At 42.0% G+C, this 140,291-nt stretch overlaps 5 protein-coding genes, 9 long non-coding RNA genes and 1 pseudogene across 21 annotated transcripts; 6 read left to right on the top strand and 9 right to left on the bottom strand.

The window, feature by feature from the left end:
• Nucleotides 1-15,979: 15,979 nt before the first annotated feature.
• Nucleotides 15,980-17,418, top strand: LOC119766980 (annotated as a pseudogene).
• LOC119766984 lies at nt 17,410-20,625 on the bottom strand. 2 transcript variants are annotated; one of them, XM_038253912.1, is made up of 2 exons: nt 20,505-20,625; nt 17,410-18,558 (listed from the first exon to the last, which is right to left on the bottom strand). In XM_038253912.1, exon 2 carries the CDS (start codon nt 18,522-18,524, stop codon nt 18,084-18,086), a length of 441 nt encoding a protein of 146 aa, XP_038109840.1. In that variant the 5' UTR covers nt 18,525-18,558; nt 20,505-20,625; the 3' UTR covers nt 17,410-18,083. The 2 variants fall into 2 exon arrangements, with proteins under 2 accessions (XP_038109840.1, XP_038109849.1); XM_038253921.1 differs by having other exon boundaries at nt 17,410-18,514; nt 20,511-20,588.
• Nucleotides 18,700-19,873, top strand: LOC119766989. Its single transcript, XR_005277248.1, has 2 exons — nt 18,700-19,168; nt 19,225-19,873. It is a non-coding gene; the product is annotated as an uncharacterized LOC119766989 (long non-coding RNA).
• Nucleotides 20,343-22,490, bottom strand: LOC119766987 (probable helicase with zinc finger domain). Of its 3 annotated transcripts, none has more exons than XM_038253931.1 (4): nt 22,227-22,490; nt 21,067-21,365; nt 20,762-21,010; nt 20,343-20,705 (listed from the first exon to the last, which is right to left on the bottom strand). In XM_038253931.1, the coding sequence occupies exons 2-3, from the start codon at nt 21,322-21,324 to the stop codon at nt 20,849-20,851; spliced, it is 420 nt and encodes a 139-aa protein (XP_038109859.1). In that variant the 5' UTR covers nt 21,325-21,365; nt 22,227-22,490; the 3' UTR covers nt 20,343-20,705; nt 20,762-20,848. The 3 variants fall into 3 exon arrangements, with proteins under 3 accessions (XP_038109859.1, XP_038109868.1, XP_038109874.1); XM_038253940.1 differs by lacking the exon at nt 22,227-22,490 and adding an exon at nt 21,560-22,220; XM_038253946.1 differs by lacking the exon at nt 22,227-22,490 and adding an exon at nt 21,868-22,220.
• Nucleotides 22,491-23,383: 893 nt separating this feature from the next.
• On the top strand, nt 23,384-25,156 carry LOC119765378. 4 transcript variants are annotated; one of them, XR_005276681.1, is made up of 4 exons: nt 23,384-23,738; nt 23,800-24,114; nt 24,196-24,610; nt 24,662-25,156. It is a non-coding gene; the product is annotated as an uncharacterized LOC119765378 (long non-coding RNA). The 4 variants fall into 4 exon arrangements; XR_005276679.1 differs by having other exon boundaries at nt 23,385-23,593; nt 23,658-23,738; nt 24,196-25,156; XR_005276680.1 differs by having other exon boundaries at nt 23,387-23,738; nt 24,665-25,156.
• A 464-nt stretch (nt 25,157-25,620) lies between these two features.
• On the bottom strand, nt 25,621-26,993 carry LOC119765376 (glutamyl-tRNA(Gln) amidotransferase subunit C-2, mitochondrial-like). The gene is made up of 2 exons (XM_038249106.1): nt 26,747-26,993; nt 25,621-26,681 (listed from the first exon to the last, which is right to left on the bottom strand). The coding sequence occupies exon 2, from the start codon at nt 26,244-26,246 to the stop codon at nt 25,860-25,862; it is 387 nt and encodes a 128-aa protein (XP_038105034.1). The 5' UTR covers nt 26,247-26,681; nt 26,747-26,993; the 3' UTR covers nt 25,621-25,859.
• Nucleotides 26,994-51,268: 24,275 nt separating this feature from the next.
• LOC119765352 lies at nt 51,269-53,518 on the bottom strand. Its single transcript, XR_005276662.1, has 3 exons — nt 53,433-53,518; nt 53,121-53,356; nt 51,269-51,526 (listed from the first exon to the last, which is right to left on the bottom strand). It is a non-coding gene; the product is annotated as an uncharacterized LOC119765352 (long non-coding RNA).
• Nucleotides 53,519-64,496: 10,978 nt separating this feature from the next.
• Nucleotides 64,497-91,283, bottom strand: LOC6053113 (protein YIF1B-B). The gene is given in 7 exon segments (XM_038249104.1): nt 64,497-64,931; nt 64,999-65,141; nt 65,144-65,260; nt 65,852-65,975; nt 66,043-66,240; nt 66,303-66,580; nt 91,073-91,283. Coding segments are annotated over 7 exon segments (1,128 nt in total). The 5' UTR covers nt 91,122-91,283; the 3' UTR covers nt 64,497-64,712.
• Nucleotides 68,863-69,803, bottom strand: LOC119765370. The gene is made up of 2 exons (XR_005276669.1): nt 69,459-69,803; nt 68,863-69,395 (listed from the first exon to the last, which is right to left on the bottom strand). It is a non-coding gene; the product is annotated as an uncharacterized LOC119765370 (long non-coding RNA).
• A 2,257-nt stretch (nt 91,284-93,540) lies between the features above and the next one.
• On the top strand, nt 93,541-95,119 carry LOC6045724. Its single transcript, XM_038249103.1, has 2 exons — nt 93,541-94,521; nt 94,575-95,119. Exons 1-2 carry the CDS (start codon nt 94,152-94,154, stop codon nt 94,751-94,753), a joined length of 549 nt encoding a protein of 182 aa, XP_038105031.1. The 5' UTR covers nt 93,541-94,151; the 3' UTR covers nt 94,754-95,119.
• Nucleotides 95,120-95,439: 320 nt separating this feature from the next.
• Nucleotides 95,440-96,685, bottom strand: LOC119765374. Of its 2 annotated transcripts, none has more exons than XR_005276675.1 (3): nt 96,610-96,685; nt 95,728-95,869; nt 95,440-95,669 (listed from the first exon to the last, which is right to left on the bottom strand). It is a non-coding gene; the product is annotated as an uncharacterized LOC119765374 (long non-coding RNA). The 2 variants fall into 2 exon arrangements; XR_005276674.1 differs by having other exon boundaries at nt 95,924-96,650.
• Nucleotides 96,686-99,482: 2,797 nt separating this feature from the next.
• On the top strand, nt 99,483-102,256 carry LOC119765372. Its single transcript, XR_005276672.1, has 3 exons — nt 99,483-99,710; nt 100,174-100,290; nt 100,618-102,256. It is a non-coding gene; the product is annotated as an uncharacterized LOC119765372 (long non-coding RNA).
• A 2,272-nt stretch (nt 102,257-104,528) lies between these two features.
• LOC119765373 lies at nt 104,529-105,167 on the bottom strand. The gene is made up of 3 exons (XR_005276673.1): nt 105,012-105,167; nt 104,877-104,933; nt 104,529-104,767 (listed from the first exon to the last, which is right to left on the bottom strand). It is a non-coding gene; the product is annotated as an uncharacterized LOC119765373 (long non-coding RNA).
• Nucleotides 105,168-109,341: 4,174 nt separating this feature from the next.
• Nucleotides 109,342-109,786, top strand: LOC119765375. The gene is made up of 2 exons (XR_005276676.1): nt 109,342-109,398; nt 109,458-109,786. It is a non-coding gene; the product is annotated as an uncharacterized LOC119765375 (long non-coding RNA).
• Nucleotides 109,787-124,357: 14,571 nt separating this feature from the next.
• On the bottom strand, nt 124,358-125,476 carry LOC119765371. Its single transcript, XR_005276671.1, has 2 exons — nt 125,332-125,476; nt 124,358-125,267 (listed from the first exon to the last, which is right to left on the bottom strand). It is a non-coding gene; the product is annotated as an uncharacterized LOC119765371 (long non-coding RNA).
• Between the last annotated feature and the right edge of the window lie 14,815 nt (nt 125,477-140,291).

The following is a 140,291-nucleotide window of genomic DNA, read 5'->3' as shown; positions in this document are numbered from 1 at the left end:
AGGAATCGGTCCACCGGTGGACAGATTCCTCAGGAATGTTTCGCAGGTGGAACTGGTCCACCGGTGGACGGAATCCTTTGCAGTTTATGCAGGAGGAATCGGTACACCGGTGGACGAATTCCCTCAGGAAAGTTTCACTTGGAGGAACTGGTCCACCGGTGGACGGAATCCTTTGCATTTGTGCAGGAGGAATCCATCCACCGGTGGACAGTTTCATAGGAATGTTTCCAGGAGGAACTGGTTCACCGGTGGACGGAATTCTTTGAAGTTTGTGCAGGAGGAATTGATTCACCGGTGGACAGTTTCCTCAAGAATGTTTTGCAGGAGGAACTGGCTCACCGGTGGACGGAATTCTTTGAAGTTTGTGCAGGAGAGAATTGATTCACCGGTGGACAGTTTCCTCAAGAATGTTTTGCAGGAGGAACTGGTTCACAGGTGGACAGTTTTCTCAGGAAAGGTCCAGTTTCACAGGAGGAATCGGTCCACCGGTGGACAGTTTCCTCAAGAATGTTGCTTGGAGGAACTGGCTCACCGGTGGACGGAATTCTTTGAAGTTTGTGCAGGAGGAATTGATTCACCGGTGGACAGTTTCAAGGAATGTTTTGCAGGAGGAACTGTTCACAGGTGGACAGTTTCTCAGAAAAGTTTCATAGGAGGAATCGGTCCACCGGTGGACAGTTTCCTCAGAATGTTTAGCAAGAGGAACTGGCTCACCGGTGGACGGAATTCTTTGAAGTTTGTGCAGGAGGAATTGATTCACCGGTGGACAGTTTCCTCAAGAATGTTTGCAGGAGGAACTGGTTCACAGGTGGACAGTTTTCTCAGAAAAGTTTCGCAGGAGGAACTGGTCCACCGGTGGACGGAATACTTTGCAGTTTATGCAGGAGGAATCGGTCCACCGGTGGACAGTTTCCTCAGGAAAGTTTCGCAGGAGGAACTGGTCCACCGGTGAACGGAATCCTTGCAGTTTGTGCAGAAGGAATCGGTCCACCGGTGGACAGATTCCTCAGGAATGTTTCGCAGGTGGAACTGGTCCACCGGTGGACGGAATCCTTTGCAGTTTATGCAGGAGGAATCGGTACACCGGTGGACAGATTCCTCAGGAAAGTTTCGCAGGAGGAACTGGTCCACCGGTGGACGGAATCCTTTGCAGTTTGTGCAGGAGGAATCGGTCCACCGGTGGACAGTTTCCTTAGGAATGTTTCGCAGGAGGAACTGGTTCACCGGTGGACGGAATTCTTTGAAGTTTGTGCAGGAGGAATTGATTCACCGGTGGACAGTTTCCTCAAGAATGTTTTGCAGGAGGAACTGGCTCACCGGTGGACGGAATTCTTTGAAGTTTGTGCAGGAGGAATTGATTCACCGGTGGACAGTTTCCTCAAGAATGTTTTGCAGGAGGAACTGGTTCACAGGTGGACAGTTTTCTCAGAAAAGTTTCGCAGGAGGAATCGGTCCACCGGTGGACAGTTTCCTCAAGAATGTTTAGCAGGAGGAACTGGCTCACCGGTGGACGGAATTCTTTGAAGTTTGTGCAGGAGGAATTGATTCACCGGTGGACAGTTTCCTCAAGAATGTTTTGCAGGAGGAACTGGTTCACAGGTGGACAGTTTTCTCAAAGTTTCGCAGGAGGGAATGGTCCACTGGTGGACAGTTTCCTCAAGAATGATTAGCAAGAGGAACTGGCTCACCGGTGGACGGAATTCTTTGAAGTTTGTGCAGGAGGAATTGATTCACCGGTGGACAGTTTCCTCAAGAATGTTTTGCAGGAGGAACTGGTTCACAGGTGGACAGTTTTCTCAGAAAAGTTTCGCAGGAGGAACTGGTCCACCGGTGGACGGAATACTTTGCAGTTTATGCAGGAGGAATCGGTCCACCGGTGGACAGTTTCCTCAGGAAAGTCTGCAGGAGGAACTGGTCCACCGGTGAACGGAACTTTGCAGTTTGTGCAGAAGGAATCGGTCCACCGGTGGACAGATTCCTCAGGAATGTTTCGCAGGTGGAACTGGTCCACCGGTGGACGGAATCCTTTGCAGTTTATGCAGGAGGAATCGGTACACCGGTGGACAGATTCCTCAGGAAAGTTTCGCAGGAGGAACTGGTCCACCGGTGAACGGAATCCTTTGCAGTTTGCAGGAGGAATCATCCACCGGTGGACAGTTCCTCAGGAATGTTTCGCAGGAGGAACTGGTCCACCGGTGGACGGAACTTTGCAGTTTATGCAGGAGGAACTGGTTCACGGTGGACAGTTTCCTCAAGAATGTTTAGCAAGAGGAACTGGCTCACCGGTGGACGGAATTCTTTGAAGTTTGTGCAGGAGGAATTGATTCACCGGTGGACAGTTTCTCAGGAAAGTTTCGCAGGAGGAACTGGTCCACCGGTGAACGGAATCCTTGCAGTTTGTGAAGGAATCGGTCCACCGGTGGACAGATTCCTCAGGAATGTTTCGCAGGTGGAACTGGTCCACCGGTGGACGGAATCCTTTGCAGTTTATGCAGAAGGAATCGGTCCACCGGTGGACAGATTCTCAGGAATGTTTCGCAGGTGGAACTGGTCCACCGGTGGACGGAATCCTTTGCAGTTTATGCAGGAGGAATCGGTACACCGGTGGACAGATTCCTCAGGAAAGTTTCGCAGGAGGAACTGGTCCACCGGTGAACGGAATCCTTGCAGTTTGTGCAGGAGGAATGGTCCACCGGTGGACAGTTTTCAGGAATGTTTCGCAGGAGGAACTGGTCCACCGGTGGACGGAATTCTTTGCAGTTTATGCAGGAGGAACTGGTTCACCGGTGGACAGTTTCCCAAGAATGTTTTGAGGAACTGGTCCACAGGTGGACAGTTTCCTCAGAAAAGTTTCGCAGGAGGAACTGGTCCACCGGTGGACGGAATCCTTTGCAGTTTGTGTGGAGGAATCGGTCCACCGGTGGACAGTTTCCTTTAGGAATGTTTCGCAGGAGGAACTGGTCACCGGTGGACGGAATCCTTTGCAGTTTATGCAGGAGGAATCGGTACACCGGTGGACAGATTCCTCAGGAAAGTTTCGCATGAGGAACTGGTCCACCGGTGAACGGAATCCTTTGCAGTTTGTGCAGGAGGAATCGGTCCACCGGTGGACAGTTTTCTCAGGAATGTTTCGCAGGAGGAACTGGTCCACCGGTGGACGGAATTCTTTGCAGTTTATGCAGGAGGAACTGGTTCACCGGTGGACAGTTTCCTCAAGAATGTTTTGCAGGAGGAACTGGTCCACAGGTGGACAGTTTCCTCAGAAAAGTTTCGCAGGAGGAACTGGTCCACCGGTGGACGGAATCCTTTGCAGTTTGTGCAGGAGGAATCGGTCCACCGGTGGACAGTTTCCTTAGGAATGTTTCGCAGGAGGAACTGGTTCACCGGTGGACGGAATTCTTTGAAGTTTGTGCAGGAGGAATTGATTCACCGGTGGACAGTTTCCTCAAGAATGTTTTGCAGGAGGAACTGGTTCACAGGTGGACAGTTTTCTCAGAAAAGTTTCGCAGGAGGAACTGGTCCACCGGTGGACGGAATACTTTGCAGTTTATGCAGGAGGAATCGGTCCACCGGTGGACAGTTTCAGGAAAGTTTCGCAGGAGGAACTGGTCCACCGGTGAACGGAATCCTTTGCAGTTTGTGCAGAAGGAATCGGTCCACCGGTGGACAGATTCCTCAGGAATGTTTCGCAGGTGGAACTGGTCCACCGGTGGACGGAATCCTTTGCAGTTTATGCAGGAGGAATTGATTCACCGGTGGACAGTTTCCTCAAGAATGTTTTGCAGGAGGAACTGGCTCACCGGTGGACGGAATTCTTTGAAGTTTGTGCAGGAGGAATTGATTCACCGGTGGACAGTTTCCTCAAGAATGTTTTGCAGGAGGAACTGGTTCAGGTGGACAGTTTTCTCAGAAAAGTTTCGCAGGATTGGTCCACCGGTGGACAGTTTTCAAGAATGTTTAGCAGGAGGAACTGGCTCACCGGTGGACGGAATTCTTTGAAGTTTGTGCAGGAGGAATTGATTCACCGGTGGACAGTTTCCTCAAGAATGTTTTGCAGGAGGAACTGGTTCACAGGTGGACAGTTTTCTCAGAAAAGTTTCGCAGGAGGAATCGGTCCACCGGTGGACAGTTTCAAGAATGTTTAGCAAGAGGAACTGGCTCACCGGTGGACGGAATTCTTTGAAGTTTGTGCAGGAGGAATTGATTCATGGTGGACAGTTTCTCAAGAATGTTTTGCAGGAGGAACTGGTTCACAGGTGGACAGTTTTCAGAAAAGTTTCGCAGGAGGAACTGGTCCACCGGTGGACGGAATACTTTGCAGTTTATGCAGGAGGAATCGGTCCACCGGTGGACAGTTTCCTCAGGAAAGTTTCGCAGGAGGAACTGGTCCACCGGTGAACGGAATCCTTTGCAGTTTGTGCAGAAGGAATCGGTCCACCGGTGGACAGATTCCTCAGGAATGTTTCGCAGGTGGAACTGGTCCACCGGTGGACGGAATCCTTTGCAGTTTATGCAGGAGGAATTGATTCACCGGTGGACAGTTTCCTCAAGAATGTTTTGCAGGAGGAACTGGCTCACCGGTGGACGGAATTGAAGTTTGTGCAGGAGGAATTGATTCACCGGTGGACAGTTTCCTCAAGAATGTTTTGCAGGAGGAACTGGTTCACAGGTGGACAGTTTTCTCAGAAAAGTTTCGCAGGAGGAATGGTCCACCGGTGGACAGTTCTCAAGAATGTTTAGCAGGAGGAACTGGCTCACCGGTGGACGGAATTCTTTGAAGTTTGTGCAGGAGGAATTGATTCACCGGTGGACAGTTTCTCAAGAATGTTTGCAGGAGGAACTGGTTCACAGGTGGACAGTTTTCTCAGAAAAGTTTCGCAGGAGGAATGGTCCACCGGTGGACAGTTTCCTCAAGAATGTTTAGCAAGAGGAACTGGCTCACCGGTGGACGGAATTCTTTGAAGTTTGTGCAGGAGGAATTGATTCACCGGTGGACAGTTTCCTCAAGAATGTTTTGCAGGAGGAACTGGTTCACAGGTGGACAGTTTTCTCAGAAAAGTTTCGCAGGAGGAACTGGTCCACCGGTGGACGGAATACTTTGCAGTTTATGCAGGAAGGTGGTCCACCGGTGGACAGTTTCAGGAAAGTTTCGCAGGAGGAACTGGTCCACCGGTGAACGGAATCTTTGCAGTTTGTGCAGAAGGAATCGGTCCACCGGTGGACAGATTCCTCAGGAATGTTTCGCAGGTGGAACTGGTCCACCGGTGGACGGAATCCTTTGCAGTTTATGCAGGAGGAATCGGTACACCGGTGGACAGATTCCTCAGGAAAGTTTCGCAGGAGGAACTGGTCCACCGGTGAACGGAATCCTTTGCAGTTTGTGCAGGAGGAATCGGTCCACCGGTGGACAGTTTCAGGAATGTTTCGCAGGAGGAACTGGTCCACCGGTGGACGGAATTTTGCAGTTTATGCAGGAGGAATTGGTTCACCTGGTGGACAGTTTCCTCAAGAATGTTTAGCAAGAGGAACTGGCTCACCGGTGGACGGAATTCTTTGAAGTTTGTGCAGGAGGAATTGATTCACCGGTGGACAGTTTCAGGAAAGTTTCGCAGGAGGAACTGGTCCACCGGTGAACGGAATCCTTTGCAGTTTGTGCAGAAGGAATCGGTCCACCGGTGGACAGATCAGGAATGTTTCGCAGGTGGAACTGGTCCACCGGTGGACGGAACTTTGCAGTTTATGCAGAAGGAATCGGTCCACCGGTGGACAGATCCTCAGGAATGTTTCTGCAGGTGGAACTGGTCCACCGGTGGACGGAATCCTTTGCAGTTTATGCAGGAGGAATCGGTACACCGGTGGACAGATTCCTCAGGAAAGTTTCGCAGGAGGAACTGGTCCACCGGTGAACGGAACTTTGCAGTTTTGCAGGAGGAATCGGTCCACCGATGGACAGTTTTCTCAGGAATGTTTCGCAGGAGGAACTGGTCCACCGGTGGACGGAATTCTTTGCAGTTTATGCAGGAGGAACTGGTTCACCGGTGGACAGTTTTCTCAGAAAAGTTTCGCAGGAGGAACTGGCTCACCGGTGGACGGAATTCTTTGAAGTTTGTGCAGGAGGAATTGATTCACCGGTGGACAGTTTCCTCAAGAATGTTTTGCAGGAGGAACTGGTCACAGGTGGACAGTTTCTCAGAAAAGTTTCGCAGGAGGAACTGGTCCACCGGTGGACGGAATACTTTGCAGTTTATGCAGGAGGAATCATCCACCGGTGGACAGTTTCCTCAGGAAAGTTTCAGGAGGAACTGGTCCACCGGTGAACGGAATCCTTGCAGTTTGTGCAGAAGGAATCGGTCCACCGGTGGACAGATTCCTCAGGAATGTTTCGCAGGTGGAACTGGTCCACCGGTGGACGGAATCCTTTGCAGTTTATGCAGGAGGAATCGGTACACCGGTGGACAGATTCTCAGGAAAGTTTCGGGAGGAACTGGTCCACCGGTGAACGGAATCCTTGCAGTTTGTGCAGGAGGAATCGGTCCACCGGTGGACAGTTTTCTCAGGAATGTTTGCAGGAGGAACTGGTCCACCGGTGGACGGAATTCTTTGCAGTTTATGCAGGAGGAACTGGTTCACCGGTGGACAGTTTCCTCAAGAATGTTTTGCAGGAGGAATGGTCCACAGGTGACAGTTTCCCAGAGTTTCGCAGGAGGAACTGGTCCACCGGTGGACGGAATCCTTTGCAGTTTGTGCAGGAGGAATCGGTCCACCGGTGGACAGTTTCCTTAGGAATGTTTCGCAGGAGGAACTGGTCCACCGGTGGACGGAATACTTTGCAGTTTATGCAGGAGGAATCGGTCCACCGGTGGACAGTTTCCTCAGGAAAGTTTCGCAGGAGGAACTGGTCCACTGGTGAACGGAATCCTTTGCAGTTTGTGCAGGAGGAATCGGTCCACCGGTGGACAGTTTTCTCAGGAATGTTTCGCAGGAGGAACTGGTCCACCGGTGGACGGAATTCTTTGCAGTTTATGCAGGAGGAACTGGTTCACCGGTGGACAGTTTCCTCAAGAATGTTTTGCAGGAGGAACTGGTCCACAGGTGGACAGTTTCAGAAAAGTTTCGCAGGAGGAACTGGTCCACCGGTGGACGGAATCCTTTGCAGTTTGCAGGAGGAATCGGTCCACCGGTGGACAGTTTCCTAGGAATGTTTCGCAGGAGGAACTGGTTCACCGGTGGACGGAATCCTTTGCAGTTTATGCAGGAGGAATCGGTACACCGTGGACAGATTCCTCAGGAAAGTTTCGCATGAGGAACTGGTCCACCGGTGAACGGAATCCTTTGCAGTTTGTGCAGGAGGAATGGTCCACCGGTGGACAGTTTTCAGGAATGTTTCGCAGGAGGAACTGGTCCACCGGTGACGGAATTCTTTGCAGTTTATGCAGGAGGAACTGGTTCACCGGTGGACAGTTTCTCAAGAATGTTTTGCAGGAGGAACTGGTCCACAGGTGGACAGTTTCCTCAGAAAAGTTTCGCAGGAGGAACTGGTCCACCGGTGGACGGAATCCTTTGCAGTTTGTGCAGGAGGAATCGGTCCACCGGTGGATTCCTAGGAATGTTTCGCAGGAGGAACTGGTTCACCGGTGGACGGAATTCTTTGAAGTTTGTGCAGGAGGAATTGATTCACCGGTGGACAGTTTCCTCAAGAATGTTTTGCAGGAGGAACTGGTTCACAGGTGGACAGTTTTCTCAGAAAAGTTTCAGGAGGAATTGTCCACCGGTGGACAGTTTCCTCAAGAATGTTTAGCAGGAGGAACTGGCTCACCGGTGGACGGAATTTTGAAGTTTGTGCAGGAGGAATTGATTCACCGGTGGACAGTTTCCTCAAGAATGTTTTGCAGGAGGAACTGGTTCACAGGTGGACAGTTTTCTCAGAAAAGTTTCGCAGGAGGAATGGTCCACCGGTGGACAGTTTCAAGAATGTTTAGCAAGAGGAACTGGCTCACCGGTGGACGGAATTTTTGAAGTTTGTGCAGGAGGAATTGATTCACCGGTGGACAGTTTCAAGAATGTTTTGCAGGAGGAACTGGTTCACAGGTGGACAGTTTTCCAGAAAAGTTTCGCAGGAGGAACTGGTCCACCGGTGGACGGAATACTTTGCAGTTTATGCAGGAGGAATCGGTCCACCGGTGGACAGTTTCAGGAAAGTTTCGCAGGAGGAACTGGTCCACCGGTGAACGGAATCCTTTTGCAGTTTGTGCAGAAGGAATCGGTCCACCGGTGGACAGATTCTCAGGAATGTTTCGCAGGTGGAACTGGTCCACCGTGGACGGAACTTTGCAGTTTATGCAGGAGGAATTGATTCACCGGTGGACAGTTTCTCAAGAATGTTTTGCAGGAGGAACTGGCTCACCGATGGACGGAATTCTTTGAAGTGTGCAGGAGGAATTGATTCACCGGTGGACAGTTTCCTCAAGAATGTTTTGGGAGGAACTGGTCTACAGGTGGACAGTTTTCTCAGAAAAGTTTCGCAGAGAATGGTCCACGGTGGACAGTTTTCAAGAATGTTTAGCAGGAGGAACTGGCTCACCGGTGGACGGAATTCTTTGAAGTTTGTGCAGGAGGAATTGATTCACCGGTGGACAGTTCCTCAAGAATGTTTTGCAGGAGGAACTGGTTCACAGGTGGACAGTTTTCAGAAAAGTTTCGCAGGAGGAATCGGTCCACCGGTGGACAGTCAAGAATGTTTAGCAAGAGGAACTGGCTCACCGGTGGACGGAATTCTTTGAAGTTTGTGCAGGAGGAATTGATTCACCGGTGGACAGTTTCCTCAAGAATGTTTTGCAGGAGGAACTGGTTCACAGGTGGACAGTTTTCTCAGAAAAGTTTCGCAGGAGGAACTGGTCCACCGGTGGACGGAATACTTTGCAGTTTATGCAGGAGGAATCGGTCCACCGGACACAGTTTCAGGAAAGTTTCGCAGGAGGAACTGGTCCACCGGTGAACGGAATCCTTTGCAGTTTGTGCAGAAGGAATCGGTCCACCGGTGGACAGATTCCTCAGGAATGTTTCGCAGGTGGAACTGGTCCACCGGTGGACGGAATCCTTTGCAGTTTATGCAGGAGGAATCGGTACACCGGTGGACAGATTCCTCAGGAAAGTTTCGCAGGAGGAACTGGTCCACCGGTGAACGGAATCCTTTGCAGTTTGTGCAGGAGGAATCGGTCCACCGGTGGACAGTTTTCTCAGGAATGTTTCGCAGGAGGAACTGGTCCACCGGTGGACGGAATTCTTTGCAGTTTATGCAGGAGGAACTGGTTCACCGGTGGACAGTTTCCTCAAGAATGTTTAGCAAGAGGAACTGGCTCACCGGTGGACGGAATTCTTTGAAGTTTGTGCAGGAGGAATTGATTCACCGGTGGACAGTTTCCTCAGGAAAGTTTCGCAGGAGGAACTGGTCCACCGGTGAACGGAATCCTTTGCAGTTTGTGCAGAAGGAATCGGTCCACCGGTGGACAGATTCTCAGAATGTTTCAGGTGGAACTGGTCCACCGGTGGACGGAATCCTTTGCAGTTTATGCAGAAGGAATCGGTCCACCGGTGGACAGATTCCTCAGGAATGTTTCGCAGGTGGAACTGGTCCACCGGTGGACGGAATCCTTTGCAGTTTATGGGAGGAATTGGTACACCGGTGGACAGATTCCTCAGGAAAGTTTCGCAGGAGGAACTGGTCCACCGGTGAACGGAATCCTTTGCAGTTTGTGCAGGAGGAATCGGTCCACCGGTGGACAGTTTTCTCAGGAATGTTTCGCAGGAGGAACTGGTCCACCGGTGGACGGAATTCTTTGCAGTTTATGCAGGAGGAACTGGTTCACCGGTGGACAGTTTTCTCAGAAAAGTTTCGCAGGAGGAACTGGCTCACCGGTGGACGGAATTCTTTGAAGTTTGTGCAGGAGGAATTGATTCACCGGTGGACAGTTTCCTCAAGAATGTTTTGCAGGAGGAACTGGTTCACAGGTGGACAGTTTTCTCAGAAAAGTTTCGCAGGAGGAACTGGTCCACCGGTGGACGGAATACTTTGCAGTTTATGCAGGAGGAATCGGTCCACCGGTGGACAGTTTTCAGGAAAGTTTCGCAGGAGGAACTGGTCCACCGGTGAACGGAATCCTTGCAGTTTGTGCAGAAGGAATCGGTCCACCGGTGGACAGATTCCTCAGGAATGTTTCGCAGGTGGAACTGGTCCACCGGTGGACGGAATCCTTTGCAGTTTATGCAGGAGGAATCGGTACACCGGTGGACAGATTCCTCAGGAAAGTTTCGCAGGAGGAACTGGTCCACCGGTGAACGGAATCCTTTGCAGTTTGTGCAGGAGGAATCGTCCACCGGTGGACAGTTTTTCAGGAATGTTTCGCAGGAGGAACTGGTCCACCGGTGGACGGAATTCTTTGCAGTTTATGCAGGAGGAACTGGTTCACCGGTGGACAGTTTCCTCAAGAATGTTTTGCAGGAGGAACTGGTCCACAGGTGGACAGTTTCAGAAAAGTTTCGCAGGAGGAACTGGTCCACCGGTGGACGGAATCCTTTGCAGTTTGTGCAGGAGGAATCGGTCCACGGTGGACAGTTTCCTTAGGAATGTTTCGCAGGAGGAACTGGTTCACTGTGGACGGAATCCTTTGCAGTTTATGCAGGAGGAATGGTACACCGGTGGACAGATTCCTCAGGAAAGTTTCAGGAGGAACTGGTCCACCGGTGAACGGAATCCTTTGCAGTTTGCAGGAGGAATCGGTCCACCGGTGGACAGTTCTCAGGAATGTTTCGCAGGAGGAACTGGTCCACCGGTGGACGGAATTTTGCAGTTTATGCAGGAGGAACTGGTTCACCGGTGGACAGTTTCCTCAAGAATGTTTTGCAGGAGGAACTGGTCCACAGGTGGACAGTTTCCTCAGAAAAGTTTCGCAGGAGGAACTGGTCCACCGGTGGACGGAATCCTTTGCAGTTTGTGCAGGAGGAATCGGTCCACCGGTGGACAGTTTCCTTAGGAATGTTTCGCAGGAGGAACGTGAACCAGGTGGACGGAATTCTTTGAAGTTTGTGCAGGAGGAATTGATTCACCGGTGGACAGTTTCCTCAAGAATGTTTTGCAGGAGGAACTGCTCACCGGTGGACGGAATTCTTGAAGTTTGTGCAGGAGGAATTGATTCACGGTGGACAGTTTTCAAGAATGTTTTGCAGGAGGAACTGGTTCACAGGTGGACAGTTTTCTCAGAAAAGTTTCGCAGGAGGATTTGTCCACCGGTGGACAGTTTCTCAAGAATGTTTAGCAGGAGGAACTGGCTCACCGGTGGACGGAATTCTTTGAAGTTTGTGCAGGAGGAATTGATTCACCGGTGGACAGTTTTCAAGAATGTTTTGCAGGAGGAACTGGTTCACAGGTGGACAGTTTTCTCAGAAAAGTTTCGCAGGAGGAATCGGTCCACCGGTGGACAGTTTCCTCAAGAATGTTTAGCAAGAGGAACTGGCTCACCGGTGGACGGAATTCTTTGAAGTTTGTGCAGGAGGAATTGATTCACCGGTGGACAGTTTCCTCAAGAATGTTTTGCAGGAGGAACTGGTTCACAGGTGGACAGTTTTCTCAGAAAAGTTTCGCAGGAATGGTCCACCGGTGGACAGTTTCCTCAAGAATGTTTAGCAAGAGGAACTGGCTCACCGGTGGACGGAATTCTTTGAAGTTTGTGCAGGAGGAATTGATTCACCGGTGGACAGTTTCCTCAAGAATGTTTTGCAGGAGGAACTGGTTCACAGGTGGACAGTTTTCAGAAAAGTTTCGCAGGAGGAACTGGTCCACCGGTGGACGGAATATTTGCAGTTTATGCAGAAGGAATCGGTACACTGGGTGACAGATTCTCAGGAATGTTTCGCAGGAGGAACTGGCTCACCGGTGGACGGAATTTTTGAAGTTTGTGCAGGAGGAATTGATTCACCGGTGGATTCCTCAAGAATGTTTTGCAGGAGGAACTGGTTCACAGGTGGACAGTTTTCTCAGAAAAGTTTCGCAGGAGGAATCGGTCCACCGGTGGACAGTTTCCTCAAGAATGTTTGTAGGAGGAACTGGCTCACCGGTGGACGGAATTCTTTGAAGTTTGTGCAGGAGGAATTGATTCACCGGTGGACAGTTTCCTCAAGAATGTTTTTGCAGGAGGAACTGGTTCACAGGTGGACAGTTTTCAGAAAAGTTTGCAGGAGGAATCGGTCCACCGGTGGACAGATTCCTCAAGAATGTTTAAAAGAGAACTGGCTCACCGGTGGACGGAATTCTTTGAAGTTTGTGCAGGAGGAATTGATTCACCGGTGGACAGTTTCCTCAAGAATGTTTTGCAGGAGGAACTGGTTCACAGGTGGACAGTTTTCTCAGAAAAGTTTCGCAGGAGGAATCGGTCCACCGGTGGACAGTTTCCTCAAGAATGTTTAGCAGGAGGAACTGGCTCACCGGTGGACGGAATTCTTTGAAGTTTGTGCAGGAGGAATTGATTCACCGGTGGACAGTTTCCTCAAGAATGTTTTGCAGGAGGAACTGGTTCACAGGTGGACAGTTTTCTCAGAAAAGTTTCGCAGGAGGAATCGGTCCACCGGTGGACAGTTTCCTCAAGAATGTTTAGCAAGAGGAACTGGCTCACCGGTGGACGGAATTCTTTGAAGTTTGTGCAGGAGGAATTGATTCACCGGTGGACAGTTTCCTCAAGAATGTTTTGCAGGAGGAACTGGTTCACAGGTGGACAGTTTTCAGAAAAGTTTCGCAGGAGGAACTGGTCCACCGGTGGACGGAATACTTTGCAGTTTATGCAGGAGGAATCGGTCCACCGGTGGACAGTTTCTCAGGAAAGTTTCGCAGGAGGAACTGGTCCACCGTGAACGGAATCCTTTGCAGTTTGTGCAGAAGGAATCGGTCCACCGGTGGACAGATTCCTCAGGAATGTTTCGCAGGTGGAACTGGTCCACCGGTGGACGGAATCCTTTGCAGTTTATGCAGAAGGAATCGGTACACCGGTGGACAGATTCCTCAGGAAAGTTTCGCAGGAGGAACTGGTCCACCGGTGAACGGAATCCTTTGCAGTTTGTGCAGGAGGAATTTGTCCACCGGTGGACAGTTTTCTCAGGAAAGTTTCGCAGGAGGAACTGGTCCACCGGTGGACGGAATTCTTTGCAGTTTATGCAGGAGGAACTGGTTCACCGGTGGACAGTTTCCTCAAGAATGTTTAGCAAGAGGAACTGGCTCACCGGTGGACGGAATTCTTTGAAGTTTGTGCAGGAGGAATTGATTCACCGGTGGACAGTTTCCTCAGGAAAGTTTCGCAGGAGGAACTGGTCCACCGGTGAACGGAATCCTTTGCAGTTTGTGCAGAAGGAATCGGTCCACCGGTGGACAGATTCCTCAGGAATGTTTCGCAGGTGGAACTGGTCCACCGGTGGACGGAATCCTTTGCAGTTTATGCAGAAGGAATCGGTCCACCGGTGGACAGATTCCTCAGGAATGTTTCGCAGGTGGAACTGGTCCACCGGTGGACGGAATCCTTTGCAGTTTATGCAGGAGGAATCGGTACACCGGTGGACAGATTCCTCAGGAAAGTTTCGCAGGAGGAACTGGTCCACCGGTGAACGGAATCCTTTGCAGTTTGTGCAGGAGGAATCGGTCCACCGGTGGACAGTTTTCTCAGGAATGTTTCGCAGGAGGAACTGGTCCACCGGTGGACGGAATTCTTTGCAGTTTATGCAGGAGGAACTGGTTCACCGGTGGACAGTTTTCTCAGAAAAGTTTCGCAGGAGGAACTGGTCCACCGGTGGACGGAATACTTTGCAGTTTATGCAGGAGGAATCGGTCCACCGGTGGACAGTTTCCTCAGGAAAGTTTCGCAGGAGGAACTGGTCCACCGGTGAACGGAATCCTTTGCAGTTTGTGCAGAAGGAATCGGTCCACCGGTGGACAGATTCCTCAGGAATGTTTCGCAGGTGGAACTGGTCCACCGGTGGACGGAATCCTTTGCAGTTTATGCAGAAGGAATCGGTCCACCGGTGGACAGATTCCTCAGGAATGTTTCGCAGGTGGAACTGGTCCACCGGTGGACGGAATCCTTTGCAGTTTATGCAGGAGGAATCGGTACACCGGTGGACAGATTCCTCAGGAAAGTTTCGCAGGAGGAACTGGTCCACCGGTGAACGGAATCCTTTGCAGTTTGTGCAGGAGGAATCGGTCCACCGGTGGACAGTTTTCTCAGGAATGTTTTGCAGGAGGAACTGGTCCACAGGTGGACAGTTTCCTCAGAAAAGTTTCGCAGGAGGAACTGGTCCACCGGTGGACGGAATCCTTTGCAGTTTGTGCAGGAGGAATCGGTCCACCGGTGGACAGTTTCCTTAGGAATGTTTCGCAGGAGGAACTGGTTCACCGGTGGACGGAATTCTTTGAAGTTTGTGCAGGAGGAATTGATTCACCGGTGGACAGTTTCCTCAAGAATGTTTTGCAGGAGGAACTGGCTCACCGGTGGACGGAATTCTTTGAAGTTTGTGCAGGAGGAATTGATTCACCGGTGGACAGTTTCAAGAATGTTTTGCAGGAGGAACTGGTTCACAGGTGGACAGTTTTCAGAAAAGTTTCGCAGGGAATCGGTCCACCGGTGGACAGTTTCCTCAAGAATGTTTAGCAGGAGGAACTGGCTCACCGGTGGACGGAATTCTTTGAAGTTTGTGCAGGAGGAATTGATTCACCGGTGGACAGTTTCCTCAAGAATGTTTTGCAGGAGAAACTGGTTCACAGGTGGACAGTTTTCTCAGAAAAGTTTCGCAGGAGGAACTGGTCCACCGGTGGACGGAATCCTTTGCAGTTTGTGCAGGAGGGATCGGTCCACCGGTGGACAGTTTCCTCAGGAATGTTTCGCAGGAGGAACTGGTCCACCGGTGGACGGAATCTTTGCAGTTTGTGCAGGAGGAACAACTGGTCCACCGGAGAACGGAATCCTTTGCAGTTTATGCAGGAGGAATTGGTTCACCGGTGGACAGATGTTTTAGTAATGTTTTGCAGGAGGAAATTGTCCAACGGTGGACAGAATCCTTTGCCGGTTGAGCAACAGAAATCGATCCACCGGTGGACCGATTTCTTCTAGCGCTGTCTCATGCAAAGTAAATGTACAAGGCGCTATTTGTAATTTTAGTGGTTCATTATTTGAGGAGGACCGGTTGACGGATTGTCTGTCAAAGTTGGGAGGCAGAATCTGCCGGGGATGGAAGAGTTTACTAAAAATAAATTTGGTCTAATTGTTTTCATGGTTCTATTTCAGTATAATCCTTCGAACTACGCGCATGACATCAACCTGTACCAAAATGTCGTCATCGAGGACAACTACACGGGACCGAACTTCCTGCAGTAACTGAAACTAACGTCAACCTTCAGATGTACACACTTCCGGATGAATTCCTAGGTGCCACCCGACTGAGCCAGCAACTTTCCATCATCACTAGTTTTCTGATCATGTTCCACTATCTGTACACGGACGCCCTCAAACCGCAAAGCATACTTGGACAGGCCATCTTCTGAATCACCATCGGATATCTCATCTATGCCGGCGAAGCCTCCGACTTGACACCGTTATGGCGGACTTTAAAACGGCTGCAAGCCGTGCTAGTATTTGTCTACATTCTCTCCGCTACTGCGCATCCTCACGGACAGTGTCAGCACGGACACGATCTTATCGATTATCTTCCTTGTGCCGATGCTCCACCTGATATTCTACGATCACGGCGTTCCAGCGGCAATCGTCTCCAAGGGTATTATCCTCAACGCAGCCATCTTCGAGCGATCTGCCTAGCCGCGAGGGCTATCCTTGCCGTTTCACGCTTTTTCTGTTGGAAGTGGCCGCCGTTAATTTTGCTCTGGGCCTATCCTGTTTGCGTGTAGAACTTTCAACCGCTAGAGCTAGATTGACCACATTTAGACGGAGGGCTGAACTGTGACCAGAACGCGCAGTTGATGGTGCACAGCTTGAAGATATACCCGACGGAGGATTGTACGTTCTTCCAGGTGTTGGCGCGGAATATGAGCGGGACGTTGCACGCCGGGCAGGAGGTCCGAATGCTTGGTGTGAACTACTCGCTCGTGGGCGAGGAAGATTCCCGTACGCTGCGGGTCGGGCGGTTGTGGATCTACGAGGCGCGATAATGGTCGAGTTGAACCACGTCCTCGTCGGGAATCGAGTTCCCATCGACTAGTGCATCGTCAAAACCTCGACCATAACCGATGTCAACATGAACGAGGACGTGTTTATCTTCCGGCCGCTCAAGTTCAACACCCAGGATATCATCAAGATAGCCGTCGAACCGATCAACCCGTCGGAACTCCCAAAAATGCCTGCACTTGGTCAACAAATCTTACCAATTACGCTCGACTCGGGTGCATGAATCCGGCGAGCACGTGATTCTCGGCAATTTCGAACTCTACCTGGGCTGCGCAAGATGTAATCCGATCCGGTGGTGGCCTTTCGCGAGAGTGTCGTCGAGACGAGTTCGCCCAATTGTTTCGCCAAGACGGCCAACCAAATGAACGATGATTGCAAAACCGCTGGAGAAGGGCCTGGCCGAGGACGAGGCGAGTTCTTTCAGGTCAACTATGACTGGGAACTGCTCGCGTCACGATCGATCAAAATCGAACATCACCAAACATCACATCACAGTCCAAACATCCTCTTGATGGCACGCTGTTCTTCGAAGCGGACAATACCCTGCTCGGCTCCGTCAAAAACTCCTTCGTGGAAGTCTTTCAGTAGGGTTCGCGTGATGGTCCACTCTGCGAGGAACCCATTCGGAACGTTAAGTTCAAAATTATCGACCAATTCGTCGCCCAGGAAACGTTCAACCGCGGAGGTCGCCAAATTAACCCAAACGCCCGCCGAGTCGCTTACTTTGCCTTCCCCATAGCCACACCCCTCCTCATGGAACCGTATCTCTTCGTCGAAGTGCAAGCCCCCGCCGATTGAGTTTCCTCCGTGTACACCGCCCTTGGCCGGCGACGTGGCCACGTCACCCTTGACGCACCCGTCTCCGGTTCCCCGCCATCGATTCGTTCGGCTTGAAACCGACCTGCGAACGCACACCCAAGGCCAAGTCTTCTGCCTGTCCGTCTTTCACCACTGGCAGATCGTCCCCGGCGATCCCCAAGAGCATCGTCATCAACCCGTTGGCTAATCGTCCGAACCGACAGCACGCGCAACTTCGTCGACGAACTCTTCAACGATATCGGCAAGTGTCACTCGCTAGCCCTCGTCCACCCGTAGTTTATTCCGTCGAATTCCGCTAAACAAGATCCTCGGCTCAAATGCTGAAAATGATAATGATAAAATTATAACTCAACACAATTAAAATTCAAATAAAATCAACAAAAAACTAGCCCAAAACGACAATTTCCTTTTCACTATCATTCCGAACCGATGTCCGTCTCCCGGAACCATTTTTCTGCTTTCCTGGAGGATTTTTCCGGTACCCAGCGCATGTCAAATTTGAGATCGGCTTCACCATGTTAAAATTAAGTTCAGGTACTCGATGTCAAATTTGTATGGCTACGGTTTGCGCCGTTTTGATTGGATCCACTCAAATTTGAGTTCCCCTGGTAAGCGTGTGCACGGAGGATCGGCATTACACGAAATCGAGTTCGATTACACGAAATTCAGTTCAGGTACGATTAAATACATACTTTCGTGTAACAGGGGTCGAACTGGATTTCGTGTAAAATCGAAATTGAAATGTTTCACCGGGTGAAAATTGCATATTGCCTACATTTGGGCGTTTTTGGATTTTCTTTGGGATTCTTATTAAGGGATATTAAAATTAAATTAAAGTATTAGATTGAACGTGTTTATTTATTGAAATTCTGTACAATAAATTAATGAAAAAGACTGCTTTCACAATATGATAATAAATACAATAAAGTGGAGTGCTTCGAGGCCATTGCTTTTATATCGTGTAGGCCATAATGTTCTCCCTGGTCCACTCGGGGTTCTGCTCGACGCTCAGCATGTTTCGGATCTCCTCCGGCGGAAACGCCGCCAGCTTGTTCAGCGGGAACACCTCGCTCGACCTTCTTCGCCACTGCTAAAGTCCTCGCGGACACCGGTCAGGGCGACGCCTACACGATAGTTGCGGCTGCGGCTGCTGCTGTTGATGCGGGTGTTGAGTCGACGCACGCGTCGAAACCTGGCGCAAAATATTCGAGCTTGATGAACCACTGATACTGGAACTCGGCCGGGTTGGAATGGTGCACATGATGTGGCCTGACCTGGCTTGTCGACGAGCCCACCGTGCTGCTGCCGTCCGTCGTCAACGCCGCTACAACCTGCTGCTGCTGTTGCTGCTGAGGGGGCATTCGCATTTGCGAAGCGACACAGGTCGTCCGAACGATACGAACTTGGGCTGATGGGACCGCCTCCGCCACCGCCGCCGCCCATCACCGGGCGAATGTGGTTCTGGTGTTGCTGATGGCGTGGATGTTGTAACATGGTCACTCTATTCGTTTAGTTGTTTTTCATTTAGCTATAATTATTTAATATAAACAAGTCCAACTCAATCAAGGGTTTGTGTCGAAGCTAGCACATGGCAAGCTTTAGTAGAACAGTGCTACACCTCGCTTCCTCACACCCCCGCCAATCCGTCCGATAAGCCAAATAGTCCTGGAGAAAGCACAACTTGCACCACCACGTATGGGAAGACTTGCTGGGTTAAACCTGCCGAGAGAACTTGCACGATCAAGCCCTCTCGGAAAGCCTGGAATGAATTAGAACAGGAAAGCCAGATGACAAATATGTAAGAGGGAACGAGATGCCTTCAGTAATATTCCCAAAATCTGTTCGGGTAAATTCGTTACTCGAAACTACGAAATTACGTACTTCCGTTCAACCTTTCCCTAATGACGCTTTCTGAGGAAAGTACAATTTCTACTCGTCCACTTGGTCCTGAGTCGCGGAAGAGGCAGCAGCGCCGATCCAGTAGTCTAGCCCCCCGGTGTGTTTAGTGACGGTAACTCGAGTGAAACGAGTGATCTGTAGATTTGTGTAGTTAATCTTTGTTCTTTCCTGTAGTGTCCAACCTTAGCTTAGCTAGTAGTTTGTGCGGTCCGATTCTGTGTGCGAAGAGGAATAAAAAGGTAAAGTACCTAGTGTGTGTGTTGATGTGTGATGTGTGTTAATCGTCGCCATACAGCCGACGACGGCGTTCTGTTCTAGAGTCGGAACCAACCGCCTCCTACCAGCTCGTGCTCGCCACACCGCCACCAAAAGCCTTAACCGCCCTGCTGACCCCGCGGTCTCAGCGATCGAGCCCCGGAAGGCCCACTGGGATCCGGAAGGGAGACCACACGCTACACGTGGCTCCAGGGAGAGCCATCCATCGCGCCAGCCGTTCCTGTCCAGCCGCTGGTCCAGATTCGCCGCAGGAGTTCACCAGACCGTAGACCCCGGTCCACGTGGTCACGCACCGTCCAGGTTCCCGAAGGAGGCGACCCGTCCACCAGGCCGGCCAGCCGGCCAAGCCCGATTTCAACCAGGCCGCCCCCTTAAGATCGCGCGCCTTTCATCTGCTCCAGAAGAATATCGCACCGCGCGATGCACTAGCGACGCGTAAGCCAATCAACGAAACCGGTCCGTGAGTACTCACCTATTACGTAAAAACCGCATGCGTACGCACTCGTAGACGTCGTCCGAGTTGCCAAAAACACACACACACATTTTCTAAGGCTCGTTGCCCTTTCCCGAGCCTAGTTCCGTTGGTCACCGTTACACCTGTGACCTCCGGGCTAACGTAACTAAGCCCCAGAACAAATCCGCACACAGATAGTTAGTAGAGAGAGAGAGAGAACCAAGAAGAGAAGAGGAAATGAACACGTAGGACACTACAGACATGTAACTTAAACCTAGGTTAAAAATGTACAATTAAAACCCACATTTAGCATGCAATATATTTCGTTTTTCACCTCCCCCAAGACGTTGTTAGCGTAGTTGTTTTTGGTGAACGAAATGTCTCTCTCGCCAGATTAGTTGCACGGGTCTAGAGGTCTCTCGCTTCGCATTCGACGTCTCCACGTTTTTGTTACTGTTGTTTTACTCCAGTGCAAGGCTGCTTGGGAATCTCAGCCTGGGGTCTTTTCCCGTCGCAGCGATTGGTGCGGGGGTAGAAATTATCCTGTGAGGATCCAGAGCGAACAGGTGATTGGTTGTTCGGACGGACAACGGGTTGCCCCGTTCAGTTTTGGATATTTTTGAGTCATCACACGCGAAGCGGAGTACCTCTTACCCAATTTGAGTCCCTTGAACGTTCCCCATTCATTCCAGGTTTTACAAAACGACCCGCCCTGCGGCTGGGTCTAGTCGGGCATAAACCAGGCAAGTCGGTCCTCTACGGAGGTGGCGCATAAACCGTTTGCTAATTAACAAACCCGTGGGACGGTTATCGGACGGATTCCTTCGTGGCTACAATTTGCGTACCACAATGTTGGGGCTGGGAATGGGCCGTAGTTCGGAAGGGGCTTCGGCTGCTTGAGACAAGGCATTTGCGGCGCAGACAGCTGATGTTGTTGTCACTGTTGTTGCTGCTGCTGGACCGGACTCCTCATCGGCGGTGGATTCAACGGTCGGCCGCTGGCCGTCAGGTGCTGTGCTATCTGGGGACGAATCTGCTGGCGGGTTCTGGAAGAGGCAAGATTGAGTATGGAAAAAAACGAAAATAACCATTTCAAACCAACCTTTCGCCTCCGGGCCAGCACGATGCGTATCTTTTGCGTCGCCAGCACCAACGACATGATCGCCTCGCACTCCATGGCCTGGGCCACTTAGTCCAGGAAGATGTGTGTAAAGTGTCCCTTGGGCAGTTCGAGCCAGGCCAGCTCCATCGAAATGTTCAGCGATACAACCACGATGCGATACTTGAGAATGTTTTCGACGGTTGCCCGCCGAAAGATGCGCACGTTGATGTTCAGGTCGATCAGACAGTACTAAGAGATAAAGTTCAGTTAATATCGTAACAAACAAACAACTCAAAACCCCCTACCTTCTGGACGATGCAGTTGACGGTGGCGACCCAGCGCTTGTAATAGTAAACGCGCAATGGTTTGACCTCCTCCCCACCACCCTCCTCGACCCACGGGTGCAGGTAGTCCTTGATATACAAATCGGCGGCCGAATTCGACTCCGGCTGCAACAGCAGCTTTTTGATGGCCTGCGCCAGCGTGTACGTCTTCCCGGTGCCAAAGGGCCCAACCAGCAGGATCAGAGACAGCGTGATCGAAATTGGCGTGACGCGTCCCATTGGCGCTGCGGAGTCCACGGGATCCGGAAGTCGGCGATTTTCTCGATCGCGCAATATGAAAAAAGAAAGATAATTTAAGGTTAGTTGTAGGTCTGTAAATCCCGCCGGAAGGAGCACTCCTGTTTTGGGGGCGTATAAGGCAGATTTGAAAGTGTTTTCGTCGGACGGTAAAATTCTTTTTCCCCCCAGAACAATCAAGATTTCATGATCCGGTTTGGAGGAAGCGGGTTCTTACCTTTTCCGGTGACGACCGGAAGATTTGCAAGCCGGAAGGTTGAATTTTACTTCCCCCAGACCGATGAAGCAAGAATTCGATTTAATCCGTCTACAAAAACATTCCTTGGGCAGCTATTCTAGGTTATCCGGCCTGGAGGAAGCGTACTCTTGCCTTTCCCGGTAACGACCGGAAGATTTGTAGAAATTCTTGCCGAAAGGTGGAATTTTTTACTCCACAGGCCGAAGAACCCAGCATTCGACCGAATCCACTTTAGATTCCCTGCCAGCTTTTCGTGGTTATACGGTTTGGAGGAACAGGAAACTTACATTTTCCGGCCGCAACCGAACGATTCGTGGAAGTTCCTGCCGGAAGATAGTTTTTCGCTTCCCTCAGACCGAAGAACCAAGAAATCAACCGAAGGCGGCCACAAAAGCATTCACTGGCCTGTAATTCTTGGTTTTCCGGTCTGGGGGAACCGAAATCTTGCACTTTCCGGCCGCAACCGAAAGATTCGTGGAAGTTCCTGCCGGAAGATAGTATTTCGCTTCCCTCAGACCGAAGAACCAAGAAATCAACCGAAGCCGGCCACAAAAACATTCACTGGCCTGTAATTCTTGGTTTTCCGGTCTGAGGGAACCGAAATCTTGCACTTTCCGGCACCTGTCTCACTTCGCACAACACTTACCATTTCAACTCCTATAACCACCAGCTTCAAAACAACACTAAGTCCCGATCTGACAGGCGACAGCGCCCGGGCAAAAATCTCGAAATTATTCTAAGTCCAAAAGTTACACCTTTTTCAGTTCGGACCCCTGAACTGGTAAACGTGTAACTTTTACACTTTTTGCAGTTCGCATTTTACATCTTTTTCAGTTCGAGGGTTGAAACTAGTCGGTGGTGTAAAATCGAACTGCAAAAAGTGTAATGCTGATTCTCCGTGTGTGTAATAAGGCTTTCTAGAGAGTTATCTACGTGCGCATGTATTGCGTATACGTACACGAAAAAGATTGAGGTTAAATTTTGTACCGGCCAGCAAAACAAATGGCGTGCAAGTGTGCGTGAGCGCGGGCTTAGATAACTCTAGTCAGAAATTTACCAACACATTCAAAGTATGTTTACATAACAGCTGGACGTTTGTTTGCATCAGGTTTCCTATCTCTTTCTAGCAAAATTTTTTTGTCAGGCGACTTCTAGCTGGTTTTTTTGACTGACTGCCCGATATGTCAGCCAACATACTTCGCAGGGCTGTGACAGCTACAGCTCGATCATTGTTTGCATCAGGACACTGTGACGAGGAGTTCGTCATTTTTGAGTTAAATTATATTTTTTTCACTGGGCCTAGAAAGCCTTATGTTGATTATCAGTGAAGGTGGACGATTATAAATCTAGAGTAAATTTTCAAAAGGTCCTATGTGCAAAAACCTCAACCTGAGAAATTTGATGTCAAAGTTTTGATGTACATTTTTAATTCCCATTTAATCACGGTTAGGTATTTTCAATACTAAAAACGCCCAATTGGACCTATACTGATGCTTTTAAGAGTACTTAACGGGAATCATCAAAAGTCTAGTTTAAACTTATTTCTGAAGCAATTTGTTTCATACGACCTGTGATTGCACATAGGACACGTTTCATAGGACAAATTTTGCACATAGGATTTAACACATTGGATAAAATTCATGCCGCATTTCACATAGGAATTTTGCAAATTAAATTTAAATCTAGATTTAAAAAGAACTACTTTTTTATAATAACTATGTTCGCCCAATCCTCGCGCATCGTGTAGGCAACAGCTGATTGAGAGCATGAAATGTTTCAATGCTTCCAGCGTGAGAGAGAGAAACCGTTAGGAGAGAAAAAAAACCAACCCGCGCTCTCGTAAACATCTGTCGGATAGGTGCTTGCAATTTAACTTACACGACAATGTAAACAATCTTTGCCTGGATGCGGATAGGACTTTTCGACTTTTTATAAATTTTGAATGTTTTTTTATGTTTATGTTTGCCAAAGAAGTGTCAAAATCTTGGTGTAGGCTAATTATTTAGCGTTCAAGTAAGTTTTTCTATTAAAATACAGAGTAGATTCCAAATCCGACAATTCGGGCGCCCATTTGCAGTAGTGGCGGTCCTTGTAAAGATCCCGAATTGACAGAGAATCCTTCGCCAAATAATGTAATCCGGTGGCGGATGGACGCTTGGTAAGTTTGGTGTTCTTCGGTTAAGTTTGGTTCAGTGCGCTGATTCTGATATTTTTTCTAGTTCGTAATTCCAACGTCAAAATAGAACCTGCAGCAGTCATATTCAAACCTAAACCTGGCGGGTGGTAATCGAGTCGGAGATACCTCCAGCAACAACTCCACTAGCAACAGTTCTACGATCGCGGAGCCCAAGTCGACGGTAGCGGCAGCGGCCGCGTCCTACGAATCGTGTTTTTGGTGGAAGTAGCAGTGGAAGCTCGAAAGTTCAAGCACGAGTGGCGGAGGTGGAGGCAGCACTACGAATACGACCAGTAACAACAACAGCAGAGGTCCGGTAGTAACTGTTGGAGCAGCTGTAATGGCGGCCACGGCTGGTGTAAATAACTCGCATAGCAGCAGCACCATCACCCACCGTAACTAACATTCTCGCTCTTCTTCGTGTTTGTACACTTTTCAGACGCCAAACTAGCCGATCTGTCGCGAATCTTTTGCGAGGTCATGCACCACTTCCGGTTAGACTTATTTCCCATGCCCAGGTGAACCAGCAGAAGTCCAACTCACTAAGCCCAAGGTCGCCAAAATCATCGCTTGTCCAAACATCCAACAAGAGTTTTTGGAGTGCACGACACGCTTGGACGAGCAACTGCTCAATGCTCAACATTGAAGACTCGGAGAATGAAACCATGTCGGAGTGCGTCGATGGAACCTACCCCACGCTGGACGAGAGTCGCTCGAGACGTTTATCTCGGAAGACGTTTTGGTGGTGGCGGCAGATGGATCGCGGGATACCAACTACAACTACGAGTGGGGAGTGTATCGACGAGGTAATCCACGCGCTCAACGGCTGCACCGACATCCCGATTGCCCTGCCGGTACGCAAGTCAACACTGTAAAAATATTAAGCTAATCGAAGTCAATCTTAGCAGCTAGGACGCGTACGCGTACGCGAATCTCATCGCTATGAACTCGTTCTGCAAGGACGCGCTGGGTTGGCAACCAGCACCGGTCGACGACGAGCAGGCGTGAGTTTCGGCAGGCAGTGGCCGCGGATGTTGCATTAGCAAGCGTAGCGCCAAAAAACCTACTAAACGAAAATGTTGGCGGAAAACCGAGACGCACCCAGCAGAGACGAGGAGATTGACAAGCGTGAGACGTTGCCGCCGTAGTAGAACTGGATAGCAGGACCGGGCCGCGTCACAGACACGTGGTCGAAGCGCGCAACGACTTGATGCATCCCGAAGAGGGACATGAACGGGATTCGAAGCAGTACGATTTTATTAGAAATTTAGGCATCACCTACCTACTACAGTAGTTGTTCGGTAACTGGGCTGAGAACGTAGCCCAGTCATCGAATGCTGTTCGCTAACTGGGCTGAACGAAAAATAACGAGGGGACTACCGATGCATAATATTTATTTGATGAAATATAAAAATAAAAGTAACTAAAATTTATTTACAATGATTACTTTTCATATTTCTTTAATTGTGACTTAAAAAAACATAAAAGTTTGTTAATTGTTTACCATGATTTTTGCATCCATTAACCCCTCGGTGATTTCGGTTTGTTTTGGTTTTTTGACGTTTGTCTGCTTTTTAACTGGGCTACGGCCCAGTTATCGAGCGCCCAGTTAAAAAGCAGCCCAGTTAAACAACGCCCAGTTACCGAACAACTACTGTAATTAGAAAACAGAAGAAATAAGCAAACAAAATGCTATTAACTTGCTCGCCAGCTGATGACGTTCGAGAAGTAGGGGAGAGTCTGATTAAGAAAATGGCAGCTCCGTTGCTGAGCCCGACCTAAAAAATTGTCTGAACAATTTCGCATTTAATTTTGCTCGCATTTAATTTTGCTTGAATGTAAGTCAAATAAAGAATTTCGTGAATATTCAACTTAGTATCATTTTACCACAAATGCTTTACTTTTTTTTTCGTTGTACTTATTACAATTCCACAATTAGGTGACTTCCTTTCCATACAGATAAAACTTTAATGTTCCGCCGACAGAGGTGACCCAGCTGGGCAGTTGACTGTGTGTGGCCAGTGAGGATTTTGGCTCGCAGACTTCGCAGTGGCTTCTCCTCAGAAACATTTCTCAACACGTCTTGATGATTGTTCCCATTGGTCACAATGTCCTCACGATGTGCAACCGCCTCTGATCCAAAACCGTACAATGCGGCTCTACGCCCAGGTTACCGGTCGTCAAAATCTGCGATACAAACTCGATCGCGTCTTCCAGCATCCGGTAAGCCGCCGCACTATCGAGATCCAGATCCGAGTGGTTGATCGGCCACCAACCTCGCGATGGATGAGTTACGCGCGAGTATCGCGATTTAGCCGTCTCCGACGGCCCGTTTCGCTGCAGATAGCTTTTCTTTGGGAACACTTTGCGACCTTGAGGGAGTTTTGAACCTTCTTGAGCGTCTTCGCGGGGATCCACTCGTAGTCCCTGGGTTAGTGGTTTCGGCTTTGACGGTCTTGCGCACTGCCGACGATCGCTTGCGCTTGCCATATGAACCGAGGAGCTGCTGGCCAAGGACGAGCAGCAGCACCACGATTGCGGTCATGAACACGTACTTAAAGGACGTCTCGACGTCCAGGCACTCGTCGACCTGATCGAGAAGATTTCGTTGAAGACAGCCTCCGAGAGTTGTTACTGGCGTCCCGGTAGAAAAGCGCTATGTTCAGCCAGACAGATGTCCAGAAAACGATTCCGACGGAAGGCACAAATACGAAACGGTCGCCTCGTGGCCGGGCTCTGCAGCATTCCCAGATATTCCCGGCGCCAGCTCGTTCTCCTGTCGATTCTTGTCTCTCAACCCGGAAACCAATGAACGGCTCAAACGAAGCCAGTCCATCGGAGCTAGCCTTTTCGACGGGTCACTCTCCGGCAGCGGCTGCAACCGCGGCCACCACATTACATTCGAGAACGTCGATTCGAGGGAACCTACGGCGAAAAACGAAATTCTAATAAAAACTTTGACTTCTTCCTCACTAAACGAATCTACTCACATAGTTTCCGTAACAAATCAACTCTTGGCGAGGGTGTTGATGGAACCGTGCTTCTCGACAACTGCCGGACCCTGGAGGAAGTTGTTTTTGGACAAAGAGCCCGAAAGGTGGAATCGCGATCTTATTGGCGGAGTACTTCGACCAGATAACAAGCTTTGCTGAAAAGTCCTATCCGGACCCAAGCAAAGATTGTTTACAATGTCGTGTAAGTTGATTTGCAAGCACCTATCTGACAGATGCTGACGAGTTCTCTGATTGGTCGATTTGTTCTCCCAACGGTTTCTCTCTCGCGCGCTGGAAGCATTGAAACATTTCATGCTCTCAATCAGCTGTGCCTACACGTTGCGCGAGGATTGGGCGAACATGAAGATTGCAAAATATTTTTATTTTAGGGTTTCATAAAAAAACGATTTATAAATATTTTTAAATTAGCAAAATAAACATGTACATAGGTCATTTTGATATGGGCGTATATGCATCATGATTATTAAATTATATAAATGGCACATAGGTCGATTTGCTACGGTTCTATGTGCACGTTTGACTCGAATGCACATAGAACTTTCAAGTGGTAAAACGACCTATATTCATTCGGTGCGAATGTTTTTTAGAGTGGTTTTAGGTTGTTTTTTATTTTATAAATAACTTTAAAAATAAAAGGCTTTGAAGAAATTGGATCAGCGGTGAGTGTAGTTTCCAGCTTGCAGAATGTAATGCAATAAATAACTCAGTTTGTTTACTTTTGTCGCATAGGACCTTTTGAAAATTTACTCTAGAAATGAGGTGTCGCAAGAAAAAGTCGACGCCAACATTTCAAAAAGCATCATTTATTTATTTATTTATTTATTCGTCAAACATACGTAGACTACATGATCGTTGCTTAGTTTCTAATTACAAGGGGGGAACATCTATCTTTGATTGTAGAACTGTTTTTTCATGGTGGATTTTGTCATTGTGAAATCGATTATGTTATTATATTTGTTATAAGTTTCCATCATTCTATTCATGGGCCCGTGTTTAGCGTAGTCAGTTCTGTGAAAATGCAATGCGAATGGCTCACGTGCTCTCAATACGCGTGTGGGTTCATAGAAATTTAATGTTTGTAACAACTCTGGAGAATTAATTCGGTTTGCAATTAGATCATTTACGAACGAAAGAGAAGCGAATTCACGACGCTTTACAAGTGTTTCTAAGCTTATTAACATACAGCGTGCAATATACGAAGGAAGGGGAAACACTGTCCACCCTAGTTTACGAAGAGCAAATAGTAAAAATTGTTTTTGCACTGATTCAATACGGGTTTCGTGTGTTTTGATGTGTGGACTCCACACGACGCTACAATATTCAAGAATAGAGCGAACATAAGCTATGAACAATGTTTTCAATGTATAGGGGTCCTTAAAGTTATAACTGAATCGTTTTATGAAGTTGAGCATATTAGTTGCTTTGAATACCATCGTGTTGTAATGTTCGATGAAAGTCATTTTAGAATCAAGTATGACTCCTAAATCTCTAACATTTGAACAGGTTTCAACTATCTGGTTGTCTAGATTTACGTTTATATTTGGCTTATTTATTTTTCTGCTGAACAAGATCGATGTACACTTTTTAATGTTAAGTTGTAAAAGGCTACGACAGCACCATTCAAAGAATATGTTGATTTCGTTCTGGAATCTTGAAGCGTCAGTTTCGTCTTTAATTTTCATAAACAATTTCATGTCATCTGCGTAAATCGAAACGTTGATATGCTTAAATATAAAGGATACATCATTTACGTAAAATCTAATCTAATCTAATCTAATCAGACCCTAGCGCAGCCAATCTTTCGAAGGGATCCTGGAGAGTGCCTTAGGTTAGATGACGCCTAGCACTCTTCTTGTCATTTATTAACATTTGTAGTGCGCCATTGCATCGGAATGCATTGAAACATCACAAGCGTTAAAGCGGCCAGGCCTACTGCGTAAAGCCGTATCGCAGAGATGACTCGTAATTGGGTTGAGTTTGAGCACTGAGTGTTCGAACAACAACACAATTCTGAATCGACAGGGGAGGAAGAAGCGTGGGGACACACCACCATACGCTCCGAGATTTGGTTGTATTCGTTGGGAGCACCATGCTAAGAAGGTTTGGTACTCCGGGACCCTCTGGGATGGGACATTGTATTTCCACGACTGCCCTGGACACTATTTGCCGTGGTTATAGCGCCACAACTCGCTCTCTGTAACAGTATTCCTTATTCCAGTCCACGTTCACCAAGTCGTCATGGCCTAATGGTTAGCATTTTTGCTTACCAATCCAAATGACGGGGGATCGAACCCCGCCTCGAGCGACTTTGATTTTTCGTTCATATTCATCATTTCAAATTTATGTGTTCTTAACTTTCTCGTTGGGAGCAGATGGGCATCGAACCCAGAACCATTCGCTTACAAAGCGAACACCGTAACCAGTCAGCCACGGCCGCTCCCTAAAAGGATACATCATTTACGTAAAGAATAAAAAGTAATGGGCCTAAATGAGAGCCTTGAGGTACCCCGGAAGTAACATTGATGAGCCTAGATATGAGGCCATTAAATTTAACACATTGCGTGCGTTTTGTTAAGTAAGATTTAAGCCATGAAAGTAGATTAGAATCAATTCCGATTTTATCCAATTTGAAAAGAAGCATAGGAATGTCCACTCTGTCGAAGGCTTTGCTAAAGTCAGTATAGAGTGTCTGTACAGAGTTTTTGTTATCCATTTCATTCAATGTGTAGTTTACGAACGAGAGAAGATTAGTTGCGGTTGAGCGCCCTTTGAAAAATCCATGCTGTTTTTGTGTTATGTAGTCTTTTAATTGAGCAAACATTTTGTTGTTAACTATTGCCTCAAAGAGCTTGGGAATACATGAAATAAGAGCAATTCCACGGTAGTTTTTCACGTCAGATTTTTTACCGGATTTGAAAATTGGAACTAAATATGTACAAACCATGCGTTTTGAGGAAAACGCATTTGAATGTTGAGCATCCATTTTCAATTCCCATTTTAATATAAAAGCCAAATAAGATGTTGTAATAATAACAAACGAAGAAAAACGTTGCTTCCATTGATACCAGATCATCCAAATTCAATAAAAAATTATTTCCGTCGTTTTATTTAAGAAAAAACAAACATAACTCCTTTTGAAATCACCAACGTCTATATCACCCTGCTGACATTGAGGGGGACGCTTCGTTATGAATCGTTTTTCTTCGCCGAATGTACATGGCGCTTTGTTCATGATGCTTTTTTTTCGTCACGAGGTTTATGTAGTCTTTTGTTTGACAGGTTGACAGGGCTATATAAACAGGGACTGCTGATGGCAGAGATTTTGTTTATGTTACTTTATTTAAAATCATGATTAAACAGACTTTACTGAAGTAACTTTTGCTCATTTTTGGTGGAGAGGTAGCTTATTAGGAGTACTTTTAGAATATGCAATAACCCAGAAAGTGTTAAAATGTACATGATGCCTTTTGAAATGTTACCGTCGAAGTGACACGTGATGTGAGAATTTACTCATTTTTTGAACATTATTCGATTAACACAAAAATAAGTACACATAGAGGATCGCACAGTGGACAAAAACGGGTGAAAAAACCAACCCTCTGGCACCACTGTAAATGGCTAGAACGTTTGACAGTCACCAAAACCTCGAAGAGCCCACGTAGTAGTATTAGTGAAGAGCCCACGTTGTTTATCGTGGGCTCTTCATCACTACTGCGTGGGCTCTGTGAGTGTAGCAGTATTGGTGTTGTCTGTTTGTTTACACCAAATCCTCAAGAAACATCACTTTTTGTGTGTGCAAATCTGTTACGAAAAAAGATGAAAACTGTTGCTTCCGATTGTCCGGTAAGATTTGCTGAGTAGTACTGGACTGGAGACTGGCCAAGTCCCGCTGTTGATCCTTCCGAACAACTCGCTGCAATCTCCGGTAGGGAGTTACCGACCAAGTGCAGAAACATCCGTGATTCCGGTGATTGTGGCGGAGCTGGTCTTTCCGAGCATCCTTCAATAACCTTCTCCGAGGACTGGCCCACTCCCGCTGTCGACTCGCACAGGGAATCGAAGGAATCGCGTGCTTGTGTAGAATCCGACCTTTTGTGGACTCACAAGAAGTTCATCGCGAAGTGGTCCGAATAAATCTGAACTTTGAACTTGCAAAACCGTCTTCATCGCTACTTCGCGGAGCATTTATCCATAGTCTCTGGCGGGTAGGGTCCTTCGGGAACTTGTGTTTGGAAATCCGTCCCGTGTCGTTATTTTTTTCATGGAAATCATTTCAACATTATGAAATTATACCTTTTGTCGCAGATAGGGCGGGCGATGATGGTAGAATTTGAAGAATGCGTAAATGAGCACAAAATGTTGTAGAGATATTGCCTGTGACCATTCGAAATGTTAGTGCCGCAATTCGAATGTTTCTTGATTCTCGGACAACGGAGATGCACACGAAGCGAGAGCAACCTCGTGTGCAATGAAATGAGCCTGCTCCGCGGGTGCAACTGTATAAGTGTGAGCGCGTCGTCTGGGTAAATTGAAGTGTGCGCAACGCGCACGTTGGTAGAGGAAAAAGAGAGAGCGAAAACGAACGTAGACGCGGATGTGGCGTGAGAGTGAAGCTGATGAACTTCGAGATGAACTCGCGCGGCGTGGTTGAAGTAAATTGAGAGAGTTACGCGTGTGTTTGTTCGCTTGTGGACCGATTGTGTCGGGACTGGCCTTCGGGTTTCGGGATTCAGAAGCAGTTCTTCAGTCTGGCGTTTAATCCTGAAGCGAGCGGTTGAGTTTTATGTGATGGGTGGTGGGACCATAAAACAAATCGAAGGTTCGCTCCCGCGTGTTGCAAAATGTAGCCAGAGTTACGACAATGGCGCAGTCTGTAGGTTGATTAAATAAAGTGAGTAATTTCTCCGATAATGTTTGTTTTGATGGTCCCACAAGAAGTGATTGAAGTAATTGTAAAAGTAGTGTTGTGAAATGTGTTGATGAGCAGTTTCCTGAAATTCAGCAGGTGTTTTCTACTCCTCGGACAGATGAAGAAAGCCGGTAAGTTTTCGGGACTTTTCAAAGGTGTTTTGAATGAGACGCCATGTTTAATCGCATCAATGTGTGTGGCCCGCAAAGTATTTTGGGTCCGAGTCATGTGAGGGTTGGGTCGACAAACCGCAGTGATTGGGCGCAATCCTGACAAATGTCGGGCCGATGTTGATCAGACATCGTGCTGAAGGAATTAATTTTGTCAGGTGATAGTTGAGTCGACGAGACATCCTAAGGGTGACCACTTCTGCCTAATAAGGCTTTCTAGTCAGAAATTTACCAACACATTCAAAGTATGTTTACATGACAGCTGGACGTTTGTTTGCATCAGGTTTCCTATCTCTTTCTAGCAAATTTTTTTTGTCAAGCGACTTCTAGCTGGTTTATTTGACTGACTGCCCGATATGTCAGCCAACATACTTCGCAGGGCTGTGACAGCTACAGCCCACATAGAAAAATGGGCGGAAAACGGCCAGAAAGCGGGGACGTTTTGCCTGAAAGCGGGCCCGATTTTCAGCACGCTTTTTCCCCTCGTTGTGGCCCATTGCGTGCCAGAATGCAACATTTAGGCGGGCGTTACGCATTTTGGCCGCTGTGTTACGCCCGTCTGTGGCACGCTTTTGGGCCCGTTTTGACCACGATAACGGGCCTATAAACGGGGGACCGACGTGCCGGAAACCGGGGGGTTTCTTCTTCCTGTTTACTTCGGATTTCAAGTTAGGGCGATTAAATAAAATAGGGTGACAAATAAACACGACAGATTATTTTTTTATTTAAAAAATATTGAATTAACAACAAAACTTAAACTAATTACCTAAATAGCTAAAAAAAATATAAGTTGGGTTAGTATGTTAAAAGGACTATAAATTGATTTTAATGGTAATTTGGACAAATATAGTTTATTTTAGTTAGATTTAGTTAAATTTAGATAAACTTAGTTAAAATTAGTTAAATTCAGTTAAAATCAGTGAACTTAAGTTAAATTCAGTTAAATATAGTTAAATAAATTAAAATTTAGTTAAATTTATTAAGATTTAATTAAATTTAGTTGAATTGAGTTATATTAAGTTAAAATAAGTAAAATTTAGTAAGATTAAATAAAATGTGATGAGTTTTCCTAAAATTTCGCTTCATTTATTTCAAATTAGTTAACTTTGGCTTAATTAAGTTATATCAAGTAAACATTATTTAAAATAAGCAAAATTGACTTAAATTGAGTTATATATATTTAATGTTAGTTATATTTAGTAAAACTTAGTTAAATGTAGTAAAATTTAGTTAAATATATTTAATTTTAGTTAGATTTAGTTAAATTTATTTAAATTTAGTTTGAATTAGTAAGATTTAATTAAATTTAGTTGAACTTAGTTACATTTATTCGAAATAAGTCAAATTTAGTTAGATTAAGTAAAATTTAATTACGTTGCGTAAAATTTCGCTTAATATATTTAAATTTTGTTAAACTTTGTTAAATTTAGTAAAATTTAGTTAAATTTAGTAAAATTTAGTTATATTCAGTAATATATAGTTAATGTTAGTTATATTTAATTAAACTTAGTTAAATTTTGTTAAATTCAATTGAATTTAATAAAATTTATTAAATTCAGTTGAATTTAGTTACATTTAATTAAAATAAGTAACATTTAGTAAGAATAAGTAAAATTTAATGAAGATTCGTAAAAGTTCGCATAATTTGTTTCAATTTATTTCAATTTAGTTAGCTTTGGCTAAATTAAGCTATATAAAGTTAAAATTAGTTAAATTAATTTAAATTTAGTTGAATTGAGTTACATTTAGTTAAATTTAGTTATTGTTAAGTGGTTAATTTTAGTTAAATTTATTTTAAATAAGTTAAGTTTAGTATTGTTTAATTAAATTTAGTTGAATTAAGTTAGACTTAATTTAATTTAGTTGAATTTAGTTAGATTTAATTAAAGCTTCGTGAAATTTCGCCTAATTTATTTCAATTGAGTAAAATTATTTAGTAATATTAAGTTGAGTTTTGTTAAATTCAGTTGAATTTAGTAAGATTTAGTTAATTTTAGTAAGATTTTGTCAAATTAAGTTAAATTTAGTTAGATTTAATTAAAGTTAGTTGAATTTAGTAACATTTAGGCAAAATAAGTGTAAATTAGTTAGATTAAGTGAATTCGTGATTCGTAAAATTTTGCTGAATTTAGTTCAATTTAGTTTATTGTGGCTAAATTCAGTTATATTAAGTTAAAATTAGTTGAATTATTTTAAATTTAGTTAAATTGAGTTATATTTAGATACATTTAGTAAAATTTAGTTATATTTAGTTAAACTAAGTTAAATTTAGTTCAATCTAGTGAAATTTAGTTTAGTTTAATTAAATTTAGTTTAATTTAGTTATATTTAATTCAATTTAGTTGAATTTAGTTACATTTAGTCAAAATAAGTCAAATTTAGATTAGAATTAGATTAAGTAAAATTTTATTAAGTTTCGTGAAATTTCGCCTAATTTATTTCAATTCAGTTAAACTTTGTTAATTTTAGTAAAATTAGGTAAATTTAGTTAAATTCAGTTGAATTTAGTAAGAATTAGTTAAATTTAGTTAAACTTAGTTAGATTTAGTCAAATTAAGTTAAATTGGGTTGAATTTAGTTAGGTTTAATCAAAGTTAGTCGAATTTAATAACATTTAGACAAAATAAGTGAGAATTAGTTAGATTAATTAAAATTAAATTAAGTTTCGTAACATTTCGCTTAATTTAGTTCAATTTAGGTTAACTAAGTCGGCTAAATTAAGTTATGTTTAGTAAAAATTTGTTAAATTAACTTAAATTGACTTAAATTTAACTCAATTTTAACTAAATTTAGTCAAATTTAGTTAAATTTATTTAGAGTTAATTAAATTAGGTGAATTTAGTTACATTTAGTCAAAATAATTAAAATTTAGTTAGATTAAATAAAATTTAATAAAGTTTCGTCAAATTTTGCTAAATTTATTTCAATTTAGTTAAATTTAGTAAAATTAAGTTATATTTAGTTAAATTAAGTTAAACTTAGTCAAATTTTGTTTAATTCAATTGAATTTAGTAAGATTTAAAAAAAATAGTTGAATTTAGTTACATTTAGTTAAAATAAGTAAAATTTAGTTAGATTAACTAAAATTTAATGTAGTTTAGTAAAACTTAGCATAATTTATTTCAATTTAGTTAACTTTGGCTAAATTAATTTATATTAGGTTAAAATTAGTGAAATTAAGTTCATTTTAGTTAAACTGAATAATATAGCATAATATATATAATAAAATTTCGTTTAATTTATTTATTTGTAATATTATTGCATTTAGTTATATTTAGTCAAACTTAGTTAAATTTAGTTGAATTTAGTAACATTTAGTTGAATTTAGTTAAATTGATTCAAATTTAGTAAAATTTAATGGAATTTAGTTAAAATAATAAAATTAAGTTAGATTTATTAAAATTTAATTAAATTTAGTAAAATTTCTTTAAGTTTCGTAAAACATAGCATAATTAATTTCTATTGATTTCAATTTAATTAACTTAGACTAAATTTATTTATATTATGTTAAAATTAGTGAAACTAAGTTCAATTCAGATAAATTTAAATTTAGATACATTTAGTAATATTTAGTCAAACTAAGTTAAATTTAGTTGAATTTAGTAGCATTAAGTTGAATTTAATTGAATTTAATTAATTTTAGTTAAAATAATAAAATTTAGTAAGATTTAGTAAAATTCAATTCAATTTAGTAAAATTTCGTTTTATTTATTTAAATATAGCTAAATTTGGCTAAATTAATCTATATTAAGTTAAAATTAGTAAAATTCAGTTATATTTAGTTAAATTAAGTTAAACTTAGTCAAATTTTGTTTAATTCAATTGAATTTAGTAAGATTTAAAAAAAATAGTTGAATTTAGTTACATTTAGTTAAAATAAGTAAAATTTAGTTAGATTAACTAAAATTTAATGTAGTTTAGTAAAACTTAGCATAATTTATTTCAATTTAGTTAACTTTGGCTAAATTAATTTATATTAGGTTAAAATTAGTGAAATTAAGTTCATTTTAGTTAAACTGAATAATATAGCATAATATATATAATAAAATTTCGTTTAATTTATTTATTTGTAATATTATTGCATTTAGTTATATTTAGTCAAACTTAGTTAAATTTAGTTGAATTTAGTAACATTTAGTTGAATTTAGTTAAATTGATTCAAATTTAGTAAAATTTAATGGAATTTAGTTAAAATAATAAAATTAAGTTAGATTTATTAAAATTTAATTAAATTTAGTAAAATTTCTTTAAGTTTCGTAAAACATAGCATAATTAATTTCTATTGATTTCAATTTAATTAACTTAGACTAAATTTATTTATATTATGTTAAAATTAGTGAAACTTAGTTCAATTCAGATAAATTTAAATTTAGATACATTTAGTAATATTTAGTCAAACTAAGTTAAATTTAGTTGAATTTAGTAGCATTAAGTTGAATTTAATTGAATTTAATTAATTTTAGTTAAAATAATAAAATTTAGTAAGATTTAGTAAAATTCAATTCAATTTAGTAAAATTTCGTTTTATTTATTTAAATATAGCTAAATTTGGCTAAATTAATCTATATTAAGTTAAAATTAGTAAAATTCAGTTATATTTAGTTAAATTAAGTTAAACTTAGTCAAATTTTGTTTAATTCAATTGAATTTAGTAAGATTTAAAAAAAAATAGTTGAATTTAGTTACATTTAGTTAAAATAAGTAAAATTTAGTTAGATTAACTAAAATTTAATGTAGTTTAGTAAAACTTAGCATAATTTATTTCAATTTAGTTAACTTTGGCTAAATTAATTTATATTAGGTTAAAATTAGTGAAATAAAGTTCATTTTAGTTAAACTGAATAATATAGCATAATATATATAATAAAATTTCGTTTAATTTATTTATTTGTAATATTATTGCATTTAGTTATATTTAGTCAAACTTAGTTAAATTTAGTTGAATTTAGTAACATTTAGTTGAATTTAGTTAAATTGATTCAAATTTAGTAAAATTTAATGGAATTTAGTTAAAATAATAAAATTAAGTTAGATTTATTAAAATTTAATTAAATTTAGTAAAATTTCTTTAAGTTTCGTAAAACATAGCATAATTAATTTCTATTGATTTCAATTTAATTAACTAAGACTAAATTTATTTATATTATGTTAAAATTAGTGAAATTAAGTTCAATTCAGATAAATTTAAATTTAGATACATTTAGTAATATTTAGTCAAACTAAGTTAAATTTAGTTGAATTTAGTAGCATTAAGTTGAATTTAGTTGAATTTAATTAAATTTAGTTAAAATAATAAAATTTAGTAAGATTTAGTAAAATTCAATTCAATTTAGTAAAATTTCGTTTTATTTACTTAAATATAGCTAAATTTGGCTTAATTAAGCTATATTAAGTTAAAATTAGTAAAATTCAGTTATATTTAGGTCAATTTAGTTAAAATAAGTAAAATTTATTTTAGTTCATTACAATTTTAGTTAATTTATTTCAAATTGGATAAATTTAGTTCGATTAAGCTTGATTTCGTTGAATTTACTTAAATTCAGTTTTAATCACGGTTTTAATTCTCTTAAATTTGGCTAAATTTGAATAAAATCAGTTTAAAAAATTTAAAGTAATTTTAATTAAGTCGAATTAATTTAAATTTAGTAAAACTAGGTTGAATTTAATAATATTAAGTAAAATTTTGTTGAATTTAGTTAATAGGAAAATTATGCATAATTTGCCTAAATGTGGTTAAATTTAGTTAAATTTAACTTAGTTAAGTTAAGTTTGGCTGAATTGAGTAAAATTTTGCTGAATTAATTTAAATTTATGTAAAATTTTTTGAATTTATTTAAATTTTGTTAAAATGAATATAATTAAGTTAGATATGGCTGAATTTATTGAAATAACTTAAATTTGGCTAAATTTAGTAAAATTACGTTAAATTAGGTAAATTTAGAAACTTAAATTTAGTGAAGTTTAGTAAATCTATGTTTAATTTTGTTGAGTTAAGTTTAAATTTTTTTAATAATCTTTGTAAATCAAATTATTAAATTATTTAAATTAAGATAAACTAAGTTAAAATTGATATAATTAAGTAAAATAAAGTCAAATCTAGTTGACTTATGTTATATTTAGTGAGATTGAGTTAGGTTTGGCAGAACTTAAGTAAATTAAATTAAGGTAAATTTAGTTAAATTAAGTTAAATTTAGTTTGAAAATGTTAAGTTTAGCGAAATTTCGTAAAATTTAGTTTTATTTGGCCAAAATGAGTTAAATTCCTAGTTTATTTCAGTTAAATTTGGTAAAATTAAATAAAATTAGGTTAGATTAAGTAATTTTTTTAATGTTTAGTAAAATTTTGCTTAGTTTAGTAAAAATACTAAATAAAGTAGTATTAAGCTTAACTAGCTGAATTCACTTAAATTTAGTAAAATTGAGTAAAATTTACTTTAATTTTGCTTAATTAAGATAAAATTTGTAAAATAAAGTTTAATTATTTTCAATTAACTCAAATTTAATTAAATTAAGTAAATTAAGTAGAATTTAGCTCAATTTAATAAAATTTACTTAAATTAAGTTCAATTATTTTTAATTTAACTAAATTTTGGTAAAATTTAGTTGAATTTGACTATTTTTAGTTAAATTTGGCTAAATTAAGTAAAATTGTGTCAAATTTTGTTGTTTGTTTGTTGAGTTTATCAATTTAAATAGTTGAGTTTGGCTAAATTTAGTTAAGCTTGGTTAATTTGTGTTTAATTCTGTTGAATTCAGTTATGTTTAATAAATTTTTATTAAACTTCGCAAAATTGATTTAAATTATGTTAAATTGAATTGAATTATGTTAAATAAGGTTAAATTAAGATGACCATAGTTAAAATTGGTAGAATCAGGTGGAAAAAAGTTTAATTTCTTTAAATTAAGTTATATTTAGTCAAATTTGGTAGAATTTAAGTTAATTTAATAAAATTAAGGTAAATTCAGTTAAGTTTAGTCAAACTTAGTTAAAATATGTTAAGTTTAGCAAAATTTGGTAAAATTTAGTTCAATTTGACTAAAATGAGTAAAATTATGTTAAATTAAGTTAAAATAAGCGCAATTTAATAAAATTTTGTTTAATTTAGTTAAATGTGGTTGAATTTACTTTAATTTAAATAATTTTGCCTATTTTTTTAAATATTAAGTTAAATTTTATTGAATATAGGTACTGAAATTAACTTTAATTCAGTAAAATTTAGTTAAATTTTGATGAATTCAGTTAAGTTAAGTTAAATAAAGTTAACTTAAGTTTAATTTTGTATATTTGTATATCTTTAAATTTGTGCGTTGTTTTTTTTTTGAGTTTGGATTTTAGCATACAAACATTTTACATACAGCATTATGATTTTTTTGTTGCATTTTTGTGTTTTTGGATTTTTTTTATTTTGGTATTTTTGTAGTTTTGTATTTTTGTAGTTTTGTATTTTTGTAGTTTTGTATTTTTGTAGTTTTGTATTTTAGTACTTTTGTATTTTAAGCCTTGTATTTTTGTTATTTTGTTTTTTTTTTTGTTGAATTCTACTATTTTAGTATTTTTATACCTTTTTGTTGTATTCTACTATTTTAGTATTTTTATACCATTTTGTTGTACTTTTTTATTTTAGTATTTTCTATTTGTACTGTATGTGTATTTTTGTATTTAAAGTTTTTTGGTTTTTCTTTTGAATATTTGGGTATTTTTTTGCATTTTTAATGAAAATATTTAGTAATTATGGAAACTTTTATCCTACAAAAATATACTGAGGGAACAAAACACAGTAAAAAGAAAAATTGACCAAAAAATGAATGTTTTGGGAGAGAATAAATAATTGAAAACTTTGAAAAGTAATAAAAAATCAGTTTTCCGCAGATCAAAGCGCAGATCTAGCAACGGAACAAAAAGGATGCGAGAAGGTAATTCTCTCTCAAAAAAAGCCAAAAAAGGAACAAATGCGAATCAGCAAATCAACGCTGCTCACTTGAGGTTCCAGGTGGCGGAGCCCTTGCCGAAGCGAACTCGGCCAGCCCGGCGGCGTAACGTCCCTGGGGTTGCGAGAGATGCAGCGTTTGCTGCAGCGAGATGGACAGCTCGGCCTCGGTTGATCCGTCGGGGAACATTGAGTTGGCAGCTGACGGTTTGCTCCGGCGACCATTTTGCTCAGCACCAACAGACTGCGATGGATGTTGAGACAGAAGGGCTGGACAAACTGTTGGACGGCCGGTTCGTACAGAACCTTGCGCTGGACGGTGCGTTCTGGGTGATCCGAGCCAGCAGGTTTAGGGCCGTGCTGGACTCATCGCCAAGCCGTGACGTGATACCGTTGATTCGGATAGTAAGACTCCAACAGGTGGAAGCCACGGTTGCCGGGGAAAGCGCCTGTTGCCAAAGGCTTCGCTGTTCAACAGAAACGCCTGGCGAAAACTCTCCCCGCTCGATTGTTTGTAAGGCGGAACCTGTTCGAAGAAATACTAACGTTAAACTCAAAACAACACATTCAATAAAATCTACAAACCTTTTCAACGCTATTCAACCTCTAAGGAACCACGCACGCCGATTCGGATTGAATTTTCGAGCGTTCTTAGACCGAAAGTTGATGGGGGAGCATTCAAGTTGTGCATGATGGGAATCAGGTTGACCACAACACTTCCGCAAGTCTTTTTCGTCTTCATCCAAGCCTTCACCTGCCCAAAGTGGATGCACCCGTTGAGCCATTCTTCAGTACAGCTTACGGCACTTCCGGTGGGTTTGATATGCACTAGAAATCGTCGGCTGCTAGCACGGAACTGGTCGCCGAATCGAAAACAGCATTTTCTGTGCCGCAAACAAAGTTTCATGTTCGCGGCCATTCAATCACCGGAAACATTAGGACTTTTCACCGGAAGGGGTGGAAGAGTCGGAGTGGAGTAATGTTTTAGTCGCGGATCGGCGAGCTTTCCATATTCTGGTTGTAGGCCCGGTCAAGGGACGTTCCCGGCAGCTTGATTTATCAAGCAAGTTTCCGTGGCAAAGGGACCGAGCAAAACATGGACCGTACATTTGTTGGACTGTGGATTTCAGCTGCCAAATGTTTCTGGTTGTCAAGAGCAAGAGAATATTGAATTAGATCAAGAAATGTTTGTTATTTTCCTTAAAAACTTACCTAAAAGTTTGAGGCAAAATCGCATCAACACTTTTTACGAAGGCACGACATTTCTGATAAACGTCACTGAAAAAGTTTGACAGTTGGCGCGTTATGAAGCGTCTGAGAGTGTGCGTGTCGGCGTGCGTGAAACATGATGGTGTGCGTTTGCCACAAAAAATCTAAATTTTTGAGGATTGTGTCTGAACTAAAGCGTCTTGACTGGCACTGGCAACCCACGATAGTCGCCCGCTCCCCCCCCAAAAGTTAAAGTGGGAGCTCGATCATTGTTTGCATCAGGACACTGTGACGAGGAGTTCGTCATTTTTGAGTTAAATTATTTTTTTTTCACTGGGCCTAGAAAACCTTATTTCGGCCCGATGATGATTAGATATCACGCAGAAATTATTTTTTTGTCTGATTCGGTGTTTTATGGCGTGATTTGTTGAAATAGTTATTTTTTAAAGGACTTGTTTATAAAAACAAAAATGGAAATTGTCGAATGTCAAGCAATACTGGAAGCGGTAGCACTTCAAGCAATATTTTAAATGTTCTGATTCTGATTGGAACGGTATAATGAAATGCGTTGATATATTGAGTTGACGTTGAATGGTTGGAGAGCTGTCAAATTTATTTGATTTGTGGTTATTCAATTCGGCTGCATGTTGTGGTCGAAATCAATTCGATGTCGTTTGTTTTGGAGCTGACATTAAAAGGATCGTTCCGTGATGAAATTTGAGAGTGAGTCAAAAAAATGGAATACGCTAGACTTATATAAAAAAAATATTACAGCCAACATGAAATGGTGATAACTGTTGATTGGACACTAAAAAAAGTAAACATGAAAGTTATATTGGACAAGAAATAAATTAAACAATGTGTGACTTAGATAAAAATTCGTTTGACAAGCGTTGCTAGTTTGTCGGTAAAATTGTGAGACGAGCGTTGCTCGTTGGCCACTAAGAATAAAAAAAGTGTGAGGAGCGTCTCTTGTATCTTGAGACGAGCGTTGCTCGTTGGTCACTGATCACTGGTCACTGAATTTGTGAGACAAGCGTTGCTCGTTGGCCATTAAAAAGGATACATTGTGAGACGAGCGTTGCTTGTTGGCCAATAGGAAGGACTTTTTTAATCGGGTGTTGCTCGTTGTGAGACGAGCGTTGCTCGTTGGCCACTGATAGTGAAATTTGTGAGACGAGCGTTGCTCGTTGGCCACTATAAAAATGTGTTACGTTACCCGTTGGACACTAGAATAAAATCTCGTGAGACGAGCGTTGCTCGTTGGCCACTAGGACACAATTTCGTGAGACGAGCGTGCTCGTTGCCCACTGTTGTGAGACGAGCGTTGCTCGTTGGCCACTGAAAGTGAAATGTGTGAGACGAGCGTTGCTCGTTGGCCACAAAGACACAATTTCGTGAGACGAGCGTTGCTCGTTGGCCAATAAGAAGGACTTTTGTGAGACGAGTGTTGCTCGTTGGCCACTGAGAAGAATTTGTGAGACGAGCGTTGCTCGTTGACCGCTTAGAGGACAATTGTGAGACGAGCGTTACTCGTTGGACACTGAGAGTAAAATTTGTGAGACGAGCGTTGCTCGTTGGCCACTAAGGAGGATACATTGTGAGATGAGCGTTGCTCGTTGGCCACTATAAAAAATGTGTTACGTTACCCGTTGGACACTAGAATAAAAAATCGTGAGACGAGCGTTGCTCGTTGGCCACTGAGGAAGAATTTGTGAGATGAGCGTTGCTCGATGGCCACTAGAAAAAAAATCGTGAGACGAGCGTTGTTCGTTGGCCACTGAGGCGAAATTTCTCGAGACGAGCTTTGCTTGGTGGGCATTAATACGAGCCACCATGCCAGGATCTTTGTGTAACTAGAATTTTGGACACTGAGAGTAAAATTTGTGAGACGAGCGTTGCTCGTTGGCCACTAAGGAGGATACATTGTGAGATGAGCGTTGCTCGTTGGCCACTATAAAAAATGTGTTACGTTACCCGTTGGACACTAGAATAAAAAATCGTGAGACGAGCGTTGCTCGTTGGCCACTGAGGAAGAATTTGTGAGATGAGCGTTGCTCGATGGCCACTAGAAAAAAAATCGTGAGACGAGCGTTGTTCGTTGGCCACTGAGGCGAAATTTCTCGAGACGAGCTTTGCTTGGTGGGCATTAATACGAGCCACCATGCCAGGATCTTTGTGTAACTAGAATTTTACGGTTACGGAAAGAAACATATTTGGTAGAAGTAATGCTACGTTTGAAACAAGGATAGATATTTATGAAAAGACAAGAATTAATAAAAGGTAGCTTGTACCTCTATACGACTTTTGATGGAACCGTTGGTTGAATTCTAAGGTATTAAAATAATGATTGCGAGCGGAAAAAAATCGTTGGGTATGAGAATTTTAATCAGTTTTGAGCAAAGATTTGGTAGCATGAAACCCTACACGACTTACGTTGTAGTTTTTGATTGTATTCTGAGGAGAATTTAAAATGTTGATTCGAGCGAGAAAATTGTTGGGTGTGAGAATTTAAATCAGTTTTGAGCAAAGATTTAAGTAATCGTAGCCTGAAACCATACACGACTTACGTTGGAGATTTTGATTGTATTCTGGGGAGAATTTAAAATCTGGAGTTTTTTTGAAAAGGTCCAATAAACCAAATTTTCAGTTTTTGCTTTTTGGGTGTTTTTTAATACCCCTGACTCAGGGCGGTTTCAAAAACACCCAAAAAGGAAAAACTGGAAATTTGGTTTATTGGACCTTTTCAAAAAAACTCCAGAAATGTTGATTTGAGCAAAGATTAAAGAAACCGTGCAGGCTACTTACGTTGGAGCTTTTGAATGTATTCTAGAGAAAATTTAAAATGTTGATTCGAGCGAGAAAAATCGTTGGGTTTGAGAAATTCAACCAGTTTTGAGCAAAGATTTAAGTAACTGTACAGGCTACTTACGTTGGAGCTTTTAAATGTATTCTAGAGAGAATTTAAAATGTTGATTCGAGCGAGAAAACTCGTTGGGTTTGAGAATTTCAATCAGTTTTAAGAGCGAGTTTTTCACCAATGTGTAACAGGTCGTATCGAGGTGCTCCGATTTGGATGAAACTTTCAGCGTTTGTCTATACATGAGATGAACTCATGCCAAATATGAGCCCTCTACGACAAAGGGAAGTGGGGTAAAACGGGCTTTGAAGTTTGAGGTCAAAAAAACATAAATAATCTTAAAATTGCGCGCATTTCCGTAAAACTTCATCAATTCCAAAAGGTCTTTTGAAGCACTTCAAAATGTGCCATAGACATCCAGGATTGGTTTGAAATTTTCTCTTAGCTTTTGCAAATTACTGTCAAAAAAGGATTTTTTTAAAACCTTAATATCTTTTTCCAACAGCCTCCAACACCCATACTCCCGTAGGTCAAAAGATAGGCAATTTCATGGACTATAAGCCTACGGTATTAACTTTTTGGCCAATCGCAGTTTTTCTCATAGTTTTTCGATTTTTCTGTAACAAACATTTTACAACGTTAGTTTTTGCCCTGTAGGCCTCCATAGCGGCACTTTTTTGTCTCAATTTTGTCATATTCGGAATCCTCGGACAATTTTGTTGGAGTGCAGCAAGCCTTGAGTTTGGGACAGATCGTAGTTAACCTTATTTGTTAAATCAGTTTGAATAAACATTCTCTATCTGAACTTCTTAGAAACCAGTCGCCTGATTTCTTTCGCTCTCCGACAGGTTATGGGCCTGCACCTGTAACCAGGCGACGAAACAAACATCAAGAAGTTTTTTCACGAAGCAAATTTTCAAGACCCCCTCTGAAGATGGACCGGATTGGAGTGGTGAAGCTAAACGGAACCAACTACTGCAGCTGGAAGCGGAAGGTGGAGTTCCTGCTCATTCGGGACGATTTGTGGCGGTACGTAGTCGGAACGAAGCCGGTTCCACGGCGAGCGGCTGTCGGTTCCGGATCGGATGGTGCTGCTGGCGCGGACCAAGCCGTGCTCAACGCGGCGGAGATTGAAGCTTGGGACAACGGCGACCAGAGGGCGCGGGCCACGATCGGGCTGCTGATGGAGGACACCCAGTTGCCGCTCATCAAGAATGCGACGACGGCCAAGCTCTGCTGGAACGCCTTGAAGGACCACTTTGAGACGGTCACCCTGACGTCTAAGGTGGCTCTGCTGAAGCGATTGTGTGGGATGCAATACTCGGAAGGAGAGGACATCCAGCAGCATGTCCAGCAGATGGAAGAAATTTTCGATAGGCTGGCGATGGCCGGTCAAGGGTTAGACGAGGACCTGTGTGTGGCCATGATCCTGCGGAGTCTGCCAAGCTCGTTCAACACGCTTACGACGGCTTTGGAGGCGAGGTCCGACGAGGAATTGACTCTGGAGCTGGTCAAGATGAAACTGGTGGAGTCTCGAGCGCAAGTCGCTCGGCTCGTTCCATCGATCCGGAGACGCACGAGTGGACCATCAGCCGACATTGTCATTTTATGACACATCAGGAGGTTCGGGAAACCGAACCTTCGCAGGGAAGTATCGTTCTTTATCCATTTTCTGAAGTCTTCCCGAAAGAATGTGTGGCTGATGACGTGCCCGTTGTTCTAGTGCCCGATGACGAACACGATGGCGGTGAGGATCCTGCCGGAACGGTCTACGATGGCGAGGAGAACGATGATGACCCGATCGAAGCAGACTCCAGCGGTTTCGAGACGGAGGTGTCTGGCGACGGACGGAATGATACGGACGACGTTGATGATACGTTGTCGCCCGAAAACGTCGATATCCGGACAGCAGAGACAGGAGGAGTTGCAAGATGGGCGAAGTGTTCATCGTTCGACTTGGGCGATTCGCTTTCGGGACGTGGTCGAGCCTTTCCAGGTGCGCTGGGATTCCCGTACGTTTGCTGATGTGATGGAGTGCTCGGACCACGAGAAGTGGATGCGTGTTTTGAAGGAGGAGATCCAGTTCCTTCACGAGAACTCGGTCAGATTTGAGACCGGCGCGATGCTACCGGGCGATGTCTACTTTCTTGAGAAAAGCTGTTACGGGCTGAAGCAGGCGGGACGCGTCTGGAACCAGCAGATTTCTGTCGTGCTGCGAAACTTGGAGTACCAGCCGTCAGAAGCGGATCCCTGTTTGTTCGTGAGGAAGAAAGCCGACAATAGATCGTTCGATGGTTCGCAGAACGGACGGTTCTGGCTGGACCAAAACGCGTACATCCGTACGTTTACTGTGAGGATTGGTCAAGAAGATGCCAAGCTCTCGCGTATTCCGATTGTTCCAGGTTGCCCGAAACGCCAGCAAAGGAGGAGGAATCGCTGCCCCGGAAGAACGACTACGTTAGTGCTTTGCTGTACGTTGCGGTTAACACACAGCCTGATATCGCGATCAGTGCGTCCACTCTGGGACGCAAGAGGAGCAACCGGATTGAGACGGGTAAGACCGACGCTGAGCGGACGCAGCGGTATCCGAACGCCACGGAAGAATTGGAGCTCGGAGGAACAGGTCGACGATCATCAGGACCAAGCCGAAAACGTGGCGCAGTCGGAGACCTGCCAGAAGTTGCTATAGCGGATGAAGCTAATGCCGAACGTGGGAGACGACCAGAGCCGCTCCGGTTCCTGATGGTCGCTGCTGCTGAAGATCTATCTTGTGAAGCTGTTGAAGGAGTTGAAGAGTTCCAAACCAACGCAGCTTGAGGAGGAGTGTTGGAGTGCAGCAAGCCTTGAGTTTGGGACAGATCGTAGTTAACCTTATTTGTTAAATCAGTTTGAATAAACATTCTCTATCTGAACTTCTTAGAAACCAGTCGCCTGATTTCTTTCGCTCTCCGACAAATTTCACGTAAATTAGAAGTATTGGAGTTTTAAATTTGATTGGAAAAATTGCCATTTAGAATGAATTGAAATATTTTTTAACAATTTGTTGAATTAGGGGTAAAACAGGTTTTCGCCTACTTGATACAGCATTTGACGTATTGATCATAGGGTAAATAAAATCTATTTCTTTTTTCAAAAATGTTTAATTTAATTATTTTTTAAATCAAAATTACAATTCCAATACTTCTAACTTACGTGAAATTGTCCGAGGATTCCGAATATGACAAAATTGAGACCAAAAAGTGCCGCTATGGAGGGCAGCAGGGTTAAAACTAACGTTGTAAATTGTTTGTTGTAGAAAAATCGAAAAACTATGAGAAAAACTGCGATTGGCCAAAAAGTTAATACCATAGGCTTATAGTCCATGAAATTGCCTATCTTTTGATCTATGAGAGTATGGGTGTTGGAGGCTGTTGGAAAAAGATATTAAGGTTTTAAAAAAATCCATTTTTGACAGTAATTTGCAAAAGCTAAGAGAAAATTTCAAACCAATCCTGGATGTCTATGGCACATTTTGAAGTGCTTCAAAAGACCTTTTGAATGCATCTACGAGAGTTGGAATTGATGAAGTTTTACGGAAATGTGAGCAATTTTAAGATTTTTTAGGTGTTTTGGACCTCAAACTTTGAAGCCCGTTTTACCCCACTTCCCTTTGTCGTAGAGGGCTCATATTTGGCATGAGTTCATCTCATATATAGACAAACAAACGCTGAAAGTTTCATCCAAATCGGAGCACCTCGATACGACCTCTAGAACAAACCGAGCAATATTTACAAATACTGCCTCTTAAGCTAAGATTTAAGAAACGGTAGCCTGAAACCCTACACGACTTACGTTGGAGCTTTTGTTTGTTTTCTAGGGATAATATAAGATGTTGATTCGAGCGAGAAAATTGTTGGGTTTGAGAATTTCAATCAGTTTTGAGCAAAGATTTAAGTAACGGTAGCCTGAAACCCTACACGACTTACGTTGGAGCTTTTGATTGTTTTCTAGGGAGAATATAAGATGTTGATTCGAGCGAGAAAATTGTTGGGTTTGAGAATTTCAATCAGTTTTGAGCAAAGATTTAAGTACTGGTAGCCTGAAACCCTACACGACTTACGTTGGAGCTTTTGATTGTATTCTAGGGAGAATTTAAAATGTTGATTTGAGCTAGGAAAAACGGTGGGTTTAAAAAATTCAATCATTTTTGAGCAAAGATTTAAGTAACCGTACAGGCTACTTATGTTGGAGCTTTTGAATGTATTCTAGAGAGGATTTAAAATGTTGATTCGAGCGAGAAAAATCGTTGGGTTTGAGAATTTCAATCAGTTTTGAGCAAAGATTTAAGTAACGGTATTCTGGGGAGAATATAAGATGTTGATTCGAGCGATAAAATTGTTGGGTTTGAAAATTTCAATCAGTTTTGAGCAAAGATTTAAGTAACGGTAGCCTGAAACCCCACACGACTTACGTTGGAGCTTTTGATTGTATTCTAGAGAGAATTTAAAATGTTGATTTGAGCTAGGAAAAACGGTGGGTTTAAGAAATTCAATCATTTTTGAGCAAAGATTTAAGTAACCGTACAGGCTACTTATGTTGGAGCTTTTGAATGTATTCTAGAGAGGATTTAAAATGTTGATTCGAGCGAGAAAAATCGTTGGGTTTGAGAATTTCAATCAGTTTTGAGCAAAGATTTAAGTAACGGTAGCCTGAAACCCTACACGACTTACGTTGGAGCTTTTGATTGTATTCTAGGGAGAATTTAAAATGTTGATTTGAGCTTGGAAAAACGGTGGGTTTAAGAAATTTAGTCATTTTTGAGCAAAGATTTAAGTAACCGTACAGGCTACTTACGTTGGAGCTTTTGAATGTATTCTAGAGAGAATTTAAAATGTTGATTCGAGCGAGAAAAATCGTTGGGTTTGAGAATTTCAATCAGTTTTGAGCAAAGATTTAAGTAACGGTAGCCTGAAACCCTACACGACTTACGTTGGAGCTTTTGATTGTATTCTAGGGAGAATTCAAAATGTTGGAAAAAAGGTGGGTTTAAGAAATTTAGTCATTTTTGAGCAAAGATTTAAGTAACCGTACAGGCTACTTACGTTGGAGCTTTTGAATGTATTCTAGAGAGAATTTAAAATGTTGATTCGAGCGAGAAAAATCGTTGGGTTTGAGAATTTCAATCAGTTTTGAGCAAAGATTTAAGTAACGGTAGCCTGAAACCCTACACGACTTACGTTGGAGCTTTTGATTGTATTCTAGGGAGAATTCAAAATGTTGATTTGAGCTTGGAAAAAGGTGGGTTTAAGAAATTTAGTCATTTTTGAGCAAAGATTTAAGTAACCGTACAGGCTACTTACGTTGGAGCTTTTGAATGTATTCTAGAGAGAATTTAAAATGTTGATTCGAGCGAGAAAAATCGTTGGGTTTGAGAATTTCAATCAGTTTTGAGCAAAGATTTAAGTAACGGTAGCCTGAAACCCTACACGACTTACGTTGGAGCTTTTGATTGTATTCTAGGGAGAATTTAAAATGTTGATTTGAGCTTGGAAAAACGGTGGGTTTATGAAATTCAGTCATTTTTGAGCAAAGATTTAAGTAACCGTACAGGCTACTTACGTTGGAGCTTTTGAATGTATTCTAGAAAGAATTTAAAATGTTGATTCGAGCGAGAAAAATCGTTGGGTTTGAGAATTTCAATCAGTTTTGAGCAAAGATTTAAGTAACGGTAGCCTGAAACCCTACACGACTTACGTTGGAGCTTTTGATTGTATTCTAGGGAGAATTTAAAATGTTGATTTGAGCTAGAAAAATCGATGTGTTTGAGAAATTCAACCAGTTTTGAGCAAAGATTTAAGTAACCGTACATGCTACTTACGTTGGAGCTTTTGAATGTATTCTAGAGAGAATTCAAAATGTTGATTCGAGCGAGAAAAATCGTTGGGTTTGAGAATTTCAATCAGTTTTGAGCAAAGTTTTAATAAATGGTAGTTTGAAACTCCACACGACTTAAGTTGGAGCCGTTGATTGAATTCTTGTGAGAATTGAAGATGGTGATTGCGAGAGAGAACAATCAAGTTTAAGAACTTTGATTGAATTGTAAAAAAATTTAAACCTGATGATGAATGCACTGGAGGAATTGTTAAAATTGCGAAATTTGAATTGTTACTCAAAGCGGAGTACAGGAGAAGGAAAATGTCGCAGATAGGGCGGGCGATGATGGTAGAATTTGAAGAATGCGTAAATGAGCACAAAATGTTGTAGAGATATTGCCTGTGACCATTCGAAATGTTAGTGCCGCAATTCGAATGTTTCTTGATTCTCCGTTAGACAACGGAGATGCACACGAAGCGAGAGCAACCTCGTGTGCAATGAAATGAGCCTGCTCCGCGGGTGCAACTGTATAAGTGTGAGCGCGTCGTCTGGGTAAATTGAAGTGTGCGCAACGCGCACGTTGGTAGAGGAAAAAGAGAGAGCGAAAACGAACGTAGACGCGGATGTGGCGTGAGAGTGAAGCTGATGAACTTCGAGATGAACTCGCGCGGCGTGGTTGAAGTAAATTGAGAGAGTTACGCGTGTGTTTGTTCGCTTGTGGACCGATTGTGTCGGGACTGGCCTTCGGGTTTCGGGATTCAGAAGCAGTTCTTCAGTCTGGCGTTTAATCCTGAAGCGAGCGGTTGAGTTTTATGTGGTGGGTGGTGGGACCATAAAACAAATCGAAGGTTCGCTCCCGCGTGTTGCAAAATGTAGCCAGAGTTACGACACCTTTGTTTACCACGCGGTTTGTTTATTTTCAAATTTTGACAGCAAATGCGTTCTTCATCTTCTTTGTTGTCTTCATGTTCTCGTCGAACATTTAGGTTTCATAAACATGGCCGTCGTTACAGAGGGCTGGAAAAAACGGATTTTTTTATGTCTTTAGTTTCTGCCCTTCAAAAGTATCATTTTTAATGTAAAAAATTACGAGGAATCGATTGCGGCAAATGACTGGGAGTGGTCCATTTTACCCCATTTTGCCTTTTTTATGGTGTTTTTCTCGAATATCTTCAACTGCCGTAGTTTCCCTGACTGAAAAGTCCGTCGGACGTCCGTCGTTTGTCGTCCGTGCAATTGTACGACGTCGCACGACAATGTCGTGCGACTTTCACGCGAATGTCATACGTTTTTGCACCAAAATGTCGTATTTGTCGTGCGATCGATCATCGAAATTGTTCGACATTGTCGTACGACATTCGACCAACGTCGCACGGTTTTGTTATTTAGGTTGTCGTGCCTTTGTCGTGTGCTGTTTTTTCGTTTTTATTAGGTTAGGTTGCAGTAAAAATAGACATTTTTTTTTTTAATTTTTAGATGTATTGTATATTTTCTGTAAATTAAACTTTTTCACTAAATTTCATATACATTCATTAATTTTAGATGTTGTGTATCGCGATCTTTAAGTGGTTTTTTTGGCGTTGTCTTCCGGTTGGCCTTTCAGCTCATCTCGTCACTTCGGCATCTTGGCCGGACTTTGTCAGCCATCTTTTCGAGTTTGCTTCCGTTTATTTCCCACGGATTGATGGCCACCGGAGTACGGGACAACATCAGTTTACCGGAAGTGTCCGGTGCAGGTGTTTTTGCGATCGTTACAGCTTCCGTTCCCTGGGACAAAACGGAGACGCTGGGTTGTCAGCAGGATCTGATTGGAATATTTTTGGTTACCTGAAAAAAGATTACGTCATTCGGCTGAATCATCCAAACATAACTAAAGTTTTGTTAAAAAAAGAAACCTCATGATAGATATCATACTCAAAAATTCTGCGAAAATTCATAAATTATGTAAATGTGGAATATTCAAAAACCTTTGAAGAACTGTAAATTTAATAACGTTAATTGTAAAATTCAACTTTCAATGTTAAAAAAAAAATATAGCCAATTTAAACATGAAAATTTTTAGGAAAAAAGACAAAAAATACTTTAAGACAAAAAAAAATCAAGCATTTTAAATTTCAGATAAAAATCAACACATGCATGGAGAATCTTGTTTTTTTTTTAATTTAAAGTACATGTGTTTCTTGGGACACTTAAGTCCTTGTAATGAAGCAATAAATTTTAAAGCTTTTGAACAATTTTGAAATGTTTGAATGTTAGAATCGTTAAAATTTAAAATATCAGAATAATTTTATAATAAAAACAAATTCTTTGATATTTTTAAAAATAGTTTATAAAATCAAGAATTTAAAGAATAATAAGTTTGAAAATTTAGGAGTTTAAGATTTGTAGAATCTAATTTTATAATTTTATAATTTTATAATTTTATAATTTTATAATTTTATTATTTTATAATTTTATAATTTTATAATTTTATAATTTTATAATTTTATAATTTTATAATTTTATAATTTTATAATTTTATAATTTTATAATTTTATAATTTTATAATTTTATAATTTTATAATTTTATAATTTTATAATTTTATAATTTTATAATTTTATAATTTTATAATTTTATAATTTTATAATTTTATAATTTTATAATTTTAAAATTTTATAATTTTATAATTTTATAATTTTATAATTTTATAATTTTATAATTTTATAATTTTATAATTTTATAATTTTATAATTTTATAGTTTTATAATTTTATAATTTTATAATTTTATAATTTTATAATTTTATAATTTTATAATTTTATATTTTATAATTTTATAATTTTATAATTTTAAATTTTATAATTTTAAAATTTTAAAATTTTAAAATTTTAATTTTATAATTTTATAATTTTATAATTTTATAATTTTATAATTTTATAATTTTATAATTTTATAATTTTATAATTTTATAATTTTATAATTTTATAATTTTATAATTTTATAATTTTATAATTTTATAATTTTATAATTTTATAATTTTATAGTTTTATAATTTTATAATTTTATAATTTTATAATTTTATAATTTTATATTTTTTTAATTTTATAATTTTATAATTTTATAATTTATTATAAAAACTATTGTTAAAAGATAACCAAGATAACTAAAGAAATAAACAGAATTGAATTGTATTGAAGAAATGTAAGAATTATATTATTTTAATTTTTTTATTTTCAAGCGAAATTATACTTTATTTGTAAAATTAAAAGTTTGAGAAAAGAAAGAAAAAATTTTGTTGTTTAGAATTTTGATAATTCCCCCCTCCCCTCCTCCACGCACATTTTCATCGTCCTCATTTATTTTTCAAATGGGAGGCACACCCACTCCATAGAGAAAGGAATTCAATACTCTTGCCCCCTCTATCGTTTCAAAAACAACTCACCGTATAAAAACCTCCGGCGGATCAGAAACGCCGCCTCATCCATTACATGCCGTTTGATCCTCCTCCTACTTGGTTATGGCACGCACCGCCACCTCCAGCGGAAAGTTAAACGCCAATCCGCTTCCTCGATCGCAGACCGGTTCCTTTCCCTCCCGTCTTCCGGCAAGGCCCGCTGGAGCAATGATGGGACCCGTTCTCCTCCCCCTCCACCATCACGAAGGCCGAAATCAGGAAATCTGGAATATATTGTTATGATAAAGCCGCTCGCCCACTCCGACCGAAACTTTCCGGTAAAAAAGGAACACAAGTTACCAATCAACTGGCCAAAATCCACACGAAACCTTACTGCAACGTAAAACTGGTTTGAATCGATTCAAAGTTTCTCTGATTTGATCAAGTCCAAACAAGTCCAACTGGAGAGAACTGTCAAACTGCGTCGAAAATCTTGACTTCAAATTGAAGGAAAATCGATGGAAAAACAATGTCGGTCATGTCAAGTGTTTGTCGTACGTTTGTCGTCCTTTCGACCAATCGATATCGAAACGGTAAAATCAAAACCGCGCGACAGCTCGTACGACGTGCGACATTTTTCAAACAGGGCTGTTTCGCGCGACATCGCCAGCTTCAAAGATGAGTGTGCTGCAAGATTCACGGTGAACGAAGGTGCTATCCTAACACTGAACGAACAAGTCGACGGAATTAGCCAGGAAATCGGAGGTCTTGAGAAGCGGAACGAGTTGATCGTGAGTGGTGTTCGTTTTTGCCGGATGAAAATTTTGCTGCGTATTTCAAGGCGATGTGGAAGCATGTTGGTCTCAAAAAAACTCAAATACCACCCGTTGACGTAAGGCGACTCAACATATCCAACTATAGCGAGAAAAACGGTTTGATAATGCTGCAGTTCGCCCTGAGGAACCACCGGGACGATTTCTACAGTGGATAGCTGCAGAAATGTAGCCTGCAGTTATCACACCTGGGAATCGACTCAACACGCCGAGTCTTCGTGAGTGAGAACCTGACGTTTGCGGCGCGCCAAATTAAGCGAGCTGCACTGCGACTGAAGGAGGCTGGGAAATTGTCGTCTGTCTTCACGAAGTTGGGCATCATTTTCGTGAAACGACGTAAAGATCAACAAGCTGTGGCCATATCAACCGAGAGTCAACTGTCCAGTTTTCTTTAAAAGAACTTGTGGTATTCTATCCTATATTCGACTTTTTTTTCACAAACGCTGATTTAAACTGTATTATTAACGATAAATCTTAATTGTATCTGTGACGTGAACCGTAATGTAAGACAATTTAAAGTAATACACTCAAACCCCGTTGGTTTGACACCAACTGTTGTCAAACGAACGGGGTCACTTTAGTTTGACACCCTTCTTACACGGAGTTCACACACACTACTAAACGTTTGTTTTGATAGTGTGCGTGAGCGCCGTGTAAAAAGTGACAGTTCGTCACTTTTTAGTTTGACTTTGACCAACCAACGGGGTACAAACTAAAAAAGTGTCAAACGAAAAAGTGACCAACCACCGGGGGTTGAGTGTATTCTCTGTAAAATCGAAATGTAGCATATTAAAAAAGGTTTCCTTCCTTTCTCCCCTAACGTTCACAGCACCTAAGAGGTCCTAATAAAAATAGGTGATGAGTAAAAAAACAGACTACCTACAGACTTTTTGTCAAGATTATACAGACACGGCCTTTGAGGAAAATGGCATCCCTCTAAACCGAAACCTTTCAGCTCGAAGAAAATTTTGCTGTGATTTGACTGCACTACAGTTGTTGTGATCTCAGTCGCAACGATGTTGGCAACCCAGCCTACGCTGCTGCAAACACCGAAGGAAACGTGCTCAACGACGGGCGCGAGACAGCATGCGTGACAAGGATGGCAACAAGGCGCCGGTAACGACTGCGAAGTAATGGTACGTTCGCCCCACTCAGAGCTGTAATTATTTATTTTTAATCTAATCTAATCTAATCTAACCCTAGCGCAGCCAGTCTTTCGAGGGCATCCTGGAAAATGCCTTAGGTTGATTAACGCCTAGCATGGAGTTTTGGTGCTCCGGGACCCTCGAGGATGGGACACTGTATTTCCACAAATGCCCTGGACACTATTTGCCGTGGTTATAGCGCCACAACTCGCTCAGAGCTGTAATTATTTATTTTTTTCAAGAAACTCGCGCTAGTTCCGCACGAGTTTCGCCACTCTAGTGCCGCACTCGATATTTTTTTCTTCAGTTTCATGCGAGTTCCACGTACATGCACTAACAAATGACGTTCGATTGAACCAAAACTCGCACCGACGAGTGCGGCACTCACCCAGTTAACTCAATCCGAATTCTGAAACGGAATCTAATTAGAATCGTATATAAATTCCGTTTAAAACGCAACAACCGGTTCCGTGTTCGAACCGGTTGTTGCGTTTTAAACGGAATTTGTGTACGATTCTAATTAGATTCCGTTTCAGAATTCGGATTGATTTGACTGGGCAGTGTCGCACCGGCTGTTTAAACGAACGTACCATAAGATCAAGCATGCCAGATTTGCAGATTTTTTAGCACAGGCTCAATGTTCAAACGTATTGTTAAACTATGTTAATCGGTGATTTCTTATGACATGATTTGCTCACAAAAAAGACAAACGTTTTACAGTTCTTCTGTCTGTGTGTGTGTGTGGTCCAATCCAATACCCGCTGGCCGGCAGCGAAATTATGGGAAAGTATAGTTTGTATCAGACTTGGGTTAAGCTGATACAGCTTATCTCAGTCCCGGGTATTAGGTGGTGTTAGCCCTCGCGCTGCTTCCAGTGACCCATTTCAGAATGACAGAGCTCCTTGCGGTCCAATTCCGAGGTCACTGGGCATTGTCTGTCCCCGCCTAAAGATAAAGCAACAACCAGACGGGTCCTCGATCTATCTTTAAACTTCCAATCCCATCAGGCAAAACAGGGATCGGCGCAGGTCAGATTTCAAAACGTCCAATATGGACGGATCTCACCAAATTTGCGAAGCAGCTGCCTCTAGTTTTCCTCATGTGATGATGATGGCCAGGTCCAGTCACGACGTTTTCCATACGCGACGCAGATTCACAATATGCCAACATACCACAACGACGACGGCGAATTCACGCGAAATGACCGAAATAATCGTCGCGACATTTTACGAATTTTACGATTCCGGAACAGATTGATGGATTAACGAAACGACTCTTTCGATTATAAATTAACGAACAAAACTCACAAAATAAATCAGGATTTTTTTTCGAAGTTCCTAAGCAACTGTTGACAAAATTCTGGCACACTGTACCACAACCAAAACAAGCACTCATTTCCAAAAGAGAGTGAGAGAGGTGAGCGTCATGAGCGTGAGAACCTGTACGTGCCCATGCAGCAAAACTGACGTTTAACCTTAATTTGACAAGCAGGGCGCTACTCAACGCACAATAACAATACAAATATGAAGAAGAAAAAAAACCATAAAAATGATGAAAATCTTGAAAAATGACCACTATTTGCACTAGGATTGGTGCGCTGGAAGTGGGGACGCGAAGTCGTGATTATTCAGGTTAATTTTTTTTCGTGTGCTTTTGTGTCGCTGTTCGTATGGGATGAGTGATTGTGTTAATCGAATAATAGCATCATTGGTGCGCTGGAAGTGGGGACGCGAAGTCGTGATTATTCAGGTTAATTTTTTTCGTGTGCTTTTGTGTCGCTGTTTGTATGGGATGAGTGATTGTGTTAATCAAATAATAGCATCATTGGTGCGCTGGAAGTAGGGACGCGAAGTCGTGATTATTCAGGTTAATTTTTTGGTGTGCTTTTGTGTCGCTGTTCGTATGGGATGAGTGATTGTGTTAATCGAATAATAGCATCATTGGTGCGCTGGAAGTGGGGACGCGAAGTCGTGATTATTCAGGTTAATTTTTTCGTGTGCTTTTGTGTCGCTGTTCGTATGGGATGAGTGATTGTGTTAATCGAATAATAGCATCATTGGTGTGCTGGAAGTGGGGACGCGAAGTCGTGATTATTCAGGTTAATTTTTTTCGTGTGCTTTTGTGTCGCTGTTCGTATGGGATGAGTGATTGTGTTAATCGAATAATAGCATCATTGGTGTAGTGGAAGTGGGGACGAGAAGTCGTGATTATTCAGGTTAATTTTTTGGTGTGCTTTTGTGTCGCTGTTCGTATGGGATGAGTGATTGTGCTAATAGCATCATTGGTGCGCTGGAAGTGGGGACGCGAAGTCGTGATTATTCAGGTTAATTTTTTTCGTGTGCTTTTGTGTCGCTGTTCGTATGGGATGAGTGATTGTGTTAATCAAATAATAGCATCATTGGTGCGCTGGAAGTGGGTCGCGAAGTCGTGATTATTCAGGTTAATTTTTTTTTCGTGTGCTTTTGTGTCGCTGTTCGTATGGGATGAGTGATTGTGTTAATCAAATAATAGCATCATTGGTGCGCTGGAAGTGGGGACGCGAAGTCGTGATTATTCAGGGTAATTTTTTTCGTGTGCTTTTGTGTCGCTGTTCGTATGGGATGAGTGATTGTGCTAATCAAATAATAGCATCATTGGTGCGCTGGAAGTGGGGACGCGAAGTCGTGATTATTCAGGTTAATTTTTTGGTGTGCTTTTGTGTCGCTGTTCGTATGGGGTTAGTGCATAATTTGTAAAGGAGCGCGTGGTCGTAAAAATATTCGGAGTGAAAAGTGATTTTTTTGTGTGCCTTTTGTCGTGAATTGTGTGTTTCTTGCTAGTAATAATAATATCAGTCCTTCCTTTATCATCGTTGATCGGAGGGCACGCCGCCGGTTGAGTTTGTCGTATTAATTGTGTTCCAAAGTAACTGGGTGTTAGTTGTGTTTAGTACTTCAGTCGATTGCGGGCGGTGAGGCCACGCGCTTACTTTACTGAATTATTTTTGTCTTTTTCGTCGAGTAATTGGTGATTTTTTTGTGCTTTTGTAAACTTAATTAATTGTTTTGTGATTTTCAAAGCCCTTACTATATCATCGTTGATCGGAAGGCACGGCGTCGGGTGGATTGTGCTTAAATTTTTGAATAAGGTTTTATTTTTGCTGTGAAAAAGCCATTTCTATATAATGTTTGAAAGACGCACTGACAATTTGGAAAGTCGAGTTAATAGTGGAGCAAAATAACTGTGTGTGAGTGATTTTGTGTGTTAACCAGAAAGACCTTCCCATAGCATCGTTGCTCGGAAGGCTCGCCGACGGGTCTGTTATGAAAGTCCTCCCCATAGCGTCGTAGCTCGGGAGGCATCGAAAAGCCAATACCTTATCCTACTAACCAAAAAAAAAATAATCACGTGATGCTTGAAGGAGATGCTGTGGATTCAACGGTCTCATGCGGTATCAACAAGTATATAGCGAAAAACCCGATTTAATCCCACCAGGGGTGAGATAGAGCCTTTCTTACTAAAGAATATAACTTCTCTCAATTCACAACATCGACTTGATACAAAAAATCTTATGATGAAAGCAAGGTATTATTAATGATGTGTTTTCTAAAAGAAATTGAAAACGCAATTTTCACCTATCGAATATTTTTAATCGTACAAATTCTTAGCTTCCAATGCGCAAGTGACGACACACACCGCGGTTTTGGTTTTCTAGTTTTGGTACGAGCCCAAAAACCGAACAAAGCAGGCGCAAAGCAAAACCGAGTTAACCGCACAGTGGGAAGCTTGCCATTCAGCGTCTACGAAAGTGAGAGAGTCAGAGATAGATATTTTTACAACCGCACCACTACACATTCAATCGTAATACCTTAGGAAGATAGCCATTGGCGTCGCGAGCATTGAAAACTTTGAAAACGATATAAAGCTTAGAAGCTTCGAAAGCAAGGCTGTATATCAAAGGTACTCGTCATCTTGCTTTGCATTAGTGTGAGTGCATGACTCCGTGCCACTAAAACCAAAACAATAACAAAAGAACAAAGGACCGTGCCAGGAAAACCAAAACATAAACAATGTCAATGTCAGTGGAGTGAGAGAGTCAGAGATAGCGATTTTGACAACCGCACTACTACACACTCAATCGCGAGTACCTTAGGTAGAAAGCCATGCTTCGAAAGCTCCTATTGGAATCCAATGAACTCCGTTAAATAAAACGACACGACAAATGAAGCCTACTTAAAGGCGATTTTAGGAGCACACGGGAAACAAATTGATTGTACCCGGATGAATGTCCTATGTCAAAAAAGTTTCTGCATAAACATTGGACAGTTATGCAAAAACGGACAGAGCAAAAGAAACCGAAAAGCTACGATATCTTACATGTTGAAGGAAACATCGGTAGACAAGCTACTACGAACAAGTATAAGTCAAGCCGAAACATATGCGCCAGCATTCTCGCGCCAGTATTCGAAGCTCAACATGACAACTTGTCGACTTGGCGACGAAGCGTCGAAAATCGATGCAGTGTGATTTTTAGCGTTTTTTCGGATTACAATTCATGCTGAATCGACATAGTTACGAAGCTGGAAATGACGTCCTGGCTTAAAGTAAAACCTATACCTTTCTTTAGTAAGAAAGGCAAAAGTAAATCGTTCAAAAATTGATCCGGATTGCCGATCGATGTCGAATTTGTTTCAGATGCTCACTCATGGTCTGTACTATGAATGTAGCAAGAAATTTCGAATAAAATCAGAAATGAAAAATGTTGGCGAAGGTCACCAGGTGGGCTTTTACCTTTTTTTAGGGATTTTGTTTCTTATGGTAGGTCAATCAAACGGCTCTAACTCCAGAACCATATTATGAATCTGGATGAAAATTTGGGAGGTTGTAGGGCTCGAAAAATGCAATTTTGAGATAAATAAAAGGTATGAAAATGAAAAATTTTGACCATATTTTCATTTGAAAACTGTGTATTTTCTGGAAAAGTCTGGCCGCATCCGAAAACAGATGGATAATTCGAAATTTGCGCGGCAACTCGCCCAGGTTCAGCACACTAGCTTTCATCTGCATTTAAGAGAATCGAAATCGGATTTATGGGAGCTGAGAACGGCGCGACACAAATTTTTGCAAAATTTTACCACATACGAACATCACTCGACCTCCACGGAATTTATTTTCTCAAAATTCGAGGGTTCGAGATAGACGAGTTCTGTCAAGGTGAATCGATAGAGCGTCGAAAATCGATGCAGTGTGATTTTTTAGCGATTTTTCGGATTACAATTCATGCTGAATCGACATATTTACGAAGCTGGAAATGACGTCCTGGCTTAAAGTAAAACCTATACCTTTCTTTAAAGCATAAGCATAAGCATAAGCATAGGTGCCCACCCGCAGTTGCTACTCCGTTATTGACCAGGACCTCCAGAAGTTACATCCACGAGCCGTGGAAGATGAGTGGGTGCTATCTTTCCTCGCTTCGCAACTTCTCAAAGGCCCCTATCATGCTGATCAATACCGGCGCCGGCCACGACCAGTGGTAGAGTCACGGGGAAGTGGATGGGAATGTTAGTCCGATACTTGAGTGATAGAGACCGCCCAATCGACTGCTTCTCCGACAAAGTATCACATGAGTTTTGAGGGGGTTAGTAGATGGGTATAAGGTCAGGATTCACGAGTGGCAGTGATGTGACCATGAGCATTTTGTTTATTGGTTGAACATTTTAAATCTTAGGCAGCCGGCTGCGGAAAGATGCATAATTGATTTTTTAAAGAGTTTTTTTTATCGAACGCGTGCCAACCGAGCAGTAGTGCTATGGGCTGGACTTATCAGTATATTTTTACTGTATCAACAATTTTGATAACGCGAGCAAATTTCAAGAATAGTTAATGAAAGACGCTTTACTCTTCATAAAGTCAATAGTTTAATAAGTTTATACTAAAACTGCCGATTGGAATAAATTATTACGATCAACAATTATAAACGAAAAGAAAACAGGACCCCACGTCATCGATTGTTATTAAATTAAAACGATACTTGAAACGAACTAAACCGGCGGCGTGCCTTCCAATCAACGATGATAAAAGAAGGACTTATGAAAAATAAAATATCAAATATAAGGCTCCGACAAACACGTTACAGAGTAACCGCGAGGTCCCGCTACTCACAATCGAATAAAAAAAAAATGTCAGCGTTACAGCTGTTAAGTTACACGCTGTTACAGAAACTCGCGACGGATATCAACATTTATAAGAAATCATAAAATATACAACCACGCAACTGATTTAACGAAATTTTCCGAAATATTTCTTCGATCTGGCGCGCGTTTTTACAGAAACGTAATAAGCTCAATCTGAAAATCTGGAAAATAATTTGATTAATATTGAACAAACTCATTCATACAGACTCTTACACACCATTTATGATAGTAAACCCTTAAATAACTAGTTTACTAAAAAAATCAATACATTAAATAAACATCAGATCAACAAAAACATCAGATTAAAAAAAACAAACATTTAAAAGCATTCAATGAAATGAATAATTCTAGATAACTTTTTCAAAACAACCATTTCGCTATGGATTTTGTATATTTTGTATGGACCTTTTGAAAAAGTAATCGAGAATTGTGGGCATAATATAACAGTTTGCGAATCGATCAGAATTTACCGAACGAAAAGTTGTATCGTAGCAGTTAAAAGCATTTCTATGCCGCCCTGCTACAAAATTCAAGGAAAACAAAGATATACGCTCAATTTAAATTGGTACCCAATTTTGAGAGGGTTAGGTATGCCTACCTTGAAGGAGTAGAACTACCCTGATCCAAACTTTCAATTTTAAAGACGCACACACACACACGAGTCATTCTCTGCCACACATACTAATACACACGTAATCAAAACGGGCTCACCAAATAAGTATGTTCCAAATGTGCACCTTGCAGCTTCGCGCGGCACATCGGCTTAACCGGGCAAATGTCCAAAAGCGCCCAGCACGGCCCGATGGCGATGCTGCCCCATCACAGCTACCCCTCAGGGGCCGATAGCTAGCGCCAGCACACTCGCGATCTCCATGCAGCAGAGCTTAGCGTAGTCGCCGCCTCATTCGATAAGCCAGCGCAGCTCACCGGACCAGCTCCGACACACAGCAAAACAGGCAAACACTGCGCACACTAACAAAACTCGTCATCACTCTATCATTGCTCGCATAGAACGGAAAATAGCATGACGATCGATTCGCCTCTCATGTTTTCGTACAATGAAAACAACCCCCTTCCCGTGCACTCGATATTTATGTTTCCTTTTGTCAACCATTGCAACGCCTTGAGACACAAACTCGCCCGCACATGTGTTTGTCTCACTCACTCTCTTTCGAAGGTTTGGCAGCACTGATCACTTCGCCCAAACACGCACACATCCAACTTGACAGCAACGGCTTTTCCCTGTTATTTCTTCTACCTCTGTCATCAGTATCGTCACCAATACCAGTGCAATCAGAGGACGGCAGCCACGACGGTACACCTCAACAGCTTATCACCAACTCCACAAAAAGCATTTTTTCTAAAGGTTAGCCTTGACAAAAATTTCAGGCACAACAAAAAAACTATTTTGTAGAATACATTATGCCGAAGAAACTATATGACAATTCCTCCACACTGCACTTTAAACAGGTGTTGCAACCCTTTGATTATTTGACTCTTCTTTTTTCTACACAAAACTGAGTTTTTTAATGAAATTTTCATCTAATAACACTTTCATTTTCCATTTCTTTCGCACTATTCTAATTTTTCAACCATGGGAATTGGTTTCTTTGCGGGATGAATACCGTCCTTAGGAGTACAGAACACGCACACTACTGCAAACCAATACGGCTGAAATCATCGCGGAGACTCTCTTGCGTTGAAAAACGTTCACCGAAGCCAAATTAAAATCGCGAAAATGCGTTCCATTTCAAAAAAAAACTTCCAAAATTCACTTTCCCCAGCATAATTAACTCCTCGTTGTAACTTTCCACGAACATTGAAATGTTTTACTACAAAAAACATGCCAAAAATCGAATTAAAACCGCGGACCACGACGTTTCAGCAACTGCTCTCGATGACAGGGCTGCCAGTTCTGTAAAACCTATACCTTTCTTTAGTAAGAAAGGCAAAAAGTAAATCGTTCAAAAAATTGATCCGGATTGCCGATCGATGTCGAATTTGTTTCAGATGCTCACTCATGGTCTGTACTATGAATGTAGCAAGAAATTTCGAATAAAATCAGAAATGAAAAATGTTGGCGAAGGTCACCAGGTGGGCTTTTACCTTTTTTTAGGGATTTTGTTTCTTATGGTAGGTCAATCAAACGGCTCTAACTCCAGAACCATATTATGAATCTGGATGAAAATTTGGGAGGTTGTAGGGCTCGAAAAATGCAATTTTTGAGATAAATAAAAGGTATGAAAATGAAAAATTTTGACCATATTTTCATTTGAAAACTGTGTATTTTCTGGAAAAGTCTGGCCGCATCCGAAAACAGATGGATAATTCGAAATTTGCGCGGCAACTCGCCCAGGTTCAGCACACTAGCTTTCATCTGCATTTAAGAGAATCGAAATCGGATTTATGGGAGCTGAGAACGGCGCGACACAAATTTTTGCAAAATTTTACCACATACGAACATCACTCGACCTCCACGGAATTTATTTTCTCAAAATTCGAGGGTTCGAGATAGACGAGTTCTGTCAAGGTGAATCGATAGAGCGTCGAAAATCGATGCAGTGTGATTTTTTAGCGATTTTTCGGATTACAATTCATGCTGAATCGACATATTTACGAAGCTGGAAATGACGTCCTGGCTTAAAGTAAAACCTATACCTTTCTTTAGTAAGAAAGGCAAAACTATGTGCTTGATGAGTCTGCAACTTCAACTATCGGACTAACATTCCTCCCTTTCGTTGAACTGCAGGCTTCTTGGGAGGGCGCCGGTATTGACTAATAAAGTAGGGATCTTCAGAGGTTAAACAGTGAACGGATGGTTGGCTCCCACTGATCATTTTTGATTCATTGTTTAACTTCAGCTGATCTGTCAATAACGGAGTAGCAGCTCATTGGCAGTCAACCATGCTCATGCTCATGCTCAAAATGACAACTATTTGCACTAGATTTTACTTAATTTCTCTTTTGTGTGTTAATTTTAATCGTTACAGCACAAGGAAAACTTTCCAATCCACGAAAAACACGCCCAAAAGTTAAAATTATCGAGGACCGACCGAACACCGAACTTCTTCCTCTCGTTTTACAGTTCTCCTACTCGAAAACCGTTCTGCCTCGCTGCCCCTACTTGCGTGGACGGCTTGAAAAAGGTGGGAAATTGTAATACCGTTCTGCCCCGCTGCCCCTACTTGCGTGGACTGCTTGAAAAAAGTGGGAAATTGTAATACTTTGTTAAGGTTAGGGCCGTGATATTGCTTCAAAAAATTAACTTTGCACTTCATGAAAGCAGTACAAATAACTATTTAATTCCCGGGGAAAACTTCTGTCGAGTTACACAAAAGTTATTTTGTTTATAAACAATTTTACCTGATAGCGTTAGTTTTCAGTCATATTAAATAAAGTTTAATAAACTGAAAACTAGCCATATGTGGCAAAAACGTCTGTGTAATCAAATATCAAAATAATATATGGACAAAGAAAAAGTTTTTCAAACTATGCAGCAGCCGTTACAGCATCGTTCGGAATTAAATGCATCGATAGCCAAAATGCCAGCAGTGGCTGCAATCCTGTTACCAGAAACAAAAAGTACAACTTCCTTTTGCGACCCACAGTATGTTCAAACTGTTGTTGCTGCTGTCTGTACGGATCGTAGCTGGGGGCGTCTTGGGTCTGACCGGATTCCGACAACACCTTGGCTTTCAACGTGCGCAACTATTTACGGGGTAAATTTGTTTGTAACAGAATCTGAAGCGTTTAAAGCTGAAGTTTGTGTACTTACCAAGAAGAACGCCAGCGCAGCACTTGCATAGAGCCAGCCGAGGTAGTAACCGGCCTTCCGGAGGAAAATACTGCACAGCAAGATGGAAACAATCGACGCGTACTTGTAGCCGCTCAGCGCCAGCAGGTCCAGTGTTTTCAGGAGGTCGGTATGTTGGCAATGTAAAGCGTCAAATTGTATACGACCAGCTCAAAGATGCTGTAAGCCAGCGCGCTCGACGCCTGGATGCCAAGTTGCTCGGGAGAGAAACGGTTTTGGAATCCTGTAAAGCAAGCAGATAATGTGTGTAGTTAAAATCCGTTAAATGATTCTGAAACTTCCTCCCTGGTTCAGCACCAGTGAACTTCATCAATTAGCCGAAGTTGACACTTTGGATGTTATGTCCAATAAGATAATTGATGCATTTCGACAAAAATCATTGCAGTCTTCAGCTGCATTGATCCGCTCTTTATATAGTTTATAAGTTAGTTTTAAAGTATCCCTTTTCCCTTTTGTACATGTAGGACCTCCTACATTTGAAATCACTGAATAGCGAAAGCTACAATATTTCACGAATAAATGAAAGTTGCTAGTATGTAAAATTGAGGTGAAAAGTCATCGTTTGTGATTGGACACTCAATAATATTTTAACTGAATGAATGTACATGGAAAAGAAATTTGAATAAATATAAATTTAAAAAAAAAAAAAAGTTAAAATCCGTTTGTTAACAGATTCCGGCGGATGCCGGATGATACGTAGAGTGTAGTAACGTTCCCAAGTTCCCAAGATTTTGCGCCATAACTTCGGTCACTTTGCTGAAGTGTTGAACGTTTGAAGGCAGCGATAGTGTCGACCCGTGCGCTAGATACTTACCGAGAACAATCCCAGCAAGAACGACGTAAGTAATGTAAGCCATCGTTGGTATGTACAGATCTGGAGCATTAATGTCATAGCGCGGCTGAACTGGATTGTCATGATCGTACTTAAGGGACCAGTCCTGCAGGGAAGGATACCATTTTAATTAAGTTATGCCTTGAGAAGATTCAGGCAAAAAAAAAACTTACAGTTTGAGTGAACGGGAAGAATATCAGCCTCAACTTGTTGACAACATATTTGTTGTCGACGGCAAAGTAGTACTTTAGTTTCGTCACCGGGATGTACTTTTCAAACTGTGAGTGCACCAATTCTTTTCCCTGATCGGCCAGCTTTTGGCCGTACTGCAGCGCCATATCTTGCACGATGGGCTGCTGAAACATGGCAAACTGTCCCGGATATCCGGGCATTCCCGGGCACCTCCAGACTGCGGCCCAACCGCGTTCGGCGCCTGTTGTGGCATGTTCATCTGGGCCGGTAGCTGCTGCTGCGGCGGTTGTTGCTGTGGCAGGTTCGGATAGTTTCCGTACTGATTTCCGTACGCTTGACCGTACGCGTCAAACTGGTTAACTGCGGGGTTGGAAGCTCCGTAGCCCATGTTGGTCGCCATTGGCGGTGCAGCGGCTGTGGCGGCTTGGTCAAACGTGTTAAACTGGGCCATCGGCGCCGGAGTTCCCATGGCGTTCACATCGCTGACGCGTTTGGGCTTCTTGGGACCGCCGTTGGATGCTGGAAAAGATTGATTTTATGAGACGGTTAAAATATGGATTTGGTTAGAAATAAACGGAATAAGCTAAAATTATTCAAACTAATCAAACTTACAAATGGGTCATTCCATCTCAACTGTGCACAAAAAAGTGCAAATTTGAAAATTACCCTCTCCGATCCTGCTCAAATTTTGCAGAGCTGTTGATACTATCAAAACATGCAAGAATCCCGAATTTCATCCAAATCGGACCACCCCCTCCATTTTTGTACCTCCCCAAAAAATCGACTTTTTGGCGAATTTAATTTTTTTAAATTAAATTTGTCTTTATTGAACTTTCTTATAATAATTACATTTCATTTACATTCTAAGTGGTACGGCTACATGCTCTACATCTTAGTTATATTTTTCGTTTTCTTATTAACTGTTCACACTCATTTATTTACTTCAAATTGTTTTACATGTTTGCTTTGAATCGAATACATTTGGGTAAAAAGAAAAAAAAATCACTTTAACAACTAGTCCTAACTTAAAACTAAAAAAGCAAATTCATTGAAATATTCAAAATCATTAGAACGAGTAAACTACGAACTGTATTTTAAGATAAATCCTCCAAGCGTTCTTACTTGTTCCGCACGAGTTTTGCAACCACGCAGTGTTGTTGTCATCTCGATGAAAATGTTCAGAAGTTCTTGTGGTGTGTTACAATAATTCTTAGCCGGCTACTCCTTGAGCTCAAGTAATAAGAAAAACAAGCACAAAATTCGTCTTTTAACATGTGTATTGAACCGATTGATGGTGTGAGTGTGAGTGTGTGTGTGTGTGTGTGCGTACAACATCTTCCTGATGCTCTTCTTCTTGCTCTCTCTTTTTCTTCTTCTTTCGTGCTCCACGCGCCCTTTCGGCATCTAGCATTTTTCCGTTTTCTTCTTCCTCCTTCTTTTTCCTTCCCCGGCTCTTCTCACTTTGCCTCCTCCTCTTGCTCTCTCACTTGCTCAACCTACGATCGCCAATTGCCGCGTGGCGAGCCGCCCTTTTGCCCGCGTCCGCGCGGGATTCTTCACCTAGGCCCGACCGGCCAACATTTCCACTTACGAGCACCGCCGCGGAGCAAACGGATTCCACGTGCCTCCGCCGTCGTCCAAACTTTCTCCCCGCCTGCGTTGATCTTGCGGAGATTGTTCACTCCCAACATGCCGCGCGCGCCGGCGTGTTTCGTCCAGTGATCCAAGGCAGCAGGCCGGCTCCGGTGCCGATTCGTCCCTTCGGTGCAAATATCGTCGTCCGTCATTTTTGGCCCTACAATTTTCGTTTCCGTGAGCAAAAGGTGCAAAAGATGCCCACGTGCAGTAGATTTCATTACCTCGCCGGCGGACGGTGCCGGTTTTTCTTCCCGACGAGGGCCAGCCACGGTAGATGCTTCTGAGGACGTTAACTTCGGGCGTCCTCCTGCGGGACTTCACAACTTTACGGCGGGGCGAGCACTTTTCGCGGAGCAGAACAACTGCGCACACGGTTTGCGTGGAACTTCTTCCACCGCACGACCGCTCCTCACGTTGGCGAACACTGAATGAGCTTTCCTTTTCAGCGGAAGTGAGCGCGCACGGCTGTGTGAGTGCACAGCGGCCAGACAATCTTGTCTGTCAAACAAGCAACGTTGACGTTCGCGTGGTAGCGGGGTGATTTACAAATTTCGCACAGACTTTTCACATCAAAATATACAGACTAAACATAATTGCTATACAACCCTGCCATTTGGGAAGAATTTTCCGTGTGGGATGACAGTCCCACACGGAAAATTCTCAAAACAACTTCCGCCAGAAAGCTTGCTGGAGACCGTCTGACCCGTGACCTACGTCACATACTTAAACTAGACCAAACTCAAAAATACTAAAGTGCGGAAGCCCAAGGCTCCCCAGATCGTGTTGATCGAAACATAACGGTACTAACGATACACAGCAGCGTAATCTGCTCAGACAGGTGGTCAGATGGTCATCTCCTGCATGACCCAAAACGTCTCCAGCTTAACTCCCACAATGGCTACCTCTCCTGAGCCTGACAGCCAATTGCCTACAACTGGCTTCAACTCCTCACTGTTACCGCCTAGCGTTTTTTGTTTTCTTCTTGTTCACAGCCTACTCCTACTGCTGTCATAGCTTGTTCACTGTAGCAGACTCTAAAGTACACACATTTAACAAAAACTAGCTAAATTTCCTGATTGGGTTCGTTTTGTTGGGCGCCATGTTACAATAATTCTTGGCCGGCTACTCCTTGAGCTCAAGTAATAAGAAAAACAAGCACAAAATTCGTCTTTTAACATGTGTATTGAACCGATTGATGGTGTGAGTGTGAGTGTGTGTGTGTGTGTGTGCGTACAACATCTTCCTGATGCTCTTCTTCTTGCTCTCTCTTTTCTTCTTCTTTCGTGCTCCACGCGCCCTTTCGGCATCTAGCATTTTTCCGTTTTCTTCTTCCTCCTTCTTTTTCCTTCCCCGGCTCTTCTCACTTTGCCTCCTCCTCTTGCTCTCTCACTTGCTCAACCTACGATCGCCAATTGCCGCGTGGCGAGCCGCCCTTTGCCCGCGTCCGCGCGGGATTCTTCACCTAGGCCCGACCGGCCAACATTTCCACTTACGAGCACCGCCGCGGAGCAAACGGATTCCACGTGCCTCCGCCGTCGTCCAAACTTTCTCCCCGCCTGCGTTGATCTTGCGGAGATTGTTCACTCCCAACATGCCGCGCGCGCGGCGTGTTTCGTCCAGTGATCCAAGGCAGCAGGCCGGCTCCGGTGCCGATTCGTCCCTTCGGTGCAAATATCGTCGTCCGTCATTTTTGGCCCTACAATTTTCGTTTCCGTGAGCAAAGGTGCAAAAGATGCCCACGTGCAGTAGATTTCATTACCTCGCCGGCGGACGGTGCCGGTTTTTCTTCCCGACGAGGGCCAGCCACGGTAGATGCTTCTGAGGACGTTAACTTCGGGCGTCCTCCTGCGGGACTTCACAACTTTACGGCGGGGCGAGCACTTTTCGCGGAGCAGAACAACTGCGCACACGGTTTGCGTGGAACTTCTTCCACCGCACGACCGCTCCTCACGTTGGCGAACACTGAATGAGCTTTCCTTTTCAGCGGAAGTGAGCGCGCACGGCTGTGTGAGTGCACAGCGGCCAGACAATCTTGTCTGTCAAACAAGCAACGTTGACGTTCGCGTGGTAGCGGGGGGTGATTTACAAATTTCGCACAGACTTTTCACATCAAAATATACAGACTAAACATAATTGCTATAGGTGAAAACAGGTCACTGCTGCCTTCATCCGTTGATGTTGGTTGGTTTTCCCTCGGTTGCTGACTGAAGCCAGGAGTTGTTGTGTTCTCTGCAACTTTTTGTCGCTGATTCAACGGCAATGGCTGCAGATTTGGAACCACTCGAACGGTCCCCACTTCAGGTGACGCCAAAGCAGGAAAATCCACGTCCGTGAAAGTTGGTGGTGTTTTGCGACGATTTGGTTGGTGCCTCGTCGTCGCTTGCTGCCGAATTTTTACAAACTCAGCTCGTTTTAGGGCAGCTTCGATTCTTGGTCGAATGGTCGCCGCCGCAATTGAAGCATTTCGCTTCGATGTTCTCGTTGATTGTTTCGCAAGCTTGAGTTTTGTGCTCACCTCCGCAGGTTGCACAACGACTCTTGATGAAACAGTTCCTTCCACCATGCCCAAACTGCAAACAGTTCGAACATTGTGTCACGTCTCGGTGCACTGGACGATAACGTTCCCAAGACACGATGATGTTGAAAATTGCCCGAACTGCTTTCAGCTCAGACGGCGTTGTCGATCCTTTCTCGAAATGAACCAGATACAGTTGATCACGATACTTGATGTCCTTGTTGTGTCTCGTCATCTTGAAGACTTCGATCACGTTCAACTTAAGAGTTTTGAGCTCTTCTTTCAGCACACTCACATCCATGTCATACAGGCCTCGGAGGACCTGTTTCATGGGGCGTTTACCTGGATCGTCATGGCTGTAGTATTCAATCTTTGTGTTGTTCAGGAAATCCCGAACGTAGTTGTAATCCTTTCTGGTAAGTAGTAGAATTTTGAGTCCATCAGCACACAAGCGAATGGAAGCTCGTAAAGCACCAGATTTGATAAACCCGGTCAGCCACTTTCGCACCGAATCCGATGACGATGTTTTCACAAAAATGGGTGACAACTTTTCCCGTCGTTCAAATTCTTCCTTCTCGCTCACGTCCACAGGGAGGGTAGCGAACTGGTTTCCAGTCAATTTTTGAGCGTCCTTGCTCAAACTGCCTGGGTTTGCAGGTAGCGCTTCGGCATTCTTTAGCTTCTTCAAATCTGCCGATCCTGCTGGTGAGGACCGCCTCGTTTTCTTGCCGTGAGGCATTTTTTGCACTTTTTAGCACTTTTTTGGTTTGTGAGGGACGCACGTCTGACTCGCTTCTCTGCTGATCGCAGACTCGACTTTTTGGCGATTTTCGACCAAACCTCCTAGTTTCAAACGGCGATAGCTCAGGAACCAAAAATCTTAGAAAGTCGGTCTTAGACTCAATTTTGAAAGAAATTGGACGTAGAATCCATTTCCGTGATCAAATTGTTGATTAATTTATTATTTCTACCTGTATTGCGCAATTGAAAACTTTAAACGGCCGTATCTCAAAACACCTCAACTTATTTTTTTGATTTTGACCTCACCATCGTGTTCCCCGGCCATCGACAGAAATGAATATGTTTCGTTCCAGAGATATCGAATTTTAAAGTTTTGTGCATTCGAGATTACCTACATCAGCTTTGAGAGATAGGAGAATCAAAACTTAGTAGAATCAAAATCAAATGATGAATATTAAATAGAAGAATCAGCGAAGAAGTGAGAATCAGTAGAGCAAAATAAAAATAGGAGATAGGTGGTAGCTGACATTGAAAAGAAGAGAAACCCCGTTCTGCGATGTTCAGGCAGCAGTTGACTCAACATACTGCGAATCAAAACAATACCGTCTACAATCACAAATTACTGTCTTGATCAAGAATGATCTAACAGGACTACGGACGTAGTCAGTGACGCTCCTTCGAGGATGTTCCTCGCCTGAGCATCAACTGAAGAGGCAGGAGAGCATCATTCACCCTTGGCCTGCAATTTGATAAAGATTATTTATGATGAAATATTATTTCAATAAATGATCAGGTAGCAGTTATTGATCAGCCCGCCTGTGTGCTTCTAGCAGATGCGGCGAATGAAGCTGATGTAGATAATCTCTAAAACACTAAACTTTAAAATTCGATATCTCTGGAACGAAACATATTCATTTCTGTCGATGAGTGATTCTTATGTAAAATTGGCCGGGGAACACGATGGTGAGGTCAAAATCAAAAAAATAAGTTGAGGTGTTTTGCGATACGGCCGTTTAAAGTTTTCAATTGCGCAATACAGGTAGAAATAATAAATTAATCAACAATTTGATCAAGGAAATAAATTCTACGTCCAATTTCCTTCAAAATTGAGTATACGACCGACCTTCTAAGATTTGTGGTTCCTGAGTTATCGCCGTTTGAAGATAGGGGTTTTGCTCAAACATCGGCAAAAAGTCGATTTTGTGAGAGGCTACAAAAATGGAGGGGGTGGTCCGATTTGGATGAAATTCGGGATTCTTGCATGTTTTGATAGTATCAACAGCCCTGTCAAATTTGAGCAGGATCGGAGAGGGTAATTTTCAAATGCTGTTCCGCTTCAGATGGAATGACCCAAATGACGTTACAGTTTCAACACTTGGTTAATGGTATTTGATTATTCTAGTTAGTGGGAGCATTCTTATATCAACAGGTTGAAAAGCCATAAGAGAAATTACTCCTTTCGATGAGTCACAGGATATCATTATTATCAATTAGTGTGGTGCCATTCCAAAAAACCTGGGCAAAGCAGAGAATAGCTGAAATTCTTGTATGTTTGGCAGGTTAAGCACTCGCTCCTAACTCCATCCAATTTGCTTATTTTCACTATTTAAACAACTTATTTTGTAAAACTGTTGGTAGGAACTTGCTTGCTCACTTCCCATTGAGCTATTTATCATACGATCATAGTTGAAAACGCTTTTTATTAGCTGTTACGATGGAGCTAGATGTTGTTCCTCTACTTACGCACCATCGGAGTCAACATTTTGTCAGAAATTTGTTTTCGTTTCGTTTTCGTTTTACGGAGCAAGGTGGGGGACGCGGCCTCAAGTCAGTCCAAGTCCGGTTTCTTGTGGAAAAAAGGGTAGTGGCCGAACTAGTATTGCATACCAAATGAACACCACCGGAAGATATAGGGGATCGGGAGGGGAAGGTGAAAGAAAAATTAGTGTAGGTGTGAGTAGTAAGAACTTGGATGACATGAGCAGTTACGGTAATCTAAGTTTAACACTGATGAAGGAAATCTGAAATTATGATTCAATCAAAAACTAAATTGAGATTTATACAAAAGGAACCTAGGATATATTACTAATTTAATGGAAATCAAATAAATTTACTGGAAAATTCAAGATTTTTTTTTTTTGCGGAGCGAGGTGGGACAGCTAGGATCAAGTCAGTCCAAGTCCGGTTGTGTCAAGGAAAGGTAATGAATGTGTTGTGAAGTGCCACTTACACACCATGGGGAGCGGGCCGTGTCATAAAACCCCGTCTGCAAGAGCAACCCAAAACTAGTTTTGAAGGTTCTAACTGTTTAAAGTAAAACTGTTAAAACTCCCAAAACCAGGATCAAGTAGCACGTGCAAACGGAGTACATTTTCCATACGCTAACGGACTTTTACTGATTGACAACTTGACTGTTCCAACAAAGCAATAAACGCAAAATTAATTATAAGGGAAAATGCCATTAATGGAAATTACTGTATATATAACCTGTAAAGTTAGGAAAAATATAAAGAGTCGAATCTCTGGTTGTCAATAACTAAAGGGACCATCGAGACAGATAAAATAAGAATCCAAAAGCCGATTCGATTAGAAAATCTAAGCAAGGTGTGATCGTCGTTGAGATTATATTAACAAAAAGAAAGTTTAAATAAAATCAGATAGACCGTCAAAATATAGAAAAGTTGGGATAAAGAGAAATGGAAAAAAGAAAGCATCGAAAAATGAAATTTGAAGAACTAAATAAATCTTCTACAGAAGGAGGAATACATAGAGACATTGACAACCAGTGAGCCGACTATAAATAATAAAGACAACTAAAGTCACATACCTGATGATGGGTAATACCTTGGGTAATACCCATCTTACCGATCACTGGGAAAAGGCACTTTTTGCGGGAGCTGCAATTGCTTGATGGCCTACATGCCTTGGCGATCCACAGGTTGAAGTTTCAATCGCTTACAGCCGCATCCGGAACATCACGCAGACGCTGTAGTTTCTCATCGTCCTTTTAGTGTTCGTCTTCCTTCCTTCTGGTGTAAGCTGCTTTCTTTGGTTGTTCTGGTTTTATTTCTCGATCTTGATCTGGAACTGGTTCGAAAAGAACAGAAGAAAAGGACAGCAGTATCTTCGTTTTCGTTTCGTTTTACGGAGCAAGGTGGGGGCGCGGCCTCAAGTCAGTCCAAGTTCGGTTTCTTGTGGAAAAGGGTAGTGGCCGAACTAGCATTGCATACAAAATGAACAACACCGGAAGATATAGGGGATCGGGAGGAAGGTGAGAGAAAATTAGTGTAGGTGTGAGTAGTAAGAACTTGGATGACATGAGCAGTTACGGTAATCTAAGTTTAACACTGAATAAAGAAAATCTTAAATTGTGATTCAAAGTAAAAGGCCCGGAATAAATTAAATTATTAGTTAATTAAATAAAAAATGTAACTTATCGGAGATCTATACTAAAGAAACCTATGATGTATTCCAAATTTAAAGGAAATAAAAAAATACTAGAGAGCAAAAGATGAAAACTAACTGCCGACCTGTCGCGTCTGTCAGTAGTCCTGTCGTACATTACAAATAGAAACAGACACTTCGACCAAATCAACTAATAATTTAAATCCAATTATTCATCTACGGAAACCTAACTAACTTTAATCAACAACCTAAACTAAACTGCCTGAATGTAAATTTAATCTCAAATCCCCGAATGTTTTATTATAACGCCAAATAAGGTAAAGGATCTTGTTTTTAAACCAGTCTTGCCGCTTCCAAAAACCAATAAACACAAATGAACAGTTCATAAGTTGAACACTCATCATTAAGACGACTATTTCGTGCATTCCAGTTCATTAGGGCACACAAGCTTTGCAAACAAGAGTGTATATCTATAATACCTTATGTAAACTGTCATTTAAGTGAAGGAAACACACTCTTGTTCACAAAACCCATGCGCCCTTTTGAAATGTTAGGCTCCATTTGATCGTCAAGGCTCCAGTAGACCCTCGATTCGCAACAATGGTAGATACAACCATAATCCGTCAACCGTTAGTTCAACAGATTAACGAATTTTGTCCGATGTCATTACATTATTGATTGACCGAGACTCTATGGAAATTTTGACATATCAAAATAATACACAGCTTATAATATACTTATATATCTATGTTTTCTGCAGCCCTACCAGGCCTAGAAGAGGCATCTGTTTATTGTGAGTAAGCGCTTGTTTTCAGAGTTCATTTTTTCAATTTAAAAGGGAGGGAGACTATTTGCTTCAATGAACTCCTACTTAAGCCCTGGGACCATCTCTAACACTGATCACTCCTAGCTAGGAATTTACACCTAGACACAATGTAGAGATCCGATCGCAAGTGTTGGCCGGATAATTGGGTAATATTATCAATATTTAATTTTATAATTGAGCCAACCCGCTAGCGGCGACAAGATCCTTACTCATGCCCAAGGAACATTTTGTCAGAAATTTGTTGTATAGTAAATCTTTCCCTTTTCCCGTTAAGAGTATCGGGCCGGCATTTACAAAGCGGATTCAGTGACAGTTTACTAATCAACTTGATGTCAACATGTTAATGTTATCTACTCGATGTCTATTGAGTCCTGCCATTTTCGGGCGATTGTCGTGCGTTTTTCAGCGTTTGCAAAAAACTAGGCAGGCGATGACACAGTTATGACCATGACAGTTAATTTTTGGTTGGTTGCCATTGTGATGAGTTTTTTTTCCGGTGTATTGTTTCAATTTTATTTTAAAATGAGTGCATCTCAGCTTTGTGGAATAATGGAAGTGGTATACAAATGCAGCGTACAATTTTTGATTAAATTTTCCTCAATCAACATTATCTTTCAGACAAAGTCAAAACATGCATTTGAATTTTTTTTTTGAAATTAAATATGTCTTTATTGAACTCTCTTATAACAATTACATTTCATTTACATTCTAAGTGGTATGGCTAAATGCTCTTCATCTTTGTTGTATTTTTCGTTTTATTATTAACTGTTCACATTCATTAATTTATTTCAAATTGTTTTACATTTTTGCATTTAATCGAATACATTTGGGTAAAAAAAAGAAAAAATCACTTTAACGAAACGAAACTATTGGCACTACGCCCCCCGGGGAATGGCCTTCTTCTAACGTGGGATTTCTGCTCCAGCGCCTCTGACGAGACAGGAGAAACCGGGACCGACGTTTTACTTCACCATCCGATAGAAGCTCAGTGGATAAGGCGGGAATCGAACCCGCGTCTCATAGCATCATCGGGATCGGCAGCCGAAGCCGCTACCCCTGCGCCACGAGACCCACACTTTAACAACTAATCCTAACTTAAAACTAAAATAAAAATTCTTTGAATTATTCAAAATCATTAGAACGAGTAAACTACGAACTGTATTTTAAGATGAATGCTCCAAGGGTTCTTACTTGTTCCTGGCGAGTTTTGCACCCACGCAGTGTTGTTGTCATCTCGATGAAAATGTTCAGAAGTTCTTGTGGTGAAAACAGGTCACTGCTGCCTTCATCCGTTGATGCTGGTTGGTTTCCCCTCGGTTGCTGACTGAAACCTGGAGGTGTTGTATTCTCTGCAACTTTTGGCCGCTGATTCAACGGCAATGGCTGCAGATTTGGAGCCACTCGAACAGATCCCGCTCCTGGTGACGCCAAAGCAGGAAAATCCACGTCCGTGTATGCTGGTGGTGCTTTGCGACGATTTGGTTGATGCCTCGTCGTCGCTTGCTGCCGAATTTTTACAAACTCAGCTCGTTTTGGGCAGCTTCGATTCTTGGTCGAATGGTCGCATCACTTTTCCCGTCGTTCAAATTCTTCCTTCTCGCTCACGTCCACAGGGAGGGTAGCGAACTGGTTTCCAGACAATTTTTGAGCGTCCTTGCTCAAACTGCCTGGGTTTGCAGGTAGCGCTTCGGCATTCTTTAGCTTCTTCAAATCTGCCGATCCTGCTGGTGAGGGCCTCTTTTTCTTGCCGTGAGGCATTTTTTTGCACTTTTTAGCACTTTTCAGGAGCTAATATCGAGGAGTACCTCACTGTTTGGTGGTCCACCAAGTCAAAACATGCAACTTTTGCCACCGAAGACAAATTCTGAGCCGTCTGAGATCTTATAACGCCTATTATAATGTTATTTAATTTATTATGAGAAATAAAAAAAAGCAATTAAAATCTGTTTTGTAAACATCTAATTATCGCAAAAATTCGAAAATCGAACGTCAGACAATGGCAATCTGAATAACAAAGTCGCCCGAAAACGGTCCGTCAACGTCGATTTTCTCAAACGTCGATTTCGACAATCGTCGGACAAAGTGTTGCGTATACGCACGAATAGGGCCCGAATTCCGTCGGACAAACCGTCGGAATTCGGGCCGTTTTGTCGAGCCGTCGGACGGATTTCGGGACGTTGTTGGCCCCGTCCGTCAGTCAGGGACGCTTCGAATCGCACGACCGCAGGACTTCAGTCTAACAGGATTCCATCCCAGTCAAATCAATTCGAATTCTGAAACGGAATCTAAATAGAATCGTATACAAATTCCGTTTCAAACGCAACAACCGGTTTGAACACGGAACCGGTTGTTGCATTTGAAACGGAATTTGTATACGATTCTAATTAGATTCCGTTTCAGAATTCGGATTTATTTAACTGGGATAGGTATAAGACAATTGAAATCGGTTAAAATGGCGAGGAGTTATGATTTTCTGAAAAAGGGGAAAAAGGGGTGCGAAAATCGACGAAAATGGCCATTTTTCAGAACACCCTAACACGGCGTAGATCACTCTAATGGCCAAACAAAAAAAAAATGGGTCTAATTATTTCAGCCAGGGAACCCCCAGAAAAATTTTCCATGCTGTTTTCGTGGGGAATTGCTATATATATATATAGCTATATATATATATTGCGTCTCTCAATTACGAAAATTTTGGTACCCAGACATGTATAGGTCATCGCTGAAATTTTAAAGTTATCGCAGTTTTAGTGAAAAAAGTTGATTTTTTGCCGATTTCGTCATTTTCCCGTTTTTGCGCGTGGCGCGTCGAAAAACGCAGTTTTTATTTTCAAAAAATCGTATCTCCAAAACGTACGGTTCGACATCGCCAATTTTTTGATATGTTATGTGAAATTTTCCGAGGAATCCGATAAAAATATTTTCAGACATAGGCTCTTTGGTCCAGACACGGTCAAAACGCCATTTTAAGTTTTCATACGACTTTTTCAATAGTTAAGCTAGATTTTTGGAACTTTTTACTATTTTTCCCAAATAGCCAAACTCATCACCTTTCTTTTGCGTCTAAGACAGCTAAAATCGGATGAAATGGCGCGGAGATATGATTTTTAGAAAAAAGTGGTTTTTGCGAAAAATGACGAAAATTGCCATTTTTTGAACCACCCTAGCACGATGTAGGCCACCTAATGGCCAAACAAAAATACGGGTCTAATTATTTTGGCCAAGGAACCCCCAGAAAAATTTTGAGCCCGATCGGAGAACTTTTTTTTTGGTTTAGGCTCTTTTCAAATGGAATTGCTGTATTACTACATGAGCATGAGCATGAGCATGAGAGATCACCCATGGTTGCCCCTCCGTTGCTGAACAGAACCGTAATATCCTTTCAGCACTACTGATTATAGGCTTCGACGATCTAGTGGTGTTTCCCTTATCAACAGCATGTATGAATGCGCTGAAAAGATAAAACACCATGATTGCTAAAGCTAGATCAGTTGCGAATAGGTAACAGTCATTGGCCACCAACGGCGCCCGCCATGTCAGTTTGTAGACCTCGATTTTAAGGGACGGGAATGTTAGTTAGCGCAGGTTGCTACTAGGGCAGCTGATTTACTCTGTGCTTACACCCCACGAGCGCCAGGAACCTGAAAACTTGTTAGTAGGATAGGGTGTCTGGTCAGGATTCATCATAGAAGATGATGATGCGACCCAAAATCATAGTGTTTGTTGAACGGTATTTTGTATTATTCTCAAGGCAAGCAATCGGAGGCTGCGGATGAGACATTTCCGTTTATCTGTTGTTAAATTTTAAATGAAATGGTCTAGTCTTAGACAGCCGGCTGTGGAAAGATAGAACCAAAATCATTTGTAATTAAAACTGAAGGGTTAAACAGTGTAATTTTTAACTTGAGATGATTTCACGAGTTTTGAATGATTGATGTTTAGTGAGGTACTGATTAACTTTGCGAACGACGAGTTACGATGTATCGAGATGAAATGGTATGATAGGGTTTTGTTGTTGTTGCACATCGACAACGGACGCGAAAAATTTACCGACCCGACGAAAAGGCATCGCAAATCGAACTGACTGTCATCGGGACAGTCAAAGCCAGCCGCACCTTCACACGCACACACGCACGCGAAAAAAAACGAAAAACACACTGCGACGGACGCGAAAAATTTTGCGACCCAACGAAAAGGCATCGCAAATCGAACTGGCTAACTGTCATCGGGACAGTCAAAGCCAGCCGCACCTTCACACGCACACACGCACGCGAAAAAAACGAAAAACACACTGCGACGGACGCGAAAATTTTGCGACCCAACGAAAAGGCATCGCAAATCGAACTGGCTAACTGTCATCGGGACAGTCAAAGCCAGCCGCACCTTCACACGCACACACGCACGCGAAAAAACGAAAAACACACTGCGACGGACGCGAAAAATTTTGCGACCCAACGAAAAGGCATCGCAAATCGAACTGGCTAACTGTCATCGGGACAGTCAAAGCCAGCCGCACCTTCACACGCACACACGCACGCGAAAAAACGAAAAACACACTGCGACGGACGCGAAAAATTTGCGACCCAACGAAAAGGCATCGCAAATCGAACTGGCTAACTGTCATCGGGACAGTCAAAGCCAGCCGCACCTTCACACGCACACACGCACGCGAAAAAAAACGAAAAACACACTGCGACGGACGCGAAAAATTTTGCGACCCAACGAAAAGGCATCGCAAATCGAACTGGCTAACTGTCATCGGGACAGTCAAAGCCAGCCGCACCTTCACACGCACACACGCACGCGAAAAAAAACGAAAAACACACTGCGACGGACGCGAAAAATTTTGCGACCCAACGAAAAGGCATCGCAAAGCGAACTGGCTAACTGTCATCGGGACAGTCAAAGCCAGCCGCACCTTCACACGCACACACGCACGCGAAAAAAAACGAAAAACACACTGCGACGGACGCGAAAAATTTTGCGACCCAACGAAAAGGCATCGCAAATCGAACTGGCTAACTGTCATCGGGACAGTCAAAGCCAGCCGCACCTTCACACGCACACACGCACGCGAAAAAAAACGAAAAACACACTGCGACGGACGCGAAAAATTTGCGACCCAACGAAAAGGCATCGCAAATCGAACTGGCTAACTGTCATCGGGACAGTCAAAGCCAGCCGCACCTTCACACGCACACACGCACGCGAAAAAAAACGAAAAACACACTGCGACGGACGCGAAAAATTTTGCGACCCAACGAAAAGGCATCGCAAATCGAACTCAATGGAATTGCTGTATTACTACAATTTATTAATTTTAAAGAAAAGAATTGCAAAAATAAATTGTTATCATCAGTTATGTAAATGCTCGTTAATTCGTTAGTTGCCTCGAAAAATCAAAAAAAATTGTTGGCGGCTTGACTGGCTGCGTTAATTTGACCGCCCTGCTCGCCTGCCGCAACCAGCTTGCTGCGATCGAGCGCAACCCTGCGAAACGCTTCTCGCGCGCAACGGCGCGACGTTGCCACGACGCTGAACGAACGACGAGACACGAACGACGACCGACGACGACGACGAGAGAAAAAACCGCCATTTTGCGGTACCAGTCTTTTTTAACCCTCGGACAAGACAACACGTAGTTTTAACTTAGTTTTAATAAAGCTAGTTTTGTAGTGCTAAATCCGAGTGCGTTTTCTTCTCTACCACACCCACGGCCAGTTCGAACAATCAAAGTACAGTCCACCCGTGAGTATTCCGCCGTTTTACGTGGGGCCAACGTGCCGGCCCGAACAAAATTTTTTTTAAAAAACATCAAAATTTCAATTGAAATTTAAGTGCAACCAGCTGAAATCAATATAAAATGCATTCCCTTGCGTTTGGAATCATTTTTAAGCATGTTTGGGTTAATTTAATAATCTTTTTTTTTTTTAATTTTACACCTTTAGATTTTTTTTGTTACCGCAAAATCTTACATTTTTTGAAGACAAAACAAATAAACTAGTGTAAAATGTATTTGAACACTTTTTGCATTCAAATGTTGAGACTATGGATTATTCCCCCACTTGACCCCGGCCAGAGGCGAGGGACAAAAACTTTGAAAAATATTAGCATCGGCCTTATTTCAGGGTGGCCACCAGATTTCGATTTTCAATTTCCCGGTTTTCTCCCGAGACCGGAAGGAATTTTCCGGAATGTTTTTAAACCAAATTACAATGTTTTTTTAGGCTAACGTTGGTATCAACATACTTTTGGAACGCATACATTTGGTTCAAAGTTTGAGTTCCTCAAGAAAGCTTTCAAATATCTTGAGTACAAAGTAAGTAAGTTGAAAACGAAGCCGTTTTATCTGTTTCCAATCCAAACCTCTAATTTTTCTAATGATTGGGATTTTTCATCATCATGCTCTATAGATTTTACAAACTAAAAATAAAAAAACTTTTTTATTTTTTAGAATAACATTAATTATTATTAGAAAGCAGGAAATGGCATTTACAATTTATTAATTTTGTAGAAAAGATTTGCAAAAATACATTGTTATCAACATTTATATAAATGCTCGTAAAGTTTCTTTGAAAAAAGGTTTTGTGTATTCAAGAAGAACGATTATTCCAATAATTATCAATTTCTGTGAATTAATTATTATTTTTGGTGAGTACTTTCTTTTAACCAAAAAGTCTTTTGAATCATTAGTCCAAACAAAAATGTATACACTTTGGCAGCAGTGCAGGAAAGTTCCATACAAATATAAAAAAACGGTATCTTGACACTTTTTTATCGATTAAGTATCTTCGGTAAGTTGATTGATGGAATAAATTTTCGAAAATAATTTTAATTTAGAAAAACTGTCTGAAATACCCAAAACACAAAATGGTAAAAATCATAAAAATGATCGAGCTGCGATTTTTCAACAACACATAAGGCTGGTACAAATTTTATTTAAAGTTTTTGTCCCTTCCTTCAAAGTTGCCCCGAAAAATCAGGGGGCAAAAAAAATTTCTTTTCATAGAAAATCTAAATTTCAATCGAAAATTGAGTGCAATCAGCTGAAATCTATTTAAAATACATTCCCCTGCGTTTGGAATCATTTTTAAGCATGTTTGGGTTGATTTAATAATCTTTTGATTTTTTTAAATTTCGGTCTTTAATATCGCAAAAAGTTTTTCCGTACATTTTTGAAGACTAATAATTGCAAAACAACTGAACTAGTGTAAAATGCATTTTTAAACACTTTTTGCATTCAAATGTTGAGACTATGGCTTGTTCTTTAATTTTTTGTTATATTTTATTTTTTTGTTTTTTTACTCAACGTCCATGTACGTTTCTTCAAATCAGTTTTCTTAGTAAAGCTTCAAAATAAAATGTTTTTCTGTATTTCTTAAACTATCTGCTGAAAATGCCAAGCATTTTGGAGATATTCTTTCTTTTAATTAAATATTCATTGACTTTTTTTATTTTTTCTATTATTTTTTCTTCCATATTTAATAATAATAATTTTGTATAAATTTATGGAGACCGACGAATTGTTTTTGGAACAGAGATTTTTTAAACTGCCCAAAATATACATTTGAAAAATTTTCAAAAATAGTTTTGATTTCAGATTTAAATTCGCAATTCGCAATTTTCAGTGTAAGAACGGGCCTTGACCGATCTTATGCACCAGGTTCCCGACGAACACGCACTGCCCTTACACCTACATCTCACCCTTGCTCTGAGTCAGTACGAGTAGCACGCTAGAACACGCTTTGAGTGTTCGTGCCAGGCATGCACACCTTCTTTTCCGGTTACGCATTTTAACTCGGCCGGGGGTGGTACATTACGTAGGGTTTGATGTAAGTATAAGCGCCTATCCATTTATAGTGTGCCTATCAACTTTCATAAAGCAAAAACTGTTATTTTTTAGTTTGACTTCAAAAACTAATTGTTATTTACTGTGTATTGTTTTCTCCTGAAATCTTCCCTATTGTTGAGTCGTGTTTATATGTTGCTATTTCTTTTGTCGCGGTGTTTTGTTACAATATTTTGGTCCTAAGCATTTTATAAAAGTTTTTAAAAAGTACAATAGTAATATTTGCGTTAATCCTTTAATCATTTCATAAATTGAGTGAGGGCTCGAACCTCACTTGCTTAAGAAAAAGGTGAAGTTTCAAAACAATGGACAGTGAAAGAAATATACTATGTAAAGAATCAATAGTAAAAGAAAGATAGTAATTTATGAAGAAGATAAAGAAATTAACAATAGTTAATAAATAGAGGTAACAAACATGCTTAGATTGTATTGAGGGCAATTTACAGGGAAGATGATAAATTATTGAAATAGTGTTGTGACGAACCGGACCTGAGTTTCTGGGCGCACTGCAGCGCTACCAGAACTTCGCCGCTGGGCTCTTCGCTCTCATCCGAGAGATGACAGATGAACGACGCCGGAAGCTAGGAGTGATATTTTAACGTGTTCGTCTTTTGTGCGTCAATCTTAGCTAGACCGCCATCGCGGTTAGTCGCGTGAATAAAGTCTAAGTTTTAATTTGTTACGGCGAGTCTTTTATTTGACCTAATGGTCACGGCCATCTCGAGAACTTGTCGTAAAAGTGGCGACGATAGTTCGTGTGCGCGAAGTTGTCCGGATTTCGTCGGAATTTAACCGGGAACATCGCGTCACCCACGCGGAAAAAGCGGAAGCGGTCAATGCTCGACGACGACATGTCCGGGGTCGACGACAATCGGCCTGCGCCGGTCCCTCCGAACGTGCAGCAGCAGCAGCTGTTACAGCAGCAACAACAACAGCAGCAGCCGCTGCCGACGGACGTCGTCATCGCGCAGATTTTGCACCAGCTACAACAGCAACAAGCCATCACCAACCAGCTCCTCCAGAACCACCATCTGGTCCAGGAGCAGCAAAGGAATTTCATGCAGCAGCAAGGCAACATCCTCCGCAACATCCAGGTGCACGTACCGCCGAACCCCGAAGCAGTCCTTGACTCGCTAGCGGGAAACGTCAAAGAGTTCCGGTACGACAGCGAGAACAACATAACCTTCAACGCTTGGTTCTCACGCTACAAAGACCTGTTTGATAAGGATGCTGCAAGACTGGATGATCCGGCAAAAGTACGCTTGCTGATGCGGAAACTCGGCACTGTGGAGCACGAACGCTATTTGAGCTTCATTCTGCCGCAAGCCGCCAGTTTCTACTCCTTCGAGCAAACCGTCGAGAAGCTCGGGAAGTTGTTTGGCACCACGGAATCCACTATCAGCAAACGGTTCCGCTGTCTGCAACTTGCCAAGGGAGCGACCGAGGATTACGTAGCGTACGCCTGCCGAATCAACAAGAACTGTGTGGAGTTCGAGCTGGGCAAGATGTCGGAGGAGGAGTTTAAGTGTTTGATGTTCGTGTGCGGTCTTAAGGACGAAGCGGACGGAGAAATACGGACAAGGCTGCTAACTCGCATCGAGGAGAAGACGGATGTTACGCTCGAGCAGCTGTCGTCGGAGTGCCAACGCCTTTTGACGCTTCGTCACGACACTGCCATGATCGAGAAACCCGGAAGTTCGGTTCACGCCATCCGTAAGCAGCAGCAGTTCCAAAAGCCGTCCTAGGAACCTCGGCAGTGGGCCCAGAGGCAGGCGCCGCGCGAGTTCCGTCAACTTCAACAGCATCCCGGAGGCAGGAAGACCCCGCACGGCGAGGGTGAAAAAGTTCCGCCTGGCCCGTGTTGGAACTGTGGTGCAATGCACTACAATCGGGATTGCCATTTCAAGTCCCATCAGTGCTCGGAGTGCAACCGCTACGGGCATAAGGAGGGCTACTGCCGCACAGCGAAGAAAGGAAAAAGAAAAACAAAAACAAACAGTGTCACAGTGGAAACAAAAATAGTGCAAGTGAACTCAATAAAAGAAAGACGGAAATTTGTGCCAGTGACATTAAACGGCGTTTCCGTGAAGTTGCAGTTCGACACTGCGTCGGACATTAGTGTTGTGTCCAGCGAGACCTGGAAGAGGCTCGGGAAACCACCCACAAGACCACCAAAAGTGAACGCTAAATCTGCATCTGGTGATCCTCTCAAACTTGAGTCCGAGTTTGATTGTTCGATCACAGTGAACGGTGTGTCGGAAATGGGTGTAGTGTTTGTGGTGAACCAGGACCTGCACATCATGGGACTGGACCTGATCGAGAAGTTCCAGCTGGATGCGGTCCCGATGAACGTGTTCTGCCGCCAGGTCGGGGAAACGTCCTCCACTTCAATCGTTGGTCGTCTCAAGACGGCGTACCCTTCGGTGTTCAGCACGACACTGGGCCGCTGCACCAAGACACAAGTGAAGTTGGAGCTCAAGCCTGACCAGAAGCCAGTGTTCCGCCCAAAGCGTCCGGTCGCATACGCCATGTACAGCGCCGTGGACGAGGAGCTCGACCGCCTGGAGCGGTTAAACATCATCTCGCCTGTCGACTACTCGGAGTGGGCCGCTCCATCGTAGTCGTCCGCAAGGCGAACGGCACAATCCGGATCTGCGGGGACTATTCTACCGGGCTGAACGCGGCTCTGCAGCCGAACCAGTACCCCCTTCCGCTGCCGCAGGACATCTTCATGAAGCTCTCCAGCTGCAAGTTTTTCAGCATTATCGACATGTCAGACTCCTACCTACAAGTGGAGGTCGATGATGTTTCGAGCCTACTCCTGTCGATCAACACTCACCGGGGCATCTACAAGGTCAACCGTCTTGCGCCCGGAGTCAAACCCGCACCTGGGGCGTTCCAGCAAATAGTGGAAACTATGTTGGCTGGACTCAAGCAGACCTGCGGGTACATCGACGACATCGTAGTTGGCGGAGCGACAGAAGAAGAACACTGGCATAACCTCAACGCACTTTTTCAACGCTTGGAAGACTTCGGATTCACAGTCCGACTTGAAAAGTGCTCGTTCGGTCGCAAGCAGATCAAGTATTTGGGGCACCTGCTGGACCAGCATGGTACACGTCCGGATCCCGCGAAGATCGAGTCCATCAAGATGATGCCGGCTCCAACCGACGTGTCCGGAGTGCGCTCCTTCCTTGGGGCAATAAATTACTATGGAAAGTTTGTCCCCAACATGCGAGCGCTCCGCTACCCCTGGACGAACTGCTGAAGGCGGGCGCCAAGTTCGATTGGACGCCCGATTGCGAACGTGCCTTCAACAAGTTCAAGGAGATCCTCTCATCCGACCTTCTGCTGACGCACTACAATCCGGCCCTGGAGATCATCGTCTCAGCAGACGCGTCGTCGATCGGCCTCGGAGCGACCATCAGCCATCGCTTCCCGGACGGGTCAGTCAAGGTCGTGCAGCACGCATCGAGAGCACTCGCACCCGCCGAACGCAACTACAGCCAGATCGATCGAGAAGGACTTGCCATCATCTTTGCGATCACCAAGTTCCATCGCATGGTGTTCGGCCGGCACTTCCGGCTGCAGACGGACCATGCCCCGCTCTTGCGCATCTTCGGGTCACCCAAAGGCATTCCAGTGTACACCGCCAACCGGTTGCAGCGCTGGGCCCTAATGCTGCTCATGTACGACTTCACCATCGAGTACGTGGCCACGGACAAGTTTGGACATGCCGACATTCTGTCTCGGCTGATCAACCGCCACGTGAAACCCGACGAAGACTACGTGATTGCAGCCGTCACACTCGAGGATGACGTCCGATCAGCAGCGTTCGAGTCGTTCGACGTTTTGCCCCTCAGCTTCAAGACGGTACGAGATAGCACCCACACGGATCCGGTCCTGAACAAGGTCTACCGGTACGTCCAAGAAGGCTGGCCCAAAGCAATGCCTGCCAGCGCCGACCGTGAGCTCAAGCGGTTCCACAACCAGAGCGATTCGCTCACGACCCTGCAGGGGTGCATTCTCTTCTGCGACCGTCTCGTGGTTCCCTCTCACCTGCGCAAGCGATGTCTCGACCAACTCCACCAAGGCCACCCTGGAATCGGCCGCATGAAAGCTGTGGCCCGCAGCTACGTGTACTGGCCTTCGCTGGACGTCGAGATTGCTGATTACGTGCGAACGTGTCCACACTGTGCCGCTGCTTCCAAGGCACCGGCGCAGGCCCCTCCGATCCCCTGGCCGAAATCAGCACGTCCGTGGCAGCGCGTCCATGTCGACTACGCCGGGCCGATCGATGGTGAGTACTTTCTGCTGGTCATCGACTCCTACACCAAGTGGCCAGAGATTGTGCAGACACGCCGGATCACAAGCATCGCAACGATTGCCATCCTGCGAAGCTTGTTCGCACGTCTGGGGATGCCGGAAAAGCTGGTATCGGATAACGGAACCCAGTTCACCAGCGCCGAGTTCGCGCAGTTCTGCGCCGAAAACGGGATCGACCACGTCACCACTGCCCCGTTTCACCCCAGTCTAACGGTCAGGCAGAACGTTTTGTCGATACGTTCAAGCGCGCGGTGAAAAAGATTCGAGAGGGGAGAGGAAAAATGGACGCTGCACTGGACACTTTTCTGCTGACTTACCGAAGTACTCCAAACCAATCAGCACCGGATGGCCTCTCGCCATCTGAAGTGATGTTCGGTCGACGTGTCAGGACTTGTCTGGAACTACTTCGTCCTCCGCCGAGCAAACCACATGAACCAGTCCAGCTGCCAGAAGTTAAGACACGGTCCCTCAACCGAGGCGACGCCGTGTTTGTGAAGGTCTACGCCAAGAACACCTGGAGTTGGCTTCCGGGTGTAGTCATCGAGAAAGTCGGTCGAGTGATGTACAACGTGTTGGGCGACGGTGACCGTCTTGTGCGGTCGCACATCAACCAGATCAAGAACCGAGCGACTTCGAGCCCTGGCCAAGCACCTGGAACGAGCCAGCCGGCTAAGCAGAAGCAACTACCGATGGACGTTCTGCTTGACGCTTGGGACCTGGTCACAACCGCCAACGCGTCGCCGCCGCCTACAGCGTCCCCGAACCAAACGACGCTGAGCGATGATTTCCACGGTTTTGACTTCCCGTCGTTGTCGCCGTCCCTTCCTGAGGTTCGCTCCAGCCCGGACTTGTCTCCGGCCTCGACGTCCTCGTCCTCATCCTCGACGTCAACCTCATCTTCCAGCTTCGAGTCTGCAGTAGCGAGTACTCCAACTGCACAGCCACCTGTGCAGCAGCCACGGCGTTCTTCGCGGGTACGAAAACCTCCTGCGCGCTTCAACCCGTACCTTCGCTACTAGGGGGAGATGTTGTGACGAACCGGACCTGAGTTTCTGGGCGCACTGCAGCGCTACCAGAACTTCGCCGCTGGGCTCTTCGCTCTCATCCGAGAGATGACAGATGAACGACGCCGGAAGCTAGGAGTGATATTTTAACGTGTTCGTCTTTTGTGCGTCAATCTTAGCTAGACCGCCATCGCGGTTAGTCGCGTGAATAAAGTCTAAGTTTTTAATTTGTTACGGCGAGTCTTTTATTTGACCTAATGGTCACGGCCATCTCGAGAACTTGTCGTAAAAAATAGATAAATAAAGAAAAGGCACATGATAAACAAAATTGACATTGCTGCCAAATTAAGGGAAAGCAGACAGTTTGTTGCAGCAGCATCAATTAGTAAAATAGAGTGGAAAAGCGTTGAGAAATAAGAGAATCAAATAAGTAAAATCGAAATCAAATGGAGGATAGTAAACAGAAGCCGCGTTAGAAAATCAGTGAAACAAAATAAACAGATAATAGATGGTAGCTGGAAATGGAAAGGAGAGAGGAAACCCCGTTCTGCAACGTTCAGGTACATCCACAGCAGTTGACTCAACATACTGCGAATCTAAACAATACCGTCTACAATCACAAATTACTTCCCTTTCCCACATTGACGCGCCCCTTTCTTCTAGCCGTCTCGACTCTGACCCTCGCTGGTCAAAGGTTTACGATCCGTTTCACAGGCCACCAGCTAGGTCATCATGAAAACCAAGCCAACGTGGAGGTAAGAAAATAGGACACTTGCAAGGAACCAGAGCTATACTGTCCTGATCAAGAAAGATCTAACAGGACTACGGACGTAGTCAGTGACGCTCCTTCCAGGATGTTCCTCGCCTGAGCGTCAACTGAAGAGATATCATCAGAATCATTCGCACTTGGCCTGCAGTTTTGATTTCAGATTTAAACATGCTATTTAATAGTATTTTTGAGAAGTTGTAGCTATTTTCATTAAAAAATCATTCTATTTTAGCTTTAAAAAATCGAATGGTTGAGAAAATTCTTTACTGCTTTCTTTGAAGGACAAATTTTGATCATTAAATTAAAAAAAAATCCTGATTTAAATTTTATGCACAACTAATATTTTAGCAAACAAAGGTCAAATTAACAATATCCAAATTATGAAACATATGATTATTTTTACAAATATTTTGAATGTTTTAAATTAAATGGCACAATTTACAAATTTGAAACAAATATTCGTAGAAAAACAAAAGAAAAAACTCTAAAACGGTGCCCTTTATTTTAAATTCTTAAAATTTCTTAACGAATGCAAATTATAGGTTTATCATTCAAATATTTTTGAATATTTTTGGCACAATTTACAAATTTGAAACAAATATTCGTAGAAAAAACAAAAAGAAAAAACTCTAAAGCGGTGCACTTTATTTTAAATTCTTAAAATTTCTTAACGAATGCAAATTATAGGTTTATCATTCAAATTATTTTTTTAAACATTTTCTGATTGGTCAAAAATAATTCGCCCGTAATTCACTGCACCTTAAATATGGTTGTTAGCTTTTGCTTCAAATCAATTTATTTTTTTTTCTCTTAAATATTTCGTTTGAGGGGTTTTTTTTCTGGCCCCCTGAGACCGCTCGTGGTACGTTTGTCAAAATTTAAATAAACTTAAAATATTTTCCCGGTTTGTCAGTCGAATTCCCGAGTTTTTCCCGGTTTTCTCCCGGTGGATAAAAATCCCGGGTTTTTCCCGGTTTTCCCGGTTTTTTCCCGAGGTGGCCACCCTGCCTTATTTTCAACATGATCTCAATTTTTGTGTTGATGTAGTAATCACCTAAAAGTGATCAAGTGACGTTTTTGTAGCAGAATTCTAAATATATTGTAGTCTAACTTCATAGAAACTATGTTAGAAGGTCCCTTAAATCATTTATTATCTCCCTTCAACGTTTTATTAAACAAAATGGCTTGTTTTCTAAGGTGGCCCATTCTGCCCCGCACCCTGGAAAAGTAGTCGAAGAATATATTTTTTTAAATTGCATAAAAAATATTTTGAGGCTAAAAAATTTCATCAACCTTGTATAAATCACTGAAGGGAACATTCCAAAGCATAAGCCTACTACACTGAATTCATGAATGTGTATGTTTTTCTATGGTATTTTACTTAGGCGGGTCATTCTGACACCGCCCCCTGCCCTACATCTGGTAAGTGCATCTAGCTCTTCAACACATAAGCGGTATACGCACTTTGGAAGGAACCGGTCAAGAAAAAAAAATCAAATGGGCAGCAGCGGCAGCGCAAGCAAGTCAGAGAGGGTGAAGAAAAGCCCCAAGAAATCGCTCCCTCTCATTTGTTCTGCTGTTCGTAAAGCTGTTTCTTGACCCCATTCCTTCCGATCTGCAGACTAGCCTATACGCTAGTCTTTTTAAAGTCTAATCTCCTAAAGCCAAACAAATAATAATCCTAACAGGACTAGGAGGCTGCTCCGATTGAAAGGAATATGTACATACCTACCTACCTGTATCACAAGGAGGCTGTGATTGTGAAATTTACCTTTAATAAGGCCTAATGGGCGGACAAACTTTAGCAAACTTTAGTATTCCCCGAGGTAAACTTTAGTATTCGCTTCCACTCGGGATGTCTCTCCCGGACGGAATAGCCAGGCACTACAAACTCCACACGGCTTTTGCTTAGATAGAAGACAAAAAAAAGTCACCTACAACCTTCCAACTTACGCTGGCGTGCCCCGCTGTTGGCGTTGTAATTCATCTGGGCGCAGATTGGACTGCTATTCCGGCCGGGTTATGGAATAACGCGATGGTTCTTTTCTTCGAAAATAGCGAGTTATCGCGCAAAATTTTGTTCGATTTTTCATTTACACATCATCACAATCAGTCACTTGAATTTGTGTTTTGACAGTTTGGCAATTTGCAAGGCTGCCAGTTTTTTTTTTTCTTCCTGTAAAGCTGTAAAGCTCGATTAAACCAGGGGGGGCGATATCTATACCTCACTACCGGCAGCTCGACCGCAGCCATCACTAAAGGGACAGACGGACGGGGCCGACAACGGTCCGAAATCCGCCCGACGGCTCGACAAAACGGCCCGAATTCCGACGCCCTTTTCGTGCGTGTGTGTCAGTGAGTCAGTAGGTCTATAGAGTTATCTAAGCCCGAGCTAACATAATAGATTTAACATTTCTTATAGAAATAAACATGCCGAAAAAACAATAAAAATTTTGCAATGGAATGTAAGGGGGATAAATAGTCTTGCTAAATTTGATGAAATTGCGCTCTTTTTAGATTGTTGTGAATGTGACATCGATGTTTTAATAATAGGTGAAACGTGGCTTAAAGCCGAAAATTGTACGTTGTATGCTATTCCTAATTACAGTTGCTGTTTTTCGTGTAGAAATGTTTCCAACGGTGGTCTGGCAATTGGGTTCTAAAATGAAGCTTAGATTGCTGATATTATTGTTTACAGCGATAAAGCTTATTTTTCTGAGTAAAATGACCCTTTGTACGACCACAAAGAGTTTAAAATGGATTTTTAAATCAATTTCGAAAAATTAACCTCGCGGTCCTTCTTGACAGAAAAGCTCCTACTTGACAGCTCGTTCCAAGGGGACCATAGTTGATCCATCGAAAAAATGTTGTCTTGTCAAAAAAAAAAAATTTGCATTAAAATGAAAAAAAGTGATCAGAAATGGTTTTTAATGGTGTTTTTTACCGTTGTACATAAAAATTGACATAGGGCTTTAGTACCCAATTTATGTCAAGGACAATATCAATCACAGATTTATTTCGAATATCCACACCGACGGTTTCCATCACATTTTTGTTGAATTGGGTACCAAAGCCCTATGTCAATTTTTATGTACAACGGTAAATAACACGCTTAAAAAACATTTCTGATCACTTTTTTTTTCATTTTAATGCAATTTTTTTTTGACAAGACAACATTTTTTCGATGGATCAACTATGGTCCCCTTGGAACGAGCTGTCAAGTAGGAGCTTTTCTGTCAAGAAGGACCGCGAGGTAAATTTTTCAAAATTGATTTAAAAATTCATTTTAAACTTTTTGTGGTCGTACAAAGGGTCATTGTACTCAGAAAAATAAGCTTTATCGCTGTAAACAAAATATCAGCAATCTAAGCTTCATTTTAGGACCCAATTGATAATTAATGGACAAATATTTGATCTTCATGCAGTATATCGACCTCCGAACTATAACCACAGACAAACAGACGTGACTCTCCATACAAATTATTTTTGAAATCCATCGTCCTTCATCAAATCACCAAATCACGGTGACGCCAGCGTTGTCTGGTGAGCTGATGCCGAAGCGCAACCCAAACATACCAATACAAACCCATTACTGTCATGTGCCACGTCAGTGTATGCGTGTGACAATCAAGCCTAAACGATTGTAAACATCAACAGCTGATCGAAATAATTTTGTTGTTGCTACTCGATGCTCCGATAGCAGAACCTTATGAGCCAAATCATGCGGCAGCACCAGCAACGACGCACCACAACCGCAACCGACAGAGATCAAATAACTGGTCCTCCCAGTTGCTACCAAGTTCTGTCGAAGATTTCTCCTCCACCGAAACCATCATTACACCTAACACCATCATCTATAAGATGCCCCTGGTCACGAAAACATCAGTAGTGGCCGCCGAAATAGATAAATCCAATTCAAACCTACCAGAAATAATCCCCACGATGGGCATTTCGGAAATTTCCACGGGGAACTTGTCCACGGCGCAGTTAAGTTGCATCAAACAACAAAAGCAAAAAGTGGCAAAGATTCCAAAAAACGCTACCGCAAAATTTACATCGAAACAGAACCACAGAAACTGAACTGGAAAAAGATTGAGTGGCGCAACATCGCCAAAAAGTCAAAAGGACGACCAGCAGCAGCAATCTGAGCAGCAATCCACGAAGGGTAAGCAGGTTGCTCCGAAGGAGTAACTCCACCACAGGATCTGGCTTCCTCCGCAGTAGCCGGCGCCTTAGCAGCAACCTCGACATTGGCAGGCAGTTGAGCAGGCCTACCGGGTTATTAGTGGGGAAGAGGCTATGGCCAAGACTGCCCCAATTTTGTCCTGGAAAGCCTGGATTGTGATTCACGGTTAGAATTCCATAAATATTTGTGCTCTCATTTGCTGCTTCGCACGAGGGGTGCGTCACTTCCGCGCTAGCCGAGCGATAAAGCTTCCTTTTCAAACCTTTGCAGCGTTCACTTTCACCTTTCCGCTTTAACTTGCTTTAACGCGCGTTAACCGCGATAACTTGCTTTTTGGCATACCTTTTTATGCGTTCACACATCAGACTGCTCGATTTTTTTGACAGCGAGAACTGTCACGAGCGAATGACAGTTCTCGTTGTCAAATCATTCGAGCAGTTTGTTTTGACAGTCGAAAAAAGCTTGACCGGTTGAAGAATTCCGACTGGCTGCTGTTATCGTAGATGGACCATATTTGAGCCCAGAAATGGAACCGGTTTCACCGTTCCGTACTATTCACCTGCACTGGCACCACCGGTCCAGAATCGTCTTGATCCGGACAACATGCCCTACTCGATTCAGGAGATAAGCAAGAATCAGCGGTCGTACGGTGGAGAGTCTGCGACGAACGCGGCCGGACTAGTGCGCCTTTGGTCACCACCAAGTTTATCACCCAGGACCAGAACCAGGGATACTCTGGACAGTGTTTCATGCATTCGTCGATGTCCCACTTCCCGGTCAACACGGACATGATAAAGCAGAGTACCGTTCTGTCCGAGTTGATCGTTTCACATGTCCGTGCCGTCGAGAAGGAACTGGTCCATCCGATCGTCAATTTTGGCGAGTTGGGACCGATTCGATGCACGGCCTACATGTGTCCGTAAATCCACTTCATCGACGGCGGACGTTGTTCCAGTGCCCGGAACGTACGACATTGTGATCACCAAGGACTACTGCCGGAATAACAGCCCGTCGAAGGTACTGGCGATGGTGTTCGTGATTGACAATAAGGTCAAGTCCGGGCTGGTTCAATTGCAGTGCGCGGAGTTCAAGAACAACATTCGTCACTTGCCCGTGGATGAGGGACAGGAGCGTGCTTCGATTAAGGTCCATGAAGCTTCATCACTTACAGTCCCAGATGGCGGTCGTCGGAGATGTCCAGGTAAAGGTTAACTTCTAAAAGCTTACACAGAACCTAACCTTCTTCTCCGACAGGAAATGTTCATGCCCTGCTGTTCACATCCTGCTCGGACCAGCGCCAGCTGCGCGTGCTTAATCTGAGCCTGACGACGTGCAACCAGTTGGCGGATATTTTCCGCAGTTGCGATTTGGATACGACCAATCTGTTATTCGCCAAGCAGGGCCTGTCCAAGCTGCAGGATAATAAGCGGTAGGCAATCAAGGACAGCCTGATCACGAGGGCGGTCCAGATTTTGGCCTGCTACCGGAAGAACTGGGCATCGTCTACGTCCGCCGGCCAGCTCGCCTTGCCGAATTGCGTGAAATCGCTACCACTGTACATTAAGTGTCACGGAAGGTGCACGGGAATAAAGAAGGGAGTTTCATTTCTTTAAATCGGGACTAGCAAAACCGACACGCTTCTGAGCAAGAAAATGAGGAAGAATCGGTTGCGTTCAGTTCAAGAAAGACTCGAGCTAGAATCACGTGTAAAACTTGACCGTCCGTGCAAAACTTCGACGCAACTCTTTGGAAAAAGTTATGCAATTGCAACAGCGACTAATAAATTCTGGTGTGATCTTGAGTGGGATGCGTTTTCTTTTAAAAATAGCTTCCGCTGAGGGAAACTTACGTGCATAAATCAATTAATTCTTTTTTTATAATTTTATTCAATTCCTTTGTAACAAATCTGTTTTCGTCGAGCGTGGTGAATAGCTGGTTGAGTGCGTCTAGCGCTCAATCTCAAAGTTGTCCGTGATCGTGATGTACCGGCCGCGATACCGATGCTTGACTAAGCCACGCTTGTAGAGCAAGTTGCGGATCGAATTGAGCGAAAGGTAACCGTATGTGAAGTACGGTTCGGCGATGCGCCGCATATTATTGGTGGCCTTGTTTAGCTTGAGAAAGGTGATGCCAACGAGGCCGTAGCTTGGGAATGTCCAGCATGAAGTTGCAACCCTTGTTGAACTCCGCCAGCACCGCCAACGGTGCCGGCAAACTGTTACTGTTGGTGATGTTCTCACGATGGTCCAAGATCAACACCGGATCTCCGTTTGACGCATCCGGGTGACCATTTGTATCCGTGAGGAGCAGGAGAAACTCGAGAATCAGCGAACGACTATTGCTGTCAGTCTGCAAAAGAATCAGAATTAAAACACTTGAACCTCCAGGTAGATCTGGACCCGTTTACGTAGGCTAGCTGCTCGTACATGCCATCAAACAATTGCCGTCATCATCGCTGGCATGAGGTTCTATTCACGGAAGGTGATCGTGTTTGCCGCGCCCAGATGGTGGTCGTACTCCTGGACGATGTCGCCACTGCGGGTGTCCCACTGTAACAGAAGAAATTAGAGGTTTTGTATACAATTATTTTCAGTTCAATCTACCCAGACTCGCGCAAATGATCTTCTAAGCTGCTGTTTGTTGTATCGCCGCCCGTCCTGCTGGTGGTCCCAGTAGGTTCGCAAGCAACGCCGGTCGTTGTAAACCTCCAAGATCTTGATCCGGGCGTCCAAGCTGCAGGGTAACAGGAGATGAGCCAGAGGAACAACCGGATGGCGGAAATGCCTTTGATGTGACCGGTCTAGGTGTAAATGTTACCCTTTAAAAGGAAGCACCTTTAGGGGGCACAATATTTGCCCATATTAACCCCAACGTCGTGCGGAGGTTGCAGAAACGATCGATAACAAAAACTTTGTGTGCCGCACAGACTCGATTGGCGCGGTTCCGACAATACTTCTTGGCCATCATCTTCACTATTGAAACCCGCTCGGTCTTGACACAATTTCTTCATACTCGTATTTGCTCCATGGTCCCAAACACCCATCGACGTATTCCGGCTTGTCGTTCTTCATCTTTTTTCACTTATCCCTCCCGATTCGCGCTCGAAGATTCAAATACCACCTTCCCGTTCGCGGCCTGCAAGTGCCCCACAACCTCCACTCGGTTCTTCCTCCACCGACGGATCAAACGCGTCTCGTAGCTTTGGAAATCATCATCCTGCCCAGTGGGACCACCAGCGGAGCGGCACAAACCTGCAGCGATTTTGTCACGGAGTCGGCAAAAAACTCACCGATTGCTTTGTTTATTTACGAAAACTGCAGTAATAAACCAAAACAAACACACCGAGTTGCCAAACCCGATCAAAAACTGCTCGACGGCAAGGTTGCAAGATCGATTTGGTTTGGTTAAAAAGTCGAGCAGACGCTGGCCGCTTTAACTCGCTTTAACGCGCGTTAACTTGCGATAACTTGCTTTGAGGTGGCGTTATGTGAAAACTCGGCACGATGAGTAGCGTTGATGCTTTTCGAGCTCGTTTTTGTGCGTTTTAGTGTGTTATCGCGGAGTGACGTCCCCCTCGGCTTCGCACGTGCTCACGCTCAACTTAAAAACAAAAACACACTTCACACACACTGAGAATAGACGGGCGAGCTGTCACGACAGCAGCGCCATCAGCGCCGGGTGAGTGGATGCCGAAACAAAATTGCATTTGAAATAACCTCGGAAATAACCGTTTTTGGAGGACGATGGTTCAGCACTCGAGTGTCCCGTCTGTTTGTCTGTGGTTTAGAGATTGCGCGGGCCCACTTGATTGCGAACAAAGTGGAGTTCTACACCCACGAGACACGAAGTGAGCGGCAATCCCGCGTCGTCGTCCGAGGACTTCCGTCGGCTTCACCTGAATTCGTCAAGAAAAACCTCAAGGAATCGCAAAACCTGGATGCTGTGGAGGTGCAAGCCATCAAGAGAAAGGGAGAGTTCGCCTCGTCAGAGGAAACCCCGTACATTGTTACGTTCCCCAAGGGGTACACCAGCCTCAAGCAGCTGAGTGAAATCAAGCGCTTGAGAAGATTTCACATCCGGTTATGCAGCGCGCTTGAGAAGATTTCACATCCGGTGGGAGGCCTACCGGAACAAGCGACCGAATGTGACCCAGTGCAGGAACTGCTTGCAGCTGGGTCATGGAACCAGGAACTGTCACCTCAAGGGGAGGTGCAACAACTGTGGGGGTCCCCACAAGACGGACGAGTGCGAAGTCCAGGAAGCCCAGCCAAAGCGGTGTGCCAACTACTCTGGTGCCCACGAAGCTACGGACCGCAGCTGCCCCAAGCGTGCGGATTTCATCCAGCGGCGACAGCAGGCGTCGAAACCAAAACCGCCGGCAAGGAAGGCAGAGAAGCAGAGTCCAGCAGTTCCGGCGTTCACGCCGGCGGAGTTCCCTCCGCTGCCGGGCGCAGTTCCGGACGGAAAATTGAAGGATCGCCCTCGACCCGCAGGAAGCAGCCAAGATGGCCCCGAGACGGTGGAGCCACGGAGAAGGAAGCCGAAGAGGTACTTTACAGTTCGGCTGAGCTGTGGGGAATTTTCTCCGAGTACCGTAAACCGGGGTGACTTTGATAGGATTTCAATTTGCTTTTTGAATATTTTCCAACAGGTAAGGTTTTTCTCAAGATTATTATTTTTAAAACATGTACTGGGGTAGGCCACACAAAGTCCATGCACTATTTTGGAAAAAAAGTTTTTTCAATAGTGTTTAGAAAAATAGTTACGTTAAAAATTCTTAGTTTTAATTCCGGGGTGACTTTGATAGACATACTTTTTCTTGTTAAAATCATATTTAAGATGTTCAAACTTCATTTGTACGTTAAATGTACCATCACTAAAGTAGCTGATATAGTTTGTAAGAAAAAAAATATCAATGTTTATGTTAAGTTAACTAAGTTTATAAGCTTTTTAACAAAATACATATAAATTTTAGGTAAAATTGTTAAAAAGTCGGAATTTTGCCTGAAATTTGTTAAAACTAGTTTTGTTTACAAAATTATCGATTTCTATTGCATTTTATACTGAATTCGAAGCACGAATCACAAGTTTTCACATTTTACATGAAATTTGTTCAACTGGAAATGCCTATAGATTTTGAGTTTTTTTTAAACTGTGTTTCAAAAACACATATTATTTATTATTTCCAAACTTATTTAACCTTCTCATAGTGGAAAATTGTCCAAAGAATCCGAAAATGCATTCCGTTTTCCGATTAAAAATCATGATCATTGAGAAAATCATGACACTTTGAGAAGTTTAAAATAATGACTTCCATCAACATTTTCTTAACTATAGTTAACTAACTTTATAAACCTTTCAAATTTTTTTGAAAGGTTCTTCTTGAGGTACCCAAGTAACCGTCCAGCATTAAAATAAATCATAAATTGGCTGGTAACCAGCATTCAACACCACATCAGTCATAAAATAACTTTACTCAGAGCAAATCAGCTCTAAAAGAACTAGCTGCTCTGGAAGTAGCTGAAATAGTGCTGATTTGTTGCTGCTACTAGCAACACTGCTAAAATTTTATTTCTTCAAACTGGCAACACGGGATTGAGTTGCGTAAGAACGAAAGAGCGAGTACTATAAAACAAAACCATCTTGCTCTCTCATCTATTCAACATAAACAAACCAGCGGAGAAAATGGCAAAAATGAGGATTTCTAGAGTACTTTTTCAAAAGGTCCTATGCGCCAAAAGTAAACAAACTGAGTTATTCAATGCATGACGTTTTGCATATCCGAAACTACACTATCCTCAAACCCGATTTCTTCTAAGTATTTAATTTTTAAAACTATTAGCGAAATGCAAAATAACCTATGAGCATTCTCTTAAATTTTTATACAAAATAATTTACGTCGTTTTACCTCTCAGTGTCCTATGTGCATTCAGTAAAATGATGCACATACGACAATAACAAATCAACCTATGTACAATTTTAAATATATTTCAATCATTATGCACATACGCTAATATAATAACGACGTATGTACGCATTTTATTGAATAATTAGAAAGTAATGATAGATTTTTTTTATATCCATATATCTTTTTAAAAATAATGTTTGTCTAGGATCTGATTAACGTGTAGACGTCAGCTGTAAGATAGTATGAAATGTTTCAATGCCTGACACAGCAAAAGAGAAGAGCGAAATTTAACCAATGAGCTCTCTCTTCCGAATCTGGCGGATACGACTCCCAGCATGACATACCAAAACAACTCATAAAACAGCATAAAATATGTTTTTTGTTTTGGTTTATAGGATCGCGGACAGATCATTGTTGTGGACTGTTTGAGTTTTAAAAGAAAAGTGTCGAAGGGCGAAGGATTGAGGCAACAAAAAAATACGGTAAGTAGGGTGGAAAATTACCGTGATTCCCAAAGATGATTCCTGGACCGGCTCCGAAGGCGTCCCTGTGCAAGAGGGCGAATATTTGTTTGGCCTTCCGGGTTGGTTTTGCCGGTACCGTGGCTATTATTTGGCTTTCCGGATGGGTTTTCTTGGTTCCGTGGCTATCTGGAAGGTGTCCCTGTGCAAAAGGGAGGATGCTTTTTGGCCGCCTGGATAGATTTTGTCCGTTCCATGGCCATCCGGATGGCCAAAAAGCATCATCCCTCTTGCGCAGGGAAGCCTTCCGGATGGCCACGGAACCGACAAAAAAAAACATCCGGAAGGCCAGAAAACATCCCACCTTTTTGGCCAGGGACGACTTCGGATGGCCACGGTACCGGTTAACACATTTCAGGAGGGAAATGTTATCCTGTTAAATTTAATAAACCTTAACCTTAAACTACTTTTTCATCACCCGCAGCACTGCTTTACGGTACCTGGTCCCCCGACAACGACCAACCAAGCGGCGGCGGACGTGGTACGGAGGACGCTTCTAGAAACCTTAAAAAAAGAGCGCGCCATCCGCTTTATGGTTATGGTCTGTCAGAGAACCTCAAGACGAACGTCGAGTACCGTAATCTGGAGCGAATCGGGACTGCAGTCTGAATAGGGACAGCAGTTTTTAGAGCACTTAAAGCTTTTAAATTTGGAAATGGATGTACACATTTTGTTGTTCTGAGTCTGTTCTAACCGAAACCAACCAGAAAAATCAAAATATTGTGCTCCAACATGGTTAAAACTGCTGTCCCGATTCGCCCCATGTGTCCCGATTGACCCCAGTTTACGGTACATTAAGATTGCCGGAACCCGGGCGGATCGGTTATCAACAACTTCGCCAACGGCAAACTCATAATTACGCACGCAGAAGCAGGTCGTCTGGGCCGCTTGGGACAACGTGTCCGAGAATACAAAAATGCACGAGCTGCTGAGACTAGTGTTTCTGAGGCCACCGGAGCGGGCGGAAACATAGAGGTTGCGGCGGTTAAGGGGTTACAGTTTTAAAATAAAATTAAGTGTGTGCTCACACCAACCTCTGACTTTTTTTATCGATTTACATGTATGTAACCCCTTAAGTTCCCGGTGCTTTTACGTCGAGGTGCGTTTGGTCATTGTTTCTTGAGGGGCGAAAAACTACAAATTGCACTTAAGGAACTCTCGACTCGATGATTTCCGTACGACACAAAAATATCTGATCACGCTGCAAGAGACGAATAGTTTCATGAAGAATTGATCACCAAGCGGATCCAGTCGGACAAACCGTACATTATTATGGGTTACAAAGGCTCTGCCGAAGCGCTCCGATAACGACGTGTTGTTCCTGACTACGCAGGGCATCGTCCAGCTGGAGCAGCGCCACCGTAACGGAATACGCGGTCGCATGGCGGATGTGCAATATCTGTCAGTACTACGCCGTGATTTTTCAGTTCCAGCATGGACACTACGACAAGTGCGTCGCGGCTTCGTCGTCGTGATGATCTTTTCTCACAGCCAGCCATAAACGACCTGGTTTTACGGAGGAATTGGCTGCTAATCTGAGCGAACTTACCTCGCTGAAGAATCGCTTGTGACTCTTCGCGCTCGACAGGTCCTAATAGCTGCTCATCAGCCAGCTTAAGAACTACGTCATAACCAGATAAAGTCCATCTGTCTGTCTAAGAGCACGAAAACCTGCAGTGGTTGATCTTTTCGGATGTTCCCATCTTGGATATTCCGCACGACTATCTTTCTACCTCTGTTATCGTGCAGTCTGCAATGCAATGATGGATTACGTCCATTGGGCGTTTTTTTTTTTGTTTGGCAGTTTAGCGGCGTTCGATTCATACGAGCACTTTACCCAGTACTCGGATGAGATCCTGGACTTGCACGGGGACATGACTTCGAGGCGTTCGTTAACCTGAAGATGCTGGAGGTGGTAAATGCGCGCGGACCGCCGCATAAGCACCTCGATCAACGCGATTGATTCCAGTTTTGTGCGACTTGCGCTCTTCAAATCCCAAGCCTCACCCGTCGGCCAAGCAACAGCCGTAGAACCCGTTCGGAGATCCAACCCCTGAGATCGGAATAATTCTTTGGCGAAGAGCAAGTTCCTCAGGGCAGCTTCTGAATCAACATCTTGCATCCTTCGTTACCGCAGGTTCAACCGATCGCTCACCCCCGATCCGTCGTTGTTCTCCCCGGAGTACATCGTCATCGACGGAGGTTACTCGACGCATCTGTCGAAGCAAGTTAGCCAGGACCATGCGGCCGATACAACGCGACCAACCCGAACGCGGTCACCGAAACTCATCTGGACATCTTCAAAGCTGGTGCCGATTACATCGTGATCAACACGTACCTCTATCGCATGACCATCCCGTGTCAATCAGATTGCTATTAGATTTCGTTCCAGTGCAAAAATGGCGACCAAACATGTACAATATGTTGCGCCAACATGAAAGTCAATGAATTTAGTTATACATTTTACAAATCATAACCTTACGAAAAATACAGTCAAAAATCGTGAATCTAAGGTCAAACTTATTGCTCAGACTAAGCCTTTTCTTTAGGGACAGCATCATCTTATGGCTTTTGAACATCCTCCGGTTCCGGTTCCTTCTGCGAACCTTTTCCGTCCTTTGCTGCACTTTTCTCTTCTCCAACCTTTGACTCAATCTCTTTAGCAGCAACCTTCTGGCCAGACTACATCTCGTTCTGCTTCTCGATTCCAGAAACATGGCGTCCCCGTCATCCTAGGTGAAAATCTCCATCAAGTTGTACATTTGCAGCTGTGAAAACTGCGGCACGATACTAATCAGCGTCAGCCCTTTGATCAGTTCGACGATCACTGCCAGCTCCGGATGCTTCAGGTTCGCCTTGTTGTCCCGGTTCATTTCGGCGAGCCCGGTGATGACGCTCTCGCGTTCCAGTCCGTTGTTTAATCGCCGGTGGAAGATGATCACGAACGTTTTTGGTTCCCTCACAAAGTATCGTTCAAACAGAGAGCCGGCGTCGCCAATAGTGTCCTTCAGGTTGGCCTTGGTGATTACGTCGATCGGCATCAACCGCAGAATGTTGCAGCTCTTTTTCTTATTGGTTTCGGTCTCGTCCCGCCGAATCTTGAGCACAGTTTAGGTTAGGTAGAAAGCAGATATTTTTCATCCCGGTGTCCACCGACTCAAACCGGTCCTATTTCTTCTCCGTTTGGTCGCTTTGGCTTGCTTTTCCACCAGCACCGAAATGTCTTCCTCGACCTCTTCTCACTCTGCCGCGCCTTCTTCGGTAGGTTGTTCCTTTGTTGTAGGCGGCGATTCGCCCCCCATCGTCGGCATATTCGTTCAGCAACCGGTACGCGTCCACGGTGCAGTCCCGCTCGCGGATGTTGTACATCACCAGGATCCGCGCTAGCCCGCCTCCAGGTAATCCGCCACTTTGGCATAAAAATTGTGCGCATGCAGCGCTGCTGGGGGGCTATCGGAACACTTGTTTATAAGTGTTAAATAATATGTTTACACTACTTGGGCCAAAACCTTTCAAAAACGAAGGATTAAAACATGTAGTATGTGCGCTCACAGCACGATAGGCGGATAAGATAATTTACCATGTCAAATTATCCTGTGCGCCAAAGTAAACAATGATGATTGTTTACATTGGCGCATTGGTTAATTTGGCATCGTAAATTATCCTACCCGCCACCCATCTGACAGAAGGCTCATTTGTAAAAAACGGCTTCTCTCTCCTCTCACGCGCTGGAAGCATTGAAATATTTCATGCTCTTCGTCCTCTGTTGCCTACACGTTGCGAGAGGGTTGGAAATAGGGTATTTTAACCATTAGTGGACCCCCTAGTAGAGCCGAAGCACATTTTTCACAAATTTTCAATATTTCAAGCACTTTTTCATAACCCTTTGTACATAATAATGGAATCTGGAGTGTTTTGAACAACATTGAGTATTTGTTTCATCAGTTTTTTGTTTTTGAGCAGAAAAATAGCCATTTGAAAAAAAAGTTTTGTTTGCCTGTTATGGACCCCCTTTTCCTATAGTGGACCCGGGTCCATAATCCGATTGTGGACCCGGGTCCACTATACACAGAAAAAAAAAATCCGGTAAATTTACATCATTTATGATGTACCAAAAGTGCACGTCATTAATGATGCTAATTTACATCAAATTCATTGTAAATTTACGTATCATCCGTTGTAATCGTGCGGAACAAACGGCGCTCAGAAACTTGTAAATTTCCGATGAAATCGATGTAATTTTACCCAACCCAAAATTTTTTTTGCTCCGTTGAATTTAGAATCCGATGTAAATTTCAAATGCTTTTTTGACCTGCAATGGCTTTAAACAGTTAACTTATGTTTCCTTTCAAATCAAATAAAATACTTTCATTTGAATAAAAACATTACTTAACTATTACGCACTGCAAAAGGCAAATAAAAAGAACGAAATTTCATCAAATTCCAAATTCAACGGAGTAAAATGAACTTATTTGTTTAAAATAAAAGCATGCATTTCCATCATAGAATGTATTAGCCTATTTCGGCGTTCGTACAAACGGTTTTGATTCGTACGAGTAATGTACGAGCATTTGAATAATTTCATCGGGTTTTAGATTCAACGGAGTGTTTCAAAGTTGAATATTATTGCCATTTCGTGGCTGAATAACTTTTCGGAAGTCGCGTGTTTTGGTTTTGTACAAGTGTGTATAAAGAACACATACGCGACTAAGATAAAAAAGATTTGTGTGATTATAACAATGCGGAATGTACTCACCTGGATACGTACTATAACTAGTCTTGTCTTCGCAACAAGATCTCCGAATTGGCAGTCCCGTGTATTCCAAGCAGCTAGCAGAATCGACTACCCAGCCTTGTGACCAACCTCCGCTCCACACGGCCCAAATAGATCTGCTACACATGGGCTCGCCTCGCACGAACATTTTGCTAACCTGACTTCTACCGAGCTGCCGCCACCTTTTACCGGTTCCACTGTCGACAATCCCGAGAATCAAGCGTTCCTTCGACAAGGGACCGGACTAAAATAGAAGAAACCGTGTGACTTGAGCAAGTGGAAGAAATCCCGCGACGATAAGACCGTTTTCCTCAGCAAGAACGGGTCACACATCCGGCGGATCGGCTGCTTACCCTTTTAGTTCTTTGTCCGGCTTAGTTCTCCAGCAGATCCTTCGGGTGAATGATGTCCTGCGTTAGATAAAAAGAAACACATCTTTGATCGATTGCTCCTGCGTATACGAGTCTTCCTGTGGGACTTAAGCTTACCATTCTACTCCCACATTTCAACTCCATCCAATGTTCTTGCACGCACTTAAAAACAAATTTGACAACATTCAACATTTTTAATCAAAGTTGGCCAAGTTAACCAACTGCGGCGAGCGCGGCGAGCCAAAGAAAAAAAAATCAAAGTTGACAACTCGCTACAAAAAAAAACCAAAACATTTCATTTTTTGATTGTGACAACTGACGTTTATGGCCCTGCGGCTGAGAATCTCAGTGTTGCCAACTCTGATTTACGGGAAGTCTGTATTAGCCAGAAAAGTCTGTAATGTCTTTCTTGCCGATTACACTCAGGCTCATAACACTGAAATGAAAAATCGTAGAATTAGTTTTTGAACTTTAAATTTAGCCCGCCAAGCAAAACCTTTGGGCACTTCTGGGCTCAAGTTTTTTGTTGTTAAATATATTGTTTTTTTTTTCGTATTGATATTATTGAAAAATGGTTTTATCAATAATAATTAAAAAAAATTTGTCCTTCTGCTAAAAAAAATCAAAATATCTTAAAATTTATGAAAACAATAAAATTCTTAAAGTTTACTAGTTTTTCAATCTTTGATCGAGAGAAGCATTTCATTCTTTTGTGACAGAAAATATCTTTTCAAACAGAATTTATTTTGATAGGATCAAATGGTAGGACCACAGAGTAACCCAGAGTGACCAGTCCGAAGAAAAGTCAAACCATCCATAAACCACGTGGACACTTTAGGGGGGCGGGAGGGTGGTATGGCGATTGTCCACGCTCCATACAAAAAGTTTTTTTTTGTATGGAAAATTGTCCACGAAGGGGGGGGGGTTTGAGTTTTTTTAAATTGTCCACGTGGTTTGTGGATGGTCCCTTTGGCTCCATAAGGTTTGCTGGTAGCAGGCGATGTACCACAAAGTTAAACAAAAAAACAAGTGGCAGTGATAACTCTGGGTTACTCTGTGATAAGACTCAAGAATACAAATTTTAAAACATGTACTGGGGTACGCCCAAGGGTAGGTTCTGCGGTAGGTCACACAATGTCAATGTTTGTTTCATCGTTTTTTTTTCTCAAATAACAGTGCTTAAAAAATAGTTTTTTTTAAATTGTTTTTTTTTTTTTTAAACCAAGGTGACTATGACTCTGTGTTTCTTGCAAACCTAAGCCTAAAAGTTGAATTTGTTACGTCAAATTGACTATAAGGAAGGTTAATTCAAATGTTGCAAAATGTTACCAAAAAGTACATAAAAGTTTAAAATTTTATCAAAATTCTTTAGAAGTTTATTCAATCAAAAGTTTGTCATCAATTCCAATTTTGCAGCATAATTAAAAAAAATCACATTTTCTAAAAACTTTGGTATGCTTAAAATGCCTATAAAACTGAAGATTTAGTCCGTTTTCCGATTCGAACACATATTCATTGAGAAATATGAATCTTGGGAGTGTTTAATAATACTATTTACTATTTTAATAATAATAGTTAACTAACATTTCAAACTTTTCAAAATTTGTTGAAAACTACTTCATGAAGTTTTTTGAACACTTCTCTACCAAGCTCAGGATGAGTCCATAGCGAGGCTCCATAGCGTTCCGTTTTCATTTAATTCGTATTTTCCCCCAAATGGGGCAACGTGATGCGATCAACGCATCATTGTGATCCACACTTAAACACCGCTTTGATTTCCCGGTCGGAAATGGCGGACACAATTCTGGCGTTCGTCTGGGGGCTTGCGCCAGCCATCTGGCAGAATTTCCCCCAGATTTACCCTAGATTTCTGCCATGATTTCTGGCGAATATGACACAAACCGGTCGTGCACGGTTCAACCGATTGAACCGGTTGATTTTTGTGCCAGACAGCTGGCAGAACTTTCGCCCGATTTTCGCCAGATTCATCTGGCGTTACGCAAAACTTGTCTAGGATAAGTGTGCCAAGTGTGTCTGAACTGCACGACAAACGTCCGCCAGCGCCAGACACTCAAATTTACCAGATTATTTTCCGAGTGGGTTGTCAACACCGCGACAATCACAGTCACAGGGGTACTCACCTGATCAAACTGCAACTGTCGAGTCAAACTGTCAAATCACGAAAAGATGTTGTGCGAATCACCGAAAAAGATCGATGTTTTGGTTTGAATTTGCACCTAAAACTAGTGAAAAACAAAAAAAACAGTTTTTTAAAACAATTTAAAATAACTTCTCATCGGCTTCAACATACAGATCATGCTGTAAGTATACTGATAACCATAATCGAGCGGTTTCTTTTGGACAAAACACATCCAGAACCTTAATTGGCGAATACTGCCGGCCAGAATTAGGACGCGGTTTCCAAAATACGGCGCAATCCCGAATATACCATTTCTGCTGCAGCTGAATACACTCTTGATTATGGGAAAGTGCTGGACTATTTTGATTCTCATGCGAATCAGGATCACTCGGCAAAAGCTATCGGCCATTGATAAATTTTCATTTCAATACCTTCAACAACATCAATTTAGATAATTAAATAATTTAGGTATTTTTTTTATATGCCCACTTACATACCTTTTGTGTTTCAGCAAATGAAACTTCAGATTTGATCCTGATAAGAATTTCTTCGAATCGGATGGATCAGCCGTGATCCCGTTCCTGCTCCTTCTCCTTACTCTCGCTACAGCTGCGAATCGAATCATCCAGCGACGTTGTTCCGATCCACGCTAATACAACCGAAGGTGTTCCTGGCAACGTAGAACAGTTCTGGAAGAGATGCTGGAAGAGCCGGCGGAAGTTCACGGTATTGACTCGTTAGGCGGTTGAGGTAAGACCGGATATATGAACCAGATAGGCGGGCTACAACAGTAGAACTTGGTCCTGTCGCAACGGACAGAGGGAACTGGGATCGAAATCAATCCGTTACTCCTGCTCCCGGTTTGTGCAGGTTGGAAAATTCGCTTATTCCGTGGGGGAAACGACGGTTTAATTAGCAATCTCTAGAAAACAGTGAACAACTTTTGACACTCCGCGGAAACAAGCTGTTTAAAGTATTATTGAAGGCTTTAGAACAGCACCCATTCAACAACAACCGACCATAACATAACAAACAACTAACACTTGCTTTGAATAGTTGAAGTTCAGATATTCAACAATAACAACAAACTTAAGCGTCCAACTCTTGGCTTACTTGCCACCAAATGCAGAGGAGCTAATTTAATTGTTTTGTTTTAGCTGTCATCCGTCGCACTCAAACTAACACGATTTTCTTAAATTTCAGTGAAGCAAGATTGCGTTAGATTTGAATTTTACATGCTTTTTATAAATTCAAATTTTGCTGGAATCAGTGAACAAATTTGCATTTACATAAGATTCAACCATTACATAGAATTTGGATTTACATAATGACCCTTTAAATAGAATTTGACTGTTTACAATAGATTTCAAATTTACATTAAGCGTGTTTACGTATGAAACACGATTTGTGTGTCGGGTAAATTTACATTTTTTTTTCTGTGTAGGCAAACTGTTATTTTTATACCAAATTTAACCGATATTTGATGTTTTGATGCATGGTGTAGGTCTAATCATAGATATAATGAATAAAAGTTGGATTTTGCTCACTTTTCATCATGAACAAATATGTTTTGTTGACAAATTTGGCTTTAAACAACAAAAAACCTAACAGACATTTAAACACATTTATTTCCGAAAAGATCCGAGAAAACGTTTCAAAAACCACTGTAATCATACAAATAATTTAAAAAGTAATTTTGATGCAATTTTTTTCATATTAATTACATAATTGATTGATCGAAACTAAACAATAGTTTTGTTTACAGTTGCTGATAAAACCAGGCATGTTTATTTAAAAATAATGTTTTGTTATTGATTTATTACTATAAAATATCATTTCAAACTGCAACAATGATGCTTTAGTTAAGTACCATTAACTAAAGTTTTGATTAATTATAAATTCTTTCGGCTTCAGCATATTGGTACTTTTAACATAAAAACAGCTATATTTATACTCATAATTGAAAAATATGCGTTTAAGTTGATTACAACAAGCATTCATTGTATGTTTAAGAGAAACTTTTGCTTAAATACACAGTTTTCTTTATTTTGTAAGTTAAATTAACAGGGTCCACTTTTGGAAAAGTTTGGAATTTCGTTGTCCTATATTGGACCCCTAATTTTTGCTCGAAAATGAGCAGTTCTTCGCTTTATTTTAGTAAAGTTCCTTAAACTTACATTAATTCGACCTGCTGAAGTTGAATAATCAGTCAAAAATGATTGGATAGTTAATTCAATCATAAAATCATCAAATTTCTCAGATTGAGGTTTTTGCACATAGGACCTTTTGAAAAAGTACTCTAGATTTATTTTGTGCTTGTCAAACAATCAGAATTAGAATTTTAACTGTTATTTTATTAAATAGGTAAGTTTAACTAAAAGAAATAATAAAATAAATAGCAAAAGAAACTTTATGGTTTACAGGATTACAAAAAAGGCATATTTCCTCCAATCTAGACCGTTCCGGAGGCGAGCAAATCTGTGGCAAAAATTTGTGGAATAAAGTTTTCCTTGATCATCCTGGAACATCCGGCTTGGTATTCCTGCTCCCGGGAAGTGGCGATGTTTTGGCGGCGAAAATGACGGTGTACGGATGGAAGGATTTAAAGTATTCAATGTTCAGTTTTGTGCATCAAGACCAGCAGTAATGGAGTGTTTGCTAGGTTGCAGGTCCAGGAAAAGTATTGGGCGTAATAAGTTATGTCTGAAGTGCATTAATTATCAAAAAATAAATTGATTCTAGTTGTACAAAGTGTATTTTCTTTGATGGTGGAAGATTTCATAACAATTTTCAGCAACATGTAAGAAACATGGATTTAGAGCGTGTTCGTGATCGGGTGAAACATCATCTCTTGTTGAGCAATCACGTCCGTAAAGCACTTCCCAAACAGGCGAGACGGCACGGGCTCAGGAACCAGCGAAATCTACTGAAAACTGCATGATCAATATCCCAAACAAAGTTCCTCAGAACAGAAAAATCACGGTCCATCACAAGGCTGGTAGAAAGCCATGGGTCCATCAGCTGTGTCGGCAACGTAGAATGTAAACAATCCGAAAATAGAGTGGCACGAAGGAAGGAAGAAGAGAGAGAGGGAGCAACTTTTTATTGCCTTTCTCTTTTTTGATATTTTGTAGGGGTGGGACACTAACAGTAGGGGCCCTGCACTAAAACAGAAATATAAAGTCCAAATTCAGCTGCAAATCCGCTGTAAAAGCGCTTTTGATGCAGATGTGAAAACACTTTAGCTTTTACCCGCAGCTGGAAATGCGCTGTTAGTGCTGTACATTGACTATATTTAGTGCTGGATGGTTACTTGGGTAATTAACCGAACAACGATTTGACCAACAAAAGCAGGCGGCCAACTCTAGTCCTTATTAGAATCTTCGTAAAGGTCGAGAAAAATGTCACCGGCAGTGGAGATGGTGATCACGTCGGGTTCTTCGTGGAAACAACCGATGAGGAAACCTTGAAAAGTACGAGGAGTTCCTGTCGGAAAAAGTGGGCACGGTGGACAGCAAAAGACGCACCGTCGCGGACAACGACGACGACTTTAACGAAGACTACCTTGAAGAGGCGACAAAAGACTTCCAACCCGGTGCATGTGTAAGTTTTAGGATTCAAAGTAGATTTTTTAGAAAAAATAGTAATCATTTCAACCCTTTTGATCCAGGATCATGATCAATTTGGAGAAAAGCAGTATGATATCGACGAGCAGCTGGCCATTTACGATGGAAACATACTCGAGATCACCGTCGTATGTCTGCAACGCGGCATCTGTCTGGCGTAGTACTGTTCGCCGTACCTGGCGGTCCGTCATCAAGAGCGCGACCACGGCATCACGATGCAAGAGCTGGGAGAAACGCTCCGGTACCGCTTCTGCAACCGTCTGTACGTGGACGAAAAAGCCCTCGAGAAGCACATCAATGGTCCACGAGCACGAGCGTTTTAACTGTGGCTAGTACCCGTTCTAACCGCGCGAAATATACCTCAAGATTCCATACAGTCTCCACTCGGACGAACTCCCCAGAGATCAGGTTCACGCTTGCGACTTCGTCCGAAACGGTTCGGCCATCGTGAGACACTCGACACCCAGCGGTCGCTGCACACCGGTATCAAGCGACACGACCCCGACCAGCAATGAGACTCGTTGAATCTGATTTGTCACAAATTGCATTATTTTTTGTAAATCAACAGAAATTAACTTTCAAATATTAGTCAAATGAATAAAGTAACAATTGAAAGAGAGAGAAAATAATATTCATAAGTTTTCCATATAAGAACAAAAACCTGCTAGCTTAACAAAATTTGAATTTTATAAGGTTTTCTTATGAACGTAACACAAATGTTACATTAAATTCATAAGGTCTGCTTATGGAAAAATGATCCATTCAGTACTCCTATGAAATCTATATGGTTAATGTATAGTCAAGGCTAAAAACCCAAAAATAACATGTCTAACGGCAAATCGTGTAACAGGCCAGGTTTTGATGGATCTAGGCTAAATCGACCCTGCTGAGTCCGAATATCGCGGTCACGAAGCCCGATTCCTTAAGGGACGCGAGATATTCAAGATGGCGACCAATATGGCGGCTATATAGAGAAGTCAACAATATCACAGTATGAAGGTTGTCGACGTGTTGATTTTAACTAATTTCGGGTCGCTGAACCCGAATATGACCATGAAAATCGGTCACGGCGATCCAGGAGCGTGTAATCCAAGATGGCGTCCAATATGGCGAATAGTGAATCTTCAAGTATTTTTAAACAAGATGTAACAAGCTTGTGACCGATCAAATTTAACTAATTTGGGGTCGCTGAACCCGAATATGACCATGAAAATCGGTCACGGCGACCCAGTAGCGTGTAATCCAAGATGGCGTCCAATATGGCGAATAGTGAATCTTCAAGTATTTTTAAACAACATGTAACAGGCTTGTGACCGATCAAATTTAACTAATTTGGGGTCGCTGAACTCGAATATGACCATGAAAATTGGTCACGGCGACCCAGGAACGTGTAATCCAAGATGGCGTCCAATATGGCGAAGAGAGAATCTTCAAGTATTTTTAAACAAGATGTAACAGGCTTGTGACCGATCAAATTTAACTAATTTAGGGTCGCTGAACCCGAATATGACCATGAAAATCGGTTACGGCGATCCAGGAGCGTGTTATCCAAGATGGCGTCCAATATGGCGAATAGTGAATCTTCAAGTATTTTTAAACAACATGTAACAGGCTTGTGACCGATCAAATTTAACTAATTTGGGGTCGCTGAACTCGAATATGACCATGAAAATTGGTCACGGCGACCCAGGAACGTGTAATCCAAGATGGCGTCCAATATGGCGAAGAGAGAATCTTCAAGTATTTTTAAACAAGATGTAACAGGCTTGTGACCGATCAAATTTAACTAATTTAGGGTCGCTGAACCCGAATATGACCATGAAAATCGGTTACGGCGATCCAGGAGCGTGTTATCCAAGATGGCGTCCAATATGGCGAATAGTGAATCTTCAAGTATTTTTAAACAACATGTAACAGGCTTGTGACCGATCAAATTTAACTAATTTGGGGTCGCTGAACTCGAATATGACCATGGAAATCGGTCACGGCGATCCAGTAGCGTGTAATCCAAGATGGCGTCCAATATGGCGAATAGTGAATCTTCAAGTATTTTTAAACAAGATGTAACAGGTTTGTGACCGATCAAATTTAACTAATTTGGGGTCGCTGAACCCGAATATGACCATGAAAATCGGTCATGGCGATCCAGGAGCGTGTAATCCAAGATGGCGTCCAATATGGCGAATAGTGAATCTTCAAGTATTTTTAAACAACATGTAACAGGCTTGTGACCGATCAAATTTAATTAATTTGGGGTCGCTGAACTCGAATATGACCATGAAAATCGGTCACGGCGACCCAGGAGCGTGTAATCCAAGATGGCGTCCAATATGGCGAAGAGAGAATCTTCAAGTATTTTTTAACCAACATGTAACAGGCTTGTGACCGATCAAATTTAACTAATTTGGGGTCGCTGAACCCGAATATGACCATGAAAATCGGTCACGGCGATCCAGGAGCGTGTTATCCAAGATGGCGTCCAATATGGCGAATAGTGAATCTTCAAGTATTTTTAAACAACATGTAACAGGCTTGTGACCGATCAAATTTAACTAATTTGGGGTCGCTGAACTCGAATATGACCATGAAAATCGGTCACGGCGACCCAGGAGCGTGTTATCCAAGATGGCGTCCAATATGGCGAAGAGAGAATCTTCAAGTATTTTTAAACAACATGTAACAGGCTTGTGACCGATCAAATTTAACTAATTTGGGGTTGCTGAACTCGAATATGACCATGAAAATCGGTCACGGCGACCCAGGAGCGTGTAATCCAAGATGGCGTCCAATATGGCGAAGAGAGAATCTTCAAGTATTTTTAAACAACATGTAACAGGCTTGTGACCGATCAAATTTAACTAATTTGGGGTCGCTGAACTCGAATATGACCATGAAAATCGGTCACGGCGACCCAGGAGCGTGTTATCCAAGATGGCGTCCAATATGGCGAATAGTGAATCTTCAAGTATTTTTAAACAACATGTAACAGGCTTGTGACCGATCAAATTTAACTAATTTGGGGTCGCTGAACTCGAATATGACCATGAAAATCGGTCACGGCAACCCAGGAGCGTGTAATCCAAGATGGCGTCCAATATGGCGAAGAGAGAATCTTCAAGTATTTTTAAACAACATGTAACAGGCTTGTGACCGATCAAATTTAACTAATTTGGGGTCGCTGAACTCGAATATGACCATGAAAATCGGTCACGGCGATCCAGCAGCGTGTAATCCAAGATGGCGTCCAATATGGCGAAGAGAGAATCTTCAAGTATTTTTAAACAAGATGTAACAGGCTTGTGACCGATCAAATTTAACTAATTTGGGGTCGCTGAACTCGAATATGACCATGAAAATCGGTCACGGCGACCCAACGGAATCGACGTAACACCTTATAATGTGGCCCTCTTAAACCTTGCGGTTTCGTCAACGGATCCACAGGCGTGTATCGTTCTTTTTGCGACAAGACTCCGCCTCCCGGGTCTCCTAAGTGTGAAGGTATGGGCACGGGGAGAGGGCACCGAATACCTATATTTACACTTAGAATTTTTTGCGTCCGCCCCGGGATTCGAACCGGCGACCTCTGGATTGTGAGTCCAGTGCGCGGTCCGATTAATCCACACAGGCAGACGCGGCGACCCAGGAGCATGTAATCCAAGATGGCGTCCAATATGGCGAATAGTGAATCTTCAAGTATTTTTAAACAACATATAACAGCCTTGTGACCGATCAAATTTAACTAATTTGGGGTCGCTGAACCCGAATATGACCATGAAAATCGGTCACGGCGACCCAGTAGCGTGTAGTCCAAGATGGCGTCCAATATGGCGAATAGTGAATCTTCAAGTATTTTTAAACAACATGTAACAGGCTTGTGACCGATCAAATTTAACTAATTTGGGGTCGCTGAACTCGAATATGACCATGAAAATTGGTCACGGCGATCCAGCAGCGTGTAATCCAAGATGGCGTCCAATATGGCGAATAGTGAATCTTCAAGTATTTTTAAACAAGATGTAACAGGCTTGTGACCGATCAAATTTAACTAATTTGGGATCGCTGATGGCGTCGACAACTTGAAGATTCTCTCCCGCCATATTGGACGCCATCTAGGATTACACGCTCCTGGGTTGCCGTGACCGATTTTCATGGTCATATTCGAGTTCAGCGACCCCAAATTAGTTAAATTTGATCGGTCACAAGCCTGTTACATGTTGTTTAAAAATACTTGAAGATTCACTATTCGCCATATTGGACGCCATCTCGGATAACACGCTCCAGGATCGCCGTAACCGATTTTCATGGTCATATTCGGGTTCAGCGACCCCAAATTAGTTAAATTTGATCGGTCACAAGCCTGTTACATGTTGGTTAAAAAATACTTGAAGATTCTCTCTCGCCATATTGACGCCATCTTGATTACACGCTCCTGGATCGCCGTGACCGATTTTAATGGTCATATTCGAGTTCAGCGACCCTTAATTAGTTAAATTTGATCGGTCACAAGCCTGTTACATGTTGTTTAAAAATACTTGAAGATTCACTATTCGCCATATTGGACGCCATCTTGGATTACACGCTGCTGGATCGCCGTGACCGATTTTCATGGTCATATTCGAGTTCAGCGATCCCAAATTAGTTAAATTTGATCGGCCACAAGGCTGTTACATGTTGTTTAAAAATACTTGAAGATTCACTATTCGCCATATTGGACGCCATCTTGGATTACACGCTCCTGGATCGCCGTGACCGATTTTCATGGTCATATTCGGGTTCAGCGACCCTAAATTAGTTAAATTTGATCGGTCACAAGCCTGTTACATGTTGTTTAAAAATACTTGAAGATTCACTATTCGCCATATTGGACGCCATCTTGGATTACACGCTCCTGGGTCGCCGTGACCGATTTTCATGGTCATATTCGGGTTCAGCGACCCCAAATTAGTTAAATTTGATCGGTCACAAGCCTGTTACATGTTGTTTAAAAATACTTGAAGATTCACTATTCGCCATATTGGACGCCATCTTGGATAACACGCTACTGGGTCGCCGTGACCGATTTTCATGGTCATATTCGGGTTCAGCGACCCCAAATTAGTTAAATTTGATCGGTCACAAGCCTGTTACATGTTGTTTAAAAATACTTGAAGATTCACTATTCGCCATATTGGACGCCATCTTGGATTACACGCTACTGGGTCGCCGTGACCGATTTTCATGGTCATATTCGGGTTCAGCGACCCCAAATTAGTTAAATTTGATCGGTCACAAGGCTGTTACATGTTGTTTAAAAATACTTGAAGATTCACTATTCGCCATATTGACGCCATCTTGGATTACACGCTCCTGGATCGCCGTGACCGATTTTCATGGTCATATTCGAGTTCAGCGACTCCAAATTAGTTAAATTTGATCGGTCACAAGCCTGTTACATCTTGTTTAAAAATACTTGAAGATTCACTATTCGGACGCCATCTTGGATTACATGCTCTTGGGTCGCCGTGACCGATTTTCATGGTCATATTCGAGTTCAGCGACCCCAAATTAGTTAAATTTGATCGGTCACAAGCCTGTTACATATTGTTTAAAAATACTTGAAGATTCTCTCTTCGCCATATTGGACGCCATCTTGGATTACACGCTGCTGGATCGCCGTGACCGATTTTCATGGTCATATTCGAGTTCAGCGACCCCAAATTAGTTAAATTTGATCGGTCACAAGCCTGTTACATTGTTTAAAAATACTTGAAGATTCACTATTCGCCATATTGGACGCCATCTTGGATTACACGCTCCTGGATCGCCGTGACCGATTTTCGTGGTCATATTCGGGTTCAGCGACCCCAAATTAGTTAAATTTGATCGGTCACAAGGCTGTTACATGTTGTTTAAAAATACTTGAAGATTCACTATTCGCCATATTGGACGCCATCTTGGATTACACGCTCCTGGATCGCCGTGACCGATTTTCATGGTCATATTCGGGTTCAGCGACCCTAAATTAGTTAAATTTGATCGGTCACAAGCCTGTTACATGTTGTTTAAAAATACTTGAAGATTCACTATTCGCCATATTGGACGCCATCTTGGATTACACGCTACTGGGTCGCCGTGACCGATTTTCATGGTCATATTCGGGTTCAGCGACCCCAAATTAGTTAAATTTGATCGGTCACAAGGCTGTTACATGTTGTTTAAAAATACTTGAAGATTCACTATTCGCCATATTGGACGCCATCTTGGATTACACGCTCCTGGATCGTCGTGACCGATTTTCATGGTCATATTCGAGTTCAGCGACTCCAAATTAGTTAAATTTGATCGGTCACAAGGCTGTTACATGTTGTTTAAAAATACTTGAAGATTCACTATTCGCCATATTGGACGCCATCTTGGATTACACGCTCCAGGATCGCCGTAACCGATTTTCATGGTTATATTCGGGTTCAGCGACCCCAAATTAGTTAAATTTGATCGGTCACAAGCCTGTTACATGTTGGTTAAAAAATACTTGAAGATTCTCTCTTCGCCATATTGGACGCCATCTTGGATTACACGCTCCTGGATCGCCGTGACCGATTTTAATGGTCATATTCGAGTTCAGCGACCCCAAATTAGTTAAATTTGATCGGTCACAAGCCTGTTACATGTTGTTTAAAAATACTTGAAGATTCACTATTCGCCATATTGGACGCCATCTTGGATTACACGCTGCTGGATCGCCGTGACCGATTTTCATGGTCATATTCGAGTTCAGCGATCCCAAATTAGTTAAATTTGATCGGTCACAAGCCTGTTACATGTTGGTTAAAAAATACTTGAAGATTCTCTCTTCGCCATATTGGACGCCATCTTGGATTACACGCTCCTGGATCGCCGTGACCGATTTTAATGGTCATATTCGAGTTCAGCGACCCTAAATTAGTTAAATTTGATCGGTCACAAGCCTGTTACATGTTGTTTAAAAATACTTGAAGATTCACTATTCGCCATATTGGACGCCATCTTGGATTACACGCTACTGGGTCGCCGTGACCGATTTTCATGGTCATATTCGGGTTCAGCGACCCCAAATTAGTTAAATTTGATCGGTCACAAGGCTGTTACATGTTGTTTAAAAATACTTGAAGATTCACTATTCGCCATATTGGACGCCATCTTGGATTACACGCTCCTGGATCGCCGTGACCGATTTTCATGGTCATATTCGAGTTCAGCGACTCCAAATTAGTTAAATTTGATCGGTCACAAGCCTGTTACATCTTGTTTAAAAATACTTGAAGATTCACTATTCGCCATATTGGACGCCATCTTGGATTACATGCTCTTGGGTCGCCGTGACCGATTTTCATGGTCATATTCGAGTTCAGCGACCCCAAATTAGTTAAATTTGATCGGTCACAAGCCTGTTACATATTGTTTAAAAATACTTGAAGATTCTCTCTTCGCCATATTGGACGCCATCTTGGATTACACGCTGCTGGATCGCCGTGACCGATTTTCATGGTCATATTCGAGTTCAGCGACCCCAAATTAGATAAATTTGATCGGTCACAAGCCTGTTACATTGTTTAAAAATACTTGAAGATTCACTATTCGCCATATTGGACGCCATCTTGGATTACACGCTCCTGGATCGCCGTGACCGATTTTCATGGTCATATTCGGGTTCAGCGACCCTAATTTAGTTAAATTTGATCGGTCACAAGCCTGTTACATGTTGTTTAAAAATACTTGAAGATTCACTATTCGCCATATTGGACGCCATCTTGGATAACACGCTACTGGGTCGCCGTGACCGATTTTCATGGTCATATTCGGGTTCAGCGACCCCAAATTAGTTAAATTTGATCGGTCACAAGCCTGTTACATGTTGTTTAAAAATACTTGAAGATTCACTATTCGCCATATTGGACGCCATCTTGGATTACATGCTCCTGGGTCGCCGTGACCGATTTTCATGGTCATATTCGGGTTCAGCGACCCCAAATTAGTTAAATTTGATCGGTCACAAGCCTGTTACATGTTGTTTATGCGCCGCCGAGCGGTAAGGATTGGCGCATATGATGTGATATTAAAGTAATTTAAAGATCAAAGTTTATCTCTAACAACTATATTATGTTTCTAAATAATTAATGACATCGATGTTATTACTACCGCGGCCTAGCACTTAATACTCGAATCAATTCCCTGGTAAGACACTCGATGTCCCCAGGGAAACCCAAAGCCCACATCAGCAAAGCTGGCCGTGTGCTGCAAAACTGCACCGCCGCGCGGAGCGCTCGTCTGTGCTGACGGTGTGAATAAAAGCACCTTTGGCCACTGTGCCCAACTCAAGTGAGGGTCTTTGCTATAATTTAAGTTAGGGTAGGTCGCACGGACTAAGTCCGGTGCATGTCCCCCCCCTTACCGAGCTTGAGCTTGGCCTTGAAGAGGCCGAGCTCAAGAGGTAAGACGCTGGAATAAAATAAGGTTTCGTGGATACTAAAGACATACTATCATTTATTTTTATTTTAAAGCTAATTATAGCCTAACCGTTATGATGGAGCTTCTTCGCGAACCGGCTTCTAAAATCGTGCAGATAGCCATTGGCGGGTCGGGCTTTTAGATAACTGGCTTAATTCCTGTTGTTTTCGGTGACACATCCATCGTCTACTATTCCTTTCGAACCCTCTGTACTAGATTTTGATTATTTTGCTGTTTCGTTGGGGCCTAGAACCAACTACGCCTTTTTTTTTATTGCTGTTATCGTTGATTGCGTAAGGTACTGTTTGCTAAAATACACTGCCACGAATCTAGATTATTTTGCTGTTTTGTTGGGGCCTAGAACCAACTACGCCTTTTTTGTGAAATAGTTTTGCAGTCTTAGCGTATTTGTATCTTCAGTAAAAGTCTTCGCTCTATCCATGGACCGACTTACGGGATGCTGTCCTTGCGTTTTAAGATTAAATTAAGATTGGCTCAAATTTTGCCATGCTCTTGTTTCTGGTGTTCGGGGTTCGAATTCTTCCTTTCGCTGTCTTGTAATAATGAATACTCCTTGGCGTCACAAATTCACCCGCTATCTAATGCCCGACAGTGCCATTTCGTGCTATCTGTCGCTCGAGCCCCTTGGCGAGCCCCCATCTGGTTCTGCGCGTGCCGTTTTATCCGTAAGCTCAGGTGCAACTAAACCTATTCTGATTGATTCTTTTGTAAAAGACCACTAGGATACCTAATTGTTTTTAATCTACTCAAATTCCTCTTTGCTTTTAGTTTGAAATGTTCAGATTTACATATCATATTTAATTTTATTATACATTGAAATATTTTTGAAAAGAAAAAAAAGGATTTGTTGAAACTACTCCTCTATTTTAAAAATGTCAATTCATATCAAGATAGAATTCCAGCGTTTTAGTGTCATCAATGCGTTAAGTCGCCCTCTCCCTCCTTGAATGGTGTGCGTTTTTCCTCTGGTTGCTAATCCAAGGGATGCCTGAAATTTGTTTGGAAAGAAAGAGAAAAAAAACTTGCCACGAGGCATTAGCTCTATTATTAATGATGTTTGTTATTTTCTAAGTTCCATAAAAATTAAAATAGCCCTTTTTGTACCTCAGCGGTTTTTACGGCTTACTTCTACCCAAGGGTTTGAATGTTTTAAAGGCCATCTTCGGAGATTAATCATTATATTTTTTAAGTCGGTTGTTATGAACCTTTTCTTCTTTATTTCCATTAAGAATGGTCGAAGTTTGCTCGCTATCTAATCTAATTACCAAATAGGGCCCCCTCCTTGGCCCCCTCCATAGCTGTTGGAGTTTTCTCCCCATACCCATGGGGTTATCGTGAACCATAACCGGATCTCCCAGCTCTGGTTGCCAATTTTCAACATTTACATCGTATCTTATCTTATTCCTTACTTTACTAACAGCAAGGTTTTCCTTAGCCATTTTATGTATACTGCTGAAAAGGTGCTTAATTTCGTCCAGATACGTTTCGTAATTTGCATCCGTTGTGCTTTTGTAGATTGAAGCTGGCATTCTTGCCACTCTTCCGTATAGTAACTCATACGGTGAAAATCCCGTAGATTCGTTCGGTGCCGTGTTGTACTCAAAAAGAAAATATGGCAATTTCTGATCCCATGACCCGGTGTCTTTTCCGACGAATTGACGCATATATTGCTTCAATTCTCGATTCGATCTTTCGACCAAGTTTGCTTGTGGGTGATAGGCACTTGTGTTGATTTTCTTTATGTGAAGTAACTTACAGACTTCTTTCAGCATTTTACTCATAAAATTGGTACCTTGATCTGTAACTATCTCACATGGCGTACCAAATTTACAAATCACACCTTCTACTAACGCTCTAGCAACTGTAGAGGCTTCTTGGTTATGAATTGGAATGATTGTTAAGAATCGTGTCAAGTCATCTTGCACAGTCAATGCGCAGTTATTGCCCCAGTGTGATTCTGGGAACATTACTATATCCATGTATAGTTTTTCAAAAGGCTCTGAAGCCGTTGTTGTTATTTTCATCGGTATCTTGTTTGATTTGTGAATTTTGTGTCTTTGGCAGGAGTCACACTGCCGCACATAGTTCAAAATATCCCTATTAGGTTTTACACCGTGACGTCATTTGACAGCTCGCGTGCACTGTTTACATAGACTTAGTCGCGTTCGAACGAAAAGTGCTGGGTATTTTTTTTATTCAAAATCGGCCGGAATTACAAAAGTCAAGTGGTAAGTAAATTGTTAGTGAATTTATTTGCAAGATTTCAAGTTTTTTTTTTTCAAATTTATTGCAGGGAACCGAAGGCGAAGTGGGCGGCAAACTTGTCTACATGCTCGCTGTCTACATGCTCGCCGAACGAAAACGAAGCCGTGCTGCTGGCGGAGATGGTCAAGCAATGCCTTGTTCCGACGCTCTGCCTGGAATGACCTACAGGGGACCGATCACCAAGGACATGCAAGTCCCAGGAAACTACCGCACCGTGCTCCAGCTCCAGCTCCCGAGGACATGGTCAAGTTCAATCTCGAGCGCTGCAACCTCGCCCTCCTCCACCAGCAAAACACCGGCAGACTCTTCATCGTCCTGTTTGAGAAGAAAAAGCTGCTCTCGGAGGTTTTCCGTTGTCGAAGGCCTGCGAAGCGGAACCACTCCAAAAGCTAAAACGCTACCACCGCAACCCGCTCAGGCCTAGGAGGGTCTCCAGATTGTTAACGGATGTACCGGCGCAGAATGGAGTACGCGTATCGCAAGGAAGGACATGATCAAGCTGCTGTTTAAAAACAATCCGGAGAAGCCGCCGGAAATCGGAGAGCTGGGCGAGGAAAGAGTTAGAATCGTGCAGATGTGTGTCGGAGTTTCGGCGAATCCGTTTGCGGTGCGGAACTATTATCCTCCTCGTGGGCGATTCTTGACGTAGGCCTGACGGAAAAGGACAGTTTGTCCTTGGTTCAAATTAGTACGAACTGGTAGTTCGGTTCAACAAACAACTGGTCTCCGGCACCCATTCTTCGCCAGTTCTGGAATCATGGAGATCGTCTGATTGCCGTGGCGATTACCAAGAGTGGCCAAAGTTACATGCAGTCGACGATCGACCGCCACGTTGGCGTTGAGGAGGTGATCCCAGGCCCAGGGTGACCACTGAAATCCCATTTTCAAATTCTCTACTTTTTCCTGACTTTTCCAGATACTTACCATTTTTATCTAAAGAATGATTCAAATTATTTTTTATGAAATATAAAATTCTTGACAATTTAAGTAAAAATTACTTCAATAAATTCGTGAAAAATATTACAAAGGGGAAAGCTTTCATTATTATGAATCAGACTTTTTTTAAAGAAACATCAAGATTTTGTTTTCACTGGCTATGAAAAAAGATTGAAATTTTTTCAATTTTATTGATTTGTCATGATTTTAGTTATCAAAAAACTTCAAAATATGTTAAGGAATTCGCTTTAAAAAATTTACCCGATTCCCTTTTCCATCTTGTGAATTTTGATGTTTAATGTTTTGAATCAATGTTGATCGTCGTCGGTTGATCTATAGAGTTTTCGCTTCATTGAAAAACCTATTTTGATAAGACTAATTTACCACTAATTTGATGCGAAATGTTGGAAGACGCAAATCCTTTAAACATATTTGTAATAACTTAATCCAATGTTCTTTGCATTTATTTTATTGCAATCTTATAATATTATTCATAATATTTTTAATACGTAAAAGTTATTAATTTAACTCATTCTAAACGAAAAACGTTTGGATTTTAATCGATTTTTTTTTCGTTTAAGCGGATTCAAATATCTTTTTTGCAATTCCGTAGTGAAACTACTTACTTTTCCTGTTATTCTTGAACGACGAAATAGCCTACTTTTCTGTACCAAAAATAACTTAATCGTATAGCAACACTTTTCAAAATAAATGCTGAAAAGTTCTACTTTTCAGCACTGAAATGGGTGCTGAAAAGTTGAACTTTTCAGCACTTGTTTCGAAAAGTAACACTTTTCAACATTTTTTTGAATTAAACGATTTATTGACAAAATACATGAAAATTTGACTTAAAATTTCACTCAATGGGTGTTTTTTGGAATTGCAAAAAATGTTGTATGGAACTCGTTGCAAAACTTGATTTTTTCAGCACTCTTCGTATTTATCCAACTCGGTGAACCTCGTTAGATAAATGTACGACTCGTGCTGAAAAAATCCTATTTTTGCAACTTGTTCCATAAACTACTATTAACAAAATTTAAGTTATTCATAAAAGTTTGATGCTGGGGTGTAAAAGTAAATTATGGCCATACATTACAGGCTAGCGAAAATAATAATATTTCTTCCAAAAAATCGTCATTTCATTTGGAATTAGTTGGGCTATAATGTCCTTTTATAAGATTTTACCAAATTTTAGAATATACCCAGAACCTAGAGCTTTTTCACTTTTTTAAAATTAAATATACTTTATTGAATTTTTCTTATAATAAATACATTTGATTTACATAATAAGTGGATCACTTTCAGCTTTAGTTTGCTTTTTGTGATTTAAATGTTAAGAAAACATAACCAAACCTAAAACTAACTTAAACTTACAATAAACTAAACCAGTCCTTGAATCAAGGGGTATTCAGAATTACACTTTGTTTTTTCTTCAACGAACTATTCTATATCTATGTAAATCTTATCCGAAACGATAATTAAAACTGATTGTTGGCACATTTATTGAGTTTTAACTCCATTTAATCAAATATATGAAGCTATTTGGTATGAATCAGGGTTTTATAAAATTCAAAAACTTTTGTTAATTATAATTGTTTTTTTTTTATGATGTTTCAAGTTGGCAAAATTCCTTTAGAGTGTGACAAAAACAATAAAAAATATTTTTGCAACAGTAATCATAATTATAATAATCTCAAATAGCCTTTTCATACTGAAATAGATTAAAATATCTATATATATTAAAAGCTTAAATTTAAAGTAAGTTGCAAAAGACAAATTGAGTGAAATAAATTTGAAAACTGTGCAAAATATTATAAAATTATTCAAGAGTTAGAAAATAATGTTAAGACACTTATGTGCTTGGCATTCGAGCGAGATGAAGTAGTTGGCCAACGCCAAGACCTTCCTGCAATTCGGATTGACCCGAAGGACCACAACGAAATGCTAATCAACTACAGTCTAGCGGACCATGTCATCAAGGAGCTGCTAAATTATTAAGGATAAATAAATTCTTTGACTAAAAAAAATGTTTGATTTTATATGTCAGAAATAAAAACGTCTGATTAAAATAAAAGCCAAACAGGATTTTAACATTCCAAGGTTAATAACATCTCAAAAACTTTATAATATCATTACTGTCCATACATTAAACTCGAAACCAGGAACAAGTCTCTAGCTGGTTGTAGATTGAAGCACCCTCGCTGCCAGGTGCCGTAGACCAGTTGTTTGTTGAACCGAACTACCAGTTCGTACTAATTTGAACCAAGGACAAACTGTCCTTTTCCGTCAGGCCTACGTCAAGAATCGCCCACGAGGAGGATAATAGTTCCGCACCGCAAACGGATTCGCCGAAACTCCGACACACATCTGCACGATTCTAACTCTTTCCTCGCCCAGCTCTCCGATTTCCGGCGGCTTCTCCGGATTGTTTTTAAACAGCAGCTTGATCATGTCCTTCCTTGCGATACGCGTACTCCATTCTGCGCCGGTACATCCGTTAACAATCTGGAGACCCTCCTAGGCCTGAGCGGGTTGCGGTGGTAGCGTTTTAGCTTCTTTTGGAGTGGTTCCGCTTCGCAGGCCTTCGACAACGGAAAACCTCCGAGAGCAGCTTCTTTTTCTTCTCAAACAGGACGATGAAGAGTCTGCCGGTGTTTTGCTGGTGGAGGAGGGCGAGGTTGCAGCGCTCGAGATTGAACTTGACCATGTCCTCGGGAGCTGGAGCTGGAGCACGGTGCGGTAGTTTCCTGGGACTTGCATGTCCTTGGTGATCGGTCCCCTGTAGGTCATTCCAGGCAGAGCGTCGGAACAAGGCATTGCTTGACCATCTCCGCCAGCAGCACGGCTTCGTTTTCGTTCGGCGAGCATGTAGACAGCGAGCATGTAGACAAGTTTGCCGCCCACTTCGCCTTCGGTTCCCTGCAATAAATTTGAAAAAAAAAACTTGAAATCTTGCAAATAAATTCACTAACAATTTACTTACCACTTGACTTTTGTAATTCCGGCCGATTTTGAATAAAAAAAATACCCAGCACTTTTCGTTCGAACGCGACTAAGTCTATGTAAACAGTGCACGCGAGCTGTCAAACAGAAATACACGATTGAGGTTAGCCGCGACGGCGTAAAACCTAATAAGGCTTTCTAGTCAGAAATTTACCAACACATTCAAAGTATGTTTACATGACAGCTGGACGTTTGTTTGCATCAGGTTTCCTATCTCTTTCTAGCAAAATTTTTTTTGTCAGGCGACTTCTAGCTGGTTTTTTTGACTGACTGCCCGATATGTCAGCCAACATACTTCGCAGGGCTGTGACAGCTACAGCTCGATCATTGTTTGCATCAGGACACTGTGACGAGGAGTTCGTAATTTTTGAGTTAAATTATATTTTTTTCACTGGGCCTAGAAAGCCTTATTCATATTCTTCCAGAAATATGCTTGACTTATCCTTTTTATCATTCTGCGGGCCCCAATGTGGCCGCCCAAAGGTGCATCGTGAAATTCTTGGAGGATAGTTTGAATTTGATCCGCCTTTGCGTTGACGATCTCTGAGCGGTTATTGTAGAAACATATCTTTGTTTTTGTCTTCCAAGCGGCGAACTCTATAATTTGCAGGATTTCTGGCTGCCGAATTTTTCTAAACGATATTAGATGAATCCGTTTATTTGCACACTCGCTGAAAGTGTGAATGTAGAACAAAGCAAATGTTTGGAAAAACTTTTGCTGTCGATTATAGAATTGTGTTTACCATCTAGCATCACCCCATAAAGATTATCATTAGGAAATGCAAAATTTCCCTCTTGAATTATGTTTCTTGCACCATGTGGAAGATTGTAAACCTGGGAAATCTCGGAAAACCCTGACTTTTTGTTTGCTATCACGAAAGTATGACTGCAATTTGATTCATTGTCTAAGGTTTTGCAATTCTTAATTTCCGTAGCGTATGACTTGTTTTCTTCGGCATATAATCTAAATTCTTCGTATAATTTCGAAAAGTATTCCTCTTCGGGTAAATCCTCATTCCCGTCACTAATATCAATGTTTGATAGCTCTCTAAACATCACATCATCGGATGAATCGTAGCCTTTATTTGCAGAAGTAGATAGTTTATTCCTATTTTGGTTTCTGAGTTGCGCTCTAGTTGTTGCGCCAACAGTTTCTGGATTGATTTGTTCTGTTTTATCATGATCAATTCGAGATAGAAAATCTGCAACAGCATTTTCTCTTCCCTGTTTATAGCGAATTTCACGGTCTAGCCCTAACAATTTAAGGCGAAGTTTTGAGAGTGTGGTAGACGTTTCTTTCAGGCTATCGATAGCGACCAGTGGCCTGTGGTCTGTATACACTATAAATTTTTGGTTAAATATATAGTGTCGGAAATACTGGGTTGCCCATACAATAGCTAGTAATTCTTTCTCTATAGCATGGTATCGAAGCTCGGCACCTTTCAATGCTCTACTTGCAAAGGCGATCGGTTGATCCATGGTTTGTGCATTGGATAGTACTGCTCCAATGGCAAAATCACTTGCATCTGTAGTGATTACAAAAGTGTCCTTATAATTCGGCCTGATCAGTAGAGGCTCCGATATCAGGCACTGTTTTAAATCCTCGAATGCTCTTTCACATTGGGAGTCCATGAAAATTTTACGCCTTTCTTAAGAAGGTCATTTAATGGTTTCCTTCTAGCGGCGATGTTAGAAATAAACTTACCGTAAAAATTTATAGTGCCTAAAAATGATCTAACCTGTCGAATATTAGTTGGTCGCTTAAGATTAGTTATGGCTTTAATATTTGCATCAGTAGGGCGGATACCATTTTTGTCAATAATGTGCCCTAAATATTCAATCTGTGTTTTCAACATCTGGCATTTTGCCGGTTCGATTTTAAGATTATGCCTGCTTAGAGCGTCTAGAACCTTTTTGAGAGTATCATTGTGGTCTTCCACTGTATTCCCAAAAACAATTATGTCGTCTAGATATACGAACGCTTTAACAGCCCCTAATTCGTAAACTACGGTGTGCATCAGTTTTTGAAAGGTACTTGGGGCATTTTTGAGCCCCATTGCCATACCAACAAACTCGAAGTGCCCTTGAGGCGTTGAAAACGCTGTCTTTTCGGTATCATTGGGGTTTATAGAAACTTGGTAAAAACCCGATTTTAAATCTAGGCATGTGAAGAGACTATTTTCACCGATGTTATCCAGAATTTCGTTTATTAATGGAATTGGATACACGAAACTTCTAGTAATTGTGTTAAGTGCTCGGTAGTCTACGACCATCCGGTACTTCTGGTTGCCATTTGCATCTGGTTTTTGGGATGCAAAGGACTGGTGCGTTCCAGGGGCTCGTGCTTGGTTTTATAATTCCTTGCTCTAGCATTTCTTCGACCTGCTCTTTTATATGCTTCTTGGTTGCTTCCGGAAATCGGTATTGGCGCTTGTTAATCGGAATGCAGGTTTCTGTTTCGATATCATGTACCGCTGCGTCAGTACGCGTAAGGCGATCCCCTTCTATAAAAAGGTATTTTTAAATTCAGAGATTATGTCAGTAATAGATTGTCTATGAGATGAATTCAAATGGCCTAGATCTATCTTTTCCATCAGAGTAGCTACTCGTTGAGGACCTTTTATCTCTTTATGGTTCTTGTATTCTAGGAAATCGCAATCTTGGTGAGCATCAAGATCGATAGCGCTTTCCAGTATAGCCTGTTCCATGGATTTTGTGGTGTCAATTGCACCACATGTTGCAATTGCTGCTTCTGCTTGTATTATTACGGTTTTTCCAATACGTTGGGATTTTTGTTCGTTTATTGTTTCCTTATGGTAGTCGTTTTTCGTATTTTGTTTCGTGTTATTCGTTGATTTCTTTACTGGAAAGCGTTGAAATGTAATATAATCAAAGCAACTTCCAATTGTTGAGGTGTGGTTTTTTAAAAATTCCAGCCCAATGATTGCTGGAACTATCATATTATCCCGAACGTGGAATTTGATAGGGAATGTACTTTCTCCAATTATCAATTTTACCCATATCGAACCACAAGTCTGTGTTAACTGTTTGCCGATCCCTTGAACGGTGTGCCTGTCATAATGATTTATATTCTGCATACTTAAACCTATAACTTCAAGGTGATCTTTATGAATGTAGTTATTCGGTGACCCCGTATCTAACATGTAACTTGAAGGCGTTTGTGGGTTGGTTATAGTAGCTAGTTGGATGGCCATATGTTTTCCAACGGTTTTGTCTACTGGAACTATAATTTCTTGATTAGCTTTGAAGCCAATATAATTACCAGCGCTTTGATCTATTTTAAAGGGGACTGAGCCGTATCCGACTTGTACGTCCCCTTGTATTAGTTTTTTGGTACGTGTTGCGTACTGTTTTGATTACTATTGAATGTGCTATTAAAATCTGGGTTGAAGTTCATTGTATTATTCAGTTGACTCATTTGATTTGATTGTGGTGGACCTCTACCCCACCTGTCCATTGTCATGTTTTCATGATTTTGTACATGACCGTACGGAACTAGTGTTCTGTTTGGATTACCAAAGTTCTGAGTTTGATTGGGTTGCCATCCAATCATTTGATTCGGCATCGTGGTATATGGTTGGGGAATTGGACCCAACGGTGGAGGTTGTGTAAGGTTACTTGGGTGACCCCATACTGGGTTTCTCCACGTGTTATTTTTTTTATTGCTCCAATTTTTATTTCTGAGGCTGTTTCCGCCACCATCACTGCCTTCAGTCGCATTTGAAGAAGAATTTTTCATCTTCTCTTTGTGTGCTTCGAAGATACGTTCTAGCGTTTTGCCTCTTTCTAGAATTGTGTTCGCCAGGTCTTCGTATGAACATTCTTCTATAGTTGCAGCGAACTGCATGAGGGTGGTACTTTGCAGCCCACCGATGAAATTTTCTTTTAAAATTTCTTCGGCTGCATCGTTTCCTTTTTGTTTAATTTGCCTATTGAGTTTATCAGCTCTGCGGCGGTATTCTTCCAGGGATTCTTGTCTAGTCTGTACTAATTTATTGCAAGAGTTAAGAATCTCTGGCCATGTATTTTTCTTGATACAGAGTGTTCAAGTTATTTTGAACCTCTTGCCAAGTATCAGCCATAATATCTATCGCCCTCTCCTTGGCGTCTTCTTTTAACTTTAACCGAATCACAGCTAAAAACTGGTGTAACTGGTCGGCGTTTCTCGCCCCAATTCTAGCATGGAAAATATCAGCGATGTTGATGAAATTTTCAACGTCATCGAAATTACCGGTGAATTCCGGTATATATTGGAGGGCTTTTTCAAAATCAAATTGAGCCATCTTAAGTGCGCTGTCAAAATAAGCACTGGCCGATAAAAATTCTTGAATTACCGTTTCGCGTTTTTTATTCAAAATTGCCTCGAACTTTTCAAAACTTTTTTTGGCACTTTTTGCGCAGTACTTGCTGAGCCTGATGGGTGTTGACGAAGTCTGACACTCTTCCAAATTTAATTTTTCTAGCCCTGAGTAGGACGTAATTAGTTGTTTACTAATGTTTGTCTTCGTCGAGAGAGAGTTCGACCTCTTTATAGGATTTTCTACGGTTCGGACTAATGTTTTTCTTGGACGAAGACTTAATATTCTATCCGTCATTCGGACCCTGGAGAAGCGCACTATGACACAAACTGATCAAAGTTAATTTGTTTAAGTTTATTTTGCAAACATTTAAAATCTGCTAAAATTTTGTGTTTTTAATTTTTTTCAATAAAATCCAATCTAGAGTCAAGTTCTGAGGAAATGTCTGTGTGTGCAGGATTGTGTTGATTATCTCACTACTGGCTGTACCAGTGTTGATAATAACGAACGAACGAAATAATGAAATAACGACACACTTAATTTAGTAGTTCCCAACACAAACCGGGGAATAGTTAAAAAAAAGGTACTTACCAGCACAATAACACTGCTCCAAACGACACGTTGCACATTGTACTCTAAACTAAATTACTAAATTAATTTAAGTTACCGACTGTCACCACATGCGCCGCCGAGCGGTAAGGATTGGCGCATATGATGTGATATTAAAGTAATTTAAAGATCAAAGTTTATCTCTAACAACTATATTATGTTTCTAAATAATTAATGACATCGATGTTATTACTACCGCGGCCTAGCACTTAATACTCGAATCAATTCCCTGGTAAGACACTCGATGTCCCCAGGGAAACCCAAAGCCCACATCAGCAAAGCTGGCCGTGTGCTGCAAAACTGCACCGCCGCGCGGAGCGCTCGTCTGTGCTGACGGTGTGAATAAAAGCACCTTTGGCCACTGTGCCCAACTCAAGTGAGGGTCTTTGCTATAATTTAAGTTAGGGTAGGTCGCACGGACTAAGTCCGGTACTTGAAGATTCACTATTCGCCATATTGGACGCCATCTTGGATTACACGCTCCTGGATCGCCATGACCGATTTTCATGGTCATATTCGGGTTCAGCGGCCCAAAATTAGTTAAAATCGACACATCAACAACCTTTATACTGTGATATTGTTAACTTCTGTATATAGCCGCCATATTGGTCGCCATCTTTAATATCTCGCTTCCCTTAAGGAATTCGGCTTCGTGACCGCGATTTTCGGACTCAGCGGGGTCGATTTAGTCTAGATCCATCAAAACCTGGCCTGTTACATGATTTGCCGTTAGACACACGAAAATGAGCCCTTTTTCGATTTCGTGCCTTGACTAGTATGGAAAATTTTTATATGGTATCCTTATGGCTGGTTAAAGGTATTTTGGTTGAGTGTTACAAATATAAAAAAAAGTAAGGGGCGGCCTCCAACCCCCCCTCCCTCCCCCCATCTGCGTTACGTAATAAAAGAACGTTCCCTTAGATGATTTTTAGGAAAAGCTTAGGTACATTCACCCCTCAAATTCTAAACACCCAAAACGACACTTGACAAATTGGGTACTAAAGCCCTATGTTAACTTTTATGTACAACGGTAAAAAACACGATTAAAAACCATTTCTAATCACTTCTTTTTTCATTTTATTGCAAAAAAAATATTGACAAGACAACATTTTTTGATTAATCAACTATGGTCCCCTTGGAACGAGCTGTCAAGTAGGAGCTTTTCTGTCAAGAAGAACCGCGAGGATAATTTATCAAAATTGATTTAAAAATCCATTTCAAACTCTTTGTGGTCGTACAAAGGGTTATTGTACTCAGAAAAATAAGCTTTATCGCTGTAAACAATAATATCAGCAATCTAAGCTTCATTTTAGGACCCAATTATTTGTTTTTTTTTACGGTTTTTCTCGAACCCCGGTAATTTGGTGATTTGGTTTTTTCTTAACTTATTTTTATAAGGTCCTTTTAGGTGCTGTGACCAGGTTGGGACCGAGGATCAGTAAAACTATAATACAAAAAAACTCATTATCTCTTGTAACTGACGAGGGTTAGTTGGTCCAAGCGGGTCTTGCAGGTCTTGAACCTGCCGATGTACCGTAAAACGGGGTGACTTTGATAGCCGGGGTGACTTTGATAGGTTTGCGATTTTTCCGCAAAATGAAGAGTACATTTAAAATACGTAAGGAATGGTTCAGAAACATACTGACCGTGGTAGAGAAGTGTTCAAAGTACCCAAGTAACCATCCAGCACTAAATATAGTCAATGTACAGCACTAACAGCGCATTTCCAGCTGCGGGTAAAAGCTAAAGTGTTTTCACATCTGCATCAAAAGCGCTTTTACAGCGGATTTGCAGCTGAATTTGGACTTTATATTTCAATATCAAAAAAGAGAAAGGCAAAAAAAGTTGCTCCCTCTCTCTCTCTTCCTTCCTTCGTGCCACTCTATTTTCGGATTGTTTACATTCTACGTTGCCGACACAGCTGATGGACCATGATTTTGCTGTTCTGAGGAACTTTGTTTGGGATATTGATCATGCAGTTTTCAGTAGATTTCGCTGGTTCCTGAGCCCGTGCCGTCTCGCCTGTTTGCTCAACAAGAGATGATGTTTCACCCGATCACGAACACGCTCTAAATCCATGTTTCTTACATGTTGCTGAAAATTGTTATGAAATCTTCCACCATCAAAGAAAATACACTTTGTACAACTAGAATCAATTTATTTTTGATAATTAATGCACTTCAGACATAACTTATTACGCCCAATACTTTTCCTGGACCTGCAACCTAGCAAACACTCCATTACTGCTGGTCTTGATGCACAAAACTGAACATTGAATACTTTAAATCCTTCCATCCGTACACCGTCATTTTCGCCGCCAAAACATCGCCACTTCCCGGGAGCAGGAATACCAAGCCGGATGTTCCAGGATGATCAAGGAAAACTTTATTCCACAAATTTTTGCCACAGATTTGCTCGCCTCCGGAACGGTCTAGATTGGAGGAAATATGCCTTTTTTGTAATCCTGTAAACCATAAAGTTTCTTTTGCTATTTATTTTATTATTTCTTTTAGTTAAACTTACCTATTTAATAAGATAACAGTTAAAATTCTAATTCTGATTGTTTGTCAAGCACAAAATAAATCCTCATTTTTTTGCCATTTTCTCCGCTGTTGATTCTCCGTTTATGTTGAATAGATGAGAGAGCAAGATGGTTTTGTTTTATAGTACTCGCTCTTTCGTTCTTACGCAACTCAATCCCGTGTTGCCAGTTTGTAGAAATAAAATTTTAGCAGTGTTGCTAGTAGCAGCAACAAATCAGCACTATTTCAGCTACTTCCAGAGCAGTTTTTTTAGAGCTGATTTGCTCTGAGTAAAGCTATTTTATGACTGATGTGCTGTTGAATGCTGGTTACCAGCCAATTTATGGTTTATTTTAATGCTGGACGGTTACTTGGGTAATATCTAATCTAGCCAAATTAGACAAAAACCTCACAAATCAACGTTTCCTTCAATCGTTCTTGACGGCCACGCCGGATCCACTCTGTAGAACTTCATGCCGAGATTTATCTCCGGGAGTTCCTCGTGGATGTCTCTGACGAGGCCGGTAGGCACAGGAGATGGTGATGCTGCAATTGCGCCAGCTTTATTTCCCACCGTTCAACCAACGGGTGATCTGGTGATCAAGTTATAAACCGTGACTTTTCCGGAGCGTCGCAACTTCCACCGCATCTGAAGCTTGTTGTTCAAACACATTCCAGTTATCGTGCTCCGCTACGCTCCAGATGACGTACGATTACGATGCCAAAACTCCACGCTCCCCGTCGTCAGCAAGTTCGAATCCAGACCTCCGGTAATATAAACAACAGCAAAGTCCCAGGGGTTCGATAAAACAATCTGTGAAAAATAATTGTTAGAAAACCGTATACTTCAGCAAAAATCAATTATTTTTAATATACTCACATTTTTCATTTGCTGGTGGACATTGTCGCTTTGTTCTTCATCTTCGCTATTTCCATTTTGAATATTATATGGTTTTCTTATGACTTTTTCACATAAACAAAGCCAATGATAATCATAAATTAACCTTATGAATTCTACTCTTATGCAATCATGCTTATAAGGCAATCTTATGAATTAAAAAACAGAAGATTTCTGAGGGTGTTATATGGTGTGCCATATGTATTTTAAAAGATGTTTTGGCTGAGTGAAGGACATTTTGTTACGAGGGGGAGGGGTCTAAAAATCCGATTTTTGCGTTACGTAATAAAAAAACGCTCCTAAGAAATAGTCAGAGGTATGGTCACACATGCTCTGCTCTGACAGTGCACGAAGAGAAAAACAACATAAAATTTTATTTCGTAGCTTTGTCAAAAAAAATCTCTGCGTGCTTCCAAACTCATAGAACTTCCACCTTTTCGACGATAGATGGTGCTGATCAAAAGCATACGTGGGTAAGTGGGAGAAATCTCCTATTCTTGATTTTATCCTATATACCCTCTGAGAAATGTAACGCCCCGATCAATCTGATGGTTGAATAAAATAGGACTGATGTAACATCGACCAGGGCATTTAATTTCTCAGATTGTACGATTTCTGGATTTTGATTTAAAATTGTGTTTTTTTTTTGGTTAAATTTTATAAATTCCAAGCAACTATTTAAGCTGTAGTGGTGGTTTATTTATACAAAAATATTGATACATTAGCCAAGTGCGAATGATGCTGATGATAAATCTTCAGTTGACGCTCAGGCGAGGAACATCCTGGAAAAAGCGTCACTGACTACGTCCGTAGTCCTATTAGTTCATTCTTGATCAAGACAGTATAGCTCTGGTTCCTTGCAAGTGTCCTATTTTTTGACCTCCACGTTGGCTTGGTTTTCATGATGACCTAGCTGGTGGCCTGTGGAAACGGATCGTAAACCTTTTACCACCGCGGGTCAAAGTCGAGACGGCTAAAAGAAAGGGGCGCGACTATGTGGGAAAGGGAAGTAATTTGTGATTGTAGACGGTATTGTTTTGATTCGCAGTATGTTGAGTCAACTGCTGTGGATGCACCTGAAACATCGCACAACGGGGTTTCTCTTTTTTCCATTCCATCTACCACCTATCTTCTGTTTATTTTGTTTCACTGATTTTCTAACGCGGCTTCTGTTTACTATCCTCCATGTGATTTCGATTTTACTCATCTGATTCTCTTATTTCTCAACGCTTTTTCACTGTATTTTACCAATTGATGCTGCTGTAACATACTTTCTGCTTTCCCTTAATTTGGCAGCGATGTCAATTTTGTTTATCATGTGCCTTTTCTTTATTTATCTATTTAAATAATTTTTCATCTGCCATATAAATTGCCCTAATACAATCTATGCTTGTTTGTTACCTCTATTTATTAACCATTGTTAATTTCTTTATCTACTTCATAAATTACCATCTTTCTTTTACTTTGGATTCTTCAAATAGTTTATTCTTTCACTGTCCATTGTTTTCAATGTTCACCCTTTTCTTCAAACAAATGAGGTTCGAGCCCTTAGTCCATTTTTGGAATGATCAAATAATTAACACAAATATTACTTTTGTACTTTTAGTAAACTTTTATAACATGCTTAGGACCAAAATTGTAATAAAACACCGCGACAAAAGAAATAGCAACATATAAACACGACTCAACACTAGGAAATATTTTAGGAGAAAACAATACACAGTAAATAACAACTAGTTTTTGAATTTAAACTAAAAATAAAACAGTTTTTGCTTTAATGAAAGTTGATAGGCACACTATCGAGAAATTAAAAAAAAGAGATGTGAGCCGGTAACATGGAGTGAAACTTTTGCAGCTCTCATAGAAAACTTCACAGCAGCTTGACAGAAAGTTTAACTCCATGTTGCACTTTTAATTTCTCGATAAATGGTTAGGCGCGCTTATCGAGAAATTAAAAGTGAGAGTGTGTGCGTGCAACATGGAGTTAAACTTTTCAAAGTGCCATGGTAATCTTCACAGCAACTTCACAGAAAGTTTAACTCCATGTTGCACACACTCTCACTTTTAATTTCTCGATACTTGCATCAAACCATACGTAATGTACCACCCCCGGCCGAGTTAAAATGCGTAACCGGAAAGAAGGTGTGCATGCCTGGCACGAACACTCAAAGCGTGTTCTAGCGTGCTGCTCGTACTGACTCAGAGCAAGGGTGAGATGTAGGTGTAAGGGCAGTGCGTGTTCGTCGGGAACCTGTTGCATAAGATCGGTCAAGGCCCGTTCTTACACTGAAAATTGCGAATTGCGAAAAATATTGATACTTTAATTGACAAACCAACCAAAATAGCATGCCTGAATTTTGGTTACCTGTTAATTCTTCATGGAAATTAAGCAATTTAAATATGTTTCATATCAATATAATTTACTTCGTTATTATTCTTTTATGCTTTTCTTGGTAATAATACTATTTACATCAAGTTTTGTTCGTTTCTGAACAACATAATCTAACGCTATTCATAGAACATTCTACGTACGTATGTATTGCGTATACGTACACGAAAATAAAGTGAGGTTAAATTTTGTCAGCCAGCAAAACCAAATGGTGCGCTAGTGTGCGTACGCGAAACGTCATAAAGCTCTATTATTTCTTAGGTAAAACAGTGTATCATATGTATAATCAGCCATTCCACGTCAAACAGGAAGTCTCCAAATCAAAACTGCTCCGATTTGGCTCAAATTTGGAGTGGGGGTTCCTTGGCCCAAATAATTAGACCCATATTTTTTGTTTAGCGATTAGATGGTCCTATCCGAAATAGGGTGGTCAAAAAAATGGCATTTTTCGTCGATTTTTGCAAAAACCACATTTTTCAAAAAATCATATCTCCGGAACGGCTGAACCAATTTTAGAGCGCCACAATTTAAAAGAAAGGTTATTAGTTGGTCTTTTAAGGAAAAATATGTTGAGGTCCAAACAAGCTAGCTGTATATTTGAAAAGGTCCAATGAAAAGTTACATTTGCCGATTTCAAGGTTTCGGAACCAAAGAGCCCATGTCTGAAAATATTTTTCCTGATTCCTTGTACACTCAACCCCGGTGGTTGGTCACTTTTTCGTTTGAAACTTTTTAGTTTGTACCCCGTTGGTTGGTCAAAGTCAAACTAAAAGTGACGAACTGTCACTTTACACCGCGCTTACGCACACTATCAAAAAAACGTTTGGTAGTGTGTGTGAACTCCGTGTAAAAGTGGTGTCAAACTAAAACGTGACCCCGTTCGTTTGACAACAGTTGGTGTCAAACCGTCGGGATTTGAGTGTAATATATTGCATAACATGTAAAAAAATTGCGGATATCCATTATCACGTTTCAGAGATATGATTTTGTTTAGCATAAAAACAGGGTTTTTCGACACGCCGCGAGCAAAAATGGAAAAATGACGAAAACGGGTAAAAATCAACTTTTGACAAAGAACTTTGTCTACGGGTGTCAATCCAAAATTTCGCCAAGCGAAAGTGTAACGATTTGTGTAATGGGGCACTTCCATTCGAGCAGTTTTTGCTTTTTTCTACAATGTATTTCTTATGGAGCGAACTGTCAAAAACTGCTCGACTGCGGGTGCTCCATTGTTTGAACGCTTATATCTTCCACCCAATTCAAGCAATCTGCATGCTTTATCCACCAAACGAAAGGGGAAGTCTTAAATTGCAAGTAGACTACCTCACAAAGTTGATAAAACTTTGTTAAAGTATTCAAAAGTTAAGATGAAAATAAAAAATGAATGCAGGAAAAATCCCGGCTGCTGATTGGCTGAGAGCACTTTACAAATTTTGCCTTGTCTCCTGCTTTCGTGGAACTGTCACGCGAGAATGTTGCACCACTGTTGCCACATTTCATGCGAACTATTTAAGCTAGCACTTAGGCCTCAGAAAATTTCAGTGCCTTCCGTAGTTTCATCAAAGACGGATCCACGATGGTAATTTAATTGCTCACACACACACGCACACATTGAAAGACACGATTTGTGCACTACATTGGGAGGAATTCTGTTCTAATGAAGATTGTTAGGATGGTCACCGGACAACCAGAATGATTTGGGGCAATGGGGTTGGGGCCAATCTGGTAGGATATTGGCCACACCCGGAGTGGCCAGTGCCCTGGGGAAGGTTCTACCGGGGGGACATTAATCGAACCATACGACTTGGGGCAATATTGGTATCAAAATTCATGGTTTTTGAAACTGGTAATGAAAATGGCCATTTTAACCGGATTGACCACACCCGGGGTGGCCAGTGCCCTCGGGAAGGTTCTACCGGGGGGACATTAATCGAACCATACGACTTGGGGCAATATTGGTATCAAAATTCATGGTTTTTGAAACTGGTAATGAAAATGGCCATTTTAACCGGATTGACCACACCCGGGGTGGCCAGTGCCCTCGGGAAGGTTCTACCGGGGGGACATTAATCGAACCATACGACTTGGGGCAATATGGGTATCAAAATTCATGGTTTTTGAAACTGGTAATGAAAATGGCCATTTTAACCGGATTTGCCACACCCGGAGTGGCCAGTGCCCTCGGGAAGGTTCTACCGGGGGGACATTAATCGAACCATACGAATTGGGGCAATATAGAGGTTTCTACGTGCGCATGTATTGCGTGTACGTACACAAAAAAGATTGAGGTTAAATTTTGTCCGGCCAGCAAAATCAGATGGTGCGCTAGTGTGCGTACGCGAAACGTCATAAAGCTCTATTGGTATCAAAATTCATGGTTTTTAAAACTGGTAATGAAAATGGCCATTTTAACCGGATTGACCACACCCGGGGTGGCCAGTGCCCTCGGGAAGGTTCTACCGGAGGGACATTAGTCGAACCATACGACTTGGGGCAATATGGGTATCAAAAATCATGGTTTTTGAAACTTGTAATGAAAATGACCGTGGCAGTGCGTGGCCGAATGGTTACGCTGTCCGCTTTGTAAGCGGATGATTCTGGGTTCGATTCCCATCTGCTGCAACCATCCATCGGATGAGGAAGTAAAATGTCGGTCCCGGCCTTGGTTGTTAGGCCGTTAAGTCATTCCAGGTGTAGGAGTTGTCTCCATGCCATAAGTACAAACAACACACCAAACCAAGCCTACTCCGGTGGAATCGCTGGCGACGGTTGGACTCACAATCCAAAGGTCGTCAGCTCAAACACTGGGGTGGAAGGTTCCTTGGAGTAAAAGAGGTTTGGGTGCTCTCCCCATTCAAGCCTTCGGACTCCTAGGTTCGAGCAGAAACTTGCAATAGAGACCACAAAAGACCCGGGGGTCGTTAATGTGGATGGTTTGATTTTGAATGAAAATGACCATTTTGACCGGATTGGCCTCAACCGGAGTGGCCATTGCCTTGGAGGAAAGTCCTACCGGGGGGACATTTACCGAACTATACGACTAGGGGTAATATGGGTATGCTGATTGATACCCATATTGCATCAAGTCGCATGGTTCGATTAATGTCCCCCTGGTAGAACCTTCCCCAAGGCACTGGCCACTCCGGGTATGGCCAATCCGGTCAAAATGGCCATTTTCATTACCAGTTTCAAAAACATGAATTTTGATACCCATATATACAGAAACCAAGATAGTAAAAGAGAGGGAGAGAGATAGAGAGAGAGTTAAATAGAGAGAGAGATATAGAGAGTTAGATAGAGAAAGAGAGTTACATTGAGAAAGAGATAGAGAGTTAGAGAGAGATTTACATAGAGAGAGAGAGAGAGATAGATAGATAAAGAGAGAGAGAGAAAGAGAAAGAGTGAGAGAGAGTTAGAGATAGATAAAGAGACAGAAAATCGTGAAAAATATTAATCCATACTTAGAAAAAGAAAATTAGCTCATTTCAAATGGTTTGAAACAAACACTAATCTATGCATCTGACATCCTTGCTGTAGGTTTTGGAATGAATGTTTATGTTGGGTTAAGTTCTAACACAATCATTCGTGATCTAGCTTCTATGGGAAAGATCTAGATTTAGTCAAAGCTGAGATTGACTAACAGTGGGCCGAGCCATGAACTAGTAGTTTAGTTCGAAGCGCTAAGTGATATGCTTGTTAGAAATTCTAACGTATCCTTTTTTTCTTTGATCAATGTTGGCAATGGACCCAAAGGTTCTGGAGATTTGGTGATTTGGTTTTAATGAAAACTGTTGCATAGGAATGCCGTTATTTAGTCGTGGTATTTGTTTCATAGTTCAATTGTTTCAACAACATTTTTTATGGAGAAGAGGAGAGATGTGTGGAGTGATACACCCTATTGCGATGTATGTGAGCGTGCTCCACTGGATCGAGTCGAATAGGCCCCTCGTACGATTGGCATGACGCAACCATGCACTGACAAAGCATGGACGCAACCACATGGACGGTTCGGTGACAGCTGCCAAAGCAAGCTCAGCTCGCGTCCTCTTTCCTCGTATGACGCTCGGCCGGATCGGACGTGAGTCCGCACCGATTCCCTCGGCGGGCGATTTCCCGAGTGGGATTATCGACTCACACAGTTTCCGATACATTATAAAAGAATTTAGAACAAAAACCCGATTTAATCCCATCTGGGGTGAGATC

This window comes from Culex quinquefasciatus, chromosome 1, assembly GCF_015732765.1.
Source record: "Culex quinquefasciatus strain JHB chromosome 1, VPISU_Cqui_1.0_pri_paternal, whole genome shotgun sequence".
NCBI classification, from domain to species: domain Eukaryota; kingdom Metazoa; phylum Arthropoda; class Insecta; order Diptera; family Culicidae; genus Culex; species Culex quinquefasciatus.
The sequence above is the reverse complement of the archived record's forward strand: the minus strand, read 5'-3'. Positions and strand labels throughout refer to the sequence as shown.

Bases quoted from the DNA above. Each gene is read 5' to 3' on its own strand.
- LOC119766984 (XM_038253912.1), bottom strand. From the start codon at position 18,524: ATGTTACAACATCCACGCCATCAGCAACACCAGAACCACATTCGCCCG.
- LOC6045724 (XM_038249103.1), top strand. From the start codon at position 94,152: ATGTCCGTGCCGTCGAGAAGGAACTGGTCCATCCGATCGTCAATTTTG. The intron at 94,522-94,574 runs GTAAAGGTTAAC...CTTCTCCGACAG, and splicing joins CGGTCGTCGGAGATGTCCAG to GAAATGTTCATGCCCTGCTG.
- LOC119766987 (XM_038253931.1), bottom strand. From the start codon at position 21,324: ATGGGACGCGTCACGCCAATTTCGATCACGCTGTCTCTGATCCTGCTG. The intron at 21,011-21,066 runs GTAGGGGGTTTT...TTTATCTCTTAG, and splicing joins TCAACTGCATCGTCCAGAAG to TACTGTCTGATCGACCTGAA.
- LOC119765376 (XM_038249106.1), bottom strand. From the start codon at position 26,246: ATGGCAAGCGCAAGCGATCGTCGGCAGTGCGCAAGACCGTCAAAGCCG.